A 144,179-nucleotide genomic window follows, 5' to 3' on the forward strand; every position below is an offset into this window, starting at 1 on the left:
AATGAGTGTTTGATCGTCATTAATGAAGAAGCTTAGATGCCTGGACCACGACGTTTAGGAGGGGCCTCTGTAATTTTCTCCAAGTTGTGACAGGCAATTCCATAAGAAGAAGGAACTCAGCAGTGACCATGTGAAGAACTCGTGAACGCTCTGGACTTTGGCGCGCATGCAGAAGGGTTCTCCGTCTAGCTGGCCTTATCCGACTGTTGATCCCCTGGGGACTAATTAAAATTAGTCTCAGTTATTTCTAGTGATTAATTAGTGGATCAAAGTGTACTCGAAAGGACTCTTACTGTTGTTTTTAGATCTCCTTAAGGCTAATATCCCCGACAGTGATGATAAAGAGATTTACGTGAACTCACCCTTCGCATTAACTTATTTTTAGAAAGAAAAGTACACGAGATTTCAATAGAAATGCGGTGCGAGGCAAACATCAAATCAAACATCGCTTATGATGACGGTGAATAGTTAACAACTTCGCCGGAATCATTGCAAAGCTGTTGTCAGACGTGTCTCGTAGTCATATGACCGTCTGCGTGAATCTATTCTAATGAAACCCGTATCTCGTCGTTCCCGCGGCGCGACAAGATATTCACGTGATCTACCGTACTATTACATTAGCATATAATTACGTTCCTATTTTTCCTCAGCACAATTTGTATTGTCACATGCGAACGGGGAAGGGACTGGCAGCGTTCTGGTGAAGTCTCCTGGCAACCGTCCAGCAACGAGCACTCGTCACCGAAAACAAATGCTGTCATGAGTTTGGAAACGGATCAGAAGATTATGCACGAATTATGGGCATGTTTTGTGGCGCAAATGATGAGAAGAAAATAGAGAAATTTCAGTAGAAATAAACTCGCTTCAAATTTGAAACGGGATTTTCTCCGGAAAAAATTAAGAGACATGTAGAATTGAAGTTGTGAATCAAATAAGCGGAGTTTAGGGCTAGTAAATATCAAACATCGAAGCGAAGTATTTATGGTACAATTCCTAAGAATCAAGGACATTATAAGATGATACAACAGCGGAGCTAAATATCCACTCAAACTTTTCTCGGTATTTACAAACGCAGTGTATATGAAAGAGGAACTACTCTGAAAAATATCCAGAAATTTCCACTGAATAGTGTTTTCCTGTCGGTCTCTAAAACAGCCAACATTATGTTAAGAGATCCGTAGAATTGGGTGAGGTTTTTCTCCAGGATAAAAATCTCCTCTGCTCACACTTGCCTTTTTTCTTAGAAAATAAAATAGGAATATAGAAGGAATCGACGAAAAAAACGTCGACAGCTTCAAAGAAGCTGTAGTAGGTTTGACAAGAAGGGAGCAAAGAAACATGACCCAATGGAACCTTAAGGTCTAAGTGGATTCAGTTTAGGTGTCTCAAGAAGGAACCTGCGTGGTTTTTCTTGCGGCTTGTGGAAATTGCCTAGTTTGGCCAATTAAATACTTTTTCTTCCGTTCGTGTATTGATGCAGTGAGTCTTTGCTTGCCAACATGTGGGATTTTGAGAATTCTTAGATTCGTGGATAAATCTGCGTAGCATCGTCGCCAGACTATAAACGCGTGCATATGGTGTGTTCATTCTCATAGAGATAATGTTGCCTGTCCAAGGTACAGATAATGGCGACAACGGTCGTAATGTTGTACAGACGTGGTGTGGAGGAGATAAAAGAGGCGAACTCAACACAAAGTCTCGTAACTCATAACTCGTACGGGTGTCAATCATGGCACATATGTGTCAGATGTCCCCGTTGACTGGCTGGTACGGTTGAGTGCTAGGACCGAGGTTGCGTTTTTCGAGCCACAAAAGGAAGGAACACGACTGGAGCGGTGGGGATAGGCTGGTTTGTCATTATGTCATAATGCTGCAATATGCATAAGAAACCACTTTAATTCAGGTGCGTTCGTTAGAAAACAGACTGGTTAATGACTGAGATCCTAGGTTGAGGGATTATGAGCTGAGAGAATGCAATGCCTCGGTCACCTTGAGAAAAATCACTATGGACCAGTGCGATTAGTGGTGTAATCAGCTGATCGCGTTGATCCATGACGATACGCCCAAATTCAAAACCAGCAATAAGAGCCCTAAATTTGGGCGAGGAAGGCATTTCTTTGCTTGAATGAGAATCTTTTCTGTTGAAACAAAGATATGTTCATTGTTGTTCCAAGTGAGAACTCACCCAACTTCATACAACTTCATACACACTGCGTACATGGTCATGGAAGATGTTGTGTAAATTCAGATAAATACTGAGAGCAAGGACAGTAAAATTGAGAACGAAGTTTCCACTGCCAACTTTTATTGTTTTCGTCAGAAAAAAAAAAGAAAAACGAATAACTTGGATTGTTCAGAAGTAAAGAAAAATTTCAAGAAAAAACCCTCCTACATGCTTAATAAAACTTACTTGGTTTATTCTGCAATAAACTAGTTCACGTACTTTAGAGCGAGCGTTTTTTTTTTGAGAGAGAGAGGTAGAGATTTCCTCCAAGCGAAACGTCAAATAAAAAACAAACTAATGTGTCCATCGTAAACATCCGAATTAATACAATTTTAATTCCTTTATAATTTGTGAAAGTTTGCTTAGTTTAACGTTGGAGTTCCACAGATATTTGTACGAAATGTTAAATGTCTAGGTAAAGAAATCGAAGATGTAGTTTCGTTTAAGTGATGTTCAGAGAATTATGCGAGTTTTCCAAACCACATTTCATTGGATGGAACGAGTTCCGAACATTAAAATACTTTCTTTTTTTGAGTTACACCGCATTAAACTAAACAAGGAAGGATTCAAGGACACCACAATACCTAACCTTCTCCTCCGCATCAGTTGCAAACCAGATTTCAGGATTCGATTGTCAGTTAAGCCAATTGCACTTGATGTTTTCGCGTTTGTGCTTTTAGTGAATTGATTTGATGTTTCATGTTTCCTGTTTTGGTCATGAAACTTGCACTGAATTTGGATAAATGCCTCGCCAAGGTGCTTATTCGCGGACAAAAACGAGTTCTTCGCTGATTTCAGGGCAAGTTAGCTCAGCTTCTGAAGCATTCACTTAAGAATTGATGAAAAATTATAATCAAGGTGAAAAGCAGCTGGATCACGAGTACATCTACATGTGAGAAACGTTCTAACAGATGTTTCCCAAGAAAAAGGGTTATTAAAGGTCAGAAGACGTGGCAATGATAGATGTAATAAAAATATCACGAGATCATGCTAGTTCTTCGGTTTTCGGCGTATAACAGCGGTAATGTAAGCCCCCAAATGCGCGGTGACCTAACGATACCTTGAGGATGACAAGTAAAATAAGAGCAGCAGTTATGGGTGAAGAAACCAAGCTGGTAAGCTTGTCTATTTGTTCTTCGTTCAAATTTTTGCCGTTTGAGCGAAGAACAAATGTTTCTGGTCACGTAACTATCATAGAAATGAGAATTGGAATGAGATAGTACATGAATTCTTCCCAGACTCGACTAAAAAAAACGAGGTTTTTTAAACAAAGACAAAACAGAGTTCGATAAAGTACAGGTGTAATCATTCAGTACGTGGACAATCATTCCGAAAAATCAATTAATCCAAAATCATTAGTAACTATTATTATATTTGGAAAAAAGTCCTCCAAAAAAAAGTTTGATATTTTTAGCTTTCTTTAATTAACCCATTCATTTGCCCCTTTATTTGGTCAGTCGTTTGTTCATTCATTCAGTCATTTATTTATTTATTTATTTCATTTATTTCATTATTTCCGATTCATTATTTCTCAATTTTCTGCGCTTGTTCATTCATTCGTCAACACTCACTTGACTATTCACCTTCCCTATCATTCGTTACTTATTGTTTCATTCGATTATTCAACCAAACATTACATCATATCACTTGTTCACCTCTCCATCTGCAATCACACCCACCTCATCCCCTCATTTGTTTTCCGATCGTACCTCATATGACGGCCAGCGTTGACATGATCACTAGAAAGACCAGTATGAAGTGCAAGATGTCTTATGACACACAAGTTTCGGGTGAGATATGAAGTCCGGGATCGTGGATTAATCCGCATTAGGAGGGGAACGACGAAATGTATGTGTGCTCAGGCAAATTGGACGGATGTAACATGCTTCAGAATCTAGGCACTAAAGGAACTAGTGCTCGGTTAGTAGCGACTGCGCTTAGTAATCGAGGTATCTATGTACCAAACGCTGAAATGCTGCTGATCGCTTGGTCATTAATGTATTAAAAGCGACCAAAATGAGGCGTTATTCAGTGAGACATCTCATTGCTTATTTTATTATTCATTTCCAAACTTTCATTATTTATTAGTAGAATTCAGAGATTTTCAAAGTTGCTACTGGAAACTTTCTTGGTGAATATACGTTTTCTTCTAAAAGAAACAAAGTTAGCGACGGTAAGAAGATCATCTTTATTCTCAGTCGAATCAGAACGCCTGCACTAACCTATTTTAATGGAAGCCATAACACTTTAGTATACATGGGTCATTCACACCAAAGTACGTGATTATAGAAGAATGGGGCTGAATTTAATCCGTTTACGGAGATATGCTCCTTTTGATAAACCTTAAGAGTGTTTGCCATCATTTAAGAAGAAATTCGAGGCATTTTATGAAGTTCCACCAAAGTAACATGCGCTTGAGTAGGGGACGTAAAGTGTGTGATCTCAGAGTACATAAAGTAGTGTCTTTTCAGAGGAGTATGTGCCTGCCCAGCTATTTTCGGTTCCAATACCTCGTCTCTATGTGCGTTTTATGCCCGTGGGGATAGAGCGATCGAATCGCTTTAAGGTCAGCTGATATTTCCGAGGTGTTCATACGAGGGTGTTTTTTTCTTTGCAATTTCAGCGAATCAACACGTTCGGAGTGTTCATTATTCAGAACAAATGTATGTGCTGCACGTGAAGCTCATGTGCGCACAATTCCATCGTCAACCTTTCGTTATGACATCACCGTTGGAGAGCACGTGCCTTATCCCATGGAGAGCATAAAGTACACTGAAACACATTATCGCCCACGTCGCCCATATATCTACACAGTCGCGGACATATATGTACACACACACACACACACACGCATACAATTCCACACCCAGAAGGAGGAACACAATAATAATGACGTTCGTCGCTGAACCTGCAATGAACGAACACTACAAGCGCACGATGTCGCACAATGTTGTGCAATGTTACGTCGTCTTCGTCGTCACGCCGCCTGCCTTCAATAAAGTCCTCAACGACGCAAAACATCGACAATGATGACGTGGTCGAGTCGAGAAGAAGAAAATTACGAAATTTTGCTCACATTCATGCCCTCATGTTATGGTTGTTACGTACCTATAGCTGAAAAGGCGAGGATCGGGGAGCGGAAATGGGGGAATACCAATATGGATTTTATATATAAGGACGGATCCGCGAGAGATGATGCCTTTGGGAGTGTAAGCTTAAAGTTTATATAAAACCTAGGGTTTTGGCCTAATTTGATCCTTGACTTATTGATGGAATTTGCGTCCTTCAAGATGTTCACCTTTAAAGGCATCACCCCACGAATCTGAGGTGGTACGGATTTCAGGTGGGTTATGCTTATACGGAGTCGTAGATTATGGAGAGAGGGGTGATCCCGTCTATTTCTTCCTAATTACCGTAAAAAACGGCCCGAAAGTTACGTCTTCGGGCGTTCCGGCCCGCTATTTTCTACAAGGAGTTCGATTGGAGCGCGCCACCTTTGTGCACGCGTCGCATCTTCCGGGCCGTTTTTTACGGCAATTAGGAAGAAGTGGACGGAATCAGCCCCCCTCTTCATAATCTACTATCCCGTATACGAATACTCCACCTGAAATCATAAATCCTAATAAAGTGAGAATAAAAGGAAGTGGGGAGAATTTGTGAAGAAACAAAAAAGAATGTGGCGTTCAAAAATAGCGGCAAAGTACATTTTATTGATTACTTTTTAAAATTTGACTGCATTCGGTTGCCGTAAGAATGTCTAAAATAGGTGAACTCATTCTATTTTTATTCTATTTTTTTGTGATTTCAAAAGTTTTTCTAGAGTTCTAAAATTATCCGTTGGAAATATCAATGCAAGATTTCTATAAAACAGTACATATCGTACTTTTTATGCCCAAGGTCTAGCGAAATGTCTGTATAAGTTTCAAGAACAAATATTTCGACAAAAAAATATCGGGTTACTTCCCATCTCTTGAAAACGGGTACTTCTTAGAACGGAGTTTTTTTTGCCAATTTCTAGAAACTAGTTTAGATATTTCCTCATTTTGAAACAAGAAGAAGGAAACTAAGCCTGCCGAAAGAAATGAAAATTCATTGGAAGCTTTTTGTAAACGTATATTAATTTTTCTATATTTGACAACGTAGGAAAATGAGCAGAATGAACTTTTTTTAAGCTTTGCACTGCTACCACTTACAGAAATTACTTGTAATAGGTTTGGAGGAAAATTTTTACATCCCAGAATAGAAGACTTTCTGTGGTTTCTGCAGCTGCAGAATCAAAGCAATTAGCTATCTTTAGTGTAACATAGAACCAGAATAAAATCTTACATCAAACGTGGCAAATTGGTTTGGAAAAATTCCCGTAATTGCGGAAAACCGCACACTATTTTCTAACGAAACCATAGAAGCTGTTGATCAGGTCTAGAAGGTGGAACTTAGAAGCTCCTCAACACTCTTTTTCCAGAGAAATCTGTTTTTTTCTTGTTTTATTCGAAAGTTGTTTATTTCAAAAAGGAAATAATGCGCTCTGATGTCATTTGCCCTCGAACAATTAAAGTGCTTTCTCGTACGTGAGGAAGTTGAATTCTCGGCTGGCTAACAGTGACATCGACGCTCGTTTCAAGCGAAGGAGACCGGGGGAAATTTGTATAAAAAAATTCTTCCACGGATGGAATGATATGGATAGAAAAATCCTATAATTGAGGACTCCTTTCCCCTCGATATTGTGTTCCCTATTTTCACATGGAGAAATTTCCAATCATTTTCAATTTTTTTCCTCGGAAATAGTGAAATACTTAAAGGATAAAGGATAAAGTTTCTGGCATAAAATCAATCCGCTTGGGATGCGCCCCCACGTTCACTTCAATTCAGAATCGTTTGGGGTTAACGAACGTGTATCTGGCCTATACAATGACTTGCGGTGGCTAGCCGATGTGTCAAGTCAGTGTTTTTATCCTCCCAGACAAGTCTGGTACCAACTTATCGACCACGGACGGATGAAAGGCCTGGTGAGCACTAGGGCGGATTCGAACCTCCTATCGATTGTGCAGTAGGCGGAACCTCTAACCGCTACACTACACCCGCCCAGTGAAATACTTATTATTATAAAATTATGTAGTAATTAATGTCATGAACAATATTATTAATTTTTGTAGAATATTTATTCAATGATATTAAAATGAGATTAGTAGACGTGATATCCTCTTTCAATACTAACAGAGGGAACTTGAAGAGGATTTTGTTTAGGAAAAAATCAACAACAAAAAAGATTCTGAAGTACATATCGAACGGGATGTCCGTAAAGATGAAAAGACAAATAGTACGATTTTTTTAGGACAAATTTCTATCTATAAACTTAGTTTTTCTAGAGAATGCTCATCATAAGAGTCAATCAACCCAAAAATCGTAGCCGTTTTGAAGCAGTGGTATCAAGATCGAAGAACAAAAATAGAAAATTCGCACTGACCTAGGCATATTTTCCTACTTCTCTCACGTGAAGGATGGCAGCAAACCACGGGTATTATTTGTTCGACGATTTCGAATCACTCAACGGAAACACTTCAAAAAATACGAAACCGCTTTACTATTTGACTGGGATCAGCTGACCTACGACAACCTCAATTCGCACTCGCGCATCACAGTTTCGTACTTTATTCTGGTTATACGAGGAACATGTGAGCATGCATGCTTGAGTAATCATATAAGAAAAAGATGGATGCACTCGATGAACATAAAAACTCAGAACTTCTTTTTCAAGACTTCAGACTCTTCAAACAACATTCCCCTATGTTTTCGAAGAACATCAACAGCTAAGCTAGACAATAATTTAGCAAGGAAGACTGGAAATTGACTACGAAATTAAGTATTATCCGCAATGACATCATCGCCTAAGAGCCCATCATTAATCGTCAGCAATGGACCCAATGTAATATGTATTATATGTTTTAGAGTTCTTTTTTCTGAAGAGGCGATACGCGCTGAGTTGACGTCAGTGCGTCCATCAATGACACAGAGAACATCCATGCCCATGCCTATTGCATGTGAATTTTCTGAAGCATGAGTCAGATGCGCGTTTTTTGAACGAGAATTCAGGCATCGATGTCGATCGATACTCATGAAACGACCAGAACGCATACAGAAAGTGCAAATTTCGTTCTGAAAAAGTAGCAATTTTCCTGGGAATTTTTCGGGAAACTTTTCAGAACGTATCCAATGGAACGTAAGCTGCAAGCACTGAACAGCTCGCTCTGTGGTCAAATTCTGATCCACTGCAAATCTCTCAGGAACAGCGGAAGCAGTAGATGAGAGTCAATTTAAACGAAATGTACCACGAAATTGATGATGTTAGAATTTTTCCACAAAAAGATAGGGCTAGGTATGCAGACTTCGAGTTTGAGTACACTCAATTCCTTCAATTTGCCGCAAAATGAAGTGGGAAGCAGCCTCGTCGATCAAACTCCCCTACGAGGCGCCCAACAACGCTCCAAGTGTCTTTTACGTGCCCCAGCTGTCTGCGCTCAAAGTGTTCTCATATCCGGTTTTGAGAGCATTGACTTTCCAAGAAACTTCCAACTTTCCCTAGGCTTCCCCTATTTCCCTAGGACAGGATAAGAGAAATTTCTGAGTGCGCCTCCCGTTTGCGACTTTTAACGCTTTCCGAAGAGAAGAAGTCGCACTTACATTAATTTCCTATGCATTATGCACGAAGAAAAGTTCTGTCAGTACTTCAAGGCCACCACTCGGAGAACACATCGGATACAACATCGCTGAAGCGAAACAGTTGAGATGACGTCATCGGCACCTAATGGCTAATGCGATTAGGCGACATCCAACCCGTATACGCTCTCGTTCCCATAGTTTGTCTCTGGAACGCAACGAGTGCGATGGATCCGAACGAGGAATGCCTCCGAGAGCAAGAAAAACAACTCGTCCCAAGTCGTTCTCGTATGCACAAACAATTCGTCCGCAAGATCATTATTCGCTTTGTCCACAAGATGAATAGAAAATCTGACCATCTTCACGTGGAGGTAATAGATGAAACGTGATGATGTTTGTTGCGACGCGAGCCGACGTCAAAAGATAAGCTTATCACTTCGTATGAGGTCAACATGAATGTCTTTTCTCGAAAACGAAAACTCAGCGGGTTTTCCACAGAGGAAAAATTTGATATATGAGTTCAATAAAGTCAGGTCCGAATCACGTGCTGTACTCTGATGTAAAAATACCCCTGGAATCACTCGTTTTTCGGCACCTTTTCTGACCAGTTCTTTTTTCGTGTCCCACATTCATCTGATTGAGTTTGTAGTAAGGACAGTGAAATCCGAAAGATTGCTCCGCACATCGAAGCAGGAGCTGAAAGTAGAGAAAGGCTCACAAATCTTCTCTACCTCCAAAGACTTTAGAAAATGCTTCTGGCGTCTGGCAATGGCGCTATCAATTCCTAACCTAATAGGCGGAATCTTTGAGGATCTTTGCCTTTTTATAAGTAAAAAAAGACCGAAACCTTTTTTTGTCGGGTTGCAGTGAGTCGAATTTTGTGCATGGTCATGTTTTCGAGAAATTCAGTTTGAACCCAGTTATTTTGGATGCGAATGGTGCTGTCGCAGAAGATCTGACTTGAGATTTTTGTTTTTTGATATTTTGAGAATTTTCAGATATTAAAGCGCTTCTTTGCTGTCGTGCTGCATTTTTCTTTTAGAGGAAACGATGTAAATCACGGAGTATTCCTTCTCGTCAGGGTATTTCCCAGTTGCCTTGCCCTTATCGATATGTTCTGTGGGGTGTTCAGTTCATTTTGTTCGTTTCTAACTTACTAGAGATCGACTTCGTGAACATTCGTCGTTTCAAAGCCCATGACCTAGGTATCTGTCGAAATATCGTACTTAGAAGGGGTTTCTGTGATGGCCACAAATCCCGGTCACTCTTGATTAGACTCCTCTTTTCAAACACAACAGAGAACAACATCCCAACAGAGAGCTCTTCCTCTGTGAATTCGGGACAGATCCAGTGGTGTGGTAGCTGTCCCCTAGCGTCTGTCATTGACCTCAATTTGTTCGGGTCTCTAAAGGAATGTGGTTTTTCTACGTCTCGTTCTTATCTTGTTTGCTCATGCATGTGGTTTCGTTCGAATTTTAAATTACATCACAAATTGCGCAACTTCCGCAACATTATCCGCTATCCGGAAGTTGCGCCTAAATGTGCAGCATAAAGTCGGATCAAAACGGCATGAAGCTGATTGCAGTTGCATAAGCGGCTGCGCTGGAAGCGATGCGGTGGAGCGTAGCGGTTATGGTCATGGTGGGCCCCTTGTTAGCACCACACTGTGCGGTTCGTGATCGTCCCACCTCAATTCTAACGTTGGCCCCACCGCCTCGCTTCGAGCGCAACAGCTTACGCAAGCGCACTACATACCAACACAGGAATATCATTAGGATGACATGGTTATCTGGCGGTAAAGAGGGCTATAATCCTAGATCTACTGGACATATTTTCTTGCGAGCCGTCAGGACGCTGACTTCGAATTACAAACTCTTGCGTGGCTTGGTCTTTTATTTTGATTTCACTTCATATTTATTAATGAGTGGATTTAAATTTCTCGACATATGCCGTAACAAATACGAGAAGCGAGAAAAAAAGATGTTCACAAATGATTGGTCATTACATCTTACAGCAAAAGTAACAACATTAGAGAATACAATGACTCGAAAGTACAGCATTCTGTTTCGTAGTACAGGGCAAAGTACAGAAGCGGTGTTGGACTTACATAACAGAAAAATAAAAATATTTCCAACGTGATGTAAAAAGGAGAGCGAAGCCCAACCACAACACTTGATTAGCGGACAGCCGCGTGACTGCCCTCCAATCGTTCCTTGGGTGAAATGATATGCTCTAAGCCTTTGAAATGAAAGATAAACAAAGGAATGCAAGGATAATGAAGGTCTGTTGAAGGAGGCCGCTTCGAAGGCGTGGAGAGATGCAGAAGAGCTGGGTAAGCCAGCTCTGTAGAGGACGAAAAGTTCTGAGTGTGTTGGACTCATGCCCATGAATTAGCCATTAAGTGAGTTCCACACTACAAACAAAGTCCAAGTTGAAGGAAATAGAAGAGGATTAGCAGTAGTGTGAGAGCGATGAGAACTGGTGATCAGGAAATTGGCTGCACTTTCCATTTGCATGTTAAGGATTCTTACAGAGAGTCCTGCGAGGAAATATGCGCTGCAGAAGAGAAGAAGGTAGAATGCAATTGTTATTTTGTGGATGACATGTGCTAGTAGATACCAATCAAACAAGAGGTGATAGTTCCAGGTTTGGACTGGATTGTGTAAACTGACCCAAACCTATCTAGTCCCTGAGGTCCAAAAACTTGGAAATAACAATTAAATAAGGGGAACGCTTCCGATCGGGTCGAATCACTGGGTAAAGAGAGTGTTTTTCAAGCAAAAAATGAGTTGTATGAGTTGTTTTGGATGCATCTTCATCTCCGAAGCATCGTAGAAACCAGCGACTGCGGTATGATTTTTATAGTGATCGTTGCTACTTCCCACGTCATTTTTAGGATTTATGGAGTCCTTTTTGAATTTGGGTGCAGTGGATTGCTAGAAACTTTAACGTTGTTGCGATATTAACTGGAAAGGTACGAATTTAAACACCGTCGTCTTGGAATATAATGCTGTTCCATCGGAATAGATCTATAATAAAGGGATAGAAATCGAAAGGATTGAGAAAGGATCAAGCACATACTGCTGAAATGATCAAGGAATTTGGCACATGACACTCTAGCACAAGTGGGAAATCCTTTTTGGGTTTCCCCTTTCAGACAGATGGGGTTTTTTATTCGCAGCGACTACGAAGGAACGAAAAGATTGAAAGAAGGAAATCGAAGGAAAAACGTGAGCAGAATCAAAGCAACATAGGCGTATAATTCGAAGTGTGACTGCATCAAGCGCTTATGAAGAGTGAGTGGATGAAGCGATCCTCCTGAAGTAGTTGTTTTGGAGGGCGAGTCTGAATGCGGGCAAGCAGAGGGGTGGAAGACGTTCTGCAAAGCAGACACCTGACGCTGGCGCCAAAGAGCTGCACCTCCGGAAGTCGCCAAAAACACGGGCAGTGATGGTGTGTGCAGTTCTTGTGCTTCACGAAGGTTTCTCTCAAACATCTTACATAAACATTGTCTCTCGAATTCTCTCGAAAGTACAACGCTTCAGGAAATCAGCACTTTTTCGCGCGCGTCAGACGAGCGCTCGTTGTTTTCGAGGATGAGTGCAGTTGTATTACAACTGGAAAAACATGTGACTTAAAGGCAGCATACCACGAATCTGAGGTGGTACGGATTTCAGGTGGAATATTCGTATACGGGATAGTAGATTATGCAGAGGGGAGTGATTCCGTCCACTTCTTCCTAATTGCCGTAAAAAACGGCCCGGAAGATGCGGCGCCGCACAAGGCTGGAGCGCTCCAGTCGAACTCCTTGTAGAAAATAGCGCGGACGCCCGAAGCCGTATCTTCCGGGCCATTTTTTACGGCAATTAGGAAGAAATGGACGGAATCACTCTTCTCTCCATATTCTACTATCCCGTACACGAATGCTCCACCTGAAATCTCAGATTCGTGGGGTGATGCCTTCAATGCTTGGACGTTGTTCTGATGGACCGTTATTCCGACGATTTCTTCAAAAATTGCTGACCTGCCTGCAAAAATGTAATTGAGAAGAAGAGAAGACCTGTACTAACTTGAACAAATGATGAGGGTTTCCGTTGTGCTAGTTCAGAATAATCTGGAAGGAAACAAACTAGGAAATAACTTTCCAGTTCGCAGTGTCCTTGAGACATTTCATATTTCCTCACTGGGAGGAAAAAATAGGCGCTTCTTTCCAACGATCTCTTTTTTGTCGTCAAAATTCCACTGGAGAAAAGGTGAATTTGGAGTTAGCCTTGTTAACTCACCAATGACTAAGAGAACATTGGTCCCGAATGAGCGCTACAAATACTGAAATATTCTGCATTTATGCTTTCTGTTGAGAAAACATAAAAAACTATGACCCCTAATTTTCGACCGGAACTGGTAAATCTGCCACGAAAAAAGTTACGCCAATTTTCGTTGGAGAATGTTGAACGAAAAAGACAACAAGAAAAAATTGGGAATTTTTTCTCATTGTTTTTATCTCAAAATAGGGTTCCTTTTGCTTGGTGTACGATTGGTGTATGTCGACAAATAAATAAATTGACTCGTAATTTTTTAAGGAAACCGGTATTGCTAAGAAGAAGAATTAGTATGGGAATATCATCGAATCCCGGCCAATTTGACGAATGCGTGTAGACGTATGTGTCAAACATTCTGAATTCGTAAACACTTCTCTTGTCATCTAATTTGATTTCCAGAGAACCAGAAATTTACTGTTCATAATTCTTGAGGCTAATGTTTCATGAAAGAGAATATAGAATAGAGGATTCTATTCTCGAAGTCTCAGAGCTTGATGCAACCTGTACGCTAATGCATATACATACTTCTGGAGTGCTTGTGAAGTCTTGCGTTTTGAGCAAAAAAGTAAGTTTCGGCTCTCTTCCCTAGCGTATGAAAATGTCAGAGTCTCCTTGTCTTCCTACAAAAATTAGTGCTGAATAATCAAAAGGTGATGAAACGAAGTTAACTAATCATCTGTGGAGTTTTATTCTTCTTTTTCGCTGCATGAAGTACGTGGTGGATTCTGACCTCAAAAAATCTCGAGGCGGCATATCGTCTCCCGATACGAGGTCTAATCCTTCACGTAGTAATTTCGTTGGCAGCTTGTCAATATTGCTGTCAAGCGTATTTACGTCTAGGAAGACTATCAACACGCTTTGCACGCTTATCCTCGTTCAGCTCTAACAGCTGCTACGCCTATCTCAGTTCTCGTCTTACTAGACGGCTGAGCGTATGATTAATCGGCTAATCAGTATGTTTTTCGCGACTCGCACACACACCTCTTGAGCTTCTCCACGACCAGCTAGTCTCCACTTCCGACAGTAGATTTAGTCGAGAAGATGTGGTGAGCATGGTTCTAGACGAGATTGCCTACGTAGGCTCTGCATCGGTATTTCAATGAGAAGGGAACGCCGAAATTCTGTCGTTACACATGGGTCAAAAACGAGATCATCCTCACTTATTCGCGCAACGTCGTGCGCGAATACAAGGCTAACTCCAATTTCACATTTTCCGGTGGAATTTTGACGACAAAAAAAAAGACCATTGAAAAAGAAGCACTATCGTGAAGTGGACTAAACTTCAACCATGGAGGAGGGAAGCATTTTTACAGAGTTACCTCTTCTGCGCGGAGAAGAAAGCGAAACACACCTAAATTTCCAGTTTATGTGGAACTGAAACTAGAAAAAAGAAGAAAAACAGCTATAGGAGTGGGAAAAATCGAAAATTTTCCTCACTTCAGCAGATGATTCTCATTTTAATTTTTCCATTGCCTGCTTTTTGCTGTTGATCATTCTGACCGTGCTCCGTTGGGGATAACACTTGCTGTTACCTCGAAATTTCGGATAACTCCACGGAGGGCTACCACTACCGACGAAAGTCACAAATCATCGGTTTTTAGATGGACAACAACAAATGGAAAAGGACGCAGTTGTTTATTAAAATCGTAGTCCTGAGTAGCACTTTTTTCGGCTCAGGTCTGGTAGCGAAACCAATGTTAGTAGTTCATAGCTGGGTTATGCACAGAGCACTTTCCGCCTTCACGAATGCGATTCTAGGCGTATGATGCATCCTAGGAATGTCACACCATGCTAGAAGTGTATGTTGCACCCACTTTCCAGATGTTACTCTGCCATTTCTCGAAGGTCTCGACTGTGGAACATGTTCATTGCTGTTCGCTTTGGCCGAAATCCGAAAAGAAAAAGAGCGACGTTCCTTGTGATCCCGTAGTTCAGCGGCAGTCCCAATGTGATGCATTGCATATGTTTGTCATTTTTAATGCCGCTGCAGCTTCGGTGGTGTTGCATATTGCGTCGATGCTCATGTATGCCTACGGATCCGGGACGCATCCGCACGAACACACACCTACTTCACTTGTCACATAACCCCCTGGCTCTACCTCACACTCCAATCGAACGCGAGCGCGGTCGAAAAACCTGCATTTCGGCACTGTCCTCAAAATTCTCGAGAGCATAAACCTCAAATGAACGAGGTGCACTAGTCAATAACTTCGATGATAATACGATTAAAATGTTAACAAGTTCGGTAAACTTGCTAAAGTGCTCTGCCATTAACCTGTCCTACTGTAAACAAACGATAATCGTCATACTCAAGGCATCCTAATGGATCCTAATGTATCGAATCGCATCATTTGATATGAATGAGGATGGGTTGCTGAAGTGGTGGATCGCAGTGATCCTGTTGTCGTTATACGGCAAGGGTTTTTCTAAAGATAGCAGCTCCATAAAAAAGAAAACGTCACGTCCGAATAGAGAATGAGAAGAAAAGCTTCGTTGATTCGTGAATTTAATCGAAATACACGCACCTATCTTTAGAAGCGGCGCACATAACGATTATTGCGTTTTTTATGCGATTGTATCGTGGAACAACGACACGAAACTACGAGAATCCGAAGAACGGCGAGAATGAACGGGAGAGCAAACAATAGCTGACATGACGGATGTGTGATGACGCCGACAGCAGCACCACCAGCAGCACTGTATCGATCGCTGAATTTGGGATAAATCCCAAACCCCAATTTTTCCGCGGAAAGCACCCTCATTTAAAATCTCGAAATAAGGTCATTCACCTTTTCATCCCATTTTTGTCGCAAAAATTCATGAATCTCGGATCCGGAGCCCATAAATTAAGCGATTCACACATTTTTAGGCTTTGCTCGCTGTCACATCGGAGCTTCAGAGAGGGCTGAACTTGCGTGCTCAGACACCGATTTTTGGACACTTAAAAGGCGTACTAGTTTGAATTAGTTCTGCTTCTAGCTCCTTCGATAAATCCTGAACGCAACGAAAATGCAACTTTCACTGAGAATTTACATCAAATATGGGTAAACGAATCTCTGTATCTCGGTTACCCTGAGTTAACATCTAATGGACAAGGTGTACTCTTTCGTGAATGACCCAACCAGACCAACGCCGTAATACAAGTACTTGGGACGAAAAGTAATGTCAGAAATTGTTAAGGTGAGTAATGCAAATACGACTGGATGAATGCGGTCTCATCGCAAGTTTTTAGACAGGGAACAGGCAACTATTAGATGAGGTTCAGTGCAGCTAATATTTCGAGATAGAGTTCCAGTCGAATGACTACTTCAAATGCTTGATTGCACGAAATGAAACAATGAAAATCGGAGGAAATATGTATGAGGAACAACAAGAAAAAAGTGTTTGGGAGTTTTTTTAAAGAATAAAGGCATTAAAGGTGGTCCTTCGAACCTCAGCAGAATATTCAAGGAAGATAATCTGTTGTCTCTTGCATGGAAAGTTAGGTTGATTTAAGCTCAGGTAATTGGAAAATTGAAGGGATCTACCAGCGATCCACTGTGAATTGATCGGTTAAGGCGATGGCCTCCCAGCCCAGAAGATTGCCGGAAACGAGATTGAATTTGATTATTCCGAAAACAGTGAGACAATCCTCTAATTATTTTCGCATGGAAATTTCGTCCAAGTTTGTCGAAAATTGCGCTACATGAATTTTTCAAACACTTGTGTGAACTATCGCAAATGCGGAAGAAAATCGCGCGAGTGACACGAGCGTGTCGCATGACTTCGCAACTGATGTCGATTGTGTGTGCATGTGTGTGAAACTCGTTTCCTCGTTGAATAGTTCACCGTCGTTGCAGTTAGTTTATCGTCGCCACGTTCGTCGAGCAGGTCCTGAGCGGAAAATCGTGCTGTGGGTCACATGTCTTGTGTCAACGAGATGGATGAAGATGTGGAGTAAAAACATCATTAAAGGAGTTTGATGAGGAGCGCACAAATGACTTCGGAATGCAAACAAGCAAGTTTTGCGCCTCTTTTCTACTGTCGGTGTTTTAGTGTTTTGATGGTGCGGCTTTGGAATGTGACCTGTTCGAGAAATGCGCGAAAGTCGACGCGCACAGCCAGAGACCTCAAACGGGGAACCCACCATTTTCACCCACACGGTGGGTTCAAGGTTTTCTCAGCCTGGAAACAAATGAGTGGTGTTTTAATATTCAAGGATATCTTGCTTCGTAGCGCTGAGACCTTCTTCCGTTTTCTCCCGTTTCGCACACGACTGTATATATTCATAGCAACATATTTGTGTGTACACATTTTTATGTAATACCTTTAGAAGATTGCAGTTTTAATTAATTTTCCAAAAATCTAGCTCAGGTTTTATAATAAAAGCAATCATTATTTGATGGATGCCAAATTTCTGGAGGAATATGCTCACGTCAACTTAAAAACCGTTTCTATGTTGACAATATGCAAAAAGACCACGAATTTGCTCGAACGGGTCTTTGCTCGGCTAATAGCGATCGGACGTAGGCGAATTATTCCGAGCAGAGCTGGAAGAAGCAAACGCTTCAGCGGTTTTCGCTCACAATTTTGCCGCTACCAACTATTCTCTGTCGATTCTTTGATTCTCATTTTCAAAAACATCCTAATTGCTTAATATAGGAAAACTTCCAACTATTCAGTAGTCTGCGGTTTTAGCCCGCAAAAACACTTATGTGAAATGAAAAAAGGAGGACCGAGGATATTTTCCAGTATGCTTTAAGAGAAAGAAGAATATCCTGGGAAATGTCGTCGGTCCTTCTTTTTTCATCTTTTTTTCTATCTCTTTTTTGATTCTTGGCTTCTTTTTTGATTCAGAAGGACCAACCAGATTTCGCGATTATAAGGTGAGAGAATGAATACGATGGAAAGGTTGCTGAATAACAGGATTTCCTGGAACACGTCATTTTTTCCTCTAATTCTTCTTTGTTTTTCAACCATTGTTGGTATCCACACGGTGCTAGAACGATCTACCGAGCTGTTTTACCGTAGAATAAAAGCTAACTATTTTTCAGCAACCGCTGAAGTTCCAAGAGTTTTACGAGAGGAACTAAATGCGTGCTTTCTGCCTCCCGTTCTACTTCCGGGAAATTTTCATCGCGGAATGTAGCCTGCAAGGCCGAAAAACCGTATAGTCAGTCGCTCTCTTCGCTAAGCGATTCTCATGATTTATGAGGGCTAGACTCATCTATCGAGTTCGTTGCAGACAAACGCTGCAAGTCTGCGTGGAATGTTGCGTAGTTGATGCGTCGTCTAGGAACCAAATTCGGCGCAAGGGACGTGTTCGGCATCCGCCACTATGAAGAACTTCCTAAGAGGTGCTTTTTCGCCTCTCCGTCACGGAATGTGCAGTGATCGAGAGGTTCTGGCGCAGTTTCAAATAGTCAGCCAGTTTCAATCGTTTTGCTCCTATGGTCGTAACGACGTTTTTCTTCGTCAGTCACATTTCCTAATGTGAAGACTTCGTGGAGGGTTGGATTAATTCGGCTGAACGGTGAAAAAAGATGCAAAGGAATGTAGTTTCGTCGTTCTTTTAGCGGTTCATTCCGGGGTTTTGTGAACCGGAACACAAGAACACTTCGAAACAGAACTCGTTTGTTAATGCTGGCATAGTTCAATGTTTTTTCGTTGATCATGGTTAAATTGGAGGAAGGTAGGAGGGGTTTCTGCGATCAGGGGGTCAACTTTGCACTACGCTTTCTGGAGGCTAGAGGCACTTTGATTGTTATGTGTCTATGTACAATACCGGAGCAAAGACTACGAGGAAATAATCTGCCGCGCTCAAACAGTTTGTTTAGAAGAGTTTAGAAAAGAGCTTCTTTGGGGCTTGTGTACAAATTTCCTTCAAAAACAACATTCTGTTCAATGTTTCCAGCACTCATCTCGCATCTGGGAGTTGGTATGTTTCGCAAAAATCTCTGTAGTTCTAGCATGCCTTGGCGGTTTGTTTTTAGAGAAAAGGGAAGTTTCAGGAAATTTCCTGCAATTTTAGTGTTGAGCAATTTCTTTCAATTCCTGCGTCCTTCTCTTCGAATTTTCTCCTTGATTTGTAGTTTTCGTGAAGTGTTGTGCCTTTTCCCTACAAATTTTAGCTCCTGCCCAACTTGGAGATCCTTTTTTGTTTCTCCTTCCAGGATTAGCCTTTCATTTCACTGCATCTCGAAGCGAGTGTTTGACTCGTACCAAGCCACTTAGGACGCATTTCTCCTGATAGCGAGCAGAAGTGCAAATAATCCAGAGTCCATGAAAGATTGGTAGAAGCCATAAATGTCCTAAAATAGGTGCGATAGGAGACTATGATTAGACCTGCCCTGATAGCGAACAACGTGACCGAGAAAGCATGTGATGTTGTGGGAATTCGGGACGACGAAGGGGTTTTCCCGCTTAATTTGCACAACTATTCAGCTCTGCCGTCGCTGTTTGGGAGGGCTATTTTTTGCTGGCAGATCCTAATCCGGGTCTAATTGAAATCCACACAAAGCCCGTGTCTCCCACGCAAATAATAAACGACGGCAAATTGTTTTCGTGCGGAGGTAGTCGTTGCTGAAAAACTCGCAATAAAAATACAACAGTAAGATCAACTGGTTGAGCCGAGAGGAGAGCGAAGTCGAATCTTGGTGCGTCTTAGCTGCATTCCTTCATCATTCTGCAGGTGAGAATCGCTGTCGCTTCGCAGTGTCCAACTCGTGTTGCGACAAGAAGGAAGCGCTGTCCTCTTTTTCCGGGGGATATTTGTGTCAGCTGCGCGTGAGCGTTGATTTCCGGAACGACTCGTGAGCAGCGAGCGCATCGCCGTTGTCTTCGGCGCGACGACCGAGAGGACAGAACCGTCGGCGGCGGTTTCTCAACAAGTGGAGGAGAACGTGTGCGGTGAGAAATCTGTACTATGTCGCACAGACATCTGTCCCTAACTACAGTATTTATTCCGTGAAAGAATCGCAGCATTTAAACACTTTTCCAATGCCAAAATGAAGTTTTGCACACATCATGAGAGGGACACCATTTTATAATTTCAAACCTATGAGATAAATTCTATCGAATCGAATTTTTCATCGTTCTGTGTTCGCATGAAAGAGAGCGAAAAGTGGTTTACGAATATCAAATTAGAGTTGTGAACTGCGGCTATTTTGATAAAGGTGTCGTTTCATTCCTGGATTGAACCTAATTTCTGAAATATTTTACTCTCTTCTGATTTTATTCCTTTCCTAAAAGTGTTTCTTTAACCTTCTTTGACTCTATTCAGAAATTTAAGGATAACATTTTATCCTTTTCTCGTGTTTGCACTCCTATTTTTGTCTTTCCATATCGCAAACTGATGGTAAATAAAAACTCCAAATAATCAGTAGAGAAGTAACTATATCTGCAAAGTCTATTATCAATGCAATTATTGAAGGATTAGAAAAGTTGTTGATTTTCAAACAGGAATGAAATAATTATCATATTACTTATAGTTCCTTCAGGCAAAAGAAGGGTGAAATAAACGAGAGAGACTTGAAAAACTGTAAAAGATACATTTTTTCTAAAAAGTGAACTTAGGTGTCACAGAGTGGATGGAAACAGAATCGGGTTCAAATCAGCAAGAAAATCAGATAGCTTTGATCGGAAAGGACAAGCATATCTGTGATTTCATTATTCCTTAATTTCATAGCATCTTCAAGCAAAGTTTCTGTGCAATTCTGCCTTTTTTGTCTCTAACATTTCCAAGAATTTCATTGTGCATCGAATTTTGGCATCCGAAAGAACCGCATTCCGCAAACATTTCCATTTCTTTCATAGTTTCTTGCACATTCCTCCCATTCCACGGCGGTGATCCGAGTTTTCAACTGTCATCCATAATACGTCACTAAGTGGAGGATGTCAACGCAACGCACGTTTTGTTTGTTTGCTTAACCTAAGTTCTTGTATAATGCCAAAAAATTGAAGTTTTTATATAGAAACTCTTTTCAGGCTGGTATAAATGTAATGTATAAACGGGGACGAGGGATGAGAAAGAGAAGGAGAAAAGCCATTGGAACCAAGAAGAGACTTCTTTTCTGAGAACTGAAGAGTTTTAATGCTTCTGATTATGTGTACTGTTTTATATATATATATATATATATATATATATCTATAATTGAAAAAGCTGTCGAAACGTCGTGTAACTGTTGAATAAAAACGCTTCAATTTGTAAATCGCATCTAAAGAATGAGCAATTTCAAGCGGTACTTTTCAAGATAATTTTCACACTTTTCCACAGTTTTGCGAATGATAATTCTCTTCGCTGAAAACATTAAGTGGGAATCTAAAGCAACAGAAAGTTTTCAGGATCTTAGACCAAAAGAGAATGTGCTGCGAATATCTCAGTGTTGAACCACTTAAAAAATCAAACAATCAAGATTTTCCATCAAATTTTGTTAGTCGTTCGTTACCATGGAATATCGGAGTGTCTCAAAGACCGTGTTCAAAGATTTTCCGCGGATCCAGACACCATATGGCCGAATCAGCCATCATCCGTAAATCTTCACACTTATCGAGCTGTTCCACTGACGCGTAACTGTCGACAAGCTCCGACATTTGTCCGTTACCGGAAATGTTACTCATATATCACGACGACACGCCTGTTGCCAAAGCCGAACATCTTGGGCGCGATTAATGTGGGGCACAAATGAGAGCCGATTTATAACAGAGTCGAATGCAGGGGTTGTTCGAAGATCGGAAAGGGGGACGCCTCCAAAAATAATCTTTGTTATGTCTAGAAAGGTCAAAATTTGCCGGGGAAAAATTTTTATGACTTTTTGGCGAAAGCTTTTGTAGAAGGAAATTGACGACAGTTCCATTCGTTCATTTAAGGCACGAGGTCTCTCGTTATTGTTCGCTGACTGTCGGGTTTTCTTTTGCAATGCGCGTGATTCGCGTTGTTTCTCAGTGTCATAAATCGCGTTGATTTGTCGCTCTATGCTTGGCGACGACGACGACAGACCGCCGTTGTATCATGAGAAAAATCGCGAAAATACCGATGCGGGATCGGTTTGGTATTCAGTCCAGTGGAGACTCATTTCAGCGAAGATCATGTATTCAAGAACTCGACATGCCGCTGTTGCAAAAATATTTATTTTTCAGTTGATCATTACTTTTCATTCACCTTTATTGCCGCCCCCTTCCTGGCATAAATAGTATTAATCTATTCAAAAAAGCCCGAAGATTCATCATAGAAACGAACTGATTGTTCGCAAGAAAACCCAAACAGTGAATATTCCACGATTTCGTCTGGTAGTATGTTGAGAGAGACCACATAATTCTAGCACATAACGCCAATGTCGCTGTTTTTTTGGATGCTGTTTAGACCACCTTCGTTTGCTGATTAACCTCACACAGATCTCGTGTCATCTGTTCATTTATTTGTTTGTTTGCTTATTTAATTATTTATTCGTACACAATAGTAGTTCATCAAAAAATTCCAAATTTATGCTGGACATATACTCAGGTGTGCAGCTGTACGCAGCAATACCAACGCGAATCCCACGCAAAAGAGGGTGTTGTTCTTAGTTGCCTACCAAAATAAAAGTAGTTGGATTGAAATGAAGTGAATGAAAGAAATAAACACACGTGAATAACAACTGGAATAAACATGAGCCAGACGATGGGATTTTTTCCTAGTGAAAACGTCCGCGGCTGAGCACACTGCGGATAAACGCCCAACATTATTATTGTGCAGCATTTTTGAAAATGAATCCGAGTCACAATATTAGCACTCTGAAAAGAAATCAATGGCAGAAAACCATAGCGCCTGCAAATTCTAGCCACAAATTTAAATAATCGTATTTACTGTATTTTCCTCCTGAAAATTAACAACAAAGAAATGTTAGGTGAGGAAGCAGAGATCGGAGAATTCTCAGAGGAAGCCTTTACAAAATGGAAAAGTTTTTCAGCTCTGAGGCAGTTTCTTCTAACATTTTCAACACCAGAGAACAAAAACGTCTACAAGAGGAACTGTAATGTGTGTAGGCGGAAAGAATTCGCCTCAGACCCTCAGAATCACACGTGCGAAACCGTAACCAGTTTCGCCCATGTCTGATCCGTTAACTCAGTAAGTGCAAGGTTTTGTGTACCGAGCCAGCTAGAGGAGCTTTTTCACTCAACGAACTCGTACTGACAGCCCTTCCATACGCCTGCGTCTCCGTGGCTCCTTACCTCTCACGAGCGGTCTCGAGAAGTGCGCTGCTATGTCCACACTATACGCGGCTCGGCTAAAAACGCTGAACCGCAAGATGAAGCCAGGAAATGCGCGAGATCATCTCACAAATAATCTCAAGCACTTCGTGGACGTAGCATTCTGCAGGAACTCACTAGCGGATCCACGATATCGAGTACAATATGCACTTTTTGGGCGTTTTCCTTCTTCACAACAAGTGTTGTGTTCTTCTTTAATCACGACCTCAATATCGAGAAGTGGAATGTGGAGGAATGCGTTCGCGCACTCTTCAATCACGCTCACATCGCTATTCATTTCATGACAATTCGAGGGGTTTGATCGAATGAAGTGATCTGGACTTGTGACTGATGAACGGCGAGGATTACGGCTTGTATGTGCAAGAGCTGTATATGAAGAGGAACGAAATGAGGGACCTGACGGGCACCGCTAGTCACTCCTACTTCGGATGTGTTCGGGTATTTTGTTCGTCTACCTGTTTTGCTCTCTTGTTCCGGTCAGGAGATGATCACTTGTCCTGTCCAGATCGCTATTATTCGCAATCGGCAGTTCTACGGTATCACCGACAAAAAAAGAGATCTACAGCTGCCCCCTGCCCTTCTTATCCGGTCATATCTACGAACTGGAAAATGCGAAATTGATGAATGGTGACCGGAAATACTCGTAGTTCTGCAGGAGCATATGCGTTCATAAGGTGTTCCGAGAAAAAAGATTAAGGTCACACGCCGAAGTTCGCAGGAGGGCCGAACTGCTGCGTAGGAAGCGTCACCGAATATTGCAGGATATTTTTTTAAATTGAAAATTGAGTCTGAAGGGAACCTTGAGAGATGTCGGGAATACTCACAACAATTTTAGTTTTAAGTGCGTAAAAATCGGGATCCGCGGATTTATCATCTGCGTTGTTGTCATAATTACTGAGGGCATTTCTGTTCAAAGTTAATTGTTTTTGAAAACCAGCGCAAGATCTCTTGTTTGGTAAATTAACTTATTTGTAAAACAAAATGATGAAAAATGGACAGGTTATCACTTATTAATCTTTTCGAGCTTTAAATCACGGCGCATCGTTTCGACTATGCTGCTAAAGTACCATCTCAGATGCTGTCTAAGTCCGTTCAATCATCTGTTCGCCATTGAAGAAAAATAGAAGACTACAAACCATTAACGCTTCGCTTAATTGTTCGTAATTAGGCGAAGTAATTTGCCGACCAACAATCCTGCAATGGTGCAATCTTTAGTTGTCTTTAGCTTGTAGCTTGTAATTTAGCTTGTAATGGCAGCAGATTACTGATCTCTCAGTACTGCTTCGAATTCCTTAGTGATGACGTCACTGCATAAATCAGCCGTAGAGCAGATTATCTTGTGTAAATCTTGGACATTTTCATGGCGTACGCAGATTATATCTCTGTTGAAATGGGTCCTACTAACAGAAAAACATAACTGTGAATATATAAGAGATAGAGAAACAAACAAATCTGTCAGATATACGAAATCCAGTGCACGAATCATGTCCTTATGAGATGGAAAATTTTGCCAGGTGGGAACTAAGTCAGGCTCATTCACAGAAAAACAAAAGAGTGCTAAGCCATGAAGTGGAAAAGTTGCTAGAATGGAAAAAATATAAACAACAAACTTAAACTAGGATATTATGTGAAATGTCGATCTGAGCAATGTAAATTGGAAAAGTCATACATTGTGACTTAGCCATAGGTTACGTACAAATACAATATGAATGGATTTTGGAATGTTAAATTTGACTTGAACTGAGTGACAGACATATTGCTTGCCGAAGAGAGCAAAAAACTCTGGAACAACTAACGCTATTGAAATTGATGGCTCATCGAACTTTCACATTCCTAACGTTGAGAGCCCAATAAAATTATCATTTCTAGAAGTGAAAAACAAGAATTCCGAACCGAAACTTGCCGGGAGAGCAAAGAAACACATAGTTTTCTAGCACGAGGACACGACGGCTCTATAGCCTTGAAATTGGCGCAGAGCGCAATTATTATGTAGAAATTATATTCTGCAGTGATATTCGTGGATCAAAGTCAATGTGGAAATTTCGCCTCAGTTCACCTACCCTTGTTCAACTCCTGCAAATTAGTGAGATCACATCAAACACTAAACGAATACTTGTTCCAAGTGTGCATGCAATAATGAGAGACAAAAATTTGGGAGCGACTTCTTTGTGCATTAAAAAATTCAAAGGGAAGCTCGGAAGAAGTAACAGCATTGCTTCAAATCTTCTACGGCCATCGATTTGTCCCTGATAAGCCATAGCAGGCTTTTTTGTAGATATCTACTAGTTTCCCAAAAAATGCAAAGGCCATTGCGCGTACCTTTTTTAACATAAAAATGAAATTGCGTAGTTTTAGGTTTAGACTACTGAGCTACGTTATCTTAAATAGATTCTTTCTTTTGATTTTTTAAAGTAGTCGCCTGGCAGTGATTATGATCCTATGCATATTTCGAAGAAAAAAATTTCTCTTATGACCTAGGGTCTTTCTGATTTCCTTAGAACTTTCAAAAAACTGCTTCCAAGGGTACGGTGCATTGCTTCGCGTTTGGAAGTGTATGTTCCATCAAAATCTCTTAGAATAAAACTGCGTGAAATTTCCTTTTTTTTGGAGAGGTTTTTTCAAACTCTTCAATTTATTTTATTTTCTCTCCAAATATGTTGAAAAAGATCTACGACGATTCGAATTTCACCTCTCATTCTTCAACTTAGGGACTAATTTAACGGATGAGTCTCTCTTATTCGTGGTCTGTGACCAAATGGTGGTGGGGAGGGTGCATGGAGGTTTGGAGGGCAGTGTTCGGATGAGAGGAATTCTGCGATCCTTCACCTACGTATCGTTGAAACTCCCTTTCTAAGCATTTCATAATCCGCTTCCTGCGTTCGCTCATTTCTGCACCGGAATCGTATGACTAGTCGTTTCGCCTGCTTGCTTCTTTTGGTGAACAACTGACTCGCTAGGTTTTTTTGCTGCGGCAAAACGTTTAATGGAATTAATTTCTGGTGACCATCAATCTCCATTCTTCTGACGCAAGTCCGTTCTCTAATACAAAGCACTTATCATTTAATTTTTCTTGCAGAAGACGTAATGAAGGGCTACGATAAAAATTCGGCTAGCAACAGCGCGGTGTTCGCGTCTGCATTCCTCGGATACCAGTTGGTTGCGGCGAGCACTAGTGATCGGTTCCGGTTTTGATCCTAGTGGTTCCCTGGTTGCAGACGACCGCTTGGGCGGTTCTGGATGTGTCGTCAACTGGAAGTCTGGAAGAGGGACGACGATATATGGAATAATGTAATGTAGAGAAAAAGCGTTTAGCTATATATGTTTGAAACTTCTCCCCTTACTTCCGGATCATTACACACGCAGGTGGGAAATGTTGACCGGTTTCCTATTTAATATATCATCTCATGTACATAGATGCTGGAAGGTATACAGCCTTCTCTCATTTCCCAGAGTTCATTATAAGGAGGGATACAAAGAAAATAAAAAGGAAATCAGATAGGTGAAGAAGGATGGGAGCAGAGATCAGCAGACCTAACCAATGGCCGGGATGAGAGTGTATGTTTTAAAAACGAGACCAGCACATATGGTAAAGGCGATCTTTTTTTCGACTAACACATTTTTTTGCTTGAGGAACACTTCCTGAATTAGAAATTACAGTTAAATACTATTAAATCTATTACAGTTGTTTTAATTAAGCAGTTAAAAGTTATTACTAGAAGAAGTTCATGTGATTAGCAGTTTTTCTCATTCCGTTAGACCAGGGCAAATGCACGACCTCGACCAATACATCACTGGATGACAGTATTCCTATGATATATGTCTACGTCTGTTTGTCAGTCTGTCTAATACTTGTTTGTCTATTCCATTCTTTTGTCAAATTGGTTTTCAACTTAGTTACAACTGAATCCTTCTCGTAAGATTTGTTAAATTAATCTCAATAACTAGTAAAAGAAAAGGAGCCTGCTTGTTAATTTTATCTCGTGAAAAGTTTAATTTATTCAGTTTTCATCGAGGATATTTATCGATAAATGATCCATGTTTATCTGTAAATAGCTCTTCTTCTTTCCGCATTTATTTGCTACTCATTCTATCGCTCCTTTTTTCATTAATTCCTTTTGCTTCTAATTTCCTTCGTTGGGTGATTTAAATGCATGCTTGTGTCTCTGCACACGTTTCATACTTGACTAAGCACACTCCCTTTTATTTCTTCTCTTCATTTAAATTATCTAACAAGCTCGGAACAGGTCTCTTCCAATTCATCAGAATTCTTTGTCTGCCAAGTTGTTTGCCTTTCTCTTCTGTCTGTCACCTCTGCCACAACATGTAAATTTACGGAAAATCCGATAAGGGTCGGGAGACATATACAAACGAATAAACATCGATCTCATCGATCGACAATCTGTGGGGAGATATTTTGGGGAAGTCCGTGCGTAATGCGGTAATTAATCATTCGGCATATTGACACCTCCCACCCTACGTTATGAGACAGGAGCGGGATTCCCCTGTCGGAGATATTCGATGGCGTTCTCAGAAAGAATCAATTTCATGATTTGGGGACTCGGTACTTTAATGGGATCAGAGGAACTTGCCAGGGACATAACATAGGTGAATGTTTCGCGATGAAAGATTTCGTTGCGATATCCTTTTGCAGGATGCGTAAACGGATATCAGAAGGAAATTGTAGTCACACTCTGCTAGTTGAACATGGTGGCGCCTTACTTTGGCTCCAATAAGAATTCATGCTCTGAATGATATTCCTTCACAGTACCGCGACGACGTCACACTACGACGTCGCCAGTCGCAGCAGCCAGCGAGTTTTCCTGTAACGATCGGTCACGAGTGTGAATCATCAGTGAAACGAGACGAACCGCACAAACCATGTCTAAGCGATGCCACGCCAACATTGTGGCGATTTCCAGTCTTTTCCTCGTCACAGAGCCTCAACGCGATTAGTCGCCGCCGCTTTGCTCTTTAAAATGCGATCACGCAGCAACGATTTGGTAGCATCAATGTTGGCAGTATTCCAGAAATAGCTACGGAATCAAATGTTCTTTGGGTGTGTGGCTGATATTTTCAAGGCTTTTCGTCTGACAAATGAAAGCGACATGAAGATTAATGAGTGTCGTTGCAGACGGAACCAAACATTGAACGGACACGGAGAGCGACAGCGGCAGAGGAAGTTAGTTGCTTGGAAGGTCGCCTGGTCGGCGGCTGGAATGTGTAAAACTGATGATCTGCCATGTGCACCACCGGGCCTGAAGACAAAGAGTCCATGTGGAAACGAAATTAATGAGCCGCCAAAGAAGACGAGCGTGTAATCTGCGCGAAATCAAGCACCTTGGCGGCAGCGAAGCAGCGGGATTTTCAAAATTTCAACTTAAACACGGAGTTCTTAATTTTTGGCTGCCCACTAGACATTCGTTTTGTTTTCATTTATTCCATTTTATTTATACAAGCAGGTAGGGCAAACTTGTAATAATGAGTTGTGGCCACATGCTATGTGCCACTCAGAAAGTCTGGGTTTCAAGCGGAATTCTGTTTACGGCTCTGTGAATAATCATTTAAATCAGGCGGAAAAAACAGAAAAAGCGAAAAAAGTTGTCTGGAAAAACACGTTACCAGTTAAATGGTCGTCGTGTGGACGATTATAACGCATTAGGCAGTACATTTCTAACTTTACTTGTTATTGCACTTGATAATGTACTGTATTCTGTAGCGCAAAAACTGCTGTCGTAATAATTTGGGAAGACAGACTTGTCGAACGAGTTGCCTGGAATGTGTTGGCTGCGTGAAGAACACTGTTGACAAGGGAATGATCCAGTAATTATTCGCCAAAATTACCAATTAATTTTATCATTAGGCCGATGTAGTGCAGTTCGCAGGAGCTTCAGCTGTGACCGCACGATCGATCAATGGTTCGAAACCGATCCCTTCACTCCTCCAGGATCAATGTATTGGTTATGCTTGTTTGGGGGATAAAACACTGATTTGACACGTCGGTACGTCCCCAAGCCAGGAGGCTGCATACGCGTTCTTAAGCTTCAAATGACTCTGAAGTCGAACGCATAGGCGAACTCCCATTGATCAAAGTCGTACACTTTATCCTTAATTTTCTTAAAACTATCCTATCACATAGGCTTCTTGACTTTTTTCAAAAAGAATATAGGGACTTCTGAGATGCTAGAACCTTTTTGGACGTATGTAAGCCAGAGAACCAACGAGTTGTCATGCCTGTACTATCATTCACTTGGATGAGGGCGAACGATAAGTGTGACAATCGAGGAAGGAACGAAGAATAGAAGAAAGCGTATACAGGTGGGGAGGGTTTCTAAAAGGTCTTCTTGTTTTTTTTTTTCTCACATCGATAATTCAAGTTTTCCTCAACTGTCTAAAAACTTGCGCATGCCTTTATTTCGACAGCAGATCCTTAAAAGATGTCTCAATATGCAGTCGATGAAAAGCATTTCGTGTCTGGATCAAACATTCGAAAAAAATAATTCAAACATTCTGGACCTTAAAACCAATTGTGCAGTCGTCATCAAACAAGTCTTAGGATGACGCAAGCAGTCCTCCAATAATTACACTATTATGTATCGTATCAACAATATTGTTCAGAAATTCCGGAGGATAAACTGGATTCAGTTGCAGTGCGGCAGTTAATTTTGCCACTGGCAACTCTCATATTAACTTTGTTTAGATTCGAATTCTGGAAGTTTTCTGAAGATTCGAATACGCACAATGAGTAAGCCAGTTCATCAGTAGCCCTCGCTTGATAATCATGCGTGTTGTCAGTCTTCCGGAGTGGACTGAACGGGTGAATATGACCAGTTTTGTGTAGAAGCGAAAAATGGCTCGTGTAAGGAAGAGTTCGAGATAGACTCGTTGCTTTCCAGCAGGATTTATTGCATAAATTATTTCTCCCCTTCCTGTCATTCGTCAGTGGAAGCTAGAAAACAGTTAATGTTAGTTAGTTAATGAAGCAGTACATCGAAAGATGTTGATTTCATAAAAAAAAAAGTTGCAGCGTGCTTCTGGGCGCTTCTATTCTCCAGGACTTAAAATCCCTGAAGCAACTTGCAAATTTTACTGCTGCAACTTCGCTGAAATGCATCTTTGCAAAGAACCATGCACAATTGCGCAATAGCTGCGCAGTTATCTATGTGTCAGTGTTATCGAAACTATTGTAGATAAATCACGAATCCTACGCAATACCACTCGCAAATATTTATTCATTACGCGTCGCTACAGCCAGAGGGTCAGCCATAGCTGACGTATTATAACCTTTATGAGGTCAACGATCTTTGCCATCGGACTTGCCAGAAGCCAAAGATCTGTATTCACGGACCGCGAATAATTGTTTATCTTAGAGCCGCTTAGTTATATCCACCCTAGGTCTTATAAATCTCGTAAGCGGTGAAGGATCCAGAAAGATAGCTTAGTGATTCGGCAAATCACCGGCAGTTACTCAGTGGTATATGGGAGATTCAAAGGTACTAGGATTTTCAGGAAATCACAGCTTTATGACGGCAGCAGTCACTTCGTTTACAGGAATTTCCAGAAAAAAGAGTTAAATATTTCCTTCCTGAAAAGTTATGAAATACATAATAGACTTCATTATCTAATAGAGTTAGTAATCTTTTTGCTTCTTCCCGTGTCTAAAATTTCGTTGGAAGCCAATTATCTACGAAATAAAGAAGTAAAGGGTATTTGAAATGAAAAGAATTAAGAAAGGAACAGAAAGGGAACAATGTGGTGTCTAACGTGACTTCTAGAGCAGGCTGATCACTATATTTCAGAAGTTTTTCTTTGAGTGTGTAGTGTTACAAATCTATTGGCGATATTCGCTCGGAATTTGAGCATTTCAATAGAATGAAAGTCCTCTCACACTCTTCAAAACCGAATAATATTTATGGATTCCATGTCGCAGTTTCGAAGCTCTGAATTCGTTCACGTGCACCCCCATTCAAGAGCGCTCAAATTTGGCACATTTTTTTACGCAAACATGACCTTTCTGTCTGCTTATATTCATGCAGACTCTACTTTTGTGTGGAATATTATATAAAATTAAACTTGGCATAAACACTGTCTGGATTGTCCGCGATTTTAGAGGGGTGATCTTGAAGTTTCACAGAAATTGATGGTCGTGAGTTTCGGTACAGAGCCAGTGATAGTTGTGAACAAATCCTTGAATAAATAGTTGAATTCCGACTGAAAGGGAAGCTGACTCCCCCTTTACGTCGGTACAAGGAGAATCTGCTTAATACTTCAGGAATCTCTGGGCCCACAGGTGCTTGCCTTTTTTCTTTTCTTTTTCTGGCTAAAATTTCCGCAGTTGTCTACCAAATGCACCACACATTCATGTGTGATCCAATAGCTCTAATTCTCGGATAATTCTCGGCGTTACCGATCGAAGCGATCTTACCAAGGGTGAACTTGATGATAAATGTGGCCGCAGGATATTCGTATGATCCTGACATTTCGTATGTTCAACTCAGTGACTGCACCTCTACAACTAGGCATTTTTATATTCACACCTCGAAATTTGCAATAATAAGTGCTAAGATCAGTCGAGATGATCTAGGACTTCACTTCCTCGCAGCGATTTGGCGCGGCCAGCTGGAATTCACGCAAACCGAATAATGGTTGGCAAAAACTTGCGCACAGTGCTCACCGTTCTATGGTGTAGATTTTTCAGACAAGCAGATAATGGCTGGTCTGACTGATAGTGTGACGATCGGCGTGGTTCACATCTCTATTACTGATCATTATAATTAGTAACTACTTTTAATTATTATTTTTTAATTATTACTACCAGTTACTATTATTAGTTTTCGTTATTACTAGTACTATTAGCTCCATATTTTCTTCAAACAAATAATTGTCGTTGACGTTTATCACAAGATAAATTTTTCGGCACCACGCAAGAAACATTTCGTGAGAGGTCAACGGTGAGAAGATTCTAGCTTCATTCTGAACTTTTATTGTGGAAAAACCATACATCTAGGTTTTTTTTTTATATATATATATATATATATATATATATATATATATATATATATATATATATATATATATATATATATATATATATATATATATATATATATATATATATATATATATATATATATATATATATATATATATATATATATATATATATATATATATATATGGGGGCGGGTGTGGTGTAGCGGTTAGAGGTTCCGCTTCCTGCACGATCGATCGGAGGTTCGAATCCGCCCTAGTGCTCACCAAGCCTTTCATCCCTCAGGGGTCGATAAATTGGTACCAGACTTGTCTGGGAGGATAAAAACACTGACTTGACCCATCGGCTAGCCACCGCAAGTCATTGTATAGGCCAGATACACGTTCGTTAACCTCAAACGATTCTGAATTGAAGTGAACGTGGGGGCGCATCCCAAGCGGATTGATTAACGCCAGAAACTTTATCCTTTATCCTTTATATATATATATATGTGGGGCAGTCGGTTAGATGTCCGTTGTAGCCACACTGTTGAGGGTTCGAAACCGCCCTAGTGGAAAACTAGCCCTTCGTCCTTCCGGAATGTGGATTGATACGCCAGTGGCTTAACTTCGGATGGCTCTTTGTCACGGTCCTCGAAAAAAAAAAGAAAAAAATTTTACAAAAAGAAAAGAAACAATTTTTTTCCGAGGACTGTGACAGAGATCTCTCTGAAGTCCGTGGATAGACCTCAGAGCGGGAAAAATTGCTTGGATCAAAAATTCATTCTTAATTTGCATGAAATTCCCGGGAAACCTCTGTTCGTTAAGTAAAGTGGAAGTGGTTTGCGCTGTTGTAATGTAGTCACGTAAACATCGAAAGTGCAGGTTTGTGTTGGCAGGTCCCATATTAGCCATCCTACACACTCGTTCATACACTAAAGCTCACTGATTATGTAAACGGATTGTCACGTGAAAATCACCGATTGCTTTCGAATTTGGGGACATTTCGATATGAGAAGCTTTCTCATGCTTTAGGTGAACTCGGAACACTTATGGATGAATCACTGAGCGTTCCAAATCTCCTACAAGTAGGATAAGTCTCACTTTTCTCAAGTAAGAGTTTTTGAATATGGTCCACCCCTGTGTACCAGTAGCTCTTACGGGTGGTGCTCACGATCAAATTCTGTACAAATCTCCGCGATTTTCTTCGTGCCTAGTGAAAGCGGATCAGTTTTTGTTTGCTGTTTGAGTGGAACAGTTGAAGCGGACTACATATGTAGGTAAATAATGACAAGAGCCAGTGTCATTAAAATCCAGAAAGCGAATTTGCGGCGGAGGAACGGCAAAAGGGCGAACTATTTCAATAAAGTTTCGAAAAAAAGGAACTGCCGTCGGCTTAAAGCTAGTAAGTGACGGAAATTCTTCTATATCTCACGGCTGTCGCGAGAGAACTGGTCCGAGCTTTTGAACTGAGCTTCAGTGCTTAAAAGTTCGAAGAGATTCGAAAAACATAAGAAAGGAGAGAGTCCAAGGAAATTTGATGCCGTGATACAACGTAGTTTTTTCCTAATTTGGGATCATTCCAGGACTGAAAGAGAGAATTTTGCAAAGAATTTAGAATTTAGCTGTGGTAGCTCTGAGCTCTTTTTTGTTCGAGAACGATAGATAAACCACTGTACGGTGTGATAACTCTGGATAACCTTGCAGCGCGTTCGTTCTCGTATGATCCAATTATCCACTCAATCCAGAGAAGAATGCAGGAATTCGCCAAAAAGATGCTCACGTTCGCCGAATGAACTGAACTCCTCGCCAAATCACCACCCCGAAAAATCATGTGACCGGTGCTGAACCTCTCTGCAACCGTCTGAGTTAATTCCGTGTTGACGTCGGTACATGTGACCTTCGCTGTTGTCATCGCTGTCAACGAAACTGGGAGTTTATCGATAGATGCCACTTGGAAACAGGGAAGAAATCAGAAATCAGCAAGATATGTGACTGAAGGCACGTGCAGCGGGAGATGCATGGGAATTATTAGGAGGCAACTGTGAGCGTCACTTGGAAGCTTCGGACGAGAACTGCTACCTGTGACTTCTTGACAGTTATTTGCATCCTGCTAATTTACTCAGCAGTTTTTTTAGTTCATTAGATCTCTACAATCTTTGTTATGCTGATGTGAAAAGTTAAGAATGAATCAAACAACTGAAAGCTTTCCTGTTTCTATAACGAGTAGTCTTATCTAAGCCTCAATCCCAGAAAACTTTAAAATTTTGAAGGGCATTTTTTGCTAGAAGCTATATAGATGTATAAAGAATACACATACAAGATCCACAATGACCTTTTGATAGGATTTTTGGAGAAGGTTAGTGAGAAGTTCTTCGAAACGTTCCCTGAAGTTCACCCAACGAGTTCCCTTAGGTGTAATATATATGAATAATCGAGTTTGCATTTTTTTAGGGAATTTGTGCTTCGCTGTTTCTTACCATTCACTTCAATATCATATAATCTTTTTGAAGAGAATTGATCCACAACGCCAACTTTCCAAGTTTAGGAACAAGAAGAAATCGCACACTGCCAGAGATCCAAAAATTGCTCAGATGAGAAATCACTTTGAAATTTGATTTATCGGATTTTATAATGCAAGTGTGTTGCGTTGCAAGATGACGATTACCTCGCATGAAAACTTTTCTGTTTCAAATGACCATCGGAAGTGAATGGCATATCAATCCAGGCTGCAATTTGATCCGAAAGGGACTACAGATTGGACTTATCAGAAAACCGTTTTTTTTCTATGGCTTTTCCGAGATGTGGGTAGAAATGACTGCTGATTATTTGCTGCTTTATTTCCTGTCCTATATCTGTGCTTAATTTCCTTTCCAATACCATTGTTTCGCGCTGATCTACTGCAGCCTTCTCAAACAAGCAGGCCAAAATACGATTTAATTCAATGGAAGTAGTTTTCGTCGCGTATATACTGTCTGCGCTTCACAGTAGTTTCGCAGTCGTTTCCCACGTCCGTAACTCCTATCATAAAACGAATCAAGTGCCTAGCGATCAAACAAATAGCTTGAAAGAATTCAATATCTCTCTACATTCGGATTTTATAATGAATCCACTAGGGTCATGTTGGAGGAGGAATACGCTCACTAGGGGATGCGTATTACTGGGGATAGGTTGGTGAAGTACTCCTGGATCCACAGTCGTGAGAATTCTGCAATGAGAAGCTGAAACATATGGAGCTTATTGAATTTTATCAACTCGGAGATAGATCAATGAAGTTAGGGAAGGGGGAACTGGGGTGAATATGCAGTCGCAGAGGAGTTATGGGCTGTGGGAGTACAGCTTTCAGAAACCATACAATAGTATTTTTGCTGAAAAGTCCTCTATCAACCCCCAACCACTCCGAAACCTCTTTCCTTCTGAATTTTCCAAAACTATTTGGCTACCGTAGACTGGTATTAGTGGAGTTTTCTTGACAGACTTTGAGTTCCATTGCAAAAATTAATGAATCGTAAGAAAGCGTTGGGAACCATGACTATGATTCAGGATCTCGGAATGGACATACGAGTCATGACGAGCTTCACTTTTTTTGGTGACGTAACAACAACAGGCTGGACAAAGTTCAATCAAAGTAAAACCATGTAATGAATGATAGATCGCCTAGAAAATTGCGGAATTCATCGTCTTTGTCTATGTGCATCCTGAGGGATCACCCACATATGTGAATGAACATACCTACTTTCTGTAGCTAGTTGAACTTTACGCGTATTTATTTTAAAATAAATGGAAAAGAAAACACATTAGAGAGAGGTGGAGAAAGATGAACAGAACATTGAATGCAATTTTGCGTTTTAATTTTTCCAGACGTCTTACCTCAAATAATAAAAAAAAACCTTGGATTGTTGTTTTTAAAAGATAAAGCTTTTACAGAAGCGGCAAATTTTCGATATAGTCGATACTTCTGGAGCTTCATTTTAATTTTTTGCTTTTCCATTTGCATAAAAACGAGGATGAGATTCCACTAGATGCTAAATTTATTCATAGTGTGACCGACCCGTCCAAAAGCTCATATGACGAGTGCCATGGATTACTGGTTGCGCTTGATCATTTGATCCTATCTCCAGTCATTGACTATAGTTATACGAATAGGATTATGCAAAATTCGAGGAATTGGTGTATTTACATGCGTGACCAGCGTTTACTGTGCACTATTGTGACTAGAGTCCGTTTAAGGGATGTACTGAAAAATGTAGAATTTTCTACAAGGAGTTTTTCTTAGGATTTCTTTGTTCCTGTGTAGTTTATGGATGAAATCCGACACTTCTGAGGAAATCTTTTTCCAAGAAGGTCGGATTCTGGCCAACAGCTGACCAGCGCAGTCAGGATCTGTTCTAGAGTCGTTTTGAAAGATTGGGCGTCGCTCTTAGATCGATCCCAACGGCTGCAATTACCTCGAGGAAAACAATAGGCAACGAGGAACAGATGGGTTCAGTACATTAAGGAACACCGGAAATTTCTATAAACCCACCACGTTCCTTTAAGAACTACTTGTTCCTTTCGTGAACCGAGAGAAATTTTCCAGGTGGTGTTTTGTGGAGAAATAGAGAACTGCTGGGAAGATTTCTTTTCTTTCCGAGCGTATATGCAAATTTCTTCATCTTGGCGTGCATAGCTATGTTCGGCTGCAAATGTTTTCTGGGATAAGATCGGCACCACTGTGGCGTTTATTTATTTTTTTTTATCTACTGCGATATTTCTGCACTCACTTTTGGAAGAATTTGGAGGCTTTCTAATAACAATTTGATAAACTATAGGAAAGTAGTTAAAGAAATAATAAGCCTCTTCGAGGGCTTGGGTTCGAATCCCACTCTCGTAACCGCTTTTGCATCCGAGCTACTTTATCATCACTTCACGGCAGCGTTATTATGGAGCAGAATGCACGTTTTTGATGTAGAGGGTGTAGGGTGGGACTGCATTGTGTGATCTTGCTTTCGCAGTAGCAACAAATTCTACCAAGTTCCCCTATTTTGCACAATCATGGTTACTAAACAAGATTTCATCTTCAATGCAAATTGAGTGAAATAAGGAAGACAGTGGGCCGAAGATTCTCCTCTACCCGGACAGTAATGTGCAATCATTGGTAAAACTCTAGCATTTGAAAACGTCGAAAATGCTCAATATCGAGGCTCCATGAACATTTGAGTACATTTTCTGCGGAAGATGTTGATGGGATTGTTTCACGAAATCCAGAATGTTTGTTTGGGGTTGCTTTTTACAAAGACTCCTCGCTACCGTTTTTCCAGCTACATAGGTCGCCTATCTCTCTGGATTTCCTCCGAGCTTATCCGATTTTGCCCTCTAGGGCAGTCTAAGCTGTAGTGTCCTTTTTCCGTCTTTAAGTGCCTACCGATTTGAACTAGCCGCTTGCGCAACTACGATGTGCACTGACCTCATCTGCTCTTACCAGCGCAAGGAACGCGGTCAGCTCTCTGTTAGCGAGTCAGATGCCAGGCCAATTTGAATGTGCAAGTGCCAAATTACTGCCACCAGAGGATGCTAGCTCACCTCACCTGTAATTGTCGGATAACGCGTGTTTGGATGACGACGGAGGGACACCTGTAAGAGAGACCCTTATGAACATGTGCAAACTGTTTCCTTTTTCGAAGAACACTTTTGACGAGTGCACAACTGGGTAGATAACGATGACATTTGAGAATTTGTAGAGGATTTTTCTAAGGAATATCAGAAATTGGGGGGTGGGTGTAGTGCAGTCGATTAGAGGTTCCGCTTCCTGCACGATCGATCGGAGGTTCGAATCCCCCTAGTGCTCACCAAGCCTTTCATCCCTCCGGGGTCGATAGATTGGAGTTGTCTGGGAGGATAAAAACACTGACTTGACACATCGGCCAAGCCTCCGCAAGTCATTGCATGGGCCAGCTACACGTTCGTGAACCTCAAACGATTCTGAATTGGACTGAACGTGGTGGCATCCCAAGTGGATTGATTAACGCCGCAAATTTTATCCTTTAACATAATCAGAAATCGCTATTATTCTTTAATTGTCGACCGATTGCTCCCCAAGTCTGTTATTGTGTCGTGTAAAACACCGCTCCAACCATAGTGATTTTCCACTTCCTGCAGAAAAACTGATTGAGGACTAAAACTTCGTATCGTTTTCCGCCTTCGAAACTTTTTCCTTGTCTATATTAGAAGGAAATAGGATTCACAATTCTATCACTTTGACTTTTTATCTATTGTATTCTAGATTGTAGTATGTACCAGCCAAAGTATCGTAGTTCCCGTGAATCAGCACCTAAATCTTGTAAAGGTTCACTAAATATGACTAATTCTACAGAGAAATGAGCTTCTCAGAAAGTGTTGTTCCAATTTAAATTGAAATCATTTTCTTTATTTTTCACTTGTTTTTTTCTTCCGAAATTCACTTCCTACGGGGGGACGAATGAAACGACGCCTAACGTAATATTTGCAGGAATCACATTTTTTCATCTCTCTTACATGAAAACTCCAACCTCGATAACTTTCGGCAACCAGCTGATTTTTCCACTGAAGGACGTGTGGTTTGAGGGGCAGGAACCGGTTCATTTGAAGTTTGCGCCAAATCATCGGTGACATAAGCGTAGGGAGGGGGGGCAACAGGTGCTCGATGGCCTGATTCTGCGTTCGGGAATCTGGCAGATGGCCAGCTGCTGGTGCTGTGGTGGCATAATGCCAACGCTCAGGTCGTGAAAACCGGAAAGGAAGACAAGAAGAGAAACAAAGCTCCACTGTGTTCAAAAGATGAGAAAATGAAATTTTAAGCCGAATTACTATGAATATAACTGTTCTAAGGAACAGGAACCCTGTGCGATGGGGCCAGGTCGGGTTGGAGGTCAAAGTTCTCAATTTCGAGGCCCGAAGCCAAGCAGCAGGTGGTTTTTATATCATAGCATTGCTTCGTGTCCATATAGCACCAGTCTCAGCAAAAGGCCAGAAGACATTTTTTACTGAGGTTTGAAATTTTGTATCGAATGATGTATGGCACTTCAAAAACACTTTTTGCTCTAACGTTCCGGTCGTATTCCTCAAACTAACGCATTACGGGGGTGTAGCGCAATCGGTAAGAGGTTCGATTGTGACCGTACGATCGATCGGTCGTTTTAAATGGTTTTTGAATAGATCGATGGTTTTCCTTGGTGTCAACTAGCAACATCGTGCACTTCATCCTTCATATACAAAAAAAAATACAAAATATAAAAGCGCATTACTTAAACCGCTTTGAAATGAAATCAGTGCTGGCGTTGAGGAATAGCAGCAGAAATACAAAGGGCTCGCACACACGCTTTTCTAATGAAAGCCGAACTTCTACGACTTGATTTTTATTTTGACGAATATTTAGAAGAAAAGACAAACGAGTCTGGATTTGCCACTTCTCTGCTGAACGTTACATCCGAAGCTGCTTTTGTACTCCAACTATAATGTTACTTCTGTATTCAGTTACAGATAGTACGTAATATACAACACCGCTACTAACTTCTGTCCGAAATTCCGTCGAAAACCGTCGGAATTCTCAGGAGTGGCCAAAATCTTGAAAACACCAAAACCGAAAGCAAATGAGCTGCTTATTTCAAGTATACTTTAAGAATTTAGTTTTGAAAAATGTGTGGTCTGAAAACAAGCAAAGTTTCCCCCAACCCTCGTTAATTACTTTCACACCTCCACAACCCTGCCACTGGCATATCCCGCAAGTTCATCTCCGCGGAAGGAACGGGCGTTGATGGAATTTGCACTGGTTCAAAACAAGACAAAATAAAATGTTTATTACATGGGTAATCAGGAGGTTATTTAGAGGATTTTGGTACCCTCCATCGTATATGAGTTCGAGATTTCCATTCTAATCGGAAATTGACGTAAATGTTCCATTAAAGGTTAATAAAGAGGCAAACACTCCTAGCTGTGAAAAATCTGCTCGAATATTTTCTAAGCGAATAATTTGTTCTTGACAATAGTTTAAACTGTAGGTATCCAGCTCTGAAAGTGTTTAGTTTTCCCGATGTCAAACTTACAACTTTGCTCTATTTCGTTACCTGTTCCAAATTTTGAACAGCTGTCAACGGTCCAGATAGAACGCTAAAAACCGCACTTTCGAAGCTAAAAACTTACAATTTGAACTGTTGTCAAGAACAAATTATTCGCTTGGGAAATTTCCGAGCAGATTTTTCACAGCTAGGAATGTTCGCCTTCCTATTAACCTTCAATAGTGCACATTCGTCAATTTCCCAGAGAATGGAAACTTCGAACTCATACGTGATGTGGGGTATCGAAATCCTCTAAATAACCTCGTGGTTACGAAGATAATAAACATTTTACTTTGTCTAATTTTGAGAAATTAGCGCAAATCCTATGAACCACTCCCCTTCCACGGAGATGTATTCGCCGGATATGCAAATGGCGGGGTTGCGGAGGTGTGAAAGCAATTAACGAAGGTTGGCGAAACTTTGCTTGTTTTCGGACCACACTTCGGAACCAAACTCTTGAATTATATCGCAAATTAATTGCTTTCGAATCGTATTCTCAAAATTTAACGTCGTACGGTTTGCGACGGATTAATCCGTCGGCGACGTGTTTTGGGACAGAAGTTAGCAGCGGTGTTGTACCACACCGAATTAGCACTTACTTTCTTGTCCTTCCACGCTTTGGCTGCAGCTTCGAAGAAACTGTACTGCAAAGTGTCGTTGCCTTTTGAAGCTCTGCAAGCAGCAAGAATTCCTTTCTTTCTATTTTGTGGTTAGTAGGTTGAGCTCTCTGCAGTACTTCCCTATATTCTTCCAATAAAGAGATGCTATGGAAATAGGAGTCCTAACTTTAACTTATCCAAAGTTTGTGTTAAAACACTTAAAAACATTACGTTTCATGAATTCTTTTATCAAAACGGCTGTCGCCTCTCCTTTCTGGTGCGAACTTCTCCCAGAAACGTTGAAGAGCAACTTGCTCGTAAAAGCAGTTATATTCCTGGGAATGACGATGATTAATGCCACGAGAACGAAAGAATATAGCGTCTCATTTAACGAACCAGATCTGGTATCTCGTTTTTCACTGCCTCATATATGTAGTCACGATAATTATTTGAAAGAGAGGAACCATGACAATTATCAAGACCATCGACGGCAATTGAAAGAAGGGCGACCTGCAGCGGAACTACAATAACTGCCTTTTTTAACCACATAATAATTTTGACGTTATAGGAAGTTCGTGCATTAAAGTGTGACTGTAGAGGTGCTTACCTCTAGAACTAGGATGATCGTACATGCCATCGCTATTTCTGAGGATACTGTAAAGAAAAAACAACAAAAAACTGGCCACCATATTGAAGGTTAGGTTAATAGTGTACTTTTTGCATTCAGCAATCCAAAATCGTCTATTGGAACCTATTTAGAGGTATTTTAGCCCTAGTATGTCCAGGTACGATATGTATGCAGGTGTCGATGACGGCGAATTCGATAATGAGAACTTCCAATGAAGAACGACCCAGGCAAAATTACTTCACTTCTGTAATGAAGTTCGGAAAAGTTGAAGAAGAGCGAGAAACTTGCTAATTACTTGAGATGGCTTGTATGACGATTACTTTAGAAGCTAGAAAAGAGAGGAATTAACTGGTCCGAACGACTGCCTTGTTTGATACCACTTCTGATCGGAAATCGCAGTGCCAGGTGAGTTGACTGAAAGACAAGACATGCATACTTGATACACTGCATGTTATCCCCCAATGTTTATTTTTCTGCTTCGGAAAGATGCAATACGCGATCCGAATCATTTTCATAGTCCTGCATTTGAATGAATGCATCCGTCCAGTAGCATAACGGAGAACTGGAAAGCAGTGTTCTGCGTCGGACCTCTTCACATCCACAGAGATATCGGTGAGAAGAAAGTTTTTGTGGTACTAGTACTAGACATTAGTGGTAAATAGCATTAATTGCTACTTTTTATGTTACAGTCGATGCTTAGAATTTCAAACAATTATCACACCGTTAAGCAAGATGAGCTGAAGTGTGTAGCTTATTTTTGTTTTATTTCCAGCCAAAACTGTCCTCACCAACCATTATTCACAGTGTCAGGCGTGATGGAATTTTCCCGTAGGGGATCGTAAAGAGAGGCTGCAAGGGAAGCGGTCTTAAAGAAGTGTGCGGTGGGCAGTAAGTAAATGGAGTGTAACATGATGACCAGGAAAAAATATTAAGGGGATAAAGTCAGTGGCGTGTGAGCCCCTTTGGGATGCGCCAACGCGTTTTTACTGCAATTCGTAATCGTTGAGGTTTTGGAACGCGTGTTGGTCTATACAATGACTTGCGGGGGCCAGCCGGTGATCAAGACAATGTTCTCCTCCTCCCAGACAATGCTGGTATCAATTTGTCGAACCAGGGATGAAAGGCTTGGTTGGCACCAGGAGTTTCGAACCATCGACTTACGGCTACAGCGGATCTCCTACCTACAACCGTCCCAATTAAATAATTACATGCTTTAAATAACATTAAATAATTACACATACTACAATATATTGTAGTAACTTAAAGGGCTGAGACAATAAAATGGAACATAAACATTTTGTTTTGACGATTGGCAATGCACCATGTGTTGACAATGTGACAACGGGCTTACGCAGGTTCTAAGAGATGAAGAGTTTAGCCATGCGTAGTTTTCAGCAGTTTGAGCGGTTTGAAAGAGGACTTATTGAAATCTAGATAGGACACAATTTAAAACTCTTCGTTTTTTGGGTATTTTCATTTAAATTTTGAGAGAGCCAGATGGTTTGAAAAGGAGAAATTCTACATATGGGGTTTCCTCAGTCCCTCTGTACAATTATAGATGATTCCTTAGAATGCCGATCCGCTTTTCCGGAATGCAAAACCGCAATTTTTTCCTCTCGCTCCGGAAAGTGTATAATCTTGTAAAAAAGCTCATAACTCACATTTACTTAATGCTACGCTTTACAATATTTTGTAGTCGGGGATTTTCTCTATCACAGGCCGCCCACGTCACACAATTTCTAGGCCTCGCCATTTTTCCAAATTTTTGATGGGAAGAAAGTAGAAAAATGTCATTTTCCCATCTAAATTCCAAAAAGATTGAGAGGTGGGAAAAACAGCGATATGACAGCTTTGTATGGCAGACCTTCTTCTCTGAAATCTGCCTAAAATATTTCTCCCTCTCCCTCTTATCACGAAGTTATTTGCAATCTTCCAGACCTAACAGTGTGCACAGGGGCTTTTTAGGCAGTTAAACTCCACTAGATCTACTTTGAAACTATTGAACACTATGTGTAGTTAAGATCTTCAACTTGTTGAATTTGTTCCGAGTTTCTAGCGCCTTGGCAAAAATTTGTCTCAGCAGGGCGTCAAACCTGAGGCGTCCCACTGTTACCTGACTCCTCCTTTTTTGTCGTATTATGGGTTTCCATCAGTATTTAAAAATATTTCATAGATTTTAGGATAAAAATAAAACATTTCCATATTAGTATTTAAACATTCCAGCAAATTCGCTTCGTCCGTTACTTGGTGTTTCTTCGCTTCTGCCAGCTACCGAATTTCATATTTCCCACCTGGTCCTCGGGTAATCTTCGATCTTGAATTGGCAGCAACCGAGAACTTCAACAACGTTGGAGAAGATAAAGAAAAAGGAGGAGTCGTATTCAGGAGGGTTGTGTTCCATTACCACACTTGGTCCTGATTATACATTATCTACACAGGTTTAGGTATGCTGGATAAACAGTCCCATGCCGCAGTAGCGGTCCCCTTTAAAAAAAGAGCACCAATACTTTATACGCTGTTTAATGTGAAACAATTGATAAGCCGGGCGAATTACGGGAAGCAGAGAATTTCAATCGCTTAAAAGGGTCTGGAAGGGCCGAACACTCTGCAGCGCATACTTGGAGCGAGGAAATTGTTGAGATGAAATCTCAAAATCTGATACTTATGTCCTTTGAAGTAGAAGTAACCCTTGATCGGTTCTGGCTGTTGACCGATGTTCCCCATCCATCTCACTGAATCCCAGGAACTATTCTTCAGACTCTGAACGTTTCTCGAACGAGAGTGTGCTGCGTGCAACTTGCTCGATAATTCTGTTGGGTGGGATGAACTACTTTCTATGCAAACAGCTTGACTGCTAATTTTATCCCTTCAGATCCCATTATTTTGCAACTGATTCGGAATTTACCACTAGCGATTTACGCCTTTCCATTTTTTCCTGAAACCTATTTATAGTCTTTAGATTTCACCGCCCACAGACAGAATTCAGCCGGCTCTACTCATGTGGTCGAAGATGTTAGGTACACAGAACAGAATCCTTCCTGAGAGAGACTAGATTGTCGAGAGAGTAGAGGCGTTTGTTTGGGAGCAAAATTTCTAGCTGTCCGTTGAATATTGCTACTTCATTGGCCAGATTTTGTCTACTTTATTGGTCCTGATTATATTGTGCTTGCCTGTGATTAGACATTAATTCCTCCCTCTACATCCTCATTGAACGAGCAGTTAGACTGAGATATTACGAAAATACGTAACGTTAGCTAGCCGCTTTTTTACGGGTTTTCGGTAACAAGGAGCCACCTTTGCACACGCGCCGCATACAGGTGCGTGCGATCGGAGATTGCTGAGGTCCCCTCCTATTGAAGCTTTGAAGGCTGTTGAGGTAAAACCAACGAATAGGCTGCCGAGGGGCGGGAACGTGTACATACAAGAGCGTTCTAACGTACCTTGTAGGCAGTAACGTGGTTCGCTCGCTTTTTTGAGACGATTAGGATCTAAGACCTGCAAGCCCATCCCCATCTTTTCCCGCGGATTCCCTCTTCCCCTTTAATTGCATCATCTCCTCTCCAACCAACAAAGAAGTAATCAATGTTGGGAGGTGGGGGCGGTGGGGAGCGCCTAAACGGTACGCAGCACAGCAAATGAACAGCTAAAAGTTTTCCATTTTTGCAGCCCTGTGTTTCATAATCTGATTTCGTTTGAATAATGAATGCAATAAGAAAGAGAGAGACATTGCGACGCCCCGGTTTGCAGCTGTGCAAGTAAATTCTGTCTGCGGACGGATTTAGCGAGCGGCCAAGGGCCAATAGGATCTCTTCAGCTGCCAATGATTGAGCTGCTGAAGAGACTGGAACATATGTAAGGGGCGTTTTAACGTACCTCGTAGGAATTGGAACGCTTTCCACTTTTCAGGACGACCAAATGGAATTGAATGAGGACACACTTATAGATCTGATCTACACTCCAAACTCTACATTCTCCCACAGCCGCGCCGACTACGCCACTTTCGTGATACGCTGCTTTTAGTACCAATCTTGGTTACAGCTCAAGAAATTCAATTGAAAGCTACGTGTTCAACATGCCCAGATTCAGCTACATTCAGTCATAGGCACTACAATGAAGTGGTAGTCAGCATATATGTAGACGGATTCAAACATGCCTGCGTATTCTGATACCCACTGCAAGGCTATAAATTGTGCGTTGGCGAAATTTGGCGAGAGCCGCAGAATGCTTAATCGCTTTCAAGAGACAATTATCTTATGAACAAATTATGTAATTTCAGAAAAGTTTATCAAATTTTTCCCAGAGTACACATTACAAACTGTCGAGTCGTGGCATGCGCTAGAAATGGAAGTTCCATTCTGAATATTCTGTGCTAATTGTTCTTTTGGAAGAAATCATCTTCCAGACGTTCGTTGAATTTTCAATCCATCAAGTGGGTAGAGAAGACATTGCGTAGTCTTTTTGAAAAGGAAGTTTACCATAGATTTTGCGAAGATACAGCAATTCCAGCAATTCGTGCCGAAAATATGATACAAATGGGTTGTCCTGATGAAACGTTTCTTCATTCATCCGGTTTTCAGTGATGTGACTTCTTTAATTTGACGAAACACTGGTCAGTCGTCATGTCCTCATCATTTAACCCAATATATCGCTGACAGCGGAAAGACGACCTTTCGAATTTGAATCCTTGCGACTAAGCACCCCTCTGATCAGGTGCTCAGATCCTTGACAGAGATTACTACCAGTCCCAATCCATACACTGATACTCCATCGTAATCACCAACGTATAATTTGCGGATAAAACTGTTGTGAAGATTAAGTACATACAATTGTGGTCATAGTGATGACGCTATGACATTATTCTTCGAGAATACTTCAGAAAACTGGACGGAATCTTTTCAAAGCGTGAGTGTATTTTTTTGAAACTGCTTGGAATTTACTATATGAAATATTGTGTATGCAACAGAGCTGTGTTGTAACGAAAATGAACCAATATTATTGACTAAAAGTATCTATTTGTAGATGGCACGAAAGAAACACTTTGGCTCCTTCAAACAATACTGCTACAACCCTTGCCCTTAGATAGACTTGCTTTTTTCCTTTAAAAGCATCACCCCACGAATCTGAGGTGGTACGGATTTTAGGTGGAGTATTCGTATACGGGATCGTAGACTATGGAGAGGGGATGATTCCGTCCATTTCTTCCTGATTGCCGTAAAAAACGGCCCGAAAGATACGGCCCGTGCACAAGGCTGGCGCGCTCCAATCGAACTCCTTGTAAAAAATGGTGCGTCAGAACGCCCGAAGCGGTATCTTCCGAGCCGTTTTTTACGGCAATTAGGAAGAAATGGACGGAATCACCCCCCTCTTCATAACCTACTATCCCGTGTACGAATACTCCACCTGAAATACGTACCACCTCAGATTCGTGGTATGCTGCCTTTAGGAGTTAAACATAGCGCAAAATTTGGATTACATGAGTCTCATTTAAGTAAGAAAAAATTCCCCCCGAGAGAATTTTTGCTAGTTTTCACTTACAAATCCATGGTTGTCCGAAATCCCTTTGACATTTTATATGTGATCCTACACTTGTGTCCCAGAAGTTAAACGACTACTGCAATTGTTTTCAGTCCTTATCTTCTTCCATTAAGTTAAGCAAGAGCCGCGACATGAAAATGGAGGATTGCTGGAAATTGTACAACTTTTACATTTTCAATCTAATAGTATGAAGGAGAATTTGAAATGTATGGCACGTTTGCACAATCAATGCAATTAACTGTTTTTGTATGCGTCCACAATCTCAAGTGATTCTGAATTGAAGTCGAACGCGTTACCATTACCGTTAATCCCGTATTTCTGATTCCGTGGTTAATGGCTAGCTCCATAGTGAATGAAGCTCCAGAATGAATGAACCAGTGATGCGAGTGTAGAAGTTGTTCGAAGACAAAACGGCTCCATCAGTCGCTTTTACATAAATATGATCGAAGCCTCTTCACTTATGCGTGATCTCGTTGGAAGAAATCATTTCCTGTACATTCTCACCACGACAGCCACCTAGAAGTTAGATGCTGAAGTAACGAGTGCGTTTGTTGAGCTCTCTTTCTGCCTTTGAATCAGTGGTAGAAAAAACTAACGAGTGTTAGTTCGTTGACAGCAGTATGCGCTGAGCCTAATCCTTTGTTGCAATGCTCGCTCTAAATTCACCACAGTAGATTTTCAGAGCAAAAAAACCCTGAAAACTGAAAGAAACTGAAAAGGTTATTAACTGATCTCTGTTTTCATTCGCCAATCCATCCTGTTGCATCTATTTATTTAATTTTTGGCTTTCATTTTCAGGCTGGCAATTTTGCACAAAATAGCATGTGGTGTAGTCACACAAATATTATATAATTATTATATGACTGCATAAGTACGTACCCGATGTAAGGATAAACTTCTTGTAAGGAACTTTGAAAAAAAAAAGCTTCTATAAGGTGAGGGTGTAGCCTTCATTGTTCTTTACAAGTTTCTTCCTATCAGAAATCTCCTCAGTTGTAATCATTGGCTTTTCTCTCACGAAGGTATCCACAATATCGTCATCAATTTCAGAAAGCAGTCCAGAGCGGGGTTAATCTTCCAAAGTAAAATCTTCGCTTCCTCGGCGAAGATGCGAACAAACCGCCTTAGGTACCGATTAAAGGCATCACCTCTCGAATCTGAGGTGGTACGGATTTCAGGTGGAGCATTCGTATACAGGATAGTAGATTATGGAGAGGGATGTGATTAAGTCCATTTCTTCCTCATTGCCGTAAAAAACGGCCAGGAAGATGCGGCGCCGCACAGGACTGACGCGCTCCAATCGAACTCCTTGTGGAAAACAGTGCGCCAGAACTCTCGAAGCCGTATCTTCCGGGCCGTTTTTTACGGCAATTAGGAAGAAATGAACGGAAACTAGAAACAACGGAAACTCCACTGGAAATCAGTACCACTCCAGATTCGTGGGGTAATGCCTTTAAATCAAGTCAGGTAAGGCAAGGTATGAATACAAGTCATTTACGCAAGCGCAGGCAGAGGTACAGAAGCTTGCTGTCTCGATCTAAAGACGTTTCTTATGAACGAAAATTTTACAAAACTAATAAGGAAGGTTGTTTAGAATTTTCATCACATACATATGTATGCTCTTTCATCGCAGTACAAAATGGTTGCTCCAGTTCCATTGATCTGTCTTAACCATATACTTTTTCCAGTGCTTCTGATTACATTGATCCAAGCTAAAAAAATCGAGGTGGCTATGCTGGAGGAACTTGGCACAACGTCGTCCAAAAGTTCGTTCGTGCGGCTGCGTCATCGCTGAGGTGTTAAAATTCTGGTTCACTAGTGCTCGAGCACCTTCTGAAAGCCACCAAAGGCTATCATAAGGACACTTTCCACGATCAGCTCAACATGCAACACAACTCACTTTAACACAGGGCATGGTACCCAGCTAGTAGGAAGCCATTGTCACAATTGATGCAACCGCAAAGATGGGACTCAACCAACAGACCGGTGTGCTCGAAAAAATGGTATCATTCCGCGAAACTAACTTCGACGACGGTAATCGTTTGCCAGACCGAACTTCATCATTCGTCTCAAATTTGAAAGGAATCACTGACGTCACCAGCTCACGAGGCAAGGATCAACCTCTTCAATGCTTGGGTGCACTGAAGAAAAAGAAGAAATATAGTTAGAATAAGATTCTATTCTACAAACTACTTTCCTGGTAGTTTTCTTGTCAATTTTCTGTTTATAAGCTTTTCGTTGTTTTTTCTGTCGTTTCTGTGTTTATAACCTGCTGGTAATCGCTTTAAAAAAGGACGTTCAACCTTGCAATCTTCAAGAGTTCCAACGGCGATTGAAATGAGAACGAGTATTAATCTACTATTAAATCTATTATATTATATCTATTATATTAATCTACTACCTATTAAAAACGTCTCTTTTTTAATGTCACACAATAATCTTAGGTTACAGCACGTGCAGCTATTCTCCCATTGAAATCTAACTATAATAGTGCATGCCACAAGTACAAAGAGAATCACATAAGCCTTCACGATCCTTGTGTATAAAACACAGCAATTGCATGACTAGTCATGCGGATACGATGACCCAGTGAGTGTATGTATTTGGGTACTAATATGTATGACTAAGCCTGACTTAGAGGAATCACCCCATGAATCTGACGTGGTATGGGCCAAAGACAATACAGAGACAGAGACGTAGATTGCAAAAACGGGTGGGATCTCACTCATCTCTCCCTGCAGCAGTGTAAGCAGACGGCTTCTGGATTCAGTTCCTCACGACGTCCTCTATTGCAACGCGCCACGCTTGCGTCTCGCCCTCGCCTGCGATTTGCCCGAATGGATTTCCGACGAATCACTGGCGTGGGGCGAGGAGGGGGTGCAAGCGTGGGGAGATGAGCGAGATCCCACCCGTTTTTCCAATCTACGTCCCCGTAGTGTCTTTAGCCTTCTAAGATCCATACACCGTCAGATTCGTGGGGTGGTGTCAGATCCGCATAAAATCTTTCGATTTGTCGCTGCTTCATATTCTGCGAAACGTCACGTTTAGTCTGAACTACCTGTCGTTGTTAATTTTCTTCAGATCTTCTTTCACCACTTCTTTTATGAACCAGAACTTTCTTTTATGCTATGGTGGTTCTTTTTCAATTTGAGCCTGGGACAAACTCGAAGCAGCTTGAACGAACGAGGATGATTTTCTGCTACAGAGGATGAGACAGAATACTGCGCTTGCCCTTCGCCGGCACACTATGTCCATTTCTGCGCAGAGTTTTTCATTACGGCACGCCAGTCGGAACAAATGCAGGGCATCATCTTAAGTCCTTGGATTTCCATACAATCGAGCTTCCCCATCCCCGTATGAGGTGCTGTGTACATTTCCGATCAATACATCACGCAGTGCGGGGAAGGAAGAGATTTCAGTATTTCCGTGGTAATTCTGTCGTCTTCCTGACTTTAAATTATTGTTTTTCTGAACACAGACCGAAACCTCAGAGTTGGTTGTTGCTTACCTCGCTAACCGCGTTTCATGTAGGTCGTTGGACATGCCTGAGTTCTGGTACTCATGATGTTCATGCGTTATAGGCGTTGTTTGTCTCCTAAGCTCATTGAAACTCCTTTGCCTCTGACGTTCACTCGTTCTCGCAATCATGCTTTAGTTGACGACGCAACTTCCTTCTAAGATGCTTCTCCGGGGTGAGATTACCAGTAGCGCAGGCAAAATACAAATTGGACGTGAAGCTTGTCTCAGAAGATTCAAAGGTAAACTTCCTCCTTGGTGTCAAAACTGATAGTGTTTTCTTCGCAATGCTTTGAATGCAATTAATGAAGGTGTCGGCGCCATTGAACTTCTTTTTGGTTCGTACTCCAACGTTTGTCGACACACAATGGCGGAATTTCCTTTTTCATTCTTTATTTTCTAGGCTTTCCATGTCCGTCTTCAGCTGAGGTGGAACTCCTAGTCTTCATTTCTCAAACCACACCTACGGGCTCAGAGGAACTAGGCGGTGTCAGAAGTGGGCGCGACATCCCCGACAGCTCTAGATTTTCAAATATCCCACAAGGGAATGTTCACTGTCAAGGCGCAATCAAACTAAAGTGTGAAAGTCATCAACTTCCGCTGTTAATACTTTTCAAATGTTGAAAGCAGCATACCACGAATCTGAGGTGGTGCGGATTTCAGGTGGAGCATACAGGGTCGTTGATTATAGAGATGGGGATGGTTCCGCTCATCACTCCCTGATCACTGCAAACAGTCGCCTACAGAATGCTGCTTTGTACGACGCCATCAATTGCAACGGTCCACCCCTTGCGCCCATTCGTCATCCCTGCGATTCGTCGAAAATCGATTCGGACTGCCCCGATAGGCAGTAACGAACGCTACGCGTGCAAGGGTGGCGCGCTGCAATAGAAGGCATCGTACCAAACAGCATTCAGGGGCCGGCTGCTTCCAGTCTCTCTATAATCTACGACCCTGTATACGGATATTCCTGAAACTCCCGTGCAAACCCAGATCCGTGGTATGCTGCCTTTAAAGAGACTGATCCTTGCCTGCTCCAAGGCTGGTGATAAAGAATGATGTGGTTCGTCGGCGCGTAGAGGTCTGTGCACTGTCACCACTCAAAAATTGAATATACTTGAGGGATTAATAATCTGAGAATGGAGAAATCACTTTGCTGCGTGTTATGTACAAAGTTTTGGAGCGGATTATCCTGGACAGGTTTATTAAACACTGCGAAGAAACAACGCGCGACGATTAAGGCGGCTTTTGTCCTGGGCAATCTACTATTGATCAGGTGTTCATCGTCAGGAGCGTGATTGAAATTTGGTAGCGATATTCAAAGCCGATGTAATTAGTCTTTCTGGACATCGAATCCGCTTTCGACTCCCCACTACGAGGTCGTCTTTTCAACGCGTTTCAATGGAGCACCAGAAAAGCTGATTCGTCTATTTGATGATATGACTCAACGAACTACTGCTGCAGCTCGAACTCCAGTCGGATGTACAACACCATTTGAAATGGTAACTAGAGTAAGACAACGGGCAGTGGCGGGCCCTTTCTGTTCAACTGCGTCACGGATGACATCATGCGAAGAACAGTCGATCAGTGTCCTGCCGAGATGGTCTTAGCACGAGGGTGCTACTTGACTGATCTCGAGTATGCCGACGATGTTGTTACATTCGCGGAAAGCAGCACAAAACTTCAACATGTTGTCGACCTTGTATGGAAGCTGGCTGCAGTCACTTCTGCATTTAGCTCCTGACAATGTGTCTGTGGTCGACCCCTATCACCAACGAAGTCAAGCTGCTAGTCTACTCTTCAATGCAGAAGGTTGAACAAACCTGTGTTCAAGTTCTTTATGTTTTCGTTTTGTTTATATTTTCTTTGCGTTTCTTTATTTTTCTGGATATTTTTGTCGTGGTTGCTGCTGTTCTTAAGCAAACAACCGCGACTTCACTTTGATTCCCGTTCGAGGTCTCGAAGAGAACCACATCTGCTCGCACTTATCAGGACATAGACGTGAATCATAGGCACCAGCTAGCTTTCCATGAATGCAACGACATCCTTGGCGTACTCGAGATCAGCCAAGATTGTCTTAGTGTCATCAGGGTCTCGACACCCTGATGGTCCAGGTTCTCGAGATCCTGATGGTGCTAAGACAATCTCGAGTACTAAGACTGATTAAGACTAAGGCTGATCTCGAGTACTAAGACAATCTCGGCAAGGCAGTGATCGACTGTTCTTCACATGATGTCATGGATAGCGAAGTTGAACATGAAGGGTCCTGTCGTTGAACCTTGTCTTACTCCAGCTACCACTTCAAACGGTGTTATACATCCGACTTTTTCGAAATGCAGCAGCTGTTCGTTGGTTCATGTCATCAAGTGGGCGAAGGAACTTTCCTGGCACTCCATCGGCGCGAAATGCTCCTGAAAATGAATATCTGGCCAATCGTTGATCGTCCAGGAAAAGAGCCGGCTCGCTCGTTGTTTCTTCGCAGTGTTTAATAAACCTGTCCAGGATAATCCGCTCCAAATTTTGTACATAACACGCAGCAAAGAGATTCCTCGATAGTTCCTAAGGTCGGCAAACTTCTTGTGAAAAGGAATTGTGATAGCGTGTCTCGAAGATTCCGATATCCTGTACATAGCTGAAGAGCTGAAAGAGAGGAAGGGGAGGTCAGGCTACTAGTGCTTTTTGTTTGAGGCTGAACTTTCCCCTTCACAAGCTTTTTTTCTGCTGGTGATGCGGATTTTTTGGCTGACTCGTTAACATATATATGGTATTAGCCATTAATGCAATACCGACTACATCAAACGCTGCTTAGGGCAACAAGAAATTGCAAGAATGTTAATTTTGTGATCGCTCAAGTAGCTTATCCTTTGTAACACATTACCTGGTCACCTGTATCTTCGCCTTCCCTAGCGACTACTACGCGAGTGCAACGTTTTCCAGATCGTTTGATACGAACATTACGTGGGTTAATTCCAAAGATGTGCAATTCATATAAATTCACGTATTATTCTTCCATCTCCAACAAATCCTGAACCTCATCAACAATAATGGCATCTTGAGGTAGAAACTTTAGAAAGGTTCATTCTAACTTCCTACAACTCTTGAAATAGATTAAACCTACTCACCCTTTAACCTTCAACCAGTAGCACCGCCTGGAGATACTCAGGACCTTTGCTTCCATGTTACTATTCATCAGAAATTGTTGAAGCAGCATTCCGTACATTGCTACTGAATTTATTTAGTTTTGTCCTGATCGTCACATTCTTCTCAATTCACCTACTGCCAAACTCGTCATCCCTCCACTCCCTTGTGACTCTCCTTCACGATATGGAATTGATCCCTATGATGATTCTATCTATCTATGATCCCACACCTAAACAAAACCCCGAACTCCATATTAACCGCCAAAGACCACAGCTTCGTCAGTTTCGCGATACACTAACTAGTAGGTGACTGCTTTGGTTTCCCTTAATCCAGCTCTCCGGGATAGAAGCTAACCTCTCTCTGCGCTGCCACAATGTGCTCGTCGTCGCATGCCAATGCTTTAGCGGCGCGCCGTCTCAGATGCAACTACGCACGCAATAATTGACCATAAATAAAGTTTGCTGAGTTGGTGGTCCTATGAGGGTTTATAATAGTAGTATATGCAGTCATAGTCATAGCAGTACTATTGCGCAGGATGTGCGCAATTTCATCACATCTAACTGGAATGAAAACTAACTAGTTTGGGCATCTAAGACATGATGTGCACACTTAGCTCAAGAAACCTTTGGAAGGAAATTTACTTCTATTCGTTCTTGAGAGTAAAACCCATATTTATTCATATTCCTCAGCTTTAAAGGCACCACACATGTTTTCCTTCATCGAAGTGGCTCAGTTTGGGAAGGTTCTTGCATAAACATATGGCTTAATCTCCGACGCCATAACGGCCCAGTTGCCATGAAGAAGCTGTACGCTCACAGCAACGTTTAACACTTCTCTTAGTGCAACTCTTCAAAAGTCTTCAAACTGTATGCTGTTAGAACTAAACACCAAGTGAGGTCTTAATTTAATTTCAACTAACTTCCGACTAGGTTTTCCTGTCGTTACTTTATTTTATGATGATAATTAGGTTGGCGAATAAGAATAAAAAAACCAAATCATTCAAAGAACAACTAGAGAGGTGTCTTGTAGACCAAAATAGTTCTTTCCAATAATATGAACACTTCATCAAAGAGCAAGGAAATCATTAAAGAATAAAGGATAAAGTGTCTGGCGACAATCAATCTGCTCGGGATCCCGCGTTAACTTCAATTCAGAATCGTTTAGGTTTACGAGCCGTACAGTGAGTGACTTGCCGCGGTTGGCCGATGAGTCACGTCAGCGTTTTATGCTCCCAGGCAAGTCTGGTACCGATTTATCGATCCCGGAGCGATGAAAGGCTTGGTTGGCAGTAGGGGGATTCGAACCTTCGAACGATCGTGAGATTTTCTGCATCTCACCCTTGGGAAAACTAGCTACGCCCCAAGAGGAACTAAAAATCGCTGATATAAGATGCGATGCGATACAAACTCACGCTACAATAAAATGGATACTTTTCGCAGAAAAAAAAGAGATAATTCTCAAGAAAAGTCATCATCATCAGATGGAAGTTCTTAGCGATTGTGTGAAAAATCCTATGTAGAAAACTCTTGTGCAAAAATGCTGCACATACCAGTAAAAGTGACATAGTAAATAAGATACAATAAACTAAGCATGAGAAAAAGTGTAAGCGAGAACTATTACAGGTAAGTTCACAGTAGTTTTCTCACCAGATACCGTTTGATTTAATTTTCAATTTTTTCGATTTTCGGTTTAAAGTGAAGTCCACGTTGAAAAACTCAGTCAGCTATTTTCCTTTCTATTTTTTCAATCATAAAAACTTCTATAAGGATCCCTGAATCTCTCAACGACACACAGTTGCTACGATTAATTTGCCACTTAATGGATTTCGTGCGCTCCGTTCGCCCTCACCTCAGCTCTGGCCCGTGATCACTGAGCTGACCACGCATTCGTTCAATTAATCAATGAGTGCCTGATTGCTGACGCCTGTTCCTCCTACCATCAAATCTCTCCAACTGTCGCATCTCATCTGACTATCATTTCTGGATTTAGCTGCATTATAGAACTAAATAAATTCGAATAAATTTCCTGAATTCACATCTGTGAGACAAATGCTAGGTAACCACGTCCCTCCACTACTTTTCACATGAATTTCCACTCTTGTTTCCCTAATAATGAGCTGTCCTTTTCTTTCAGATTTTAGGGAAACATACAACTTTCTCAGACTGTGTTATTCTCTTTTTTGCGCTTTCAAACTTTGACCCTTGAATAAACACCTACGGCTAGTCCTTGGGCACACTGCACACGTGTGGTGTGTGCAATACATAAACATTGAAATGAATTTCGTCGAAAAGATAAAAACTGCTCCGCTCTGATCCTTGAATTTTGTTCTTCGAATCCTAGAAAGCGCTGAAGCATACTGTAAGCTGTGAGCTTGGTGATCAGAGCTCTGAAACCATTACTGGTCGTTCTTTATAAATTCTTTCAAAGATCTCGACGATCTGTTAAATATTCCTATCGATATATGTTTATAAAGTGACTAGGGTCTCAAAGTGAACATAAAGCTCTGCATGCGTTAGTTTGTTGGAAAATTGCTGTTTTTTTCACATTTTTCAAAAACAATTCACTTTTTTCTCTTGCATATTTTTCCGTTTTCCTATAACTTCCTACTACGTAAATGTGTATGATATCGCTAGCAATATGATATAGTGATGTGAATGATTAGAAATAGCTCAATAGTTCACATGTCTACGAGAGAATCAAAATGATTAATTGCGGAATATTCCAGGAAATAAAGAGGGAGAGGCAATCGCAACGCTTATAGAAAGGAAATAAGCAAAAATTCTAACTGAACGAAAGAGTTTTTTTCTTTTTCAGAGATTTGCATTAATTGATGTGAAATTACGTTGTGCATTTCTGTACTGGTTACTTATATAGGCGCATATTTGTTATTATTTTTATCTCAATATTTCGTTACATCCCTTTATTTTTCCTTCACTTCGTTTTTTAAAGGTTTTCTTCTGATAAACTTTATAATGCAGGCCTGACATCCTTTTGTTTTCTGACCCGCAGTCTTTAATTACATTCATACTTATTGATTATGTCATTAAGGCTCAACTTCTCATCAAGGAAATGCCTAATTATCTTTTATTTTCTCCATCATTACTCATTCCTCGTTAATTTGTTCCTCTTCTATTTGAATGTTTCTACTTATCTTTCATTAATAGACTAATGCGATTAACCTTTTGTTCATTCATGTTTAGGCTAAAAATACTAACGTCTCCAGCTTCTTTCCACTCGAATCTGGAGACTATCCGATTCGTCTTGATGGATTTGTGAATGTTTCCTCATTCCTCATCTTCTTCTTTGATATGAATTACAGGCCGACAGTGAAAGATAGCTGAGCTCTTCACTTCTACGTTTGCTAGTTTTCTGGATTATTCCTTAGGGAGCTAAACATTCAGCTGCTTCTTCTACGGCTGTATTTTCAGTGCTCCTCTGCTAACTTCCGTATCTATAGCAGGAGCATCGTATTACTAGTGGCAATAAATCTTACGAACATTCTGATGCTCAGCAGTCCGGACAGCATCAACTAAATACCGGCAGCAGTTGGTGTGTTGTGAAGAAGCGGCGAAGAGTATATGCATGTCAGAAGCATTTTCATTTCGTGTAATAAACAACTGCTCTTATTTTCCAAAGTTCTTGAGAAAGCGTCAGTTTTTGCAGAAGATTGTTGTAGGATGCTACTTTGATTAGCTTAGAATTGAAACGAAAGCTCATATAAGAAAACGGCGATCGTGCGGTTTTCATTTTTCTAGGACAATCGATTTTTCTCTATTTTTTCAACGGGAACGCTATTTTTGATCTCCGGCATGTGATAAGCGTTTATGCAGTAGTGGAAGTGTTAAGAGAACAAAATAGAAACATTCTTGATGTGCTGTCATTGTCCCTCTTTCTGGAGACCAGAGAAGAATTCTGTTTTTCTTCAAAAAATAATTTTAAGGAGGAACTATTGGAACAATTTCAAAACTTTTTTTGTTTTGATAACATACTTTAATAATTTCATTTCTCGTCCTCCCCTCATTGCGTATCGCCTGCAGCTCCTTTTAAATCACCATGTAGAGGGGAAGTGTGAGCAGAGGACATTGTGAAAAATTCCGGATGATTCTTGGCCTCACAACTTTGTCAACTCGACGAATGTGAACGAACTTTAGATCTTCTACGGATTTCAATTCATCTAAACATGTTTTTCTTTGTCCGCTGTCTGCTTTAGCGGAGTCGGTTAGAGGTTGCGCTGCTTGCACGATCGTTCGAAGGTTCGAATCTCCATTAGGCCCACCAAGCATTTCATCACTCTGTGGTCGATAAATTGGTGCCAGACTTGTCTGGGAGGATAGAAACACTCTCGTGACACATCGGTCAGCCTCGGCAAGTCATTGTAGAGGCCAGTTACATTTTCGTAAATCTCAAGCGATTCTGAATTGAAGTGAACGTGGGAGCATCCCAAACGGACTGATTGTCGCCGGACACTTCATCTTTTATGCCTGTATACACTATTCCAATTGCCTTCGATGGGCCGTTCTGAGGTCTGTTGGGATAATTTCCAAGTCCTCCCTAAACCTCGGCATTGGGAACTGTTTTTATGTTTTCTTGTTACGCCAACGAGGTTTTGCTGAAACTTCGCTATTCGCCTGACTTTCGACAAACTGGTCTTTATCAAAGGCCTGCGTATCCCACGAAACTCTTCCCCTCTCCTTGTCAAGCCTCGATGTCGTTCTAAGTCCACTACGCATGAACCCTAAAAAGAAATCAAAGTGACCAGTCTCACCGAGTAGTCTGGACTGTTTTCCTTTTGGAATTCTTGCGTACTGTGCTTGAAACGATATCGAGGCTTGGCAAGGAAAGAGGAGGAGTTTAATGGGATATCCACTACATCAAAGACCTCGAACCATTTTCAAACGTCTCATAAAGACGAAGTTGTCGAAAGGTAGGGCAACGACAAAATATCACCAAAACCTTGTTGGCATAACAAGGAAACATGAATACAGATTCTGTAGAGATAAATTCGAGGACGACGGCTAACGTCCACAGCATGTTGCGAGAGAACTGTGTGGAGAAGCTTCAAAATTGTCTTCTTTCGGAAGAAATCTCATTGATAGCTATATGCTCGCCATTGCGCGGGGTTAGAGAGTGGGGTCTGCTACGCGGACGGAAACTTCTTCGAGACAATAACAATGCGTGTGGTCTAATCGTCTTGTTGTTCTTCGGCGGATCGGGTCGGATTGGCCCACGAGGCCCTCACAGGACGCATTGATTACTGCTTAATTGCCAGCATAAGTTACTCTTTCAACGAATGTACTTGTGCGTTTGTGTGGACATCTTGAAGAATCACACTCATTACTCTGGATTCTTTTCCGTGTTTTTGATGAAAGTCCCTTTAGAATGAGACTCCGCTACTTGCAAAATACGAAAACGAGACTTTTCTGGATTGTTCTCCATGATTTCTTCTCCATTTTCATAAGCAGGCTGAACCTCACTTCCGAGCGCACGTGCTCCAGTACTGCCAGTACAGCAGGAAACATCACTCACGAGTCAGACCGACCGGACATCTGTCGCAAATTACGTTGAGAAGTTGATTTGTCCGTAAACAGTTCAAAGAGTATGCAATTCGCTCTATTCTCGCACTAGAGGGCAACGTTCTCAGGGCATTTTCTAAGCACACTGAGAGCAGCTCTTCTGAAAGTCTCGAAATTATTGTTGGTAACATACGTGCTACGTGCGCTTGTGTGATTCACCATTGCTTATGCGTTGTTTCGCTAAATGAGCAATTTTTCCGGATTCGCAAGCAATCCTTCTTCAATTTTGATTCAGAAATCCAAAGTTGAAGCCGGATGGAGTTTCGATCACCATATCTTTTCAAGCGACAATTGTGATCAGTGGGAACTATGAACGCAGCAGTTTGATTTCTTCAGTGATTCTCGGCTGTGATTCCTATTATTTTTTTTTTCAAACGAGATCCCTGGGGATTGCTAGCTAATTTGCTGTATAGAACTACTTTGTGATTCGCATTCACGGATGCGCGGATTTAAATAGAAATCAGAGAACGAACAAATCAGATTTCGAAGGCAATTTATTCGTTTTCTTTTGTACTGCTCTCACGCGTGTCTAATTCGTCGCTTTATGTGCATGATACTTGTTAATTTATCACAACGTTTTCGATTTTTGCAATTACAGACAGCGGAGGCATCATTCGACCTTCTCCGGCGTTAGCCGTCATCCTGCCAAGTTAACCGCTGTAGAAACTCTGCATTAAGAAAACCAGTGAGGAAATGACTGAGAAGTACCGTAACACTAGCGGTTATTTCTGCATTCACTGTTCATTTGTTATCTGCAAGGGCTTTACACTTTCATACCTCCGTTTTTCATTTGTGTGATTGCGTACGTGCATCTTCATGATTGTATTCCAGGCAACGCCCTCGGCGAAATTTCTTCCGTTTTCAACAAAAAAAGATTAGTATTAATTGTTTCCTCGTTATCATCTACTAGCTTTGCTACGTCTACATATTTTACATGGTTTTTGCTCCATACACTTCTGCATAAGCGTTTACTTTCTTAATTTCAACGGAAAACTGTTGGATTTGGATTAGATTTGAAGAGAACTTTCTTCGTTCCTCTTTCCTACGTTTCAAAAAAACTATATTCCAGTTGAGTTGTAAGTAAGATTTTGAATGTGTCATCTTACGCGTGTTTAACCGACAATTAACATTAACTGCAGTGTAACTAGGAATGAGAGTCCGTCCAGCAATTTTCTTCTGCGTGTTAAGAAAGTGCGTGTCTCCTTTCTTTGAAGCACACTTCATCGAAGTGTTCTACCTGGACGCTGCAAAACACTAGCGTTCTTTAAGAATTTCTGAGTGAGAAGAGGTTCCTGGAAACACTTTTTTCTTCCGGGAAATTTGCAATGCTAAAAGACACATTGTTGGTGGGAAGGTTTTCTAACTAGTGCTTCGCTCGGATTCAAACAAAAAAGACATAAATTTCAATGTATATTTGCTTGTTCGCTATAAAGTTTCTATTTTTTACAGGTTTCAAGTGATTCTATCTTTTGAGTTCACGTTCTCGCGCCTTGGAGCATCGGCATACTTTTTTGTAGCGTACTTTCTGTTAGTGTGCTTACGAGATTTTCAGATGGAACCTTTACTAGCCTGATGTTTAAGGGTTTCTTCTCGGAGATCTACATGGGTGTTGATTGAGGCAATCTTACGTTTATTCCGCCAAGTGCCACATCACCCTGAGTCATTGCTTCAATAATCGATCAAACTGTGAAAATGGAAGCTGTGTAAAGCTATGTGGAAGTTGCTCTTAAAGGCATCACCCCACGAATCTGAGGTGGTACGGATTTCAGGTGGAGTATTCGTATACGGGATGGGAGACTATGGAGAGGAGGGTGATTACGTCCATTTCTTCCTAATTGTCGTAAAAAAACGGCCCGGAAGATACTGCTTCAGGCGTACTGGCGCACTATTTTCTACAAGGAGTTCGACTGGAGTGCGCCAGCCTAGTGCGGCGCCGCATCTTCCGTGTCGTTTTTTACGGCAATTGGGAAGAAATGGACGGAATCACCCGCCTCTCCATAATCTACTATCCTGCATACGAATGCTCCACCTGAAATCCGTACCACCTCAGATTCGAGAGGTGATGCCTTTAAAGGCAGCATACTACGAATCCGACACGGTGAAAGAACGTGCTGCAAAAGCTGGAGGTGGAGTCTAAGATCGCGAGATCCAGTGTTATCTATGCTTTTCAAATCGTACGCAAGGTTATTCCAGGTTAAAGGCAGCATACCATGAATCTGAGATGATGCGGATTTCAGGTGGTGTCCGTATGCGGGGTCGTAGATCATGGATACGGGGGTAGTTTCGCTCATCTCTCCCTGCATCACTGCTAACAGCCGCCTCCAGAATGCTGTTTTGTTCGCCATCTTTTGCTTTTGAATCACCCCCCTCTCCATAATCTGAACTAATCCATAATCCATAATAAGCTCCACCCCTTACGCCGCCTCCGCCTTGCGATTCGTCGAAAATCAATTCGGACTGCCCCGATAGGCAGTAAGGGACAAAATAAAACAAAGAATAAATTAAAGGAAGCCTAAAATTGTGGACGTCGGAAATGTAGACAGGCTGAGCACATAGTTGTGGGCGTGCTGTTCTGTTCAAAAATACCATGTTTGTCTACAATTGAACCTACATGTTGTTACCTACATATATAACTATTTGTATGATAGATGACTATTTAAAATTTTTTTAGCCCCATCTTTCTGATTAATTTCCTACCAAAGATTTTTTTTTGAACCGACTTCTAGAGGGAAATTTCAGAAGTTTCATAGGTCACAGTTATTTCCACCAGAGTTGTGTTTAGTTGTTCTTCTTTTTTTTCTAAAGAGTTTGTACAGTCCATGAAGTAGGGTACCTGTTTTTTCCTTCTTAGAGTATTAATTATTGTTTCGTAGTGCCCTGCGGTGATGGTATTGAGATATCACTTTCGAATACTTTGATTTTTGATAACTCGTTGCGGTGTCATTCTCCTGCAGAAAAAATCCATGTTTTTACTGGGTTGCTCCGCTCATAGCTTGCTACACAACACACATTCAATCGGATAGGAATCGCTATGTTTTACTGTATATAGTTCCCACAACTTTCATTTACTATTTACCAAATTTTCAATCTGATGATTTTTTTTGCCAACAGAACAGAGTAGACTTTTTTATTGCTGCGCTCTATGCTCGTGTTCTGCTCGTTTATGCTGTTGGTTTTGCTGCAAATCTCTCAGCAGCAGTTGCGGTCCTATCGATGATTTCATGACACACGGATTATTGATTGATCCGACCAATTTGTCGCATTGTTTTCTCTTTAGCCGCTCAGGCAGAGGTGGTGAAGAGTGAACGAGCGATGAAGGGTGCGTCGCCTTCTCGTTGTCATCGTATTTACTCGGCATCACCTCGTTCATCATCGTTCGCCGCATCTGCTTCCAAACAACGCTGGGGAGGATTCGGCACTTGGTTCGCGTAACTCCTCATCGTCATTAGTTCAACTGATTTATTGCGATAATTAGTGGCTAATCTAATCTCTTTTAAGTTTGATAGTCCAGTTACGTACACATCTTCTTTCAGGCATTCGTGGATTAGTCCTTTTTGTTGAACTTTTGGTCGTCTTGACACTCCGTGTTCTAGCTCTTTCCTCAGCTCGAGCAGACGGTTGCCATCCAGCGCATATACTGTAGAATGTGGAAACTTAGAGATAGATTTGTTCATATTTGCCCCTTCCCGGTATTTAGATGCGAAATTCAATCCTCTAAAAAAGGTTCAACAGAAATAATCCGGAGATTTTCTGCGTCAGCACAAAAACTCGACGGTCGGTGCACTTTGCTGTCTGTGCTAAATCCGCTTACGAGCAAGAAGCTTCACCGGTGCGACACGCACTTTCTAGCCCCACCACACCTTGGGATGTGACTTCAGATGCACGATAAGGGGAATTTTTCCATTAAAACCAGCGAGTCGGACTTTTACGGTTGTGGAATTTCAGCGCCGACTACATGTCCTTTATGTAGTATTATTCCTATTACCTTTATTGTCTTTAAGTCACTACTTTAAAGGTCAAAGGGTCTAAGCAACCCTAAGCGTAAAAACGCACACTGCCGCGAAGGAGTTTAGCAACACTGGAATTGGCAGTGGTTATGTTGAGACTGGTTGAAAATCATTGGAATAATCGGGAGTTTCTTCACGACTGACTTCATGACTGCATTGTATTGGCGTGTAAGAGCGCGCCAGCAGCCTAAGCAGGAGATTATTTGTGATTAATTGAAGGAAGGTATGAACGAGAAGGTGCTTCAACCCCCACGGGGATGCGTCAGCGCGGTCGACTTCAATGCAGAGTCGTTCGAAGTTCACAGAGGGGGTTGCGGCCTACACGATGCCTTGCAGGGACAAGCCAACGTATCAAGTGAGTGTCTTTACCCATCCCAGACAAGTCCGATACAAATCTACCGAGCGACCAAAAACTCGGTCGGCTTAGAACGGTTCTTAACCATTGGCCCTGCAGGTGCAGCAGAACCTTTTACAGTTGCGCATTAGTCAAATATTTGACTTAGAGCATAAGAGTAAAAACCTTGGGAATAGAATCGTATTACTGGTGTAATGGAAGATGCAGAAAAGTGTATGTATGCAAACAGAACTCGTTTTGTTATCCTAAACGTCGTCTTAAATTGCCGTTCTCCAAAAACTCTCTCAAATCTGAAGGCTGAGCGGAAAAAAACAGGATTTTAGGACGGATGAAATTTCTCTAGCGAGTCTTTGCAAGCTTCTTTTTTCTCTTGTTGAAATAAATCTGCATCTTCGTCGATTACGTCATTTAAATTAAAAAGTGGTCGTATTTGTTATCCTAAGAAAATGAAAAGGATTCCCGAAAACTCCTCTCGAAGTTTCTCCTCCCTCCTGAACTACATTATTCCATAAAATAATTGTTATATTTATTGTCATCTGTATTGCATGTGGTTGACTATCTTGAAAAGCAGATTACATAAAAATAAACGGAATTATTTATGCAGATGAAATCCGTTATGTGGCACCGCAGTAAACAACAACGTGGGAACAAAAATTTTCTTGGAAGAAGTTAACAAAATTGGAAAAGGAAACTAGAAGCAGAAGCATGTATTATAGGTACGGTAGCTGGTTAAACAGCAAGAAAATAAATTAACAAACGGATAAATAAACAAGAAATGCGTCAAACACTTAAAAATTTTACTTATTCCTTCATCACATTTTTTGTCCAGGACTTCCTCAAGCTAGATCCCCTTCCCACACTGCTGCCCATCTATGAATTTGAGGTCTTACTAAGTGACTTTTCACCTCAAAATTTCTTCTGTCCTTCTTTCAAGGTAATCTTGAAATAAAATACTGAAGAAGCGAAGAAAGCGAAAAAAGTTTTCTCCTTTAAATTGGGGCTTATTTCGCGAGATATGGCGTCGGCCAAGTTACCGCCATCTGTTTCTGGCGACCTTTCTGGAGATCTTTTTCTCGGGGATCCCTGGTTAGAGTTTAAACATTCTCAGTTAATTTTATTACCGCCCAAATTGCGAAAATATACCGAACGATTGGTCCGGTTGTTTGTTCATCGCAAACACCCATTCACCTATTTTACCCTTACAACTCTTGGAGAAATGTTGTTTCCGCAGTCAGAACCAGAAATTCTGACTCTTTTAGGGAACGTTATTCGTCCTCTCGAGAACTCATCCAGGAATTAAGCAGGTTCATAATGTAGTTTATCAGTATGGAATGAAAACCCCTCTTTTTCCTCAGAGACGTGGTCCTCTGCTCGCATACTCAAGGACTATTCACCTAGATTGCTCGTTAAACTCCGCCCACGCATCGCTGCTGACGTTCTGCTACTTGATAATTTGGTCGTACGCTGCTGGTTTGTTTCTGCTCGAAAGCATTTCGCTGTCGGCGCCGAGAGGCTTTGCTGAACCTACGTTCCTCATTCATTAGAGGTTGTTCAAACCAACCATAGGAGGCTTTTTTTCCTTCACCAGTGGTATTCGTTTTTTTCTGACCATTTGTTTTTCTACCCTTTTCTCCACATCTTCTTTTTTTCTTATCGCCTCTTCTCCCTCTTAAAAAGTCCTTCCTGAGAATCTGTGGAGTTTTACGGAGCTTTAAAGCTCCTTTTCACGAACTTCCACGCAACCGAAAAGATGAGAAAAGTGAGAAGAAGTGTTGCAAGTGTACAGTACTGAGCGTTAATTGGACATAAATAGAATGGATAAGAATTTCTGGAATTTTTCGGGTCCAGATTAGAGATCTGAGACAGAAGGGGATATGAGAGAAGGTTGAACATACTTAAAGGTTAATCACAGGAGATTTACGCTCTAAAACCACTTAGTGGGCAGTGCCTATTCCCCTTAACTCATGTCCGTCTTCTGTTTTGTCTCTGTTTCCGTGAAGAACGGAAGATTCTCATTGTAAGGAGGCTTTTGCTTTTCACGGACATAATCACCTTTGAAGCTCTTTCAGAACCTTTCCCGCTTGTTATTTTCATTTTCAGCTCCAGTAATGCAGCTCAGAATGGACGCAACACAACTTTTAGGCGTTCTGTTTTGGATTAGTTTTTCGAATTGGCCTGTGTGCTTAGCTTTTCGCCTGATGTTCTTTTAGCCAACTCCGTCTAAGCAAAAAAAAACTGAGGAAATTGCAAAAAAATTGTTAAGAATATAATAATATGATAATATAAAATGCCGTAGTGAGATACTACAATATAACCATATGCATTAATAATAATAATAATAATAATAATAATAATAGAATAACAGCAACATTTCTAAGACAGTCGCAACTCTTCGTTGTACATGCCTTTTTGTACACGGATCTCAACACTATGGTTTCATGTTTCTTAAATTTATTCCTCTAATTTTTTTCTCTGGGTTTCGTTTTTTTTGTAGTCGTTTCATACAAAAATGCATGGCATGGCTGTGCTAGTTCGTAATCTACTGAATAATTTCAAATTTCCACTCAGAATCCTTTTTTTTGGGGTTGTCCTCTACTTTTGACGAGTAATTATCGTTTTGGTCGAAAGTATGGACTGCACTAACCAAAAAAGAATTAAACGTCTGTTTTTTCGAGAAAATTCTGCGAGATTTGTTGTGCTAACAAACAACAAACGTAAAAACAGAAAACTCGCAGAGGTGGAGGAAAATGGCTCACACTTTCAGAATAAACAAGCAATCTTTTGGCAGCTTTGAGTTTCTTTCTTAGTACCTGCAGTTTTATAAAATTGTACCCTTTTTTGAGGAAGAAATTGCTTGTAAATTTCCTGCCAGCGTCAATTTTCTCCTGTTTTTCTTTGCCGTTCAGCGCTCCGCTAGTTAGCGTTTCTTTTTGGATTTCCAACTATCTGCGCCGGTTATCCATGAGACTTTGCATTTCAGAAGCTGCTGGATGTAGGGCTTTTTGAGTATCCTGAGGAAGGAGAAAAGAAATGAAAATTGGACCCTTCTTGCCTATCTCCTTTGGACCCTCGTAGATGAAAGCCACTAGACTTCTTAGAATCCTTATGAAGGTCCTCAAAACGATACTTCCTAAATGTCATTAATCACCTGTGAAGGTCTAACGCATAACTTAACTTCTTTCCTTCTCTATCTTGGAGTTGCAAGCCTTAGCGTTCTGCTCTTTATAAGTTGACTTCTATTTTCAGATCTTAGGAAGTTTCTCTTTCTGTTTATTTCTGGAAGTACATAGATCTGCCAGAGAGACACGATGCATTTTTGTCGGAGCGAACCAGAAGCCAAAGACAAAAAGAGCTCGTCTAGGTGTGTTAGCCAAAGAAACTGTTCGAACTACAGCGGGCGGGTACGTCGCGGTCGCTCAGACAAATACAAGTCCCAACCACCATACCGAGCGGCTCAATTCAAATCTTCACATTTACTCCCTCGAATTCGAAGCAGCCGTATCTTCTATGTGTTCTTATTTACACCCACTAATTCATTAATCGTATTCTGAGACGCTGAATAATGTTATCCACGACAAATGCATTAGTGAATAGGCATTAGTTGTATTATCTTCATTTTTTCTCACCTCCTGTTCGAGTTTTCCTTCGAATACTCCCTCAGCTCTTACTCGTGTCTTTCCTGCTTCAGCCTTCTTTTTGCCATTCGTTCTGAATTGGCTTGATGTCCATCATTTGAAATGAACACATAAACGACATCATTAGTCAGCCTAATATACATTAGAATCCATTCGGATAGGCTTGCTTGTCCAGAGAGGAGCTGCTGCTCAATGTCCCGAAACAGCTCATCTCGCTATTTCAATTTCCGACTGCTCAGCTCGAAGCTCTTTAGAGTTTCAGAAAAACAGTTTTCAAACCAATTCAGAGCAACAACTAGCTTCTGCCGGCACTTTTACCCTTTTCCACTTGCTTTTTCCTTCCGATCATTTTCTACTACCTCTTCACTTTTTAAAACAATTTTTCCTTCTTTTTTTAATTCTTTGACATTTTCCCCACTTATCGCTCTTTTAATTATTAGTTTCAAAATGAAAAAGTTTGCAGAAATTCCAATTGATCAAAATTATTCCACCAATTTATTTCACTGTTTCATTTCTGAAGATGTCCAGAGGTTTTGATTGGAAAAAGTGAAATTGCTTCATGAAGTGAAAAAGATTGTTCCACAGGCACTATCTGTTGTCATTTTAACTCATTCTTTTGTTGTCTTATTCTGTTCAGTCATTTCTTTCGACGTCAATTCATTCTTTTCTGCAGTTATTGTTCTTTCACATACTCGTTTTGCACTTTTATAAGGAGAGTAATTCGTAAAGAGAAAAAGATTCCCTTTCTCAGGGGTTCGCCCCTTTCAGCTTTTTCCTTCTAACATTTGTTCCCCTGTTCTTCGCTTTTTTGAATTGTTCTCTTTCCCTTCCCCTGCTTTCGTGTTCCTTTTCCCATTGTCTCTTTTTTAAACTTTGTGATGGTAGGCATTATTTATGCAGTGGTCCCGCCCAAGTGTAAAAACCGTGACGTCTGGAAGTTTCCAAACCAGAGGTTACACGTGCCGAAACCATCCCCGCAAATTTCATCGAACGGCAGAATTACTGGTCGATCTTGTGAAATTTCTTCCTTGCTGTGTACCTAGAAATCTTTCTGGATTCATCGATGTGACCAAGCATTTCGCTAACACCTAGCGTCAGTTTGGGCCGCAAATCCAAGTGGTTTTATGTACCTGACATAAGTTAGGTGGGCAATGGGTTAGGTGGAGATTTCCATGCAGACAATTTACTTTTACAGCACCGTTTAAGTAGTTAAGGGAAGCATACCACAAAATTGACAATGTTGACGTCTCTTCAGGAAAAAATAGAGCTGGGGATGTAGATTACGACTATGAGCCCTCTTCCAATGCTCCCGAATGCTCCTAAAAAATGGCGTAGGAAACGGCCATCATGCAGGAATTTTTCTTCGAGGCACCTTATAACGCGCCACCATTGTGTACGCGTGTGCGAGCGAGCGGACGATAACAAGTGAGGTCTCCTTGGCGTCGTGTGCACTCAAAACCAATGGATCGGGTACTGAGGGAACCGGCGTTTGTTTAAGGTTAGCAATATAATCTGCCCCATTGGGAAGACCGTAGAGCAAGGCCGTTTCTCACCCCTTTTTTAGGGCTATTAGGGTGAACACTCTTGTTTTCGTGATCTGAACCCTCAACCCTTTTTTACTCGAGAGATAGTAACATTATCAACTTTCTGCCTTTGAGGATTATGGCTATTTACTTAATACATCTAGTTCCTCGCGATTATTTCAAATTCTACTTGACTTCGACTTGCGGCGAAAATTGGCGTGGCGATGATCCAGTGTACGCTTCGTTCGTTCAAGGCGCAAACGAAATCGTTGCATATAATCTTTATTGCCGGGTAACCTTCTGGCAAATTTATTTTCTTCGACGCTTGAAAAGATGAAGTCGTGAGCGAATCATTGAAATGTCTTGTTTGCCAAACAAAGAAAATCACAAGACCTTTGAATTGATTGAATCTTTTGAACTTGATTTTGAATTTTTGATTTTGATTATGATTGAAGATTTTGAATCCCATAACTCGAGATGGAGACGCAAATCGCTATTTAATCGCAAATTAGAATCACTCCTAACATGATAGATCCTTCTTTCTTTTCGTTTTTTCTCTGTAAGACAGATATGGCGTTTGCCGAGCACATTACTTTCGATTTGACCCTCCCAGGCACTGTAAACCTAACTCGCTGGAACTTTGGACAAGAATAAAGATTATATCAACCTCGTGTGCAGCCCAGTTCTAAGAGACATGTACTGAATGATTTAAAGTACTGGGTTAGGCAGTAACGTTGACGACCTTCATGAATAGAGGTCATCAATTCTTTTATAACCCTTGGTTTACGAGTTGTCTCTGGAACATGCGTCACCACATATTCGTATTAGCTCGCCTGACTGCGTTTTCTCGTTTTGTATCGCGCAGGATCAGAAAAGTTTTCCACTTTTCCTGTGCATATTACTACTTTTTAAGCAGAGCCAAGATTGTTATTGATCATTGTTCTGGCTAACGTTTCGGCATCGTCGCCTTCTTCAGAGCCTGGAAAAATCAAAGACACGTGTAATCTACTCTCTCAAACGCCTCGTCATCCCACAAGATATGATTTAACAAACAGATTATTTAAAAGCAGCGTCAGAAAAGCAGACCAGCGCTCACCTTGATAGCCACGGAGTCGTGATGTTAGCGGACCACCAGTTGTGAGAGTTGCGCCGCTAGTATTAACTAGTAACGATGCCCCCGCCTCTGACCCCGTAGGTCAAAACCCGCAAAGGTCCTGATATGGCGCCAGCTCGTTGGTCACAGCGATGCATTCTTCTTTACGATTCATGATAGGACTTTTGGCCGTGATATAAAACGCTTCCAATGTTTTTCGCGCTAGAACGTCTGATTCGCGTGCTAAGATAGTGACAACTATCTTGAAAGGGGTGTTGTCATGACACTGTCTGCGATGAGCACCTAAAGGGGATGATGTTTTTGATTTTACGAGCCCGTCTAGGTGCTCCTTGACGCGGATACATAGTGATCTTCCTGTTTCGCCAATGTACTCAGCCCCACATAACTGACAGGTGATTAGATAGATAACTCCCGATACCACGCAATCACCCTGCCTCCCGTTCGGACAGACGATGCAAATAGGGGTCTCACAAAGTCTGTCATAGGCGCGATTGCGGACTAGCCGCTGCTTCAGGTTTACAGGTGGTATGTCCACTACTCTGACTGAGTCTTGCAGACCCGCCTGTCGTAAGCTTGCTGGCACTGCATTGCTCATGTCATTCGAAATAATAGGAAGGCAGAAAGGGATCTCTGTTGTTTGTTCTACCCCGTGGCACCGCCGCTCAGTTGCATGGCTCCGATTTGAATGAGAAACCTTCGCTGTAAAAGTAGTACACAATCAAACTCTACGATGCCAAGATTCAAAGAAGGTCGAACTTGGAACTTGCTATGCATATTGTTCATCACCGATACATTAGCGGTAATGTAAGTACATATTTTCTTGTAAACGTAGGTTACAGCATCGTAACTACCCAAATAACAAACAAAAAGACATTTACGTTATTGACGTTACAGTTTATTTACGTTTGTTGTACTAAATTTTGATTATTCTCTTAATTTGATAATTTTTCCTACGCTATTTCTCCTACCTATGCTCACTACTTTATCCTTGTTTTTGAAGAACCTTCAATTGTTTCTCTTGGTGAAGATTTTGAGAAAAATATATAGAATGATAATATTATGTAGGAAATAAGTGAATCTCTACCTTGTTTCTGAACACTTTCGACGTGATAATTACTTGCTGACTATTACTTTATTTATTTTTTTTTGTATCGTGACACGATTTCAGCACGATATTCCATATTTCGAAAAGAGCTGATGCTAATATAGGAGATGTGCACATCTGTACGGGGATATCAGGGTCACGTAGAGGTTCTATTCCGTGACTAAAAATGCGTCGATCAGCGGTGGATCACGCAATGTTCATTTTGCTTCATGCATTTTTGAGCACTTTGTTGAAACTTTGATCTCATAAAATATGTATCCACGCGTGGATTGGCGCAGACGTTGAACTAAGAGATCAGGTGCTTAGAGACTCTCTCTGAACCTCACACTTAGCCTTTACGAATATTTTGACTTGAGAGAGAATTAACTCAACGTATTTTGCTGAAAACTTGTTACGAATTATTTGGAAACCTGCACTGTTTCTGTATTTGAGTGTCTTAGCTTCTTGATAATTGTTGTTGCATCAATTCGCTAAATGATTCGGCCTGTCCTGTCTCTGAGGTTCTGAGTGAAGGAAACGCCTAGGAACTATCAGGGGCACACGCTTATGCCCCATCACTTGAAAGTTTCACTCAGTTTTAGAAGGTTTCGGGCATTTCATTCGCCATCCACGAAAGTGGGAGCCGTTCTGGCACTCGCTGGTTTGAGCAGGTACTTGTGCAAAATAAACTCTACATTATTAACACACGTTACACATAGCCTGCAAGTGTTTTCGTGCGAGTTATTGCTCTTTCTTTCAATACGTCCTCCCTGAAGGGACTAGTAGTATTGAAGTACCCTAAACTTTCACAACGCAATAAATTCAGTTAAAGCTGTCCAATTATCCTACTTTATAAACAGTACTGTTTACTCGTTTCTGCGATGTTTTATCTTTCTTCTTCTCTGGAATCTCTTGCAGTTCTTCCTACTACCGTCGCTTCTCTCCTCGTTTTACATTACGTTCACTATTTTCCCATAGATTACTCGGGTTTTTCTCGATCTCTTCACGATGTTCTTATATTGATGCACCACTTACCCTAAAGAGCGCGCAAATTATCGTATGTATACAAGCTCATAAACCTCTGCGATTCTGCGCCCGTACCCTGTGCGGTTCTCCCTGCGAGAATAGATACGATGGGTGCGAAACTGTCGGAGACTATGTTTTCCAACCATGCTATCGGTGGTTCCAGTATTGTTTCGCTGATCAGCTGGCGCAAATCAGTACAGTAGTTTTCATTGCGGTGCGTAGCCCGTTACTGTACACCACTTCCAGAGCTGGAGCGAATTGGTACGTATTTCTGCTACGTAATGCAGTTATCTGCGGACATTTTTTATTGATCAGTAATGTGTGCAACGCAGGCACCACCTTTCCGCCAAAGCGTTTGTTGAGTTGGATAAAAAGATGCAAGGAATAATAATTAATTTGAAGGCATGCTATACGGCTTCATGGATCTAGACTGACACACTAACGCAACCCAACGGGATCGACCTACGCTCAGTACTTTGTCCTTGTCTTTGCAGAACCTTCAATTGTTTCGCTTGGTGAGGATTCTGAGGAAAATAATATATAGGATGATAATATTATGTATGAAGCAAGTGAATCTCCACCTTGTTTCTGAACACTTCCGACGTGATAATTACTTGCTGACTATCACTTTATTAATTTTTTTGTATCGTGACGCGACTTCAGCGCGAAATCCCATATTTAACCCTTTTTATGAGCTTTCAAAGTTAGGTGTTCCTAGCGCTTAATGATTTGATCTCTCACACATCTTATCTATTATTTAGTCTCATTCTACTCTTTATTTCCTAATCAATAGTTATTGTGTTTGTTTATTTATTTGTCACCGTCAAAGACAGATTCTTACAGTATTTTTGCAGACAACAGCAAAATACTGTAAGAATGTATCTGTGGGGCTGCATATGAGATAACCTAGATAGTTGGAAGAGTTCAACTTTCAAAAACCGAATTTGCACAAATAGTCTCTGCTTCTATCGTATGAAAAGCAAGGGGTACATTATTGAGAAAAAACAGGTGAAAATCGCGTTCGAATGAGATGGACTGCTTTCATTTTGTCAAATCCATCTCCTCATGGACTCAGATTCAGAATCCCTTTTGCATTGGTTGCCAAAGATTGTTGATGTTTTCTTCCCTCTTGTGTTCGTCTATCTATTTACTCGGTTATTTCCCTGTCACTTTTGTTAACAAAACCATTGGCAAAAAATCCAGAGTTTATACTACGAAATCCTCTTTCTTCTACTCATTTTCTCATGAGCTTTTACATTCCCCGGTATTTGCTGGACGTGAACGTCACTTTTTTTTTCTGGAAAATAAAGGATCTGCTGGCTTGAAGGATGATTCCAGACGGGTAATGGACAGATTAACCATATACTTGTTTCCTTATTTCATCTCATTTCGTCGCGCAAACATAATCACATTTCACGGAAGGCACCACAAACCGGGAAGGATCTTCATACAATCTCATCCGCATTCTCTCTCATGTAAAGGAATCTTTTTTTGCTCTTCTTAGATTCGATTTTTGGGAAGTAAGTTCTGCAATACTCATGTAGTACTTTTACCGATTCATAAAGAATAAAATAATATCTAACTAACTCATACATACGTACAAAAAGAGTAATAACTGAGTTCACGTAACACTTTCGTCTTTCAAAGAACTTTGTGAGAAGGACTCCCGTGTAGGCTCGAATTAAGTTGATTTTCCTGTGCTGGTAGTTGTTGAATCCTGGATTTGAAGACTAGATCTCGCAGGAAAAGCTTCCATTTCCTATAGGGGAAGAATGGCTAGATTGTCCTGCAGTGTGCGGAACTATATATCTGAATGGATCCTTCTCATTCTAAGAAAGTAATTGATGGCTAAACCTCGCTTTGATTATTTAACACGATATTATTTTTTTATCTTGCTACATCTCTGTTGTGTGAATAAATAAAAAGAAGGACAAGTAAATAAGTGATAATTCCGTCAAACCTTAACCCACTTCCCCTCCCCTCAAGAATTTCTCTTGTGTTTCTGTATCCTTTTCTTGTCATACGCATCATTTGGTTTATTCTTTTGATTTAGAACCCCATTTTTTAAAGTTTTGATTCAGAAAGTTGAGCCATTTGGATGGTTCTGGACTGCCGCTCAAGTTATACCAGGTCCAAGTGGCTTTCGAAAGAAGGAAAAAGGTTGGCCAGATGAGAAGTCGGGCACTTGGACTTTATTCTTAGCGCTTTTCACAGTCCTTCATTTTCAAGAGCAATGTCTTGGATTTTTGTTTACTCTTAATCCACACACATATAACATTATATATATATATATATATATAATATTTTTTCCTCCATAGAAATTACCTCAAATTCAGTCCTGCGATATATATTTCTCTAAGATTCCGGAGATTCTTCTTCCAGGTTTTTTCTGGTTCGAGTCGTTCTTTCTGGTTAGTTTAGATTTTTCTGCCGTTTATTTGCGAGTTGCTCAACATTCGCAAATGGGACGTTTATTTTCAAAAAATAAACTGGGAAATCTATCCTTAAAATATTTGAAATAGAAAATAAATGTAAAAATAATAGGAAAGAATAAGAGAATGAATACAATTATAAGTAGAGCAGGTCATGCCTTCTCTTAATTCTTAATCACCTCACCTGTATCACCTGTGCTCCCGTTGTTCATCGATTTGCTCGAGCGAGCGCCACTGATACTTCCATTCGCCACGATCGCGCAAGTGTTCCCCAGAGGCATCTTTTCTCGCGAGGGACTCGGAAAGCGTCGTGTTTTTCTTTGAAGAACTTTGTGAAGAGATCTGACCATCGGGTCGGAGGTCTCCCTGCGGTGCGTTTGATGTCGCGTGGTATCCAGTCGCTTACAGCTCTGGCCCAACGATTGTCCTGAAACGCATCACGTGTCCAGACCACCTAATTTTGCTTTCTTTGGCATATGCGGGAGTGTCTCTGAACTTCGATCGGTGACGTAGGAGTGAACATCGAATCCTTTCTTTCACTTGCGTAAATCGGGTTACTCCTAGCATCATCCTTTAAATTCCGCGTTCTATGACGCTGATCGCATTGTCCTCCTGCTTGCGAAACACCCACATTTCTGATGCGTAGTTCAAAGCAGGAGGAACGGTCGTATTGAATAGGTGAGAAAGGAGTCGGATGTTCTTGGTCCTCTTCAGGTTCCGCTCTTGAATGCTCCCCAAGCCGCTCGTTTCCTTCTGCCCAGCTTGGAGGTCAGGTCGTCATCATGTTGATTTCCTGACTTAGCTATACCGAGCTGGAGCATTCGGATATGTTCTTTCCATTAAGCGTGAATGAGGCATCAGAAACCCATCCGCTCTTCATAAACATCATCTTGTCTAAGTTCACCCGAAACCGTTTTTTTTCCGTTTTTTTTACACGTTTCATCAAATTCGGCCAGCATCCGTTCCGCCTGATTGATGCTTGTTGATGTAAAAACGATTTCATCAGCGAAGCGAAGGTGGTGCAAATGCCGGCCGTCAACTTTCACTCCCATGTCATCCCATTCCAATCCTCGCATCGCGTTCTCGAGAGTGGCACTGAATATTTTGGGTGAAACTGTGTCACCCTGACGAACCCCTCTCTTCACGTCGATTATGACATCAATGTAGAATGGGGAAATTCTGGTCGTGAAGTTGCTGTACAACTCAAGGAGTATCTTTATTTATGGGACAGGGACGCCTTGGTTGTCCAGGGCCTCCATGACCGCTTTTGTCTCAACTGTATCGAAGGCTTTCTTCAAGTCAATGAAAGTGAGACACAGCGACATCTTGTACATTTCCGATACTTCTATTAGTTTTGAAACGGTGTGTATGTGGTCAATGGTACTTAACTCTTTTCGGAACTCTGCTTGCTCGCATGGCTGTCCTTCATCTAATTTTCTTTCTATCCTGCTTAGGATTACTCTTGTGAAGAGCTTGTAGATGACAGAAAAGAAGCAGATTGGGCGAAAGTTGCCGATGTCTTGCGGGTTTCCCTTCTTATACAACAGCACGGTCTTGCTGCGTTTCAATTGCTTAGGAACATTGCATTCCGACAGATAACGAGTGCATTCCCACAGATAGCGAGTGAAGAGCCTCGCCAGTGTGTTGATGAGGAGTGGCGGTAGATACTTCAGATGTTCAGGCTTGATTCTGTCGAGACCGGGTGAAGTACGATTCTTCACCGACGTGATGGCATGTCGGACTTCGGAAGGGAGGACCTTTGGAATGACATGTCTGTCTTCTCTCAGATGGTGAGGAAGCAAGTGGACATGATTGTCGAAGAGATCAAAGTAATTGTAGATGATTTTCTCTATTCCTCTTCTCGATGATATTATTGTGCCATTTGGGTCAGTCATCCTCTCTTTCGATTGGCGAAATCTCGACAGGCGTAGCGAATGCTCTTTCCCGCCTCTGCAGCTTCAACCAACACTTCTGCTCTTTCCTTTTTGAGGTCTTCTTTTATCGCCTCTCTGCAAAGCTTTGCGAGCTCGGTCATGATTTCTTGGTTGCGTGCAGCTCGTGCAGCTCAACCAGGTCTATCAGCTCTACAGCTTACGGAGACGGGCGTCTCTTGGTGGTTTTGAAACTCTTCGTTTTCCTCGTACAGTAGTAAAGATGTTCTGCAAGCCGTTCATATTCATCGTCGACTATTCCATAACGGCACCTTCCCAAAAAGCGACAAGCGAAGCGAAGAGTTCCCAGTCGACGATGGTTCTAGGAGTTCTCTTAGTGAACTTCGCGGCTTTCTCTCCTCTCCATGTAGAAGAAAATCTTTTTCGAAGAAGGCGATGGTCCGATCCCATACAAAACTTTGGCACAACAGCGACATACGTCAGGCAAAACCTTTTACTGTCGATGATGTGGCCAATTTCATTATGATCGGGTGACTCCCAGCGTAATAAAGAAGACTTCTGGAATTGCAAATTCCCATGGATGGTCTTAGTCGTCATGATGAACTCGGAAGGCCTCTCTCCGTGCTCATTCCATTGAAGGCCGTGGTATCCGATGTGAAGTTTTCCAGGCGTTCTTCTGGGGCCAATTTTGGCGTTCAAATCACCAATTGTAGAAGGTATGATTTTCTCTGTAGAACTTCTCCAAGTTCATATAGAAAAATTCGACTTTTTCGTAACCTGATGTTGAAGCGCAGGTGACGAAGATTGTCAAAGGTGGCGTTAAATCTTCCTATTCGTGAACGTCCGATTCAGGTTGTAAGTTGTTGGAAAGAGTCGATGTTTATTACCATATTTTTGTTGACGAGGACATCTACTTTACTAACTCCTCTACTGTTTGTAAACGTTCTGGCTTGCATCATCAGATCTTCAATGGCCGCATCCGATGTAAACGCACGGGCATTATAAGTACAGGTCGTCATCCTAGTCATTTTCCGTTTCGGTAGCCTACGTGACTCTTGCAACCCTGTCTTTCCTGTGTTACCGTACCAGGCTTCTGTCCGAAATCAGGAGAATGTTTTCCATGGCAGTATTTTGCATAAAAATTTAAAACGCATGGGCAGTTTGTAGTCCAGTCCCATTACTATTTGGGAGAACGTTGCGTTCTCCCACAAGTGGAGCTGATTTGTTGGAGACGATTCCAAACCGTCTCCCTTGTACCTCCCAGTCACTTGATTGCAGGCTTCTGGCCCGACTGACGTGCGGGATTCAAAGATGTCATGAGTTAGTCCTGGCACAGCAGAAACAGGGATTCCTTCCACTGAATTCACCTTTGTCTCAGGGCAACAACAAGGTCGCTTTTCGTCCGCGATTAGCCCCTATCCGCCACGTGGGGAAGGGCCACGTAGCCTCGCAGCTAACTGGCAGTGATCCCTCTAATGAGAGAGATCCGTGCATTTAGTTTTTAATGAAAACATTTCTAAATTTTTCGTGTTGTCGTCGCAAATGCAACACAAATGCATTTAATTAGTAGAATATACTCATGTTGCACCCTTTACGAGCAGAGGACAATTCTAGAAAACACAATCAGCAGGTTGAAACGAAATGTTGGGTTTTGCATATTTTTCCCCGCTTTTGATAATTTGTATTATGAAATTAGCAAAGTTTTGAGCTATGCAAGCCACCGGAGGATGATCAAACAGTCAACGTCAATGTCTACATGAAGCAATTCCAGTAGCTGACTGATGCAGTGCGCGATAAACGCCCAGTACTCAGCGACTTTTTATCATCGTTGCCTCTTTCCTTCTGCAAAAAAGGCATCGAAACATTGCTTTTAAACGCCTACATCTTGCTGATAATGACAGTAATTGCATAGTAGGTCCTTGATTTGTGTTAATGAAACAAGAAAAAAAATTGACGTTTTTTTTCGAATATGAGGAAAAGGATATGCAAATAGCCGACAGAAATAGAATGAAGGGATCAAAAATGAATAAAAACCAACTGAAACCACTAAACGATATAATTGTCAGTATACATTTCAAATATAGGAAAAACTTGCTTAAACCGAAGCTTTCCCTTCGCATTTCGATGTAGTATTTGATATTTGACTCGATTTTTTTAGGGCCGGGTAAAGCGTAGTCGGTAAGAGGTTCGCTGTAGCATCTGCACGACCTCTGGATTCATTTGTATATGACAAAACGTAAAGATGTGCTTAAACTCTATCACATACATATCTTTGTGCTATTTTTTTTTGTTACTCAAAAGAAAAGAAAAATTACGGTGTGTAGACTTATCCATGTCTTATCGATTTAGTAACAGACGCGATTAAAAAAATTCTTTTTTACTTATTTCAAAGCGGGTGTAGACGGTAAGAGGTCCGCTCTAGCCCCACGGTTGATGGTTGAGCTTTTCATCCCTCCGGGGTCGATAAATTGGTACAAAACCTGTCTGGGAGGATAAAAACACTCACTTGATCATCTGCTGGCCCCGCAACTCATTGGATAGACCAACATGCGTTCCAAAACTCCAATGATTTCGAAATCCAGTAAAACGCATTACGCATCCCAATTGAATTGATACGCTAGAGACTTTATCCTTTCACTTTTAACTCGATTTTAAGATTCAACCGTTTCTTCTGAAATTTTACGAGTCCACCAACAAGCGCCATTTGAAACAATATTCTATTTCTAGCTTCTAGTTCTAGGAATTGTGTGGAAAAATCTCGTGATCGAACATATCCCCTTCAATAATGACTTTATCGCTGCTGCTTGCAGATCTGTTCGTGTTGAGTCGCTAGATTTCCCTCCATTTCCCTTGTTCTCATCTTTTTGCTTCGGAAGGGGAGAGATGTAGACTATCCATTGACATCCCTGCATTACTCCATACGTTGCATTTTCGCCTCATTGTCAGGTCTTCCTTTGGTCATCAAAAACTACCGAATAACCTTTCACTGAAAATGTCTACTACTCTTAGGTTAATCGCTGTGATAGCTCTATTCAAAATATGAATTTCCAGCAGATTGAGATAGGTAAAAAAATTAATTAGGTATCACAAATTTCCTACCACATGAGAGATCGCTTAGTTCTAATTTTCGCTTGGTTTTTCTGCAACTGCGCAAGATATCGGCATCGGCAGGTATTTTTTGGTTGTGTCAAAGTTAAACCTGTGGTGTTCGGAGAACGGCTGTCATCCATGCTGGATCACCGTGTAGCCATTCCTGTTGTTGGTTTAATATGTGAATATAACTTACTTAGTCACCTAGATGGCCCGTCCTCGCTAGGCGTGAGGGCCGCAGCATCTTCTCCACTAGTTTCTTGTTTCCCTCGCCATTGCTATGCAAGAAGTTCTCAAGGTTCGTGAGTGACGTTGACAAGGTCCTTGAGCCGTATCCAGTTGAGCTCTCAGCCGGTCCATCCGCGTAGCGAACACGCCACCCCATCTCGTTGGGGGTCTTCCTCAAGGAAGTTTAGCATCTTTTGAGATGCTCTCCAGCGTTCTTTCAGTCCATCAATTGTCGAATCTTCTTATAATGTGACTGGTCCGTGTGACTCTGTGCTTTGCTCCTGATATCTATTTCGTTGGGCCGCGAAGAGGGGATATTCCTCTCAAGTTGGAGCTGCGAAGACCGCCTAGGTGTTGTTTGCGCCTGTTAAACTTCCAAAGAAATCTCTCAGGAGCACTATTGGTAGTGAGTAGTTTCCTCGATGTGGCGGTGGTGTCTGCTCACGTCTCCGCTGCGTGACAGATCCCTGGAAGGACTGTCGAGCTAAACAGATGAACACGGAGATCTTGGTCCAGTTGGGTTAGTTGATTCGTAGCTTCCCTGACGAATGCGAATGTTCTCATGCTTCTGATGCTTCTACTCACATCTTCATTCGAGTAGTTTTGCATATTCATAGAACGTCGGAGGTAGAAGTATGGCTGAGTTTCCTCACTTTGATAGCTTTGAAGTTGTGTTTATGACAGTATGTAGACGATCTTTACGAGCTGTGTCTTCTTTCGGTTTATTCGCATCCCTACTTCGTTCAGTTCCTCGAGGACCATATCTGCTTCACTGGTTTTCTTTCGAACTTTTCTTTCGCAACTTTTTTTTAGATTTCATCGCCCTCTTCTCTACTTTCTTTTACATATTAATGAAAAAGCATTCCACCAGTAAGTGAAGAACCTTCATATGAAAGCGCAAGTGAAATTATATTACCTCTTGATTTAGAACCTTTTTTTTTTCTTTGGAGAACAATAAGAAAATTTGATTCCTTCAGGAACGAATGCTGTCACTGCTGCATTAACTAATGAATTTACCATTACTTAGTAAACAGTGTAGAAATGAACGTCACCCTGCGATTATTCGCAATATTATTTCTTCGTCGCTAGTAGCGGCGCTAAAAACTCGAATCGTTACTGCCGTTTGGTTGCCCACAAAGCTTTGCTACTCTCTCGTCAATTAGAAACAAAACGTCGCGATTTCCGTCGCCGTCGTCTCGGCTCGAGCCGTACCTATCGGTCTTGAAAATGTTCTCGCCAATTTGCATAACGATGTTGCAAAATTTTGAACAGACTTTGTATGCACTCTATGTCGTAAAGGATCGAGGAGTATATGGACAAAATTTTCATAAATTAATTCATATACTTTTTCCAATGTTCTCTTTAGCTGTCTTTTGACCTGATTCTCAGATAATTTGGGATCTATTTTTGATTTCTTCTACATTTTGCAGATCTCCAACGAGCGAAAACAAAAATCCGTTACATTGAAATGTACGGAAATTCTGTATAGTTTTGCTCTTATTTGTTAGGTTGCTGACAAAGATATAGAAGGGATATCTGTTTTCTCCGAATCAGAAGCAGTTCATCTGTCACTTTTCTTCGGCTTGGTGTCATCGTTCCTAGGGATGTTAGGATACCCGCTGCTAGTGAGTGTGAATCCTAGTATGCTTCAGTTTGAACAATGATCCCAACTACTGTTTCGACAATCCTTTAAAAATACTTTCCTTTGATACTTTAGAGCTGAAGCCCCTCATCGACAATGACCAAATATTCATTCATGCATAACCTTTAAAGCAACTACTCACCGTATCTTTATCACACTCTCTTCCTTTAGCCGCCAATCAGGATCTGTACTTGTCTCCTTGTGATCCTTGGTTTTTACTGGCAAATGTGGAGTTTACCATCTAGACGATGTTTTGTTCATTATGGTTCTGACTTCAGCTCTTTTCACTAATTATGCACCTGAATGAGCATTTAATTAGCTAATTCATATGTATCTAAAGTCGGTTTTAAACTTTTGACTAACTGTACTTCTAGATAGTTCAAGTCACAATTTTATGTTCTAACTTCTTTCTTCTCGTTCACCATAGTAGTTCACTGAATAAGAAACCAGAAGGAAATTACATGCAACACTTAGTATGGTGTTTTGAAGAAAAGAAATTGAAAGAAAGAAGACAGAAAGAAAAATGGCATTTGAGTGTCGGGACATGTTGAGTACTTGTCCATATACAAGGGCTCCGTCGTAGTTATCCATAACCTCTTCTGCAGTTCGTTCCTTATTCATTAGAAATGAGCACATATTATAAAATCAGAAGTTCTGTTGCGACTGTGATTCCTAAAACGGTTCATCATCTTGTTCTATAAATTCCGGACAGATAAATAAATAACTCACCGTATCTTTATCACACTCTCTTCCCTTAGTTCATTATGGTCTTAGTCTGTTCATTATGGTTCTGACTTCAGCTCTTTTCACTAATTATGTACCTGAATATGCATTTAACTAGCTAATCCATATCTATCTAATGATTCTTCTTGTTCCTTTTAAATTCTCTTTCCTTTGTTGCAAGGAGACATTGAGCTAGACCCAACAATTAAACGAATGAGATTCTCAGAAGGAAAACATATTCTTGGATTTCATTACTTTTTTTTTGTTTTTTCCTCATGTATTTTATCATTTTATTTTCCCTATATGTTAGTCTAACCGAGATATTGTATTCTACGGATTCTGCCATGCACCACACTATGGTGCACGTCATCCAGAAGATAGCATGATGGAATGCGGAGCTTTTTCTCCCATAGTTAATGGTCCGGCAAGAATTGACATTGCTTTGCTGCTGTATTTTAATGATAAACTGCGATCATGCAAGCCCACGAAAGAAGTAGGATGGATGAGTCGAATTTGATGTGAATATTCCAACATATGCAATGTTAGAAATATGGTTTAGACGATTTTTGAGACAAATAGGTGTGAATGTTTCCCAGCACTGCCCCTTATAAATGGAAAAAAATGTGTTAATCACAGCAGAAGCTTCGCGGTTATCCGGATAAACTTAGGTGCCGATTTTACAACTTTGCATGTCTGCGAACTAGAATATCTTTGTGTGATGTGAAATCTCGTTGTGAAACCAGTGGAACGTTTCTTTCCAGAATCTAATAACTTTCCTAATTTCATGGAAGATCTACTTTTTCCTTTTTTTCTAGATTCCTAGCCATTTTTTTTCTCTGCGGGATCACATATCAACTTAGCTTACAGTAACGCTATTCCTTAGAATAGTCTTCTGAGAATTCCCTTGGACATGCCGTGACATGCTTAGTACTTAAGTAAAATAGCCATCCAAGGTCAACTGGCAATATGATGTGGTCCTTGACCGTTTCTGAAATCAATAATTACCTTTCCAGATGTGTTTCGCTTGCACATCAGAAATTGTGCAGCGGTGCACTTTATACGAGTCCAGTGGCTAGTCACGTAAATGCCCGTGAGCCATAACTGTCGATTTTAGTACCCCGTGAAGTGAAAGTAACGACCGGAGTCTACTCAAATGCAACCATCCTATAGCTGCACTCGTTGTGGGATGTCACTGACAGCAAGACATTAAAATTTAACTCCTCGTGTGGATTTCTCCTTCTCCAGACGTCATTTCGCCCTTTGCTTCTCAGGTGAGGATATTCGGCATCAGCTGCACTACCGTACTGCACATTTACATTTTGATCTGGTAGATCTTTAGAAAATAGCAATTGAATCATGCTCTACCATCGTAAACAAATGAAACCAAGGCATGCAGTGAACTCGTTGTGAAACCAGTGGAACTTGTTCGTCGAATATTTGCGTTAGCGTGTAAGTTCGCCTTAAAGACATCACCCCACGAATCTGAGGTGGTACGAATTTCCTGTGGAGTATTCGTATACGGGATCGTAGATTATTGAGAGAAGGGTGACTCCGTTCATTTTTTCCTAATTGCCGCAGAAAACGGCCCGAAAGATGCGGCTTAGAGCGTTCCGGAGCACTATTTCTACGATTCGAGCGCGTTCGATTCGAGAGCGCCAGCCTTGTGCACGCGCCGCATCTTCCGGGCCGTTTTTTTTACGGCAATTAGGGAAAAATGGACAGAATCACCACCCTTTCCATAATCTACTATGTCGTATAGGAATACTCCACCTGAAATCCGTACCACCTCAGATTCGTGGGGTGATGCCTTTAAGATGACCCGCACGCCGCACGATGAAAAATTCAAAGTCGAGTGCGAAGCGAGTGGTTTGCTCGAGTCAGCCCACTGAGTCAGCAGGACTAGTGGCTGAGATTGGGTGCCAAATCCTTGACGAAATGGTGTGTAGACGTGTGCAGAGGCGAATACTCCATAGTAATGCGTATCGTAATAATTTTGCTTTCCTCTGATTTTACGCTCTGTAACATTTGGGTTAGTGTTTCTTTGCACATCCTACGCGTCACAATTAGTCGCGACGTGCGATGACGAGTCTGCCTGCCATCATGGTGATTGCCCCATCATTCCTTGATTTCGAACTACAAAGGTGATGTAGGCGGAAAAATACTGCCACTCGCTGTGAACTATGAGGTGGAACCGACGCTTTCTTTGTAGCTTTCTCATACATACTCCACTAACTGCTACATTCCTTATTCTTATACCAGTTTGAATGTCCGGCTAAAGCCGGACTTCAGACTTTCTGTGATTTTAGCTTCGCTCCCCTTCAGTGATCAATGGAAGTTCATAGTAGTGACATTTTCTGTAAAATCAGAACTCTCTTTTTCTAGCAACGTTTTCTTTCTTTTTTACTATAAATAAAGGCAAAAGATTTCATAGTCTTCTTTCTAACGCGTGAGCTCTACATTTTGAGAATATTCAAACTTTAGCTTCAAGCACTCCTTCGGTTTCTATATAAGATAAACACAATTATAAAGCATTACTCGAAGTATGGGTGTTCTTCCTGTTTTCCCCAGCGGCTATCAAAGAATGAAGTTCTAACATAAAATGACGTGAACAGCATCATCGTGCTGATAAAGATAAGTTTCACATCAGATCATGTAAGCTGTTGGGTACTATTTAAGCAGCCGTTTGTGTGGGTATTTCCACTTTTTGAAGAAGGCATGTCACCAAGTTGAGGCAAACGTGCAAGGAAATAGATACGTGGAGGACTCATAGAGGTGCAATGCAACACGTGCAGTGGCCGTGAATATGGAACGGTTGCAACGTCTAATTTACCTATGGCGACATCTGCACAAAGTTATTGCGCACCGATCCGACGTCGTGGGACTCATCACACCCCATTTCAAAGCTATCTGGTGTTGGTGCACTAATTCGACGCCGGTGGACTCGTCGCACCCTTCTTTTTGAATTTCGTGACATACATACATACATACATACATACATATATACATATATATATATATATATATATATATATATATATATATACACATACACACACACGTGACAGAACAAGCCCGTAATTATATATCATGATACCATTTATCAGTTATTATCGTAGATTTATTTGTGCACTATCACTGTACTTATAGGATAAGCGCCTATATAATAACGATGATGATATATGGTAGCGCCTATATGTCTTTGGATATGGATATGTATTTATCAAATGTTAGTATATCATTAATTAATAGAATGGCCAGTGGTTTTCTTAAAGGAAAATCCCTGGTCTCCGCAATTGCTAGCGCCAAAAACTTTTGTACTTACGTTTTGCACAAAACAAGATTAGTTAAATTTTATATAGGAGCAGAATTCAAAAAAGTGAATAAAACTGTAAACAAACGAGAAATACATAGAACAAACACCTTGCAGAGCAGGCCAGTTACATCAGAAATTTCTCTGGATAAGATTACTGCGCATAATTTGTTTTCTCGAAAACTGTTGTACAGCACTACGCCACAACTTTCCTCCACAGAACATCTTTTCCATAGTTCCAATAAATATCTGTCTTGTTGCCTTCGTTCCGCAGATCTTTTTCTGTGTTAAAGTCTTTGGCATATCTTCTCAATTGGAACTTTTATTTTTGTGCGTAAAAAAGATTGTCCTAAAGTTAACGTGGGGATAATGTCCAGGCTACTTCGTGTGAAGAATTTTTTCTTCCTTGAGTTTGTAAATTTTCACGTGAGGCTTTGGTTTAAGACTCTGGTTTCACCTTCAAGGATATAACTTAATTATCTCTCGGCATATACAGAAGAAGTGGAAAAATGGTAGAGGGAATTTATGCTGTGAAAAGCTGGACATTGAACCAAGTTGGTCTTCGTAAAATCCCTCCCTTCTAAATTATTTGGAGGCTCCGAAATGTAGAATTTTCTTGTTCCAGTGTTTTTTTCAGTTAAAATCCTCTATCGGTTCTTAGAAAAAGAGACGAAAAATTGATTTCCAATCTGCTGCCGAAAATGTACATAATTTAGTATTATGGTTTTCATGTTTTTGTCCTGAACGGTTGGGAGGATTGGTAATTCAAGCGAGGGTATAATTACGTTATCCTCGCGGTCTCGCTGCAATGTGCCTTTCTGGGACCGTAATTATCACGGTTGCAAAATCGTTATCAGTTTTTGAAGTAATTTTTCGAGCTGAAGGCATGTCCTGTCGAATGTCGAAGGTTCGCTGATTATGATCATATCCTTTCTGCTCATCTAACTTTTTGATTAAGAAAGTTATGCGAGAGCGACGCAAAACAAACGTTAATATCATATTCTCCCCCCACACGTTGTTTTTAAAAAAGCGTGGCTACTGCGTTTTATACCTATTCCTTTCATAGAACACTACTTTCTCATTTTCAATTTTTACACCCAGTTACCTCCACCCTTCAGGAACGACTAGCTTCGTGGCTGTGCAGAGTACCTTCCATGGGAACTTCAAAGTCTTATGAAATAATCATTGAAAAAGATTTTTGTGCTACAAAGTGCTTAGAATTACTTTTACTTAGATTAACTCTTAGCTAAGCTTCTTTTTTTCTCTTTTTTTTTTAGATTTACTCTTAGCTAGGCTTCCGACATTCCGACTTCTCGGAATCGGAAGCCTAGCTAAGAGTAAACCACTGCTAAGATTCACCACCGTCTTAGCAAAATGTCGCTAGGTGGTTCCCTGATCCATATAGGTTGGGCGACGACCTGTGGTGAAAGCTAACCTCGCCGTGGCATGGCTGCTTAGTTTGGGGAAAAGTCTCTTTGCCACTCCAGTATATTCACTGCCTCAGTACCCTGGGCCCTGCCGTCTCAGACGTCGGACGGTATGGCGACCGGTGAGAGGCGATCAAATCTCAGGTTGCTCAGGACGTCATTGATTCTGGGCCAAGGCGACACACGCACGACTCGCCATGGAGACTGTCTCAGACTGTGTACTTACAACGCGAGAACAGTTTTCACAGACGCTGACCTGCATGCCCTTCTCGGAGCTGCAGAGCGTATCAAATTTCACGTGATTGCTCTGCAGGAGACCAAGTGCAGAAGGAGCGACGTACGACAGATGAATGACTGTACGCTCGTCATTCGTGGAGAGAAGGTTCCGTCGCGAAATGTAGGCGGTGTTGGTTTTGTTGTGCACCCATCTGTCGTCCATCTCGTCGATTCTCACGAGATCCTGTCACCTCGTCTGGCAATTCTTCGCCTCCGCCCTCTTCGCCAAAAACCCATCAGTATCATCAACTACTACTCACCAACATCAGCAGCTGATGAATCCGAATTGGACGCGTTTTACGAGGAGCTGGAGGAAGTAGTCCGCAACGAGAAGTCCTTCTACAAATTCGTTGTCGGAGACTTCAACGCAAAACTAGGAAAGGCCACAGAAGAGGAATACAACATTGGAAGATTTGCTCTAGAGGACCGGAATGAAAATGACAATCGTCTCGCCGGGCTGTTGTCCGCCGCTCGCCTCTTTCATGGGAACTATCTTTTCATGAAAAAAGATCATCGTCGGTGGACATGGGAATCGCCCAAATGGCGCGACTCGTGCGGAGATCTCAGTAGTACCATCCTTTTGTAGTGGTTCTGATCACCGTCTCCTTCGTGCGAAAATACGACTTAGCCACACGATGGAAAAGAACATCTGCTATCGGCAGGAGAAAAGAAGTCGTCTAAGACGATTGCGTACTCGAGGACTCCTTGTCCCAAGGTGACTGACACATTGAGGAGGACCCAAACGTGGACTACGAGATGCTGCTCAGAGGATTACGAGCCTGTGCTGAACGTGCCTCGAAACCACGCACGACAAACTTGGATCGAATTTCGAAGACCACCAAGGAATTGTTGGAAAGAAGAAGGGCTTTGAGGCTTGATCCGAATGCATCGCACGTTGAGCGGTTAGTAGCAAACACTAGCTGCAGAAAAGCGTTGCAGGAGGATCTTTTGAAGTACAGGCAGAAGAAGATTCTGGAAGCAGCACAAAGAAGAACGAGTCTAAAAAAGTGCCGCAGGGATCTCCGCGAATATAATATTCCGCTAGCAACCTTGCTGAGCGAAGACGGGACTCGCACGTCTTCTCGTCGTGAGAAATCATTACGGAGAGGTTCTACTCGAACCTTTTCCGTTCATCAACCTGTGTCAAGCCCGATCATCCCCACTGATGAAGCTCCACCACGGATTCTCCCTTCGAAAGTACGAGTCGCCATCAAGAGCATGAAACTTGGCACAGTTCCCGGACCTGATTTTATATCAGTAGACTTTCTTCGGGCTGGTGGCCATCCGCTTCATGTAATCTTAGCAGCGCACATGACATCCTACCTTCAGAAAGAAAGAATCCCAGTGGAAGACCTCGCGGACCGTTCTCATCTATAAGAAAGGTGACCGAGAGGACCTTCGGAACTACCGTCCGATATGCTTGCTGAGCGTGCTATACAAAGTATTCACCAAGATCATCCTCACGCGCATATCTAGGACGCTGGATGAATCCCAGCCTCAAGAACAAGCTGGATTCCGCCAGGGGTTCAGCTGCTTGGACCACATCCAGACCGTGTCGAGGGTCATAGAGGTTTGCCGGGAATACCGCCTTCGTCGACTATGAGAAAGCCTTTGACAGCGTAGAAACGAATGCAATACTGTCAGCACTGGTCGATCAAGGTGTGGACGCGTCGTATGTGAGGACATTAGCCAATTGCTACGATCGATGCACGACTATGATACAGCTTTTCCACCGCCCTCTCACCATACCCATTGGAAAGGGGGTACGACAAGGCGATACTATACCGCCGAAGCTGTTCACGGCTGCATTGCAATGGATAATGAAATCACTATCCTGGGAAGAAAGGGGCATACGTGTTGATGGAAGATTCCTTTCAAACCTTCGCTTCGCGGACGACATCGTTCTCTTTTCGAGCTGTACCAATGAAGCAGAAAGGAGGCTCAACGAACTGAACGAAGCAGCGAAGAGAATAGGACTGCGAATAAAGAGGAAGAAGACACAGTTCATGAAGAACGCCCACTGCGAGGACGGAGGAGTACAACTTGAAGGCTCCCAAATCGTGGAAACTCTGTCATACGTATACATCAAGCGTTCTATGAATATGGAAAACGACTTGAAGGAAGAACTGAATAGAATAATGAGAGCAGCATGGGCAGCATTCGCAACCGTCAGGAAAGCTACGGACCAACTGACGGACCAAGATCTTCGTGCCCATCTGTTCGACTCGACAGTCCTTCCAGCGCTCTGTTACGCAGCGGAGACGTGGGCAGACACTGCGACCACGTCTAGGCAGCTACTTACCATCCACAGAGCCCTTGAGAGATGTCTCCTGAAATTTAACCGGCGCACACAACACCTTCCCGGTCTTGGTAGCTCCGACTTAAGAGGAATGTCCCGTCTTCGCGACCCAGCGGAATATGTATCGAAAGCAAAACATAGATGGGCTGGTCATGAGAAGAATCGACGATAGATGGACTAAAAGAACGCTAGAGTAGATCCCAAGGGACGCTGAACGCCCCCGAGGGAGACCGCCAACGAGATGGGGTGACGTGTTCACTGCACGGATGGACCAGCTGAGAGCTCAGCTGGATACGGTTCAAGGACCTCGTCAACGTCACTCACGGAGCTTGAGAACATCTTGGATGACAATGGCGAGGGAACGAAACGAATGGAAGATATGCTGGGGCCCGCACGTCTAGTGAAGACGGGCCATCTAAGTAAGTAAGTAAGTAAGTAAGTGCTTAGAATAGGACTCAATACCCTAAGTAGGTAAGTAGTAAGTGAACAGTATCTTTAATAGCCTATCTGTACTATTTTGGTTACCGGAGGGGTGAAAATTGAATAAATGCACTGGAATTTACAACATCGTACTTTTCCTTTCGGATATTTCGGCGGGTATTTTTCTCCCACTAGCGATCGTTAGTCAGCTCTGATTGCTCCAAAATCCGATTCTGCACTGTAGGTATTTTAAAGGCATCACTCCACGATTCTGAGGTGCTACGAATTTCAGGTGGAGTATTCGTATACGGGATAGTAGATTATGGAGAGGGGGGTGATTCCGTCCAGCTCTTCCTAATTGCCGTAAACAACGGCCCGAAAGATGCGGCTTCGGACGTTCTGGCGCACTATTTTCTACAAGAAGTTCGACTGAAGCGCGCCAGCCTTGTGCGGCGCCGCATCTTCCGGGCCGTTTTTTACGGCAATTAGGAAGAAATGGACGGAATCACCCCCTCTTCATAGCCTCCCATCCCATGTACGAATACTCCACCTGAAATCTGCACCACCTCAGATTCGTGGGGTGATGCCTTTAAAAGGCCACATCCGAGTTCGCACTTTAAATTTACACATAAAGTGGTAGGTTAAGTGATTTTTACTACAAACCTATACTTGCCTTATACTTCAACTGCATACTTTCAAGAAAACACTTCAGTTTTGGTCGGACTTTGCATGGGACGGAAATACCGTTGAGCTTTTGTCTAAAAAATAATTTTCATGTTCACACTCCGCTTAAGGGTAGACACGAAATGCCGGAAATTGAACCAAATAATGATCCGAACTCATATTCTGAATGTTCATTCATATTCTGAAAGTTTCTCTTCTTGTGAATTTTTTGTGGACTACTCGCAAATTCTTCTTAATCCATGGAAAAATCTCGCATCTTAGTCCTGCTGTCGTTTCTGTTCTTCTGTGTTTTCGTTCAAAATAGAAATATTCCATGGGAGAGCAGGGATGTAGTAGCGGGGACGGAGAATCGAGCCATATGCTTACCGCTAAGCGACGCATTGAACCGCGTCGCGTCACAATTCCACGCTATTCACTGGTGAACTCCTCAGCGCATCGTGTTTCCGCTGGTTTTTGGTCGAAGATCATTCCAGACGCGTGTACGGGAAGGCGAGGGAGTGGCCGGACTTACAAGTTGCATCATTGCCGGGAGACGACAGTGTCATCTTCAATTAGTCATCTCTTCATTTCTTCCTCCGAAAGAAGAATTCTAAGGCTGAACATTTCATGTGCATTTTCCGACTTAAAGGCATCACCCCACGAATCTGAGGTGGTGCATAGTTCAGGGGGAGTATTCGTATACGGGATGGAAGACTACGGAGAGGGAGGTGATTCCGTCCATTTCTTGCTAATTGCTGTAAAAAAACGGCCCGGAAGATGCGGCGCCGCACAAGACTGGCGCGCTCCAATCGAACCTCTTGTACAAAATGGTGCGCCAAAACGAATGAAGCCGTATCTTCCGGGCCGTTTTTTACGGCAGTTAGGAAGAAATGGACGGAATCACCCACCTCTCCGTAGTCTCCCATCCCGTATACGAATACTCCACCTGAAATCTGCACCACCTCAGATTCGTGGGATGATGCCTTTAAACGATATATGAGGTTCTTGAGACCCTCATATCTGCATGAGATATCCCTGCAGAGCTTGGAAGGGTTTACACCGACTGTTATTTAGCGAGGAAAAGGTTAAACAGGGTTTAGAGCTTTCTCTCTGCTCATCGAAGAGAGCTCTAAACCTTGTTTAAGGACTTGTTTTTGTGAGGAGTGATAAGGCGAACCGAGTGTCTTAAGAGCCAAAGCCCTTTTGTTGGCGCCGCTAGCTACATAACTGGTTCAAGGTGACTAGCCCAAATTTACCAACCGCCTTAGAAACGCACGGAGTAAATACGTAATGAGCAGGCGTTCCTCTCTGCTTGTTCACAATCTTTTTCTCAAAACATAAAGAGTTCTAGAGCTTTCAGAGCCCATAGAGATTACGCGCCCTTAGAATCTTTTTTTTTTCGAGAAATTTCGAGAAACAGAACGAGATAATCATCTCCTGGTGCCTCATAGTCCATTGTAAACGATTCCGAACGAGCTAACAGATGAACAGGAAAGACTGCATAGAATTTTATTAGCTCATAAATTTAATTGTATTGCAATGAGCACCTCTTTAACTTCTTGCCTCTGCTCCGAAATGTCATCTTGAAAAACAGTTGAGGATAAAAAGAGATGTTCTGCGATGGATATTCTTGTATATGTGTAGAGATTTTTTCACAGTCATATTATTGTACGAAATTTCTCTTACAACACCGTAAGTTTCCATTTGAGACACACAAGGTTGAAGGTAGCTAGAATATTTCTACATTCCCGTTTTTGTATTATGCTGCAGAATTAAATGTTGGAATGTTGATACAGGACAATTGCTTTTATGTTGGTAAGATTCAGTGGTAGTAGTTATAACAATCTACTTCTTTATTTCGCAAAATTTTTGTCCAGGGAATGTCCGCGAATATCCCCGAAATTCAAAGATATGCGCCATTTTGCTACTACTTGAAGTCTATCATTTTTGAAAAATATTTTTGAACAAACTTCTGGCACTTCAATCATGAACGACGGTACTTACTTCATGCTCGAGTGTGAGGCAAGTCGAGATTGTTCCAAGCATGAAAAATGCCTGCATTGCTATGGACGCATCGTCGTTGCGGAAATCAACGTAAATATCGTCTCATCTACCATCGCAATTTATTTTGATGCAATTTTTTGTTCTTTTTCCCAGGCTTACTTTATTTTTACTGCACGCTTTTCTACGTTTGTTGTTGTTGTTCTAGAAAACAATTCTTCTTCACCCGAGGTTCATATGTTTATTTTTAAAAATTCCAAATATGTAAGTCAGTGTTTTCCGTTTGGTCTTTCCTCCGTAACTCAATTCCTACTAACGTCTTTCTTGCATTTCTACACCCAACTCGATGTCAGTCTGATTACGCCATGCTGGCCTTTGCATTTCACTTCTAGTGGCTCCTTAACCTTGAGTGGCGCATTTAAACATTTTGCCATTTGTGAATCTCATAGAAGAACGCTGTCTTCATAGAAAATCGTAATAAATTGTTCTAAGAATCGCGAATCATCGGCCTTCTGTGCTCTAGGTTATTTTCTTCATATCTCCACACATTTTGCACAGTTTGTTTTCCACTTATTGACTGGAAAATTTTTGTTCTCACATCTCTTTCTCTAGCTTGCTAGCAATAATTGAAGATGAATGGCTCGATCCTTTTCCATGTCATTTTTTTTCTCTTCTTTGTGTTTGTTGTAGATCTCGTAGTTGTTTAGTTCGGTTCTACTCTTTTGCTCTGTTCACGATTTCAAGAAAAGACGGGAACTTCCTTCAAAGCTCTCTTTTCATGCTGCTTCTTCGCACAACAAAATGAACAACAGTGAGTTGTCCGCAGCTGGAGGCTCTCCTAACTTCTTTTCACCCATCTTTCAAGTACTCAGCAGTTTCTTCTGCAATTTAAAGGCCATAGCACTCTTATTTTACAATAATTCAGACCCGGACAAGTTTCAGTGGTTTGATGAAAGTGCAATGCAATTCTAACAGGAAATAATAATAGATAATTCACGCTGCAATAGGAAATAATAATTGGTAATTCTCGTTATAACAGGAAATTTCTTTACAACAATCGTTCATAACACAAAAAGGGTCGTTCATATGAAAAGTAAAACAACAGAAAAGACAAAAAAAAAAGAGTGGAAGGCAGCATTCTCGTCTGGTGACTCAATTTGTGGAATTCCAGCACCTCTTCTGTACATTTCCTCGATCTTTCGTTAAAAAAATCTTCAATCAAAGAGTTCAACCTAGCGTTTTTTTCAGAGATGAGTTGCATATAAATATATCTGCATTTTATATCTACATTTTAAAGGTAACTAATATTGCATATCAGTTATCTTTAAAATGTTCTGTAAAAAGCCGTTAGAATATTTGCTACCTTTGACAACATCTTTCATTAGTGCTCATCTGATTGCATTAAATAAATAACCTTGAACTTCAATTATTCTTTAAGTTTTCACCTTTGATTAATCTTTACTTCTGAACACTATTTTGAGCCTTTTGTTACAATTTTTGTGTGCCTCTTATCCATAAGTTATTACGGATAAAGTGCGCGGCGTTGGTCAATCCCTCTGAGGTTGCGCCTACGCTTTCGACTTCAACTCAGACTTCGTTTGAGGTTTATGAACGCGTGTGCGGCCTTGCAATGACTTGCGAGGGCGGAGCGATGCGTGAAATCGGTGTTTTCATCCTCCCAGACGGGTCTGGTACCAATTTATCGACCCTGAAGGGATGAAAGGCTTGGTTGGCACTATCACAAACTTCGAACCATCGGCCGTGCGGCTACAGCGGAGTCCCTTACCGACTGCGCTACACCGCCGCATCTCTTATCCATAGGATGAGTATTTTTTTAGTTTATTCCTAGATAAATATTAAAACGGTTTGCGTTTAAGTGCATAACTGAGTGTAATTGAGGGAAACTATAATCGTTCCGGTAAAGTAGAATTCCCCGTTTAAACTAATCTATAAAGAAAGTTCTAGGGTTCCACCGACGGTGGAACACCAGTGTAGTGCGTCCGGAGCGTTGTCTAGGGGGTTGTTCGGGTTTTTCTCAAGAGAGCATTCAAAATTATTTCATTTGTTTGCTATAGTTGTCATTGTGTTAGTTTTTGTTTTAATTTCGTTTATTTGTTTGTACTAATTGTTCTCAGTGTTTCTTATCATTGCTGTGTTCTTCGGTGGTGTTGTTCTTTTGCGTTTAGGAACAATATCTCTTAAAATGTTGTTCTTTAGTATGAGAATCCCGATGTTTGCGTGGTAGGGACCACTTGCCGTTTTAGTACGCTGCTTTGCTTGCGGTTGGGGGGAACGACCATATTTTCCTCGCATTGCTTCCTTATTGCTGCCAACCACTTTCGCAGTAGTAGCGTAAAATAACGGGCCACAAAACTGCTAGTTCTCTAGAAGAATTTATTGCCTCCAAGTTTTTTTTTTCGCATGGTATTTCTTCCTTGGAGATAAATTCTGAAAGACGGAAAATTCTAGGATTGCGGAATCTTTGTTTTGTGGTGAAGATTATGAATAATAGCTATTTCAGCAGAAAGCATTTGAATATGATAGTTTATTGTTGTCAACACATCCGAGTAGTTGGATGTTCGAATACGTGAGCATTCGAGTGTTCGGATTTCGAAGTAGTTCATGTTAGGTGAAAGAAAAGAAGAAAAAAAAAACATGGGTGAGTCTTGATTTAAAACAATCAGCTTTAATAAGAATGTCTTTCTGCCATTTTTTTTGCCATTGTTTCCTGCAATTCTTCGCTCATAACTGCTAGCTAGATTGGAATTTCAAATAGCTGTTTCGCATTCCGGTTGTTTTCCTCCTCTCTCTTATTCATTCATTCATTCATTCATTCATTCATTCATTCATTCATTCATTCATTCATTCATTCATTCATTCATTCATTCATTCATTCATTCATTCATTCATTCATTCCATTCATTCCATTCATTCATTCATTCATTCATTCCATTCATTCATTCATTCATTCATTCATTCATTCAATCAATCAATCAATCAATCATTCATTCATTCATTCATTCATTCATTCATTCATTCATTCAATCAATCAATCAATCATTCATTCATTCCATTCATTCATTCATTCATTCATTCATTCATTCATTCCATTCCATTCATTCCATTCCATTCATTCATTCATTCATTCAATCAATCAATCAATCATTCATTCATTCATTCATTCATTCAATCATTCAATCAATCAATCAATCAGTCAATCAATCAGTCAATCAATCAATCAGTCAGTCAGTCAATCAGTCAATCAATCAATCAATCAATCAATCAATTTTCTTCCCATTTTTCTCAAATGGCAATGATGATAGGAAGATTGCGTGTATGTATGTACTGTATGAGAGGAATTCACGCACTTCTTTAATGCACCGCATCTGTCTCAAATCCTAGATATTTTGAACGCTAAAATTGCCTGCGTAATCATATTTACTTATTTATTTACTTCTTCATACTCTCCTATAAATGTAAGATGGGTAAGATCAACAGTACACGAAAAGAAAACTGAGAAGATTACATTGTGAAAAGCAATAGTTTGAAACCTAACATCGCATTGAATCCCTTCCAGTACCAATTATTTTTTTTTTTGCTATTTTTCTACATTTAAATATATGGGATTCTATAACGACGAAATATTAATCGCGAAAAAAAAACAAACAAAAAACAAACAACAACAATCACTTAAATAATGTTTAATAGTCTATAATATGTTAATGGTGAGCAAATAAATCTACTCAGAATCTGTGATTTCTTTTCTCATGTTTTCAAATGTTACTTCCCTCTAACCGAATTATTTGGTTCCCTCCAAAATATTCCTATGTCACCTGAGCACACAACCTTTAATGACTTACAACTGATGAGAGAGATTCGGAGTTAAACCATTGAGACAGTGCTTTTAAATGTTCGAGCAAAAATTTGAAAATTCACGATTTGAGATTGCGGAGAAACATATTGTCCGTAGGGCATTCGCTGCAGACTCAAAGAAAGATTGTTCCTCTTATTTCTTCTAACTCTTGCTTTACTTCTACTTTTCCTCTTGGTTCTTTGATGCTGCATAAGCTTCTAAAAGTGCTTCAAGTCTTTTTTTACCCATTTTCTCTGATTCTACAGTTCTTTGATCAATAATGATTGATTTATTTCTTTTCTCTTTTCAGTGGAGATTTTCTTGCACCCTGGGGGAGGTGTCCTTCTTTTGGGGTTTCCGATCTCCGAATTTTTACGCAAAAATACGGCTTTTTCCAATATCTACCTTGTTTGCTGAATTTTCTATCGTCAACTATTTTCATGTGTAATTTCGTGGAAAGTATTTTCGTTGGCTCCTTATATTCACCTGAGTTCTGCTTACAGCTATGTACAATAGTTACGAACATTTTCAATTATGCCCAAATTACTTTCGATTTAGCAGAACTTAGCTTATCTTTTTCTTTCTTCACTCCTTTTGAAGCTATAAAAATTACATTATACCACAATTTACGTGACAGTACCCCGTTGAGTACACAAAAATCGTCCATCAAAGCAAGAATGCTCCACTCCACCTTCGGTTCGATTTTCACTTATTCCCATGGAGGGAAGGGGGAATTTTGTGTGAAGGTTTGTTTTGTATTGCAATCAAGCTGGTCACGCCTGTCTCCGTTTTTGTTTACCGGTCCTAGTAATCTGATATTCAAAAAAATAAAACATGACGTTTTTGTAAAGCATAATAGCAACTGTCCAGAGGATGATTTGAATCCGTTTCCTTTTTCCCGACACTCGAACCCGAACTTTCAGTTTCCATCCTCTTGATCTACTCAAATAATTGAAAGTACTTTCAAATACTTTAAGCCTACAAAGAGGCTTAGAATTTTAACGAGTTGCCAGCGGGTTTATGTATCAGTAGGAAGTAAAGTCATCCTGAGTCATCCTACCGTATATTCGAAGTGATAAGTTCCGGAAGTGGCTGCCAAAATATGTCCATGTTGTTCTCTTACCGTATTTTTTCTTCTATCTTTTCTCCACCCCCTTTGTATGTGTTTCTTAGATTTTTCTATTTTCATGTTCAGTTAAGGTATTCCTGTATAAATGCCAGATGTGTTTTTTTTTTAAATTTCGGTTTATTTACTGGTAATATCCTCTTTTCTGTGCTTTTACCTTCAAATTGAAATTCTCTAGATTCTAATATGCAGAATTTTTACGTCACATTCCACGTTGTTTTTTCTCTGAGAGTTTTCTTAATTTTTTTTGGTTGGGGATAAGGCGAGAGGTAATTCCACAGTCCTTTCCTCATCCACGTTTCAGCAGTTTTTGACAATCAATCATTTAGCTCTCAAAAATCTACTTTACGCAGTGTTTTAAGTTTTTGATTTTATGGCAGAAGCATCGAATACTTTTACACCATGATTTTCTCGTATCGTTCGTAATGTGCATGAGTTGCACGTGCAGTTCCCCCACTTCAGACAAATTTTTACTTTTTTAATAGCCTTCATTTACTCGGAAACTAATTATCTCGGCTCATTTGCTTAAGCGCCGCAAGCGCCATGAGAAAGATTTTAGAGAAAAAATTGCAAATTTTGAAGGACGTAGATAATGCTTGGAGCTTTCAGGGAAGCGAAAAAACTTCTACAAAGCAAGTTATTTAGTCGTGTTCGAAATTGTCTCCGCAATGCGCCATGAGTGTCTTGTTGAGAAAACTACTTTTTGGATCTGAATGAACAGTTTAGATGGTTGAAATCGAATAGAAATATTCCCTATCGAATAGAAAAAAGTGCGAGAAATGAAATTCAGTCCTGTGGCACTCATGTTAAAAATGCTGAAGCTTGTCTGGTTTCTGGAACATTGGAATAAACCGCAGAAAAGTGGAAGAGATATTTTAGTTTAAGGAGAGGTCTGGCAGCATCAAATTCACAATCGCCTTCCTCTGGTAAAATCGCCGTTTTACGCCGCATCTTCGGCCCGCGCCGAGCAATACTACACGCACACAATCGCGCACATACTTACGCGTTGCTTGTTGTAAACATACTGTATAGATTATAAAAATATAGTGGTTTCTGAGCTAATCGTCTACCTCACAAATCCACGAAAGTCTAGAGCCACCTATAGTGCCACACCACTTTTTGATGAGAAAGTCAATCAATCAGTCATTAATCGATTGAGGGGGAACAGCGTGACTCAGCGCGTTGTCAAACAGTCTGCTTATGACAAGAAATATGTACGTGAACCACCGCTAACCCATTCGCTCATGTGAACGTGCTGATAAATAAGCCCTCTCAACTGAGTTCTTCGATTTGGCCTGGAACAGAGTCGAGGCATAAGTTTATCACGTGAGCAGAGATTTCTAAAATCATTTCCAGAGATTTCTAAAAATCGAAATTCACAAATCGTGATCACTCTCATATTTCATGGATTTTATATATTTTGGGAAAATCAAAAGGGAAAAAAACTCTTCGAAGGACTACCTTTCCGACCTTTGCGGTTACTTAATGAAAGATTTTGTGTTCTCAAGCTTCAATTATAGTTGTTTTGTCCATTTTTCTGTAGTTTTTCTCGAAAAATTCATTTTTTATTATTTTCAAAGGAGTTACACGCAAAGCGAAGCATCGATTCACTTATTCGCAGCATCAATTCACTTGGGAAGCGCCTCCACGTTCACTTCAATTCAGAATCGTTTGAGTTTTACTAAGTGGCCTACACAATGAATTGGTGTGGGTAGCCGATGTATCAGGTCAGTGTTTTTATGCTCCCAGACAAGTCTGGTACCAATTTATCGACGCCGGAGGGGTGAAAGGCTTGGTCGGCACTGGGGCAGTTTCGAACTATGGACCGTGCGGCCACAGCGGACCTCTTACCGACTGCGCCACACCCACCCCGTTAGCTAATAAAGAAACGGAAAGCACTTCCCTTGTTTTTTCGTTTGATTTTTAGAGGACGTAACAGTTCACTTCTCCAACCCTTCCATCCATTTTCATTCATGCCATATATAAAAAATTCCATGCTACCGTACACTGCTGCCATTTTCAAGACCTCGAAAGGATTTCACATATTTTTCCAATTTCTTTCTGATAAAGTTTTCCTTGGTTTCTCATTTCGCTATTGTAATCTTCATTAATATTTTTATAGAAAAAAAACTTTTACACAATGTAAGAAATGTTGACTCAGCTGGAAACAACTGTTCCTCCTCGTTTTTTTCCTTCAGTTTATCATGTCATTCTTGTCTTTGGTTTATTTCTATCACCTCTTTATGTTTCCTTGATTTTCCAGAAAAAATCTACAAATTTATTTTTGTATCCTCCTTCCGCTATCATCTCATCCTTTCAACTTTTACGGTCGTTTTTTTTTAAAGCGCGATCACTATGCGATTACGAGTGGATTTTTTCTTTCGTAATCACACAAAGTCGTTTCTTTCAGTAACCATGCTCCGACCACGACCTGATCAACTATGACAATCTCCTATACGCTGGACGTCTCTCAGACGAATCTTCAAAGCTTTTTGAAGCTGTTATTTCGTTGGAGAGGCAGTGTTTGGAAGGTTATTTTTGATTTTTCGTAACGCAATGGTGGGGATGCAGGAGCCTTGGGATGTGCAGCAAAGTAATAATAACAAAATAGAATCTTCACAAGAGAACTTTGGAAATATTATTGCCGCTATAAAAAACGGCGGTGTAAAAAGAGCGAAAGAAGGAAAGACTGCCGTTGTGATCCAGCGAGGAAGTGTGCACGCTAATTCGAAACAGTTCTCGTGGACATTTCATATTTGCCGTAGCCTTCTATGCATACGATCGAAAAATTGTAAATATCACTCGACCAATCAAATACTTTGGTCATTTGAAAGCTCGAATAATTGGAAGTCGTTACATTCAATGTTCGCGGTGATTACTCCAAATCCCAAAAGTATCCTCTAGTTATAGGGGATGTAGGGAAAAACACATTTATGTGCTTAAAGGCATCACCCCACGAATCTGAGGTGGTGCAGATTTCAGGTGGAGTATTCGTATACAGGATGGGAGACTACGGAAAGGGGGGTGATTCCGTCCATTTCTTGCTATTTGCCGTAAAAAACGGCCCGGAAGATACGGCTTCATCCGTTTTGGCGCACCATTTTGTACAAGAGGTTCGATTGGAGCGCGCCAGTCTTGTGCGGCGCCGCATCTTCCGGGCCGTTTTTTACGGCAATTAACAAGAAATTCGTATACGGGATGGGAGACTACGGAGAGGAATCACCTCCCTCTCCGTAGTCTCCCATCCCGTATACGAATACTCCACCTGAAATCTGCACCACCTCAGATTCGTGGGGTGATGCCTTTAAACAGGGAGATTTCTGCGATAAACGGAAGCAGTATCCAGCAACTCTACCTCTAAATCAACATTTTAAGGCTGTGAGTGGTCAGCTGCTGATTTGGACGGCAGCATTTCTGTTGGTCAGCTGTGTCTACCGTTACGTGCTCAGCCCGGATCAACAAAAGTGAGAATTCGAACGTTTTTTTTATACTAAGAAGTTATGAAAGATAATAATCAGGAAATGGAGGCTAACAAACGCGTGACTACACAATTTGTGTTCCTTTTCGAAATAGAAAATTGAAAGAATGCAAGAATTAGAGCTGGATTTCTATCACACTTCCCAATCCTAAGCATTTATGGAAATGCGTCCTGCAATATTTGAATTCTGGTTCTACTCCTCTTTACAAAAACTCTATTGTCCTATGGTGAGCGGCTCTAATACGTGCTTCCGGCGGATCTATCGCTTAGTATACGACCATTAGGCTTCAGTGATCGATGTAGGCGCTAAAACGTAGCGCATTACTTCGGATTAAAATGATAAAGCAAAGATTACAGGATTCTTTTCTACCGTTTTTTTTCAGCTGGTTCGAGCATCTTGTCAAGTACTTGGATTCCAAGTTGGATTCCAACATTCCGCTCACATTCATGCTCGGTTTCTTCGTCTCATTTGTGGTCGGGCGTTGGGGATCGATATTGAACGGGATAGGGTGGATCGATGAGTACGTTTTACTCTCTAAATACATACTTTGTAGTAAATTAATTGAAAAGGTGGCGCGATAAGTTTGGAAATAATCGTGAAATCCATTTCTCTTCAATCGAAAAGGTTCATAGGTCCGGACCTCTGATTAGCTGTAATGTTTTGTTGTGTTGCTGGTAAATTTCCGAAGAAATCGCAAAAGTGTATGCAGCTGTGTCTGGGAGCAATAAAACTGTCGAGTTTCACGCAAATGTTCCTCGCCGCTACAGTGTGTTTGGCTGATTTTTGTTGGTGCTGTTGATTAACAGCTCTTTCGAGAGCATTGTTCGAGTTTCATATGGTCTTGAAATATTTCTTAAAGGCATCACACCACGAATCTGGGGTGGTGCGGGTTTCAGGTGGATTATGCCTATACGGGGTCGTAGATTGTGGGAAAGAGGGTGATTCCGTTCACCTCTTCCTAATCACCGTAAAAAAACGGCCCGGAAGATGAGGCTTCGAGCGTTCCGGGGCGCGGTTGCCCATGGAAAGTTGTGTTGGAGCGCGCCAGCCTTATGCATCTTCCGGCCAGTTTTTTACGGTGATTAGGAAGAGATGAACGGAATCCCCCTCTTCCTCGCAATCTACGACTCCGTATAGGCATAACCCACCTGAAACCCCTATCACCCCAGATTCGTGGAGTTTAATTTGTCATAAACTTATGCTAACCTCACTTTGTTCAGTGCATCCATCCTTTTCGCATCATATATCCGTGGTGGCGGTGAGTCGACGAGAATTTTGCGGAGAAATATGGTTAGGTGAGTGGAGTTGGTCTTTTTCTGGTGATTTAAAGGCAGCATATTACGAAATTGAAGTGGTAGAGGGAAGACGGGAAGGGAAGACCTAGAGTTAGGGTTGTAGATCATGGAACAAAAAGTGTAGCTCCGGTCATCTTTTCCTAATCGTCGTAAAAAAAAACGCCATGGGAACCGCTTTAAACTCCAAGTTCGACCTTCTTTGAATCTTGGCATCGTAGAGTTTGATTGTGTACTACTTTCTTAAGCTGAACCAAGATTGTTATTGATCTTTATTCTGGCTAACGTTTCGGCGTCGTCGCCTTCTTCAGAGCCTGGAAAAATCAAAGACACGTGTAATCTACTCTCTCAAACGCCTCGTCATCCCACAAGATATGATTTAGCAAACAGATTATTTAAAAGCAGCGTCAGAAAAGCAGACCAGCGCTCACCTTGATAGCCACGAAGTCGTGATGTTAGCGGACCACCAGTTGTGAGAGTTGCGCCGCTAGTATTAACTAGTAACGATGCCCCCGCCTCTGACCCCGTAGGTCAAAACCCGCAAAGGTCCTGATATGGCGCCAGCTCGTTGGTCACAGCGATGCATTCTTCTTTACGATTCATGATAGGACTTTTGGCCGTGATATAAAACGCTTCCAATGTTTTTCGCGCTAGAACGTTTGATTCGCGTGCTAAGATAGTGACAACCATCTTGAAAGGGGTGTTGTCATGACACTGTCTGCGATGAGCACCTAAAGGGGATGATGTTTTTGATTTTACGAGCCCGTCTAGGTGCTCCTTGACGCGGATACATAGTGATCTTCCTGTTTCGCCAATGTACTCAGCCCTACATAACTGACAGGTGATTAGGTAGATAACCCCTGATACCACGCAATCACCCTGCCTCCCGTTCGGACAGACGATGCAAATAGGGGTCTCACAAAGTCTGTCATAGGCGCGATTGCGAGCTGGCTGCTGCCTCAGGTTCGCAGGTGGTGTGCCCACTACTCTGACTGAGTCTTGCAGACCCGCCTGTCGTAAGCTAGCTCGCACTGCATTGCTCATGTCATCCGAAATAAAAGGAAGGCAGAAAGGGATCTTTGTTGCTTGTTCTACCCTGTGGCACCGCCGCTCAGTTGCATGGCTCCGATTTGAATGAGAGACCTTTGCTGAGTACCCATTGGACTGAGCAATGCGGTTAGCCATGTTTATGGAGGCAATGCGCCCTTGAGCCTCAGATGAAACCGTTGCCGCTGTCTTAAACATATTTTCAATGACTGACTTTTTGGTTCTCCAGGGGTGCGCCGATTGGTAGTGAATCAGAATGTTTTTACAACTTGGTTTTCGATACCATTTTGTTTTCCAATTTCCCCTACACAAATAAACCTGGACATTGAGAAACGGCAGCCAGTTGTCTTTAGGTTTCTCCCTCGTGAACTTTATGTACTGGGATTGTTTATTTAAGAGATCGAAGCAAGTGTCCATTTCAGTTTGTGTTGGACATACAATGCAACAATCATCTATATATCGGCAGTACAATAAAGGTTTGCGTTCCAGTAGGGGTTTTTCCACTTTAGACATGAAAGCAACGGCTAATGTAGGCGCAAGTCTTTGTCCCATGGCCAAGCCTCTAATCTGCCTATAGTATTGCCCAGACCAGCGAAATACGGAACATCTCAAACATTCGCTTAGCAGCATCATTATTTGCTGTATCGCAAAACCATACATGTTAAGAGTCCCCTGGTGTTCGAGAAGCAGCTCTGATGTTGCTTGTAGTGCAGCATCGATGGAGACGTTGGTGTAGAGCGAAGTGACATCAAAGGACGAAGCATTGATGACACAATCTCCATCAAGGCGCGCTTTGCGGAGGTGCTCTATGAACATTTTTGTGTTTGAGAGATGAGCTGGAACGTACTGGAGTAGCTGGCTGAGAATAGTGTTATGGAACCAGGATATTCTGTCGGTGGGACCTCCAATATTGCTAATGATAGGTCTAACCTTGAAATCCCCTGGGTTGTGGTCTGGTAGAGAATTGAGAAAACCGAAGTAGCAAATAAGCGCAACTTGGTGTCTACCACCGAATTTGCCTCCTGTTGCTTGCACAGTAATGTAGGAAAAGGGATAGGAGGAAAAACTCGAACTCTAGAGGTTTCTTGCACTCTGTCTTGCTCTTCCTCTTTAGCTCTCAATCGCAGACGTTCATGAACCAATTGCAGGCTGCCCACTATCTTGCGCGATATCACAGGGCGTATTGATTGAGATGGAGCGAAACTGGGGCCTAAGTCCAAAACTGAAAGCGCATTCTTAGAAAGAAATACATCACCTATAAGTGACACACGAGGTGGAAAGGGTGCATTTTCTGGCGCGGTGTTCGAGTTTTGGTGTTTTGGGCTCGAATGGTTAGTGCTAACTGGTAACTGCGATCTCTGACCTTGCCTATGATCTAGCAGTTTGCCAAATTTCTCCTGCAGCCTTGACTTGGCCTTAGAGCCCTTTTCCTACATTACTGTACAAGCAACAGGAGGCAAATTCGATGGTAGACACTAAGTTTCGCTTATTTGCTACTTCGGTTTTCTCAATTCTCTCCCGGTACTCACACAAACGCGCTTTTGAAAATCTAACACCCACACAACGCAAAGGTTTGTGCGAACTACGTGACATCTGCGCTGAGGGGAAGATCAAAATCTCGGTCAGTGATAAAGGAGGAGAATTTGTAGTGATTTCAAGTGAACTGGACAGGGCTATAACGAAACTTCACCTTACGGACGATAGTCTATACCACCTTTCATCGGCACATGAATTTGGCAGACAATATCGCCGCCTGAAAAGGATATGGATAGAGACCGCAAAATCAGTAGGCTTACCAAAAACAACTATCACGCGTCTAAAATGTGAACGGCCCACCTGCCCGGTCCTTTACGTCCTCATCAAGACCCACAAGCTTTCCGCTGCCGAATTTAGTTCAAAAAACCCAGGGGATTTCAAGGTTAGACCTATCATTAGCAATATTGGAGGTCCCACCGACAGAATATCCTGGTTCCTTAACACTATTCTCAGCCAGCTACTCCAGTACGTTCCAGCTCATCTCTCAAACACAAAAATGTTCATAGAGCACCTCCGCAAAGCGCGCCTTGATGGAGATTGTGTCATCAATGCTTCGTCCTTTGATGTCACTTCGCTCTACACCAACGTCTCCATCGATGCTGCACTACAAGCAACATCAGAGCTGCTTCTCGAACACCAGGGGACTCTTAACATGTATGGTTTTGCGATACAGCAAATAATGATGCTGCTAAGCGAATGTTTGAGATGTTCCGTATTTCGCTGGTCTGGGCAATACTATAGGCAGATTAGAGGCTTGGCCATGGGACAAAGACTTGCGCCTACATTAGCCGTTGCTTTCATGTCTAAAGTGGAAAAACCCCTACTGGAACGCAAACCTTTATTGTACTGCCGATATATAGATGATTGTTGCATTGTATGTCCAACACAAACTGAAATGGACACTTGCTTCGATCTCTTAAATAAACAATCCCAGTACATAAAGTTCACGAGGGAGAAACCTAAAGACAACTGGCTGCCGTTTCTCAATGTCCAGGTTTATTTGTGTAGGGGAAATTGGAAAACAAAATGGTATCGAAAACCAAGTTGTAAAAACATTCTGATTCACTACCAATCGGCGCACCCCTGGAGAACCAAAAAGTCAGTCATTGAAAATATGTTTAAGACAGCGGCAACGGTTTCATCTGAGGCTCAAGGGCGCATTGCCTCCATAAACATGGCTAACCGCATTGCTCAGTCCAATGGGTACTCAGCAAAGGTCTCTCATTCAAATCGGAGCCATGCAACTGAGCGGCGGTGCCACAGGGTAGAACAAGCAACAAAGATCCCTTTCTGCCTTCCTTTTATTTCGGATGACATGAGCAATGCAGTGCGAGCTAGCTTACGACAGGCGGGTCTGCAAGACTCAGTCAGAGTAGTGGGCACACCACCTGCGAACCTGAGGCAGCAGCCAGCTCGCAATCGCGCCTATGACAGACTTTGTGAGACCCCTATTTGCATCGTCTGTCCGAACGGGAGGCAGGGTGATTGCGTGGTATCAGGGGTTATCTACCTAATCACCTGTCAGTTATGTAGGGCTGAGTACATTGGCGAAACAGGAAGATCACTATGTATCCGCGTCAAGGAGCACCTAGACGGGCTCGTAAAATCAAAAACATCATCCCCTTTAGGTGCTCATCGCAGACAGTGTCATGACAACACCCCTTTCAAGATAGTTGTCACTATCTTAGCACGCGAATCGAACGTTCTAGCGCGAAAAACATTGGAAGCGTTTTATATCACGGCCAAAAGTCCTATCATGAATCGTAAAGAAGAATGCATCGCTGTGACCAACGAGCTGGCGCCATATCAGGACCTTTGCGGGTTTTGACCTACGGGGTCAGAGCGGGGGCATCGTTACTAGTTAATACTAGCGGCGCAACTCTCACAACTGGTGGTCCGCTAACATCACGACTTCGTGGCTATCAAGGTGAGCGCTGGTCTGCTTTTCTGACGCTGCTTTTAAATAATCTGTTTGCTAAATCATATCTTGTGGGATGACGAGGCGTTTGAGAGAGTAGATTACACGTGTCTTTGATTTTTCCAGGCTCTGAAGAAGGCGACGACGCCGAAACGTTAGCCAGAATAAAGATCAATAACAATCTTGGTTCAGCTTAAGAAAGGAACCGCTTTAATTACTACGACGTACGTTAGCGCGTGCACATTTGTACACAGGACGTGCTCGAGAGAGAACGGCCAAAAATTAATGAAGCCTCTTTACCACTCTGTTCAAGGAAAATCAGTGAATAGGCTGCTGAGAGAAAAAGACTGCTTGCAAAGGTGCACGTTCTAATGTGCCTGTTAGGAAATAAAGCGGTTCCCACGTCGTTTTTAAGCAGACCAGAGGGAACTGAACGGGACCACGCTGCTTTCTGTGATGAACAACCCAAACTACGTCTTCATTAGGGTTTCCATAGTACGTCATTTTGTGGTACGGTGTCTTTGAGCCCCAATCGAGCTGCAGAGAGACAGTAATGGAGGAAGCAGGAAAGTTCCTCTGTGCTTAGATACCATGTAATTCACAGAGATACTGCATGTTTTGCTTTTGGGTGAGTTTCTGGAAGGATCAGTCGGGGTCGGTGGACGACTTCAGTCACCACCCAGCGAAACAAGGGGAGGTCAGAGGTCCAGTTCCGCCTGTTTTGGGCACTGGTGACAGAGGTCAAGTTCTGGTTCCCTCCTAGGCCATCCATTACCTCTCGCCTCTTGTGCTGCCGACCTCGTGTGGTACGCGACACTTGAAAGAGGCGCGCGGTGGGACCTCGTGATCGCCACTAGTGAATTCGTGCGCGGGCACGACAGATTTGCTAGGTTAATCCGGAAACATTGAGCACCCCAACGCCACACATCTGCCATGGTTATCTCTACCAATTACAGGTATATGGTGCTCTGCCAGGCGTTGGTGCTTCGCGATATTTCGATGCAAGTTCGAAAACGATTTCCTACAATGGACACGCTGGCAGCTTCTGGTGAGTTTTCTTCTTCCTTTCCTCAAATGAATGAATGAATGAGATGAGTTTATGTCCGATTTCCACTGTAAATCTATATTCTTCAACATTGAAAAGAGTGGGAAAGAGAGAAAAATTCTGGATTGAAGTAAATTTTTTTAAGAGTTACAGTTTTAAAGTTTAAAAGTTGCTGCGAGTCACATTTGTGAGGTACTCTTGAGTATAACACCAAATATGCTGAACATTGATTGACTCGACCTGTTGATTCGAAAGAAACTGGATTCATCCACACATATATTGCAATGCTCATTTAAGGTCTGATGACCGAGGAAGAGATGGACATTCTTGACGAAATCAAAGATCCGTACAGTAGGTATGGGAAGTTTTCTTTGTGGTCCCTAAAGAATTCCCTGTGTCCACCAGTTTTTCAAAACCATTTGTTGCTTGTCCCTTAATCAAATTAATTCAATATTATTCATGGTATTTTCTTTCTTTTCAGTGAGTCTGTGGACCTCCATTTTTTCAGGTACTGGGCGCCGATCCAATGGTGTGTCAATCTTGTTTACGAGTGTAAAGCCGATGGTAGGATAGACGACTATTACCTCATGAATAAGATTATAGATGTGGGTACTTTAAGATTTTGAAATGAAACTTGAGATTTCCCTTCAAAATTATGTCTTTGACTGAACTGCAATCTTATATCCTTTTACTGAAATCTTAGAAAGACAGTACCCCACACCTACCTACTATTTTTAAGGAAATCAGCAAATTCCGTCACGGTCTAGCCGCACTTCTCAAATATGACTGGGTACCAGTGCCGCTCGTTTATCCACAAGTATGTCGCCTTTCTTTGCTGTGCGCTTCATCATCTCTTGATTATTTCCTCGTTTATGCAAAGTGAATTTTAGGTTATTTTTCTTGCGGTTCGCTTTTATTTTGTAATCTGTCTATTTGGGCGACAATTTATCGTTACAGGAACGAATCCAAGCGGAGTAAGCTAATCCTCTCTAGATTTTTCTCTGACACAAATTTGACGAAAAGCTGCACTTTAGATCGATCTTTGGCTACCGATTACTACGATGATTCAGTTCATTGTTTACATGGGATGGATGAAGGTTTGTGCCGCTTCTTTTCTGGGAAGGAGAGAGAGAGGATCTTTTTTTCGGATAGAGAGAGAGCATCTTTCGGCCACTGGAGAAATTTTCCAGAGTTTCCATTTTTTAAACGTATTTTTGATGTCCCCGAAAACTTTGAAAAAGTAATAAATTTGTTCTTTTGTTCAAGGAAGTGGTTTCAGGTAGCCGAGGCTCTTTTGAACCCACTCGGTGAAGATGATGACGATCTAGAATGCAACTATGTGATTGACAAGAATTTAATCGTAAGTTCAGCCAATAAGAATCAATTTCTGGTACCGGAAAACATTACTGTTCGAAATGGCATAACATTACGATTTTGTTCTGATTTTTCGCCAGTTTTCTACAGAACTCGACGTTCAGCGTGCTTAATGGAGTTTCTTTCCTATTTAACGGCATGACATCTTTCTGGATGAGATTTTCTATCCACAAAACGACAACTCATTTCGTTTCATAAGATTTCTAAAATAAGTAATTAAGATGTCGGACACTATTTCACATTTTCTGATTGCTTCACAATTGTTTTGCAAATCGAATAAACAATTTCCTCAGATTTTTAGACAGGAGTCGCAATAGTGGACACCATGTGGAAACCGGCAAAGGTGACAAAACCAATCCTATATGCCCCGTAGATCTTCTCCCAGTGTAGAGGCAGTGATCAATAAATCGATAACCATCTGCTATTGATCGCTGCTTTAGCTGCTTTCATCGTTTCTTTTTCCGCCATTACTGAAATGGCTGTCTTTTTCCGTATCTAACTTCTGCTTCTATCTATGTAACTCTAGCACACTTAACTACCTTCCTGCATCCGCTAAGGTGACGCTTCCTGATACTTAACCTAACCCCCCTTATTGGTTGATTCAAATGGAGTACTGTAGGTGAAGGGCTTTATTTGCGTATAGATGTTTCGTAGACTATAAGCTTCTTCGTAGCAATTTCTCTTTTTTTTTTTGAGAAGGCCTGGTAGAAAATTTTATGTGAGATGAATACGAATCCATCAACGAATTTAGTGGTAATTTCAGACTGGCTATTCTATGGTTGAAGAGAATTTGGCAAAGATACCGCAACAGAAGAAGGACGATTTTTGGGGTATTGATAAAATTGCTCCGCTGTACAGTATTGAGTCAGCCGAGCGTTCCGTTCATCCGCTGGTAGGAAGTGCGAGTAAAATTAAGTAAGTAAATTTTCGAGACGTCTTGCCTTCAAGCCGTGACAGAAACTTGCAACTTTAAACAAACTTCATTTATGTATTTCAAGATTTAATCCGAACATTAGATGTTGACTCAAGATACAACTACTCCAAGTTTTTATCCCACCTTCACGGTTCCAGTTGCCCTGATTCCAGATCCCAGTTCGCTAAATAGGCCTACGTTTCAGCCGCAGAGGTTCCAGTCGAGTGTGTAGCGCTGTCGTTAACGTGGGATCAATGGTAGGGAGGTGCATGTAGTTCATGAGTATGAGTGCGATTACGTTCAGTTCTCTTCACTGATACACATAGGAAACAGCTTTGTGCGATCTCATTTACGCGAAAAGGGTCTTTCTGTCACCTGTAGTTGTATCGCTAAAAGACTGAACCACACAAGGCTGTTTCACACGCCTTTCTCTGGATCTACTACTGGGGCTCAGTGTGGTCACGTTCAGCCCCCCAGCAGTGCTCCAGAGAATACTCAAAAAATACGCGCCTATTGGTGGAGACGCTCCCATATCGTCAATTTCGTGACACGCTCCCTTTAAAGGCAGCTTACCACGAATCTGAGGTGGTGCAGATTTCAGGTGGAATATCCGTATACGGGGTTTTAGATTATGGAGACCGGGGTGGTTCCACTCACCTCTCCCTGAATCACTGCAAGCAGGCGGCCCCTGAATGCTGTTTTTTACGATGCCTTCTACTGCAGCACGCCACCCTTCCACACGTAGCGTCCCTTACTGCCTATCGGGGCAGTCCCAATTGATTTTCGACGAATCGCAGGGCGGAGGCGGCGCAAGGGGTGGAGCGTTGCAATAGATGGAGTCGTACAAAACAGCATTCTGGAGGCGGCTGTTTGCAGCAATGCAGGGAGAGATGAGCGGAACCACCCCGGTCTCCTTAATATACGACCCCGTATACAGAACTCCACCTGAAATCCGCACCACCTCAGATTCACTGTATGCTGCCTTTAAAGTTTGGAAGCTGATCGCTGGCTCAGGCCTAGTGAATGATACGACAACAATTAATGGAAATGAATTTGAAAGGCAACTCCTATAGCTCATAGCCCCATAGTCTCAAGCTCGGCCTTGAAAAGTGCCAGGGGCGTAGATGTGCGATAATAACCCTCCTTCGAACGAGAGGTTTAGTCAGGGTCGAGCGTGTGATGTGATTTTCCCATCGAGAGCTCATGAAGGGAGGAGTTGCAAGGGAAAGGGACCCAATCGACCCACGGCTTAGTCCGCGATGCACGAGAATCCCATTTCAAGTTTCAATATAAGTTGATCACGATGTATGTTGTGAACGATAGTTTGTCTTGGTGTTTTGGTCCTGAAAAGCTCAAAAACTCTAGCCGTTTTACTACCTAGGATTAATGTTTTTCCAAACTCCTGTGTTTTTTTTTTGTTATTTCTACTTATTTTCTCCATATTTTGATTCTCTTAATTTTCTTTTTCTCTGTCTTCTAAATTTATTTCTGAGATTTTTTTCTTGCTGCGGAAGAACTCTTCTTTTTTTTTGCCAGAAAATCCCTATGATTTCGAAAGATTGGCCAACATCTGTTTAGTCCGTGTTATTCTGGCACCTTTGCATCAACAAAAAGTTCCGGAAATTGTTGTCGTAAACGTTGCTCAATCGCAACTGTTTCAGCTTAGTGAAAAATCGACATGAGATTGTCATGACGCCACACAAAAACAAGTTGAGTGAGTTGAGCGAGGAAGAACAGGTTTGTCGATCCATTCAGGACCATTTGGCTTACTTTACCGTCCGTGCACTGCTTACCTTTGTACGACTACAGAAGACTTACCTGCGACGGGTTTGTGTGTCGGCGCATAACGCCCGACATCTACGACAACGCACTCAGGAACGACGTAACAGTCCGGACACTTGTCTGTCGAGAGTTCGGACGAGGTCGAAGTGAGTCTTCCATTTCTTTTGCAGAGAGAAGAATTAAGTGAAGAAAACTCAGTGAAAGGCTTCGATCCCGAATATGCGTAGTTTCTGGCGAACAACAAACTTCTCCAAAATCAATCCAGTTCCGGAAATAATTCTCACCCATTTTTTGAATGCGTGACTTTGGTACTTCTAGCCCGGTGGTGTTTCTTATCTTTTCAGGAAAATGTCAAAGACGCTATAATTTATGATAAAAGTGGCTGCTTGTGATTATGTTTCCTACATCGAATCATTGTTTGTCCGCCTAATGAGTGATCCCAAGTGGATCCTACGTAACTACGATCAAGAAATTTTTATGGATGAGAGTTTTGCTCGGCAATAACGCCCGAATCACTGAAGAAATTGATCACATTTTTAATGTTTACTGTAGGGGAAATGAATGGTGCGCCTATAGTTTGAAGGAAGTTTCAGTGCATTGTAGATGGTATCTCGACAGGAAAACCATGGACCCACCGTATTTATGATAGTAGAGTCCAGTCATCAAGTAATTTCCGTTTCTGTAACAAATAGCTACATATAACTACATTCTAATTCCATTTTTTCAAAGAAAACCTTTTTGAAGTACATATATGCTAGAAAATGCTCGTAACTTTGTTATTCGAGTTCAAATCCAGGGACTTGGGGCTTTCCCTGACTTACCTTCTTTTTGTTTCTTTTTTCTCTTCAGTTTCGGCTACGAAATAGATGAATCACACTAAAACAAGCTATGATTTTATTCTCTCTACACAAAATGATTTGGATAACGTCTACTGGTCATTGTTATAGATCCGAATTGCAATTTATACAATTCTATGAGAAGTAAGTTGCATGTCTGTGACTACTGTGTAGTGACATGTGTGTGTGCTTGCAATGGGATGAACTGACGAGATAATTACGCATTCCTCTGCTTTTCTTTAGTGGTAAATTTCGAACGGTGTCGACAAATGGCACAAGAAACGGAGAGGATCCATGGCAACGATCCGGTGTGTCTTTTCCTCAGCTCTTTCCTTTCACTTTTCTTTTACTTTCCATTTTTCCTTTTTTTTTTGTCCGATGAGAAATTAAGGGATGAAGCTAGGAGACTTGAAATGAAGGAGTTCCTCAGCTAGGAGCGTGAACTGTTCCTTTTAATTGTTAGATTCGTCTTTTTTTATTCGTCCCCTTCGCACTAACCTCTTTTCTCATATTTTCATTGCGAAAATACTGGAATTCACCGGAATTCAACTGCAATATTCAGAAATTCATGAAAGGAGAAAAATATTTACAACATTCCTTAGATCGAATTTTACCGGACGAACTTTGCAGATTCATTCTGTTATTTTTATTTTCATTCTGAGTTTCAAGTTTTTCTCAACAATCATCGAACTGCGGCAGTATGAGTTGCATTTTAAAATAGAAATCCTGTACGATTTTGGAGTGTCAGGAAATCTGCAGTAAAAAATACACGAAATTCCCCTCATTGAACCTTAAACCATAGAACTATGAACTCTAAAATAGCATCAGCGCTTTTCCTTTTCTTGAATGCAGTGAGTGAGTTCTAAAGGAAGTGTTCTCCTGCTTAATGAAAACAAAGACTTTGATCCTTTTTTTCAACGTTTAAAATAACGCTCACTAGATTCTCATAAAAAAAAGTGCAAAGTTAGCCTTCCCAGTAGAAAAAACCGATTGATTAAAAAAATTTAGGGAACATCATTTAAATATTTGGCTTCCAAAAACTAATTATTATACTATTATTTTTTTGCAATAATAAGATAACGCAAGGATTTTTACCCCTCTAGTGACTCCTGCTTAGAATATTCTATGCTATAGTCGAGTTTTAATGTCTACATACCGTGACGCGCCTATTCGCAATTGTATTGTTACTCCTGAGCATTCCCTGTAATTATGCGCAACTATTGGCTGAATTTTATTTCCTCGCAAAATTTACTCCCTATGGGAATTTCCCATATTTCCACAACAGTTCAAATCACACATTTAATATTTGTTTTCAGTAATATCCCTTGTTTAGAGACGATAATACAGTAGGTAAGTTTCTTGATATGATTAGAACGAGTGAAGTGTGTCTTTGCCTAGTCGTAGCTAATGTCATAGGGAAGGGACCCAAGGATTCATCCCTTTTACCTCCACGATGTGATGATTTTTTAAGAGTGTGGATTTTGTGCATGAGTGCAGTGTACGTACTAATCGTACGCTTGACTAAAGTGTTATGCATAACTACATACATAGGCAACGGCACTTATGTTCTGCCGACTGCTACGCGCTCGCAGGACAGGAGGAGCCGGAATGAGTGCGTGCCAAGCGGAGAAAATGCGTGAGTTCTTGCGGACGGGTGACAGTCGCACAAACACACTCAGCTATCAATGAAAGTAGCTGCTGCACCATCGCTAACATCTGCCGCAATAGCAGAATCTCGTCTGTGAATTTATTAATTGAAAGCTTTTATTCATATCATTTTCTTGAAAATATTTGTATTCGTAGCGTCTGTTTTGCACCTCATGCGTTTACAAATCACCGCTTCTCCGACCATTCTCTAATCGTTCCGTCTTTCTCTCTTTCCTCCCTCTTTCATTCTTCTTAGCTGTTTTTAATTTATCCCTTCACTACCTTTGCAATTCTTTCCCTTCTTCTCTTATTTCGTGGCAATTTTTATGACTTGCGTACCTCTCAGGTCTTGTCTGAGAATTACATTTCCTTTCACATATCCGGTTTGATTTCGTTACTATTCCCTTTCTTTTTCTCTCCGCCGCATCCTCCACCGCATTTTTATTACACTTCGCCGTCATTCTTCATCTTTCTCTCTTTACACTGCTTTTTTTCAAAGCACTTTCTTCACCTCTCCTCTTCAACTGTCGTTTTAAATCCTGTGGAACTTTTTAAGTGCTCTTTTCTTCTTTCTCTGTCCTCTTCATTCCAACTACACAGCATTCAACTTTGAAGATCTCTGTTCGCATCCCCGTTTGTAATTAATCGTGAACGACGGAAGGGTGAATGGTAGGATCTATCCGAAAACAAACCTTCAATTTCTACTCTCTTTTTTCTTCAATTACTGCTTCAGTTTTTCTAGCTATCAATTCTTTGGCCCTAGCCTACTTTCGTTATAAAAAGTGTGCCCAGTGTCCCAGATTTTTCTCTTGCTCATCAAACAACCTTTGTCTGCGACTCCTACACCCATTCATTACGGGTCTCCTTCCTAAGATGTCCTTTGTGTGTACGCCTTAACTGAAATAAATGCGAAGAAGATGATTTACTAACGTCATAGGAAGTGTGTGCGATGAAATCCCGTCGCTATCCGTGACAACCCGTGGCGAATTTGCGCGCCTTTGATTTACGACCCTTGTGGGATTCACGTATGTTCTTTTCAGTCAAAGCACTGGAACGAACTATAAGATTGACATCGATAATAGTGATATATTGCCATAAAAGCTTTCATCGCTAAATTCTCCACTAGTTTACTGTAAGAAAAAAAGAAATTTGGCGAAAAGATGATGGAGACTCGCTCTCCTAGAAAAGAAGGAACGGTGAAGTAAGAAACGATCGACGTGAAGAGATAAGATGGAACACTAGCCTGTGACCAGAAGAAATCAAGAATCCTTTCCAGAATTTCTCTCCTAATCACATATTATTTTAAATTCGACACATTGAAGCACACTCTCGATAAAGAGAGAAGAAACCTACTCCACTATGCTTTGACTGCTATTGCCTTTGCTATGCATACGCTGAAAAAAGAAGAAAAAAATTGGTGTAGAAGGAGTTATGCTTTTACAACACTGATAAAAAGAAGAAGAAAAGAAAAAATAAAAAGACAAAAAGAAATGTTTTCGGTATACTACAAGAACTTGCACAGAATCCATTAATTCGTTGCTGTTTCATATTTTGCGAGGGTTGACGTCAAACAAGATATGGAAATTTTCTACCCACGCTGATAGTCCTCTGGCCTCTCATTCGACTGCTCAGCTGCTCAGCGTGATGAAACGAACGGAATCCTTTGTTACGGAGCTTTCATGCTTCTTCTAAACTTATCCAACCTATCAGAGTATGATTCTTATGGGTTTGCTGACAAATGACAGTAACCCCATAAGAATCATACTCTGATAGGTACCTTTTTGCGATACGAAGAACATGCACTGATTCGGTGGACGGAAAGAAGCCTTTTGCTCTTCAAGACCCACCGCGGTTCGGCCCAGGACCAGCGTTACAGATAACCTTTTCGAAACATGATCGCTTTATGCTCAAGAAGTTCTTGCAGGCCCCATTCTTAGATCCTGCGACGAAGTTCGAGTATCCCTGGGAGCCTCCTTCCACGTTCCCATTGACTCGCGGCTAAATGAGGTCTCGTTGTCGTCGAGCGCTTCGAGAACAAGCAGGAGGAAATGAGCTCTTCGTTCACCGAATCCAGTATGTGTCGATGAGTCCTGGTCGAAGTTGAAATGTTGCCCTGCCTGGTTCCTCCAGGAACAGTGCGAGTAGTGGACAGTAAAGGCTAGTTCGATTCTTGAGGGCGGTCCACGCGGTGGTAAAGCGCGCCTCGGGTCTGGCCTTCATGTTGTTGCGAAGAAAGATGCAAGACCTCGACTCACTGCAAAAAATGGAGCTGTTCATAGTGTACGTCACTTTTCACTCCATTTTCTCTTTTTCTCCTTCTCTTCTCTCCTGTTTTGAACTATTGTAGAACAGATGCCTCCTGGACAAGTTAAAGGCATCACCTCACGAATCTGAGGTGATGCAGATTTCAGGTGGATTATTCTTATAAGGGATAGTAGATCACGGAGAGGAGGGTGATTCCGTCCATTGCTTCCTAATGACCGTAAAAAACGGCCCGGAAGATGCGGCGCCGCACAAGGCTGGTTGGTGCGCTCCAGTCGAACTCCCTGTAGAAAATGGTGCGCGACAACGCCTGAAGCCGGAATCACCTTCCTCTCCTCTAATCTACTACCCCGTATACGAATACTCCATCTGAAATCCGTACCACCTCAGATTCGTGGAGTGATGCCTTTAAAATCAAAATCATCTCGCCTATTTGTACTTCCTAACACCATCTGGAAGCTATGTGCCTTGTATCCATTGCTAATTGAGCTATGTATACCTGCAATGAACAGCCCATGAGTAGAAAATTCTTGCGATCGCTTGGTGTAAGCGTAGACCAGTCACTTCGATCGTGAATGAACTGCAACAACCGAAACACAATCTGACAGCTCCGTATGTTGTGCCGTGCTTGATTCGAGTTCTGGGAGCGTAGAGGATAGAAGAGTTCAGGAGCGCTCTCTCCTTAGACTTTCCTGCATATTTTTCGGAGAAGAGTGACTTTATGATAAGAACACATCTGCAGTATGTTAGTTGACCGATTTGCAGTGAACATTACGTCCTCCCAATTTTTTACGCTTCCGCATATGCGACAGTGGAACTAGTGGAATTTTCTCAACTTGTCATAGCCATATCTGAGATACTGACTACAAACGTTCAGTCAGAAAAACTCACTATAAATGTTCTTTTTTTAGTTACCGATGTCGAGATGAACCTATCTCCATCGACGACATTTCATCCAAGTAATCAAGTACATCCTGAAGTACCACCCGATTCTATATCTGAGTGTGAGTTTTCCATCTCTTTCAGAGAAGAAACATGATGTTGCAGAAGAGAAGGTAGAGATTTCGGTAGGTAGGTAGAGATTTCTTCTATATTTCTACAAAGTTGGTGCCCCTAGCTTTCTTAGTTTTTTCAAGTCTAATTGAGAAAAATCCTAACTTTTGCCCCACATTTTCGAGTATTTCTCAACTAGCTATTGAGAGAGCCATAACACCTACAGAGAGAAACTTTGCAGTTCAGGGTTTTTCTTGATGCTTTATCAAAATATGATATACAATTTTTGAACGGCGCTACCGTAATCTCGCAACTTGAAATAGTGCGAAATCTCAGATTTTCGGCACCGCGTCAAAATCAGTATGACTCCAAACAAAGTCCAATAACTCAACTCCCATTTTATACAGAAGCATTCGGTTTGAAGTATGCTTTAGAGGAAGATTTTTGCTCTCACAGTTCGTTTTTACCTTCTTCCAGGTAGTTTGCGTTCTCTCAAAAGCGAGTTGAGAAAAGTTGAGAAAAAAAAGACAAAAATGCTAAATTTCTCAACTTTCTCTCAACTATGTAGCTTTCTAAAACACTAGAGGGTTCCTAAAAAACAAATTTTAACTATTTTATAGCACAAGTCTTCCTTTACAGAAAGTAGCCATCTTTGTTTTCCTCCGTCTCTTCTATAGTCCGTAATTCCTATTTATTTCAATGTACTAAGATCCGATCAAGCAGTAATTTCCAATCAGAGCTCGGCTCTAATCGCTAAAATGACCTCTGAATAACACATATATGCGAAAAGCAGTGCTCTAAATGCAATTCCAGAAAAACAAACTGCCGGTGAATTGTAATTTTCTTTCGGTTTTGCGAAATCAAGGTTCCGGCGGGCAATAAGATTCGGACTACTCATCGTCTGTAATCACTGTCAATGAGTGAAATTTTGTGCACAAGGTATGAAATAGTGAGGAAATGCTTGTGGGATGTGATCTGCTTCGGCATTAGTTGTTTCTTCCATTTTCCAGAATTGGAAAAATTCCGGCGGGAATCGAAATCTCAACAGTTCGTTTCCGCTATCGATGAGCAAAATCCTTTGTAAATAATAGGAAATAGTGTGAAAATGGTTTTGAAACGTGTTCTCCGTCGTTCCCAGCTGTTTTTTCCATCCATTCCAAAAGATAGAATCCAAAAGGTGAAAAGCCACTAACTTTTGGACGTGAAAAATGAACTAGAGCAGAAATAGTTGAAAGAGTTTATATAGACTATAGAGATAGGTACAATCGGAAATCCCAGCAAACCCCCAGTGTTTATGTATGGTGTTCCTTTTTGTTTCTCATACTCTTTTCCGCCTGTATGAGCAAAAACTACCGAGAACAACATCACTATTCGACTGGTCATCATTTATCCTCTCGCTGCAGTTCATTTCGTCTTGATGTTGGAAGTTTAAAAACATTTAGTGTAAACACTTCTTTTGTTCCTTCTTTTTGTCACTAGGCTAGGATCTAAATTTAGAAATGACATCAATCGTTGTAGAAGACTGAACTCTTACTCCATTACTCACATAGTGCTTATGCCTATGCCGCAATAGGCAAGAAAGTTGAGATGCTCTTGCGGAGAGGTCGCAATTAGACTCTGAGTGTACAAAGATAAACGGAAACACCACACCTACTGTACCTGCGGTCTACTTTCAGCCCTCTCCGAGATTCAAAGCTCATCGCAATTTTCTCGATCATCACAAAATTTAATATTTAGTATACTTCTGTTGTCACCTTTTTTTTCCAGCTGGATCACGAAGTACTCGACGGTTTTGATCCACGGGTGATTTGTTGTCGACGGTGCAAGGAAGTGCCCCCACTTAGTGCTGCAATGTCGTTCCGAGAAACAATGACAATTATTGCCATAAACCGTTACCCGTCTCCTGCTACTATAATTTCCAGTGGCCTTTTCACGAGTAATTATTCTTTTTCACTATTATCTTGTTTTGCAACGTTCACAAAGAGTAGATTCAGTTATTTGCGTCCCTGAAGAGAAATGGGGTTACCTGACGGAAATTGGCAAATGTCAATTGATATAGGGTACAGATAGAAGTCTTACTTCTGCAATTCCCATTCAGCGACTCAGCCCAAGAACTTCCAAGGATATCTTTAGAAAACTACCTCACCTTACTTTACCTTCCTTATCAAGATTACGGTTTAACCCTGGCTCCTAAAAATTAGCAATTCTTAGATGCTTCAAGCACTAAGCCTCCTCAGGGACGCCTTCTTCTATGGCTAAATCTCCTTAGAATCGACTCCAGTGATAAATGCAACCATTTCGTCACATCTACTTTTTTTTGTCTTCGAATAATTAATTTTGAATCAAGAAATATTCCTGTCTTAAACATCTTGATAACAATCTTTTAATATTCTCTGATTTGTCTGTGATCAGCATGTCGTTTTTTCTTTATTTGTCTTCAATATGTACTTCAAAGCATATACTATCATATACTTTATCATCACAAATAATGATGTATGTATCAATTTGCACAGCATAAAAATACGGATGTGATGATGGTAGGACAAACAGAGAGAAAAAACAGAAAACAGAATGAAAAAATAAATATGTTATGAAAGGTGTATACACATACAAACACAGCGTACCCGTAAAACAATCCTGTTGTATTTGTGTCATGAATAAAAAAAACTGGGGATTTGGGACAGTGGTTTTTTGGTGTGAAAACGGGGGATTAAGGTCAAGCAGTGATGAGTACTTAAGAAATGACCAGGCTGTATGCAAAATTTGGCAAGGGATAAAATCAGGTGAATTAAAACTGATACAATACATATATAAGAGGGCTTTCCGTTGATTATTCAGAATAAGAGAACACGGGCACGAGGGGGAGGGGCGTGAAAATAAAGGTGAAGAGGTGTGCGTATTAAGCGTTAGGCGTGTAAAACATGCGATTTGGTAGGACGTACAAATACACACACACATCGTATCACGTATTCTTAGTAACTGGTGGTGACGGCTGAGGAAACTACAGGCGGGAACAAGCCGCAAGCCGGTAAGTATATGAATCCAGCTATACACGAACCCGTTCCACGCACAACAAGAGCATACATACCCGGTAACAAGCAAAAAAGTATTTGACGCAAGATAAAATTTGAAACACATTCGAAAAAAGGCGCAGTGGGACGAGAATCGCATCCACCACAGGCGACAAAATGTCGCATCTCCAGCCTTGTTCTTTTGAGAGTGCTACCTCGCTACTAATAACTAATTAATACTGCTATCCTACAGTTAAGTTCAATGTGAATAATAATACATGGGTTTAAAAATGAGAAAATACGAAAAAGTATGAAGAATAATACTGCATGCAACATTGAAAACCAAAAAATGAGATGACAAAAAAAGCAATGTTTATACTTCGATGCATTTTACTTACGCCAATCTAGTACGATTGTGTCCAGCTATTTGGTTTTACTGTGGGGTAAAACACCACTACGACATGGCCTACTGATAAATGGGTGAGAAATTGTGGCGTAATCACGTAGCGTGGAAGTATAAACCTTACTTGTGTACAAAAAGGCACAACAATAAACCGCATTTTGTCTTGACAAGGAGGGTATTTGATGTAGAATACAAGCGAAAATCATCAAGTACGAGCAGTCGAAAATGAGCGACATCAAGCGAAGCCGAACGAAACGACACGATATTATCTACCCGAGCAAGTGCGCAGTTTTTGCCACCACTATAAATGGGTGGCTGCTAAATGCACACAAGCAGAGACATATATATATATATATATATATATATATATATATATATATATATATATATATATATATATATATATATATATATATATATATATATATATGTATGTATATATATAATACAGAAAAGTTGAGTCAAAAATTGAATAAAATATGTTTTCACTGACTAACTTTCTACTAGCGAAGTCGATCTACAGTACCCTACGACGGGGAATGTAGACGCGTGAGCTCTCGTCGTCGGACTCCTCCTGAGCTCGGCCCCAACGACGTAGACGACGTGGTGTGAAGAACGACGAGGTGGATGTGATAAGTGTCGACGTCATTTTTGGTTCTAATTGTTCAACTTTACGTTGATATGGTGACGGTTTGTCTTGAACCATGTTTACACGATAGTTTGCGCCGCCGTTATTGTCCCAGTATTCGCGGCCTTCAACGGCGAATCGCACACAAAACTGGCACTGGCCGTCCTGAAGGGCAAATCTTTTTTAAAAATTCAGAAAAAAAATATGAGAAGAAAGATGTACTCCTCCCATCACTTTACCACAAAAGGTTGAACTACGGCGAATCGTCACGATTGCACCTAACTTAGTCTGCGAGAACTGACCCCCATTTAGCACTTCACTTTTCCACACACACACACAAAAAAAAAAAAACTTGTAGTAAAGCAGTCTACTCCATAGTGATCTAACGACCTTCCGTACATTTGATGAAAGGCTGAACTGAAGCATTCTTTGAACATTTCCGGGCGTGACTCTTCAAAATCCCCCGAATCTCATCATAATCAGAAATGATTAGTCTCCAGTTATCGCAGTTCTTGGAAATTGAACCCAACGTAGCTATAATAGTTAGTTGGACGCCCTATGATCGTCAATCACAGAGACCACGTGACTGAAATTGACTTTTCTAAGCAGAAAGCTACTGTAACGCTCTACTATTCAACCGTATCGCCTTCAGAACATTTCTGATAGTGAATTCCGACCAAATTTGCAGCACTACTGGCAGTTGACAACATCCATATCATCGCTAACCTTCATATCAGTTGGGAGTATCAGCGAGAACACGAACGCGTCTATATTGTTCGCTCCAAAGACGTTATGTCCATATGAGGCGGCTACTTCATCGTAACTCGCCCAATCGTTGGTCGTATAACGGATCGCTACCTAAACCAATAATATAAGAATTTTTCGTTGTGCACTGGCGAAGAGTGCATTTGGGAATTAGTGGAACTACTGCTATTTCCCTCCGACGATGCCCACCTCTTTTGCGAAGGAGATGTTGGCAACGTTGATCTGACCATTTATAGTACGACCTTGAGCGCGAAGTGTCGCTAAGCATACAAAGTAATCATGAGCACGTTGATTGTACTCAGATTCAGTGCGATACACAAAATTGGTCAGAATCAGACGATGTTCTGGTTGTGGTGACGATGGTGGTGTGGGAAAACTGAAAACAGCACAATCTCGTACCATCAATACATACTTCAGAAAATACAAGGTAAAAACAAATACGTAACCAAAGACAATTAGGAACACTTACGGATTGGCTTCTTTGTCCGTGAAATACTGGCGCTTCTCCAGATCCAATCCGAGCGAATCGGCAAAACGTACACGTTTAGCACATACCTTCGATCGTGAACGACGTAGCGCTGATGGAAGAGTGCGGCTTCGAGTATCTCTGGAAAAATAATCCTCATCAAAAATGACGCAGATCAAAATATCGCAAAATCTTTCTCTGTTTTCATTTTTACGTTTTACAAGTGTATGATTGCGAGTGTATGATCTGCTGCTTAACTGCTTAACTTATCGTAACCCAATACATGAATATTCATAAAGATTATTCTAAGCCGTCGTTTTAAAATTCCAACAACTTAGCATCCAGAACTGACGGAGGAAAATTCGGCAAACGAGAAATTGAATTATCTGTTGGATTTGATATTTGAATATTGATTCGAAAAGATAACATAGAATTACTCGTTAGTTTCTACCGTGGATAAAGTATCTATTCATCAATTTATGCATGTTTAAACTTTTCAAAACAAATTTCAGTCAACGCTCATATACTTTGTCTACCTCAAAAATCAACAGGAAATTTTATCCTTTTTGTGCCAACATTCAGACTTTTGCCCCCGAGGACCATAATGTTTCTTATTCGAATGAAACTCCTCTGTAATCTTTGAGACCGCAGTTCTTAAGACAGCGAACTGTATTTCCCAACAAGGTCGGCTAGTCAATCTCCTCAATAGCTAAGAAGAAGGAAATCTTTGCAATTATGGGGCCGCCACAAGAACTGGCGCTTATTCCGTCATTATCGCATTAGGCACACAATGAGCTTCCAACCATCACGTAATCGACAACGTCCAACTTTATGAACACTTAAACCAGCCCATAAAAGGTTTTTTTTTGTCCATTTCATTGGGATTTATGAGTTACTGTCCATCATATGACGTTTGTTATCTTGGAAGGGTCTGCGACAGGATATTAAACAAACTCTGAAGTCTTGAATTGCTATGACTTCGTGGAAAAAATGGTGCTGTGTTGATTGGTTCCTGGTAGGAATATTTACTTTTCTTGAACTCAGTTCCGGTTTAGCTCTTGGCTGTGAAAACAAACACTATATCTTTTTTTCACATCTAGCACATTACCAAACCATATTCACATAACTCGTTCGTCAATAATCTGTTTGCTGATTTACAGAAAAAAAGAAGAATTTCCTATTGATATTTGCGCATATGCATGCGCATACGTTGCTTCTTACACCCGACAGAACTTCTGTTTTGCAACGAAGGGACGGAAATTGAAGGAAAAGAGATTTCTTCTGCAAAAACTCCATGGACGAATATTTATTACCCAAAAGTGACGCCGGGAACGAATAAATATGATAGTTCAGAATTTTATTATCTAATCTCGGTTTCTTCTCCTTTTTCATATGTGCCGCTGAGGAGCCACCGAGTATCGCGCTCTTACGAAAAATACCCGACAACCAGGTAACCTGCAGCATGAAATAACGCTAGAACCATCGCCGCTCCCACGCTTTTCAACATAAACACAACGGTGTCCGCGTTGTTGTGAGAAGAGGAGATAAATGGTCCACCGACGCAAGCGAACCGAGCGTGCGATGCGATGAGACGATGAGTAGTCACTTGTAGTAAACAAACAATTAATAACCATCTATTCTCATTACTCGCACAGAACTGGCTGTTTTCCATGTGTTCACAGCGCTGCGCACGCAGCAGTTATCATAACAAAATTTCGGCCAAGTTTTACGCAATCTGGGCTTGGTTACAAAATCCATCCTATGGTTAGAGGTCAATGAGCACGTGCATACGGTGAACTCGTTCATTTCGGATCAAATGTGTTCGGACAGCTCATCTATGGACTCATAACAATAAAAAACTCCAAAAAAAGGGCTACAGCCGTCAGAAAAAGAGTCTCATTTCATGGTAGTCACCCCCAATTGAATTTAATAATGACATTCGAACATCCTAGAGGGTCCGTATACAGCACTGGCACAGTATAACGTACAACAAGTTCAACAAATAGAAGAAGTACCTTTGCGGGACTGGTCGTAGCTTGCAGATTTGCTCAACTCTCGTAAGACTCGCTCACCTGACTTAGTCCGTAGGAATTGATATAATCGAAAGAGGGTTCGCTATTTACTCAGCAAGGATTACTGAGCACTAGTACAATTTTTACGGTCTTAAATCACTTAAATGTTGTTTAACCCATGTATTGTTCAGCGAAATCGTTTACGAAAGAATTCTCGATAAATCCACTGAGCAGAAGTCATAAAGGTTGAGTTGTTGTCATATCATCAACAGTTCACTCATAAGAGAGAAAATTCATGTGTAAATGGCTACGAGGACGTGTTTTCAGCATGGATAATGTTTTCCAAGCAGTTACTTATCTTTGGGAATACGAATTTGAACTTTTCCTAATCTATAGATAAAATATGTAAGTAATGGGAGTGCTAAGCATTGAAAAAACAAAACAAGTACTAAAGAACCTTTCGAAAGGTTTCTTTGGTCAATATTGTAGTCCAAGCACTTACTACCACACTAGTTGCTCCTAAGCTACACTTTTTCGGAAGAAGTACTCTTAGTTAATCTGAACGGTTTTCTCAGAAAATTTCCAGAACTATTCTAACATTTCAACATCACGAATCTATGTCTCATTTCCGTGACTAACTATTTGAGGTTCTTTTACCCTAAATAAAACTTTTTTGCCAGTTTCTTCGCCTTACCTTTCGATATCAGTTTTTAGTCAGTTCCTCTTTTTTTATTTTCATTTTCCATTTTTCCATCCTGAAAGACCCCAAAGTAAAGTCGTGGAATTTCACTCCTCACCTGTGCGCTAACGGCGAGGCGCTCTCGTCCGACGAGAATCCAGAATCCGGCGACGGCGGCTCGCTGTCGGTCGGGTTACTGTAGCACGGCGATGGTGGGTCATACTGAAATTCGTACCATGCATCGTTGGAATTAGCTAGAAACCTCACATTTACATTTTACATCCCACTGCACATTGCTGTTGAAACAAATGATGCGTTCTCATAGTTTTTACACTCGTTTTGTGCGATCACCAATTAATTTTCATTTCCACAAAGATGGGAATGATAAGCGCTAGGTGCGAGCCTGATAGAAAACAGTATTAAGAGACCAAACGTCAGTGTTTGGATTTTCGGAGAAAACAGTCAATGTGATTAGATCAGTGCGTATCGCAATCGCCACTGCGAACGTGCCATAAGAGGCTTGGGGGATGGGGACCTCATGAGGTTGACTGCGATGTATTGGACGCTCCAGCGAGGCACCACGTCGTCAATAAAACTAGCGACTCGATGGTTTTTCTACAAATCACGAGTTCTGAAATCGAATCACTTAGTTTAAGGTTAAAATCACACATTTTAAACACTCAAAAAACGTCATAAACGCTAGTTCGATTGGATTGTCCGCTAGAGCGACTACACGTCGAAATGAAATTAACGGAATTCCTCTGCCTTCATCTGAAGTTATATCAAACCAGCGCTCGAAAGTAAACAAACACCCATACGTCTTGATGGGAGCTTGATGTTAGGAACAGATTCATGTTCGGACTTCAAGTATCTACGCAATTCAAGCTCTAAAAGCTGCATAAAGCACTTCTTGCACCTTTACAAGGTAGATTTTTGCATACCGTTGGAGGTTTGCGTTGAATCCACGACTTCTACTAAGAAGCATGCGGGTCCAATTCCTAAACGGGGGATTTGTATTAGTATTGTTGCATTTCAATTCATAGCACTGCAGCTTACAATCGATGCACCTTTTCTTCGAACTACAACTTGACCATATCGCAAAAAGAGAATCATATACTATCAGCAACATACATGGCCAATGTTTCTCAGACTTCAAAACGACAAAAACACCAAGCGTGACCTAGAAGCTGGTTATGGAAAGACACCCAAATTTTTGTCGGATGTTTTAACCAGATATTTCTGAAATAAACACATTTCTGGTCAATGATTCAGATTGTGAACTTCAGAATGTATGCACCATAAGATATTAGACCCATATAGCGAAGCAAAGATTTTTTAAATTAAAAACAGCTCATCATCAAATCTGCCCTTAAAACTTGCCCAACCCCCATGATTTTCATAGGTTTTTAAGCATAGAAAAAAAATCTAGTGCTCAAAGCAAAATTTAAGACCCCTAATCTCACTGGGACTTACTTCACAAACATTTTCTGCCTCCGCATTCTCCGTGATCAGCTTCAACTCAAGCTTCTTCCGACCCATTTCCTTTGCTGGCGCTATGGTTACGCATGTGAGGGCAACTGCTAGATCGGATGAGGTTGTTTCCATCGATGATGATATTAGATGTGATCGCTGCGCAGTATTGTGGACGACGAATCGGCTGGTTAGTGGTGGCGTTACGGTTTGCTGGATTGGCACTCTATAGGTTATCACGGTACCAGCTAAGAAGAGGTGAGCGCACGATGGCACTACACCTACAATCTGAAACAAATTAACTTGGCAACAATTTTTCTAAGCGAAATGTACGCATTACGCTTCGACACACTGCTACAAAGAACGGTTAACATATTTTCGGAATGAGTATGTAGTCAACAGAATCAGAAAATTTGTGAAGAACAAAGTCTCACAAATAATGTGAGAAAAAGGCATGAGACCAGAGTGAACAGTAGTTCACTACATATGAGAAGATCGAAAAAACTTAGCAAAAAAGCCTGAAGCATATCATACAGGCCCCGAACATCTGACCAGTAGACAAGCACGGAAGAGCACATAGCGATTCATGCGATTGAAATCCGACTGGAACTGAATGGATTCCCAATTCTGATTTCATCTGTAGAATCAATATTTGGATCCGTCACTTAACCCGTCGGCAGAGTTACGGTGTGAATTAAATTCGAGGTTTTTTTTTTAATTTAAATACCCTATGAACACTTAACAAAACACTTATGAACGGTATGCGCATCCAAAAAAACCGAGATGCCTGAATCACCTGGGCTGATGACAACAATAAGTGAGTGATGTGCAAAATTTTCCGATAAGTACAGGACTCGTTCCTTCGGGGGCCACCCACCAAGTGAAGGTCAACGCCTACAATGGTCAATGCAATGTCTACATACAGTAATGCGAATCTTATCTATATTAGCAGAACCCACCAGTAAATTATTTGATAAATTTCGACCGGAAGATAGAGACGGTAGACCTGTTTGGAATGGAACTTTGAGCTGCCATAAACCTTTGCGCAAAGTTCACATAAAAATGTAATGAAAAACGTGTCAGCATAATTGATTGCGGGTATGAAACGCGTTTTTAGGGATTGTCGAAACCAAGCCAGATTCCAACACGTTCACCACCGATCTCTTCATCCATCTTCGCAGAAATATAGGGTGGTCTCAAGATTTTGACGTAGAAACGGTGGAGAATCGTGTTCTTTTTATGTTTGAGTTTATGTAGCGTTTAACATGTCCCGGTAACCATCCATCATTATCCATAAAGTACGAGAGAATGCACTAAGCCGCTTGAGACACAAGTTTGTCAGTAAGTAGCAACAACTCGTGCATTAAATTATTTGAAAGAACCAACTGGCGTTCCCGCAGTGTTAACTGCACGGATTCGGAGCTGTGGTAGCACTGGCAACATGCAGGTGATAAAGCGACCTCTTTCTACAAATAGAACTGTGTGTATGCATGTGCATGTGGTGTTGCGATCCGTTGACGACGACCACTACTACTACTCGACGGTGTAAACACGCCGGAATGCGAGCAACGCGTTGTGTCTTCCTTGACATATGCACCGTAGAAACACATGTGAAAATATACCCCATTTCAGAGCGATGAATCGTTGTGTACGAGAACATCGATGTACACAGTATGTCATACCTGGCCTTGCAAAGCACCGCCACGTGCACGAGACATGGAGCTTTCGGAGGCGGGCGTTATGTAAATGGCGCAATGAGTAGCAATTGTAGGCAAGCATGCGATGATCGGAGCCGGTACTCCGACCCCTTCACTTCTGGACGGTTGGCGAAGGGGTCCTCATTGCTGGAGCTGCACCCCACCAACCAGACCTCTTCACCTAAGGAGGATCCGGCTCCTTCCTTTCGCACCTATGATTGTATACATGTGAATGATCGGCACTTCCATGTGTATGTTTGGAGATTCACACAGTGTATCAAAATAAAGAGAAGAAACTAGTGGCAAATGCTCCTAACTAATTTGGACATGCAGATAAGAAATCAGAAAAGCAAATCGAAGCACAATATTTTGTTCAAATGTTGCCCAAAATCGCTAGACACAGTGAACATAAAAAGTAGTTGCGAGTACAACCGCATAATAAAATACATAAATCAGTCATGCCCATTCACTTTTACATCGTCGCTTGTCTTTGACGCCGGCTTAGCACAACTGTTTTGTTATCTGAGCTGTCATTCAAGCCTCAGCGATGAAAAAAACGGCAGCACAAGCGCAAAAGTATCACTCTAAGTTGTGCTCAGAAGGACAGATTTGCTCCCTTTCATCAATATAACCTACTGGTAACACATAGACCCTTCCAGGTACAGACAGATAAGGGGCGCGATTTTTACGGATTAGTGCTCTAACAAGGATAGCCATTTCTGCAACTGATTTAATCTTTGGCAATGAGTATAGCTCACTACTGTTCATACAATTCAACAGTAAGAACATATGCTTATCACTTTACTGAGGATCACTCTTACACACAAAGATAATGACTATTGGTTTACTGTCCCAAGATAAAGAATGAGGTACACCAAACTTCTTCGGATTTTGAAAATCATCATTATTTTGTGGAAAAGTGATATTAAGTAGTGTGACGTATTTGTAGCAAAATTGTAGTAAAAGAGTGAGGCAATACCTGATGTTCCACATGCAGAGTTTCCCCGGTGTTTTCAATTTTCTGTGCGAAAAAAAGAGAAGCAGTTGTACTAGAGAAGGTTCAAGAGACCTCAAAGACTTCAGTAACTATAACATTTTCTCACATGAGACCACACTGAAACCTATATGACTACTGAAGAACACAGTTGTGATTCTACACAACTTGATTGACAGTCGGCAAACGGCAAACGTGACGGTTGCGGTGACAACACCGGACCAGAACTATAGCCAACACCTCATTCTTCTAAAAAAAATCGATGGACATGTCAGCCACACAGCAAAAAACTATGTCAGTATTCAAAAGTGCAAGTGCATAACCATCGATGAAAAGGGAAGCAAAACTCCAAAAACTAAGCATTCAATCATCGACGTTACGTTGAAAATCGCCATAGCAAGCTGCGTCCTTGTTTTTGGCGAAGCAACAAGTACTCATTCTCATGTTCAAAATTTCTCCGTTCAGGGAGATTCCCAAAAGTTATGTGTATTCAATGCAGAAACGGATACGAAGACAGGCGAGCCGAGTCAAGGACATTAGACATCAAACAACTTGGAAAGAAAGGAAGGAGAAGACGAGTCAAGCTTAACCAAAGAAACACGATGTTTGAAGCGCAGCACCCCACGGATTCATGTGAATGGATGCCAGCGCACTCTTAAGAAATCAGTCTAATATAATCTTATCGAAGTGAACGCGGCCTTCTTGTACTTCCTCGCGAATTTCAGCAAAAAAAAAACATGCTCCGCCCCGTGCGACGCCAGAAAGCGGTCATGGACGCGGCCGCAGACGTTTATTCAAGTGTGTCCCAGTGTGTAGATTCTGCATTGTTAACTTATCAGAGGAAGCTCACAATTGGTCAAAAAATCGGTATGATTAGTGATCAGCAATGAGGTCGCTGCTACGCGGTTTCCTACTCCTCTGAACAAAAAAGACATGAGTATGCGATTTCCAGGCATAAAAGACAGTTAACTCAAATAAAAACAGATAGGACTCCCTAGTGCCCTTCGCGAAGGTTGTCTCAAATGAGCCGCCGAACATCTATCTTCGTGAAAGTGTCATAAAGTGACGATATTGCAAGTTAGAAGATGTGGACAAAACGAACAGCAATGACCGTGGCGGTATGCACATTCTAGTGGGCCAAAATCTCTAGTCTCAGACTACAAGAGCTATAGGGAAAAACAGTAACTAGTAACACTGTTTGATGAAGAACGGCCACACACAAGCCATGCCTTGCTTACAGAGCGCGCAGCTCGAACACTTCAAACAATGTCATAACCGTCACGGGATCACTGGCATGTTGTTTGATGTTTGAGAGCGGCTGAATCATCGACAAATATTAGGATTAGCTATGATCCTAAAGGCGCCACGAATCCCTCATATATCCTGGAAGTGTTCTATTTCGTTGCGCCAGCTCACTCCAGCACAAGAGCGCCCTATAATCATTACGCCCTATGGTGCCATCTACAGAAGGCGAAGGAGGCTACCGTAGTCTACGAGTGATTAGGACGCAAACGAAAGGCGAAAGTGAAACTACCGTATTCTCACAACCGCTCTTCGCGCACCACTTGCACAACCATTATAGGGGGATGTGTTTTCGAACTTGATAATTTATACCACAACTCGTCCAACGGGAAAGGGTTAACTCGAATTGACGGCGTTTATTCTGCAATTCTGACTTATCGTAAAAAAAAACATGCAATATCATCACATTCTTCCTACTTTACTGGATGCACGAGAATTCAAGGTGAATCCCGTTCATACGAACTACGGCAGAGAACGCAGTGCACCAAAACAGCACCTATGAGAAAGTTCACGCTGTTCAAAGAACATAGAAGGCTGATAAATGAGAACTTTTGCCCAAAGGTCTACAACATTTAAAAGCAAATACACTACAATATGTAACAATGACAGAAACCCCTGCATTTGTCTTTTTATACTGGTGAAGCCGTTTCTGGAATTTAAAAAAATGGTTCGCATAGTCCTCTTGGAATCTTTAAAGGTGGAAAAGTCATAAAGTCTTGCATGTTAACTTCCAAACCTCCGCAAGTAGAGGCCTTTCATTTGTTCTGAGAACTAATGAAAATAGCAAAGCATTCAGCCATATTCTGAACTCTCAGCTATTAAAGAAAAATCTTGAAAGATTCGAAATTTTCATTATTTACTCTCAAGATTCAAACGTATCTGAAAAGAAGAGAATAACCCCTGAAAAATCTTCAAGCGAAACTAGCAAAGCATTTTGACCACAAGGAAACCCAAGGATCCCCCAGGGAAATGGTAATGTAACCTTGATCAGTTCAGCTCTATTCCTTATTCTGGAGCTTTGGTGAAATCGTCGCTCACCGACCTTGGTCTTTGCGACCCCACAGCAGTTGCTCATTTCCAGTTTCCTTCATCTTCAAATAACTTGAAAGGTAATCAAGTTGACAGGATTGACTTTTGCAAAATGTTCTGTTTTAGAAGTTCTTTATCACATTTCGCCTTCTTGCTCTGCACATTTTCTCTTCAACGAACTTGCTGTGCACCTTTGTGGATCTCATATCACCGAATTCGACCCCATTCAAACGTTCCCAAAGATTTCGGTGTCGAAATAAAATTGATTACTATTCGGCCGTTGAAATATCACAGCAGAGCGATCGGATTAAATAAACGATCCATAATTAGTTAATGCCTCTATGTATGTGGAAAACAAAACAACTAGGGAGAGGATAGGATGGAAGTAGAGCCGAACATCAAATAACAAACCAAATAACAAATACACTTATTTCAGACGAGTTTTCAGGAGAAATAACAAGAATAAAATCGGTAAACATGAACAGCCTGTTGATGTTGCAACAAAATCCTTCGAAAGTGTCAAGTTTTCTAGGAAGTACATGCGATAGTAGGAGGAATTCACGCCACAAGAAAGAACAACGAGAAGTTTAACTGATGGTGTCAGCTATTCACGTGCGTTTACGATAAAATAACACACGTCCCTTACACACAACACAACACGTTGTGGCCTTTAGTAAACGAGTGTCTATCTGATACGCTCACCTGCACAGCGAATTCGTCGCAAATAAACTACCGTAGCGTCCCAAGAAAGAATAACTATCGGTCATAGACTGCCGACCGACTACACTGTTCTACAACGGAGTGTAAGTGAATAGCCGACTTGAGCTGTTACAGATAAAACAATCAAAACACTCGGGGGAACAGATCAATAAACGAGCGACATGGGGTTCCCGGTGTGGAGAGCAACTCTTCAGAAGCAATCGAAGAAACATGAGAATGAATGCAAAGGAAATGAGTTGTAGTTACTTTCCGACCGCTTCTTGATAATGTCGAGAATGTTTTGTGAAATGAGAGCCCACATAGCCAGCCGTCGGTTGGTGATAGCAGCCCTCCTCCCACCTACCTCTCTCTCCAACCTCCAACAACGAACACTCGCTCATTCATCAATCATGGCCCTATGTTCCTAACAGCTGCTAGGAGACGATCATTTACCAGAACGAAGTCAAGCTATCACCGAATTCTCCTAAACAACGATCGTTCTTCAAGGAAATGCTACAACGCCACTTAAAAAGAGAACAGGAATTCCACAAAAGCTTCCTGTTACTGTTTAAGAAATAGTGGAAATTTTATGCTTTAGAAAATTTTACAGTTTATTCCTAAAGGCAATGCATACAAGTTCAACAAAGACTGTCTGGAAGGAAGTAGTGAGCTAAGGAAACAGCAATGAGGACTCTACACGCACACCAACAATCCTTATGACAATTACTCATCGAGACAAAAATTTCACCGTGGAAATCATTTTTCGCAATCCACAAGGGCTGGAGTCCAAAATTTAGATTCAGGACTCAAAGTTGGATACAGTCTAAGAACACAGTTACTTTTTTTTTAAAAATAATACGTTATCAGACTATTCGCATCGCGAATCAAAACGTGAGATATTTCTCATAACGAAAAATTCCTCCGCACAATTATGACCCGGAAATATCAAAAACTAAATGGTCAGCAATGAGTAGAAAGGATCAGAACGGTTCGTTACTCAACATTTTTGTGAGGCTAAAATTTTGGTGTGGAAAGAACAGGAAGGTTCCAAAAAAATGGGCCTATCAGAACTACTCTCCTAGAACCTAGTCACTGCATTGCTGCAGAGACCGGAACGCCATGCCTATCCGCAAACGAGTTTCAAACGTTATAAAACACCATCCGAACTTTAAGAAATCCAAAAACAGAAAATCCCGGCAAAAAAAAAAACAGAAAAATCAATTCATTTTTGGCAGACGTTTTGTACCATCCAAACTCTTACGTCCCGCGTCTGTATATGATTGAGAGAGCAGTTACGTACTGATCAAAAGGAACCATTGAATTAAGAACTCACCCAAAAACCACGAAAGTTCAAGGTGAATCACTTGATTAGTTGAGGAACGCAATAGATTCTATTGACGTGAATTTCTTAGATGTAATCAATCAAATGAATGCAAGACTTCTGTATAAATCCAGCTCGTTTGGAGTGACCTCCTTCACTTACACTGTAAAAGCATTTTGTCTGTCATCATTTCCTTACTGGTTGCTCTATGCGATTGTTTCTCCTGATGATTAATTGTTTTGTTTTGAATTGAGAATACTGTTCTTTTTGGAATACTGAGAATCATATAAATAATGGTTACCGTTGGTTCCAAGAGAACAGGTTATACACATTGTAACTTCTTAAATCCATACGCGGAAATTCCACGAAGACTTTGCAACCTGAATTCACAGGGAAATTCAAAAGAACTATGAACTATGAGCACGCAAAACTGCAGGACGCGCTGAAAGCTCGGAGCTTTGTCGTATTGAAATATCTGAACTCAATAATTTTCATTGCTCACTACACCAATTTCTGACGAAAACCGCCTCTCGAGCAAACACAACTATTTTTCAAGTCATCGTAGGTGTCGAATATCAAGACACGGCCAAAGATGTACAGACATTACGATATTGCATACAATGCCCATGTTTAGTCCCTGATGACGAAAATAGCAGGCGAAATAGAGTAAAAGTAGCGAGACAAAATCCAGTAATGCCTACAACGAAATCTTGGAATACCCTTTTTCTTGTAAAGTAGTGTAGAATTTTCCAAGATGCATGGATGTCCTTCACAAATCCTACTTCATTTTAACCTTGATACATTTAGCTAAAAAAATATTTCGTTTTAACGTTAGTCCCATTTATCATGAAAAAACAAATCCCAGCTTCGTGAGAATAAGGGAACAGGAATGTTCTTTACATAGAACTAAGTTTGCTTAAAGAACTGGTCATGAAAAACAATCTCGATAAGTTATCACTTCTCAAAAATAAGGAACAGAAAGAAAAAGACCTTTGCACAGCGTTGTTCATTATAGTTTGTAATTTTCAGAGCAAACTGTGAATTAAGAAGCTGGGGACAACTCTGCATAAAATCCCCATGTTCCTGTGCGGACGTATGCACGTGCGTTGCACGCAACGTGACGTGATATCTCCGGCAATGTCTTGGACAGACAGAGATGCTTAGGGAAGGCTTGATCATTGGTCGCAATATATTGTGCAAACAACGACGAAGACCTGACTTTGCCTGCAGAAAGTAATGAAGAAAAGCAAAAAGAAGTACCACATCAGCACCTTCTATTCTTTTCACGCTGGAAAACGTTTCTAAGCGTTGAAACCCAACATACTCGCATCTTAAGGGAAAAGCCGTCTAGAGTATTTCTTAGGAGTAAATGTAACCTAGGCGAACGGACATATTCAATTCCAGAAAAGTGCTTTGAGATAACGTTTCCCACTTCTTGCTTTCCAACATACACGTGATGCTCACGTAATTGTAATATCAATATTTATTATTTTCACAGTGAATAATAACTAACGCAAAACCATCATAACTACCGAGAAATTCAGCTTTGAAAACGCCAGTTTGTCGATGATACAGCGCAGTGCAAAAAGACCAAGGAAGTCGTGGCAATTTTATATTTCTTTTCGAAAAGGATGGACAATTTCATAAAACTAATCACTAGTTGCTAAGCAGAGGTAATCAAGAGCTTAGCACACACAACCAAGGAATAGCTTATTTCCAACCCTGTTTACAGTCGGATCTAAGTGGAAAGCCACAGTTGGAAGCTTTTCGACTTCATTAAAGCTAAGACAACATAATCAGAATCTAAGTTCTTCTCAGACATTTTTTGGCAGCGGCTGTGCTACAGATCAAGCGCAGAGAATATCCAGTGTCACTATGCAGCGAATCCAAGGCCACACATACCTTACGTGTGTTCGCACATGTGTGCAAGAACTGGAACATAGTTCCACAGTGGATTCGAACCTAAGAACGGAAAATACGGGAGGTATGAGGCGAAAATGGTCAGTTCCATCGAACGATGCCATAAATGACCGAGCCCAAGAGATAAGATGCGATTGCGAGGGCGCAAGTGCGATGCGGGGGTTCGGTTCGGAGACGGACGAAAGTAGACAAAACACCAAATTAGACATTCAAGCAAAAAAATCGCATACGGCTATCCATGTAAAACTATCGTTTAAAACTTAGAAAATTAAAAAAAAGTGGTCCTGACGAAAATAAATGGGTCAGTGGGCACTAAGAGCCTGTCAGAGCACTCTTTTATATCGTTAAAACCGTTTGATAAATTGCGGTGCAGTAGGACAGCCAACCCACACTGTAAAGCAGCGTCGTCAAACAAAGTTCGACAAAGGATATCAGCTGTGTTCGTGAGATTCTTATGAATGGCAGCTGAGAAGGCACTCCGTTGCTGAAAAAACCGCTCCTTAAAGAATACCACGAAAAGAAGGAAATGAGAAGTTAGCGATAACAGGGGAGGACATACGGCCACCGGGAGACAGCGGCACTGCTGACCGCTGTGGGTGCTGGCGGCCTGAGAGTCCTGAGACGATTTGCACGTAATAAATCAAACGATAGAAGGATATGGCCGTATGCGGCGGGGTCGACCGATAGGGGATATCGTCTTGAGATAACGTACGCTGCTAAGATATATCCCTACCACATGAGAAATCATAACAGAAACGTCTTCGGATGCAGGTAAGTGTATTAGAAGCGGGCCAAAGAGCCACATAAAGCAACGAGCTAGCAATTGGGCCAAAACGAATAAATTCAATTCCAAACCTTCAATGCTACCGTTAAATCACTGTAATTGCTCTGATTTCCTAGAAAAAAATATTCTTTGGAGAGCAGATGTTCAATTAGACAAAGATAGAGTTCTGCAAACAAAACAGTATGGTGACAATAAATGAGACTCAACTTATGTCCATTTGAAAAACTAGAGACTTGTTCGTGCCATTTCGTAATTTGAGAAAAACAAACAGTAAAAAGGATTTTCGCCTGACTGTCTAAAACCACTCATTGGGCATATTTCAAAACAATAAGAAGAAAATATAAAATAAATAACAATAATAATAAAGTAAACCAACCGTTTATTGGTGCGAGGAGACCGACAACTTCCGGTGCTTCACTTCAAAAAGTGATGGATATCTTGAGCCAAAATATTCTATAGGCGAGGCTTTGTAGAAATGACTGTTTGTGTTGAACTTTATCTTTAATAGAATGAAATTTGGCATACTATGAACGGAATTACGCAAAAATCCGTTTAATCAAAGGAATTCAATAGACAACGTCCGTGAAAAGAAAACAGTGTGCCCGAGCTAACTAGCCACTAAAGAGGTTTCTGGAGAATTATTATCGCCCAAGCGCCAGGATGTAATCAGTACTATCAAGAATTAGTTAGCTAACTAGAGTTACAAGACTACAAGAGATTGTTGTTAGCTCTAGCGACATAATGTCATGTTACTACTATGCCTTCTAGGACTGTTCCAGAAACGATTAATATGCGGTCATCGGCGCTAACTTGTGACAATTAAAGGTTAGTCCAGTCGAACTCAAAGAACTTCTTCAAAATTATGTATTTTCCCTTCGCCGCAAACAAAAATCTAAAGTATTTGCGGAAACTTCGGAAACCAGTAAACTTGTCTTTGATCAAATTTATGATCGCAAAAGCATTTTCTAATCGAAAGGTTTTAAATTTACGATCGCAACCAAATAAATTAGCGATTATTGGGCTTTACAGAACAACCGATATCACAAAACAGTCACGATTGAACTAAAACATTTGTGTAATTTGTATAATGTAATGTAATAACTTATTCCTAACAATGTGAACATAGTGAATGTGTTTGCCTACTAAAGGAAATGCGGAAGGCATCAACGTCGCATCCGACAAAAAAAAAAACGAAATAGGTAAATCGAATATGCAAAACAAAACCTACGCCATCCGCAATCCGAAATTTTCCTCCAAAATGTCCTGGATTGGCGTACGGCATACCCGTAGGCTGTTGATACCTTCAAAGTCTATTCTGAGAGATAAAGGAAAGAAAAGGCAAAGAAAGAGAATTGGCAGGCGAAGTGTACAGACAGAGAGGTAGAATACTAAAATGAGATGGAGATATGTTGATCTCATCTATTTATAGCTTGGTCAAAACGTAGCTACCGGTTCACTTTCATTTCTTAGGGTTGTTACTTGATTATTATCAATGGAAAGATATCAAAGAATCAATCCAGTAGTCTATGCATGTTAATATATGTAAGAATGACTACATGAGTACTAACTCTAGAAGTCGAGGTGACAGGCGCAACTACACGAACCTAGAGCTGACTGGAGCCATATAGAGATACGACTGGCTTGTGCGCACCATTAATTTCAACATTTAATTCCACCTTCCCAACGGTGAGCCATCAGGGAATATAGTGAGAAATGAGGAAACAACAAGAAGGGAAAGAAATCACATACGTCACAATGAAACTATGAACATACCTCTGCGGATAAAGAAATGAAGGAAGCGGAAAGAAATATCATGGAAAATGTTTTGTACCATCGAAACTGAAACCTGAACAACTCGCTGGACAAGTCTGAGGACGTCTCCTGCGCGTTTATGTACATCTCCGAGTTTATCATGCTTTCTGGCGCACTCTAAACGAAGGCGAGTAAGAGGTTGTGGGAGCTTTAAAAGAGGCGTCGGAACTTCTACGAGGAGTAATTCGAATACGTTACAATTAACTCATAGGTATGGGCTAGATATTTGTGTTGTGTTCAAAGGTTTCTGTTGTTGTTTCGTTGTTGTTTTTTTGTTGTTGTTTCAGTTGTGTCAGCTAGCAGAAGCCAAAAAAAAGTTGCAAAATTAAGCAAAATTCTGCATCCGTCTACTCTGGACATACCTATTGGTTAATTGTTAGTAGTCATGTCATTCATGGCTATATATAACCTTTTGATAACTTATGTAAAAGCTAACGTTAAATAGAATCCAAATATCCATAAACTTACTGAGTAACACACAAAGTATAGATATTAAGCGAAGGAGTTGAACATGAGCCAAATTTTGAACAAAGAAGAAAACGTAGCAGCAGGTCCAACAACGTGACCCTCTTCTCTTGCAATTACACCTTTAAACTCGGCACAAATTCGGACAGCATTTCGGGGGTTTTCTTACACCCCAAAGTTTACTGTGATTAGTTTTCTCACAGTAAACTTTGGGTTCCAGATTACTCCGGATGCTAAAAGCAAGAGAACAAGAACATCCGAGCTACCGTGTCCTTGACCGAAATTCAGTTCTTGAGTAGCTGAACGACGGTTTCTACTAGGACTTTGCGGTCGATTCGGCGCATAGCTTTGTTCCGGTGTTATTTCATTTTCAAGTGAGGTGGCTTGAAGGCATCACCATACGAATCTGAGGTGGTACGAATTTCAGGTGGAGTGTTCGTATACGGGATCGTAGATTCTGGAGAAGTGGGTGATTCCGTCCATTTCTTGCTAATTGGCGTAAAAAACGGCCGGGAAGATGCGGCGTGTGCACACGGCTGGCGCGCTCCAATCGAACTCGTTGTAGAAAATAGCGCACTCCAAGCTGCATCTTCCGGGCCGTTTTTTACGTCAATCAGGAAAAATGAACGGAATGCCTTTAAGTTCCAGACCTCTCCATTCACATAGGAAATTGTTGAGATTCGAAAATGTCGTTCAAAAATGCATTTTGGCACGACCTCGCTTGTTAGGCTGAGATCCTCTCCTCGGCCCACACTCTCTCGCCTGCCGGGTTCGTCTGCGCTCTCATTCCTACCTGCACTAGATATTCCTTCCTACTTCACTAGATTTTCGCCAGAACGGACAACTATCACTAATGATAACAGGATCCAGTAGAGAACTCACGAAGCTTTGCGTTGGTAGGAGAGTGTCGCTGCTTCACAACCGTTAATGAATGCTGTAATGAAGAGAAAAACTCTGGCGAGGAAAAAACAAAAAAAAAAACACAGACTTTGCACTTTCGGGTACTTTTCATGTGTTTTAGTGGTTTTTGTATTTCACATACAACTGTCATCTTTTTGGGAAAATAGCTGGAATCACGACGCCGACCCGTGGAATTCGTTTGGTTTCACGTGATTGAGTGCCAAAAAACATAGTTCCAATGATGAAATAGTTCCCAGGCTTGCATCTATTAGTCGCACGTTTGTTAGCCAAGCCGTTGTGAAACCGTTGTGGGATTAATTTCAACCTCCGAACAACGTGCGGGTCAGGTTCGAGAGCACGAAGGTTGAGTGCATAATAAAACCAATGCGACCGCTGTGTGAAGGAATCTTCGAAAGCGCCAGCGACTCCCCCGCGGTGTAAAGCGAGAGAAACACGTGCTCGACACGTGCGACGGCACTCTGTGAGAGACTACGCGATTCTGATGCAATCGGTTGGTCGGGTCGGATGAGACACAACGTGCGCTGGCGCGAGTTTTTGTTCTGAATTTTCGCGACAAAGGAACAAAAATTTCTGCACATCTTTCCATGGGGACTGCAAGAAAGCATTTGTGGCTTTGGGTTGCTGTCTTTTTTTTCCAGAGCACCTTCCCTGCTACGCATCGGCACCTGATGGCCACACATTCGCTAAATATAATGGTTATTTGTGAGAACGATATATTATGGCTCTGAAAACGAGCTGATAAGTACAGACTGGTACAACGACGTGGGTCCTTGCAGATTTCGTGCTCAAACAAAGTGGCCTGTTTACAGTGTGTCGCTAAGAAAAGATCTTTGAAAGTTTTCTGTATGCCGCTGAGAGGAACTTCTACGGCAACCCTATTTCCGCACGTATCTATTTTCCTGCGGGAGTGAAGCCGACGCAGAGAAGCGTCTCTATATCCAAGTGATTGCGCCAAAGTATGCGATCGTGATTGATGCCGTCCTTTGATGTGGATTGAAAAGCACGGTCTCACGTACGCAGTGCAAAGTAGGCTATCTCCGTCCACAGCGACGCCTCCGTCTTCTGGTCATACTACGGTCGAAACGACCTGATGCTTAGTGCGATTTGACGAATTCCATTGGAAAAACATAGGAGGAGTACAGATGGTGGTATGTTTGTGCATTACGAAAGCAGACATCCACGACTTTCCGATGTTTTCACCTTCACGATGGCTTTTTTTCGAAAGACAGAGACGGATTCCCAACAACGAATAATGACTTCTCACGAAGTCCTCCTCTGCTGTGGAGAAGAAAGAGTTAGCAAATGAGTTTTTCACCACTTCCTAAGGAATACGGTGTAATTCCTCTAACTCTCGCTGGTAAATAACCATGATTTCCTGCACTTTGCTAAATGAGGGCAAAGGTATCATTTAACTGCCATGAGTAAATTTGAGAGCCCAGGTCTCGTAGTGAGGTGATTTCACGGTTTCATTTGTCCTATTTCATTATGTGCATTGACTGCTGCCCGTGGTAATCATATCACGAAAAATTGATCGGTACAGGAACTGAATATTTGCCCTAAAATAAAGCACCACTACAAGAGCCCAAACACGGGTGACTACCTTTTTCGAGCCTTCTGCTGGCCTCTGCATCAAGATATCGGCTATATTTCCAAATTATTTTTCACGTATGAACTATTTGTTCTACAGTTCACAGAGAGAGTTGCGGTCTAGGTCCCGCAGCTTTTAAAGATTTGTGCGTTCCAGGTGATTTTGTTGGAGGTTTAGATGAAATGAATGCGATGTGTGACAGTCAGGTTTTTCCAAGACGAGATCTAACGTCTCCGATTTTTCATTAACGACTCGCCTTACACACGTCATTACACGAAGATGTTACTTTTCTTTCTGCTTTGAAGTTTGTGTTTACAGAGTCTTAAGATTCCAGTTTCATCTACCAGTGACTTTATTTTAGGTTTTCTTTTTTTGAGTGGAAACCTAGTTGATTGTTGCACACTTTGCTACAAAATATTGGTCTCCAGACTTCTCCAACCATTGCCTTCACGTCATGTGCTGTGATTTCTAACCATGTAGCTGCGATCAAAGGGATATCGCGGTTGCACGTGCAAACGTGTGTCCCGGCCCTTGTGCTGTTTGTGCTTTCAGAGGGTTACAGAGCGAAGTTGCGAGGACAAATCAGACAGAGTCTAAATTTAACGGCATTGTGTCCAAATGTGCAAAAACCAACTACGTCTTCATTAAGACGGAAAGAAAAGTTGAACTACGGTAAAGTGAGGGTAGGGTTAGATTGTTTGGTGTAAATAAGAATTTCTTTACTTTTGTAAACTGAAATACGAGGCCGATTTTGTAGCAAACACTCGTGGGATTTCATGTAAGGACGGTGAGAACGAGGCGTTCTATTTATGAATTTCAGATTTCTTCAGCTTATTTCGTGGTAGTAGAGCAAGCGCAAACGAGAAGGAAGCTTCTGCGCAGCGTAACCATGGCAGAAAACGCAATGTAAATATGCATAAGGTCGCGTAATCTGGCAACGAATCCCGCATAGAATTTTCTCGGCAGCTTGTTCTTGGGATCAGACGACCTTGACAATGTCGAGCGTCGACATGTGAATGTGTTGAACCGCATGTGCCCCGAAATTTCTTTCCTTTCACGTGCAGCCTGACCTTGGTCAGCAAAAACAACGATTAGAGATAGCCATGCCCTTAAAACAAACAATCACAAACCAGCGCAGTCTAGTTGAAAATAAATGTAGAAGAACTGATAATTTATGGGCATCAATTAAGACACACGAGAAGAGGAATGTCAAAGAAGTTACTAAGTGACAAGTAGGCAGTATGTCTTGCCAGTTGGAGCGACCAGAAGTAGCACAATAACGTTAAACGAGCGATGCGATCAATTGCGACGTGTGTGCCGTTTTCTGCAGAAGAATAATTTGCGCTGCTCGTCATGAATCACGTTTTGTAGCTGTACTCGTGAATTCCCCAATCGTTTGAATACGTTGAGCTACGCTTCAGAGTTGGACGAGAGTGAGCGATTCAATTTCATGCCGACGGAGGCAGCGGATTTTGGGCCAAGCAAAAGGCTGCCAAACTTCGCATCCAGGGAGACGATGGTTCCTCCAAGATAGAGATGCGCCATTGTTGCGCCTGCACGTAAAGATATTAGAACACACAGTTTATCTTTGAATAATGTAATGATGTTAATGACATGGAGCCTCCTTTCGCATGTGCAAACATTATTTTTGACCGTGAATTTGACTACTTTTCATATTTTAATCTTTCTGTTTTCGTGATAATTTCAATTCCAAATGATTCATGAGCAACCCATCAAAAGAAGTTCTGGATCTATCGGAATTTGTTCAAGAGGTCATCTTTCTTCTACCACACACATATACATCGACCGAGAACTAATGAGAAAGTAGGTTTGTTGGGCTCTTCTTCCAATTTGAGGTGCAAGTCTTTTCATTGCTTATAGGAATCGCCTTCAGTTTTGGACCTAGCTGGATCTCTAAGCCGTACTGGGTTTCATGTTCCTAACCAGTTGCAGTATAAGGAGGAAATCTCCTGGTGCTTGTAGATTTATTTACGTATCAGAAGAAATCCCTTCATCTAGAGAAGAACGGAGCGATAAGAATTGAGGTCCGATTTTCTGTTTGCTGTTAAGATGCTTCACCTTGCGAATTGGAATCTGAATACAGATTCCTTGTTGATGCCTCATCCACTCATGTAAATGTAGTTTTTCGAAGGCTAGCAACGTATGCCGCTGGACCGATGAGCGAGAATGAATAAGTTTCTAATCACGGGTTTCTCTCAGTTTCGCTCAGAGTTGACGATTGGTTGATCGATGGCTTGGCTGGACAGAACTCCGAGAAGAAATGGGAAGGAGTGATATGCTCCTATTGAGCCTATTTCACATGATTGTCACGGAGAATCTGCAACGCGTTTCAGAAAAGAATGAGCGCCGGTGCATGCGCCGACAAAGACATTTTCCTGGATGTTGGAACAGTAAATTAAGTTGTGTTTTTCTTAGATAGCATTTTAGTAAAACAGTAGCAGAGACGTAGAAAATCGGCACGTCAACAAAGACAGGTAAACTCGTCGA

General features: G+C 41.4%; 13 protein-coding genes across 17 annotated transcripts; 6 read left to right on the plus strand and 7 right to left on the minus strand.

Annotated features, from left to right (window-relative positions):
- Positions 1-12,039: 12,039 nt before the first annotated feature.
- RB195_001733 (uncharacterized protein) lies at positions 12,040-17,468 on the plus strand (the record flags this gene model as incomplete). 2 transcript variants are annotated; one of them, XM_064198655.1, is made up of 3 exons in its annotated part: positions 12,040-12,108; positions 17,233-17,339; positions 17,396-17,468. In XM_064198655.1, the coding sequence occupies 3 exons, from the start codon at positions 12,040-12,042 to the stop codon at positions 17,466-17,468; spliced, it is 249 nt and encodes an 82-aa protein (XP_064054536.1). The 2 variants fall into 2 exon arrangements, with proteins under 2 accessions (XP_064054536.1, XP_064054537.1); XM_064198656.1 differs by lacking the exon at positions 12,040-12,108 and adding an exon at positions 14,250-14,288.
- A 22,312-nt stretch (positions 17,469-39,780) lies between these two features.
- On the minus strand, positions 39,781-42,124 carry RB195_001734 (uncharacterized protein; the record flags this gene model as incomplete). 2 transcript variants are annotated; one of them, XM_064198658.1, is made up of 7 exons in its annotated part: positions 39,781-39,858; positions 41,063-41,135; positions 41,294-41,397; positions 41,459-41,572; positions 41,670-41,716; positions 41,777-41,813; positions 42,068-42,124. In XM_064198658.1, the coding sequence occupies 7 exons, from the start codon at positions 42,122-42,124 to the stop codon at positions 39,781-39,783; spliced, it is 510 nt and encodes a 169-aa protein (XP_064054538.1). The 2 variants fall into 2 exon arrangements, with proteins under 2 accessions (XP_064054538.1, XP_064054539.1); XM_064198657.1 differs by lacking the exons at positions 41,777-41,813; positions 42,068-42,124 and having other exon boundaries at positions 41,670-41,699.
- A 7,065-nt stretch (positions 42,125-49,189) lies between these two features.
- Positions 49,190-49,393, plus strand: RB195_001735 (uncharacterized protein; the record flags this gene model as incomplete). Its single annotated transcript, XM_064198659.1, has 1 exon — positions 49,190-49,393. One exon carries the CDS (start codon positions 49,190-49,192, stop codon positions 49,391-49,393), a length of 204 nt encoding a protein of 67 aa, XP_064054540.1.
- Positions 49,394-52,760: 3,367 nt separating this feature from the next.
- RB195_001736 (uncharacterized protein) lies at positions 52,761-53,371 on the minus strand (the record flags this gene model as incomplete). The annotated part of the gene is made up of 3 exons (XM_064198660.1): positions 52,761-52,894; positions 53,066-53,152; positions 53,236-53,371. 3 exons carry the CDS (start codon positions 53,369-53,371, stop codon positions 52,761-52,763), a joined length of 357 nt encoding a protein of 118 aa, XP_064054541.1.
- Positions 53,372-62,802: 9,431 nt separating this feature from the next.
- On the minus strand, positions 62,803-63,129 carry RB195_001737 (uncharacterized protein; the record flags this gene model as incomplete). Its single annotated transcript, XM_064198661.1, has 1 exon — positions 62,803-63,129. The coding sequence occupies one exon, from the start codon at positions 63,127-63,129 to the stop codon at positions 62,803-62,805; it is 327 nt and encodes a 108-aa protein (XP_064054542.1).
- A 12,722-nt stretch (positions 63,130-75,851) lies between these two features.
- RB195_001738 (uncharacterized protein) lies at positions 75,852-76,526 on the minus strand (the record flags this gene model as incomplete). The annotated part of the gene is made up of 1 exon (XM_064198662.1): positions 75,852-76,526. The coding sequence occupies one exon, from the start codon at positions 76,524-76,526 to the stop codon at positions 75,852-75,854; it is 675 nt and encodes a 224-aa protein (XP_064054543.1).
- A 291-nt stretch (positions 76,527-76,817) lies between these two features.
- On the minus strand, positions 76,818-79,998 carry RB195_001739 (uncharacterized protein; the record flags this gene model as incomplete). Its single annotated transcript, XM_064198663.1, has 2 exons — positions 76,818-77,251; positions 79,818-79,998. 2 exons carry the CDS (start codon positions 79,996-79,998, stop codon positions 76,818-76,820), a joined length of 615 nt encoding a protein of 204 aa, XP_064054544.1.
- Positions 79,999-87,055: 7,057 nt separating this feature from the next.
- Positions 87,056-87,805, plus strand: RB195_001740 (uncharacterized protein; the record flags this gene model as incomplete). The annotated part of the gene is made up of 1 exon (XM_064198664.1): positions 87,056-87,805. The coding sequence occupies one exon, from the start codon at positions 87,056-87,058 to the stop codon at positions 87,803-87,805; it is 750 nt and encodes a 249-aa protein (XP_064054545.1).
- A 170-nt stretch (positions 87,806-87,975) lies between these two features.
- On the plus strand, positions 87,976-88,596 carry RB195_001741 (uncharacterized protein; the record flags this gene model as incomplete). The annotated part of the gene is made up of 1 exon (XM_064198665.1): positions 87,976-88,596. The coding sequence occupies one exon, from the start codon at positions 87,976-87,978 to the stop codon at positions 88,594-88,596; it is 621 nt and encodes a 206-aa protein (XP_064054546.1).
- Positions 88,597-88,934: 338 nt separating this feature from the next.
- RB195_001742 (uncharacterized protein) lies at positions 88,935-89,690 on the plus strand (the record flags this gene model as incomplete). The annotated part of the gene is made up of 1 exon (XM_064198666.1): positions 88,935-89,690. The coding sequence occupies one exon, from the start codon at positions 88,935-88,937 to the stop codon at positions 89,688-89,690; it is 756 nt and encodes a 251-aa protein (XP_064054547.1).
- A 10,332-nt stretch (positions 89,691-100,022) lies between these two features.
- On the plus strand, positions 100,023-119,501 carry RB195_001743 (uncharacterized protein; the record flags this gene model as incomplete). 2 transcript variants are annotated; one of them, XM_064198667.1, is made up of 18 exons in its annotated part: positions 100,023-100,112; positions 100,957-101,045; positions 101,443-101,580; positions 102,281-102,355; positions 107,810-107,901; positions 108,196-108,253; positions 108,407-108,503; positions 108,638-108,715; positions 108,789-108,872; positions 108,933-108,995; positions 109,178-109,258; positions 109,574-109,615; positions 110,036-110,187; positions 111,847-111,922; positions 111,995-112,113; positions 113,047-113,111; positions 117,624-117,716; positions 119,473-119,501. In XM_064198667.1, the coding sequence occupies 18 exons, from the start codon at positions 100,023-100,025 to the stop codon at positions 119,499-119,501; spliced, it is 1,521 nt and encodes a 506-aa protein (XP_064054548.1). The 2 variants fall into 2 exon arrangements, with proteins under 2 accessions (XP_064054548.1, XP_064054549.1); XM_064198668.1 differs by lacking the exon at positions 109,574-109,615.
- Positions 119,502-121,636: 2,135 nt separating this feature from the next.
- RB195_001744 (uncharacterized protein) lies at positions 121,637-128,312 on the minus strand (the record flags this gene model as incomplete). 2 transcript variants are annotated; one of them, XM_064198670.1, is made up of 9 exons in its annotated part: positions 121,637-121,912; positions 122,474-122,605; positions 122,702-122,888; positions 122,982-123,119; positions 125,788-125,891; positions 127,143-127,427; positions 127,989-128,033; positions 128,099-128,178; positions 128,270-128,312. In XM_064198670.1, the coding sequence occupies 9 exons, from the start codon at positions 128,310-128,312 to the stop codon at positions 121,637-121,639; spliced, it is 1,290 nt and encodes a 429-aa protein (XP_064054550.1). The 2 variants fall into 2 exon arrangements, with proteins under 2 accessions (XP_064054550.1, XP_064054551.1); XM_064198669.1 differs by lacking the exons at positions 127,989-128,033; positions 128,099-128,178; positions 128,270-128,312 and adding an exon at positions 127,692-127,727.
- Positions 128,313-137,264: 8,952 nt separating this feature from the next.
- On the minus strand, positions 137,265-138,509 carry RB195_001745 (uncharacterized protein; the record flags this gene model as incomplete). The annotated part of the gene is made up of 3 exons (XM_064198671.1): positions 137,265-137,384; positions 138,114-138,186; positions 138,490-138,509. The coding sequence occupies 3 exons, from the start codon at positions 138,507-138,509 to the stop codon at positions 137,265-137,267; spliced, it is 213 nt and encodes a 70-aa protein (XP_064054552.1).
- Positions 138,510-144,179: the final 5,670 nt, after the last annotated feature.

Source organism: Necator americanus, chromosome IV, assembly GCF_031761385.1.
Source record: "Necator americanus strain Aroian chromosome IV, whole genome shotgun sequence".
Taxonomy (NCBI): domain Eukaryota; kingdom Metazoa; phylum Nematoda; class Chromadorea; order Rhabditida; family Ancylostomatidae; genus Necator; species Necator americanus.